Here is a 144,179-nt window from a genome sequence, read left to right on the forward strand (position 1 = left end):
ACCTCCTTGCAAGAATAGTTTATAATCTCCCCCTTTCTCTCTCTTCTCCTGCCTTGCGTGTCCCCTCTGGCTGCTCAGCGCGGCACTTTTCTCCCCAATTCTCCTTCCTCTTCCACCTTCCCTATAGCGGGGGTGGGGTGGGGGGGTTCGGTGGGCTAGCCAGCCCCGGCTAGAAAAGGAGCTCCCTTTTACAGGGAGGACCGAAAAGGCAGAGCAAAGGAGGTGGAAGGAGGAAAAGAGAGAGAGAGAAAGAAAGAGGGAGGGAGGCGAACCCAGGAAGGCAGGGCATAACTTTCTCTCTCGCACTCACATGCACACACACACACACACACACACACACCTCCCTGTATGTGATTAAATGTCTTGAAATCTGCTTCTGATTTCCTCGGGGAGTTGACTTTTTCCTTCTCTCTCTCTCTCGCCCCCAACCCTTGGATTTATTGAAACCTTTTTTCAAAAACTCCCATTTAAAGGCAGCCCGACGCTGAGGCTCAGTTTCTCCACTGTTGCATTTCTCCCACCCCCCTCTCTTCCCACCCCTCGCCGCTCTTTCGGTCCCTCCCAGCGAAGCAGCCCTTCATTGGGTAGTTCAGTGCGAGCGAGCAAGAGGGAGACGCAGGAGCAGCAGCAGCAGCAGCCGGGTGGCAGTGGGCGAAGAACCCAGAGTCGCCCTGAGCCGCTGAAGCAGCAACCACGCTGACTTTGGGGTGGGTGGGGGCTGGCTTTGTGGATCCTACCCCCTCCACCACCTTTTTGTGTGTGCGTGTGCTGCTGTTGCAACCAGCTGCACCAGCAGAATTTCTCTCTCCAGAGTTCCAAACTCTTTATTTTCCTTTTCTTAGCCAAGACGATTTGGGTGTCTGGAATTTACACTCCGCTGACATCTCTCCGCTGGGCGTTGGAGTGGAACTTTCTACCTGTTCTTGTCGCAGTAAGTTGTTCTCCCTCCCCACCCGCCCTGCAGTGTTAAATGTTTATTATTTTTTAAAAGGCAATAACATATTTTCTTTCTTTCTTTCTTTCTTTCTTTGCCTATTTGTATCTGGAAGTGGGGGAGAAAATCTCTCTTTCCATTTTTGCTTACTGAATAGATTAAGAATCGGCTTTTACACACACCCTCTGCTAATTCAGTCCTGTCCAAAGTAAATAGTATTTAATGGGACTTTTTATTTTTCTTTCCATCTATTTCTCTCTCTCCTCCCCTATCCACCTTTCCTTTTTATTTCCTGTTTAATCCTTTCAGAGCTTCTTCTTGGAATTTCAATCGAGGGACAGAACTTCTAAAACCCTTTCCATTTGATAAATCCTGCACTGACTCTTGGTCCCTATGGCGTGTGTGAGAAAGTTAGTATTATATAACAAATTGGCACCTTTAAGCAATTTGTCGACTAAAATAACTGTCCCGCTGCTCAGTTTGATGGACAGTTTTTATATAAGGGAGAGCCAGGGGGGTCCTTAAACATGGTTGTAGGAAGATCGGCTGGTTCATTCTGGAATAAACTTCGGGAGATGAGGGAGAGAAGTGGAAGAAGAGGTGGGTGTGTTCAGAATAATGGGTCCAGGAAGGCAGGTGGGAAGAGAATGCATGTTCTGGCTTTCAACAGCTGTAAGACGGTACAGGAGTTGGTTAGACCTTGAGACTGAGCAGGGCATAATTTTACATGGACATGAGAGACAGAATCCTGGGACAGATGTGTTGCAAGATTGTCTATAAGAAGGTGGCAGACTCTTTCCTTAGAACTTTTTCTTTTTAAGCAGAGATTGGGTAGCTGCCTATCAGGGTTGTTGTAGCACCAACTTTCCTGCACAGGCAAGGGGTCAGCCTAAATGACCTCTGAGGTACCTTCAAAATCTATGCTGCTGTGCATGCACATGACAATTTTGACTTTGTGTTTGCAAAGTGCAATTTCCGCAGGGTTGCCAGATGTCCTTTGAAAAGCCCATCCCTGACATCACACATCAGGGATAAAGGCTTGAGTGAGAGGGCTTGTGGATTTTTGTGCGAGCTCCATCAATTTCTCCTGGAGACATTGTTGGTAGATGGTGCCTAAGAGGTACCCTTTTGCTCCGAACAATACCCATCCCATATATTTCCCAGAGAATAGTCACTTTGGAGCTTTTTTCCCTTTGGCTTCCTGGCATTCTGGTGCTTCAGCTATAATTTCGTTATCCACCACTCTGCAGAGACTGTCTACTTCCCAGCTTTCTTCTGTATCGACTGGGTGAACTCCAGTTCAACCTGAAGCAGGTGGGTCAAGCAGCCCTTTAAGGGATGTCCGTCTCACCCTCTGCATTCAGATCCCAATGTTTGGGGTGTGCATCTCAAAGTATGTGGGAGGGAGGGAGTTGTGTTTTTTTTGCCAGTGGCTACTGGATTTGTTGCCCCCCACCCACCCACTTCCCTCTGCTGCTTAACGCTTTAGAGATTTCTCCTCTCTAAAACTGTTCCCAGATGAAGTGAAGTGCTGATTTAATAAGCAACTGCTAGCATGTGTGTTTTGGCACCAGAAATTTGGCAGAATTTTTTCTTTTCTTTTTAAGAGTTAAGGCATCGTCTGAAGCTATGTGCACACACACACACACCCATCCCAAATAGAGTATCTGCTGTTCTGGCATATGAAGCCTGCATGTAAGACTTTTTTTAAAAAAAATATTACTGCTATTCTTTGAATAAGGAGCATAAGAAGAGCCTTCCTGGGTTAGACCAAGAATTCATGTCATTCAGCATCCCATTGGCCAGAGTGTCCAGTCAGAGGGCTCTGAGAAGCTACTAAGAAGGACATCAAAAAGCTGTCCCTCCCTTGTTTCTCACCATCCGGTATTCACAGAGAGACTACCTCTGATGATGGAGGTTCCATATAGCCATCATGGCTATTAGTTTAGTTTTTTGGGTGGACCATGAATTTGTCGCCTTCCAAAGCACTCTAAGTCAATTGCTGCCACAATGTTCTGTGGCAGTGAATTCTACAAATGAAGCGTTTTGTGAAGAGGCTCTGTTTTTTCTCTCTGTGATTGGAGTGCGCTTAGATTCATATGTTATTCTGAAATTGTGTCTGGGGTGAAAACCTTATGCAGAATTCTGGAGAGCATGTGCTTGCTATTTCATGACATTTTGGTTGGTCTGATTAAAGGTATTACTCAATCGTTGGTTTTGGTCTTTTTTTCTTCTGGACCAATGCAGCTGCATTCACTTTATTTATTATTTTGCATTTCATGTTGAGTATCGTTCTTTAGAGTAATGAACCCCTCAGCAAGGCGAATGCTCTTTCCAATGATTTTCTCCCTCCATCCCCGAGATGCTGCTATTAATTGGGAGAAGTGCTATACAAGCATTATGTTTGCCCTCACAACATCCCTGAAAGGTAGACTAGCAGTCTTCCTGTTCTTATTTACTCAGTAGCCTGTGCTGTGTGGTTTCAAAAGACAAGAAGGGGTGTTCTTTAGCTCAAAGAGATGTTAGAAGAAGAAAGAAAAAAAACCATCTTACAGACTGTTCCTTAATGTTTGAAAATCAGGTTCTCCAGCATTTGAAATGAAATGGGCTTGTATTAACTAACAGAGTAGACTTACTGAAATTAATAGCCCTAACTTAGCTTGGCTGTTATTTTCAGTGGGTCTATTTTGAGTAAAAGTTAGTTGGCCGCACAGGATGCGGGTGGCGCTCTGGGTTAAATCACAGAGCCTAGGACTTGCCGATCAGAAGGTCGGCAGTTCAAATCCCCGCGACGGGGTGAGCTCCCGTTGTTTGGTCCCAGCTCCTGCCAACCTAGCAGTTCGAAAGCACGTCAAAGTGCAAGTAGATAAATAGGTACCGCTCCGGCAGGAAGGTAAACGGCATTTCCGTGCGCTGCTCTGGTTCGCCAGAAGCGGCTTAGTCATGCTGGCCACAGGACCCAGAAGCTGTACGCCGGCTCCCTCGGCCACTAAAGCGAGATGAGCGCTGCAACCCCAGAGTCAGCCACGACTGGACCTAATGGTCAGGGGTCCCTTTACCTAGTTGGCCGCAACCCAAGATATGTGGCATCTTAATGTTCTTGAGTGTGCATGTATTTGCATTGACATGCATGGGAGATGAGTTGCCTAGTTTTGAGCTCTAACTTCTAAACCATAGAGGAAGAGGTGAAGCATGGTGCGGTTAGGTCAGGAATGGGAGCCAAATGCAGCCCTCCAGTCCCATCTGCCTGGCCCTTGGTACTCCCCCAGGCCACACCCTCTTTCCCCAGGCCACACCCCTCACAGGCCTCTTTTTTGAAAAAAAGCCCGGGTGCATTTTTCAGAACTGCAAAGGATGGATCATTAATGAAGATCCTCTCTGCACATGTTCCTCCCTGTTACCCCATCTTCCTTTATGAATCCACACCCATCCACCCACCAGCATTCAGCAGATGAAAATTAAAAACTTACTGTACTTATCAAAGTACAAAGATAGCCAGATGTTAGCAGATTTGGCTCAGCTGAAGAGAAAAAGACAAAGGCACAAACCCTGCCCCTAAAACAAAAATGTTTTGCCTTTATTATGGGAAGAGGAAACCCTTACGTTCTGCAGGCAGAGCAAAGGAAGGAAGTCTTGCAGAGTTCCTGGAAACTTGTGCTGGGATGAGAAAATGAGAAAAAGCTCGCAGCGGAGGTGTGCTGGTGCACAACAACACAAAGGAGCTAATACATTGCTCCGCCTCATGTCTCTTTGTGGCAGGGAAGGGTTTTAGATCTGACTCCCCAGAACTCAGCCTCCTCATTCTGCTGGTCCAAACATTCTCCATTCTCTTGCTAGTAAAGGTAAAGGTAAAGGGACCCCTGACCATTAGGTCCAGTCGTGACTGACTCTGGGGTTGCGGCGCTCTTCTTGCTTTATTGGCTGAGGGAGCCGGTGTACAGCTTCCGGGTCATGTGGTCAGCATGACTAAGCTGCTTCTGGTGAACCAGAGCAGCGCACGGAAACGCCGTTTACCTTCCCACCGGAGCGGAACCTATTTCTCTACTTCACTTTGACATGTTTTCGAACTGCTAGGTTGGCAGGAGCTGGGACCGAACAACGGGAGCTCACCCCGTCGCGGGGATTTGAACTGCCAACCTTCTGATCGGCAAGTCCTAGGCTCTGTGGTTTAGCCCACAGCGCCACCCGTGTCATTGCCAAATGGGCTTGCGCTGCTCTGGAGACTGGAGCTCGTCCCTGCCTGCCTCAAAATGCAGTCAGCAAGGTTTAATGTAAGCCAGGGTTCAGCCCTGGGGCTACCGATGCAGTAACTGAGGTACTTCTGAGCATGTGCAGAGTGTATTTCTCCCACGAACAGGAAACCTATCCTCAAATGCATGTGGGCTTAGGGGCAGGTTGTCTAGATGAGAGCAGATGGCATCCTAGGAAGCCTCAACTCCACCTGCCCCAAATAGCCGTCCTTTTACAAGGTCCCTTCAGCTGGAGCTTCTCCAGCCTGGTTGGCCACTGTGAGAGGGGATAGGGCCATGGCTCAATGGTAGCACATCCATCTTCCATGCACAAGGTTACAGGTTCAATCCCCACCATCTCTGGGTTGGGCTGGGAGACAAGAGACCCCTGCTGAAACCCTGGAGAGCTGCTGCCAGTCAGTGTAGATGACACTGAGCGAGATGGACCAGTGGTCTGACTTGGTATTAGGCAGCTTCCTGTGTTTCCTATGGATTAGATGGGCCTTTGGCTCTTGTTAGGTTCTCAGGGTCCCTGCTGAAGCAGATTGAAGCTGAGCTCCAGCTTCTGATACTGCTAGTGCCAGCATTTGGGATAATTTGTGTTGTGTGCCTGCTGGCAGCAAGTACCAGTTGAACATAATCACCCCTCTTCTTACCATGTGTTTCTCATACTTATTATTGCGGACTGATTTCATTGCTTAGTCCCAAACACTTTATTGGGAAGGCTCATCACAACCCGTTTGCCTCATTTGAGAAGTGACGCTCTCGGATTTGCCAGGGAGTGCTGAACTCTCTCCCCAATTCTGAAATGTGTTAACAGTTTGGAGAGGGGGAGATGTTGTGAGATGCAAAAGGGGGTGCTCCGAAATGAGAAAATGGACCCTCTGGGTTCCCTTTTTTTGGAAGGGCTGTCATTCTGTGGAAGAGCTACCAAGCATAATCTCCAGTTAGGACTGGGAATGTTCAGGGACAGAGAGCTGTCCTCTTCCTAATAGTGTGAACAATGATGGTTATTGAAATAGAGAGCAAAATCTCCACACATTTAAATTTTAAGGTGGACATTTTGCATTCAGGGTGAGAAATCTGTGGTCTTTCAGATGGTGTTGGACTCCAACTTCTTTCCCCATGATCTGTGGTCCCAGGGAAGATTATGGTCTTCTGTACCTAGTACTAATTAAAAGAAAGAAAGAAAGAAAGAAAGAAAGAAAGAAAGAAAGAAAGATGCATTTTATTTTATTTAACAAAATTAATATACCGCATGATTGCAATGAAACCTCTACGTGGTTATATGCGTGTGTGAGAGAGATCACTAAAGCACAGTTAAAACAGGTGCAGGCGGTGACAATTTTGCGTTTGTCCCATTGATGTGCAACCGCTGACATGCGTGGCGTTTGTGGCCCCGGAAGGGGACGGATCAGAATGGGCTTACATGTGACCGCTGACATGTGCAATGACCTGGAATGCAACCCCTGCACAAACGGAGAGTTGTCTATATTTTAAAACATTCAAAAGATCATTTAAATTAACAGAAAGCTAAAAACACATGTCAAATTCCACATCTCAGGATAACACTTAAAAAGTGTTTTAAGCAGGTGCTGAGAAGAGTGCAGCAAAGGCAGCTGTCTGATGTCAATAGGCAAGGAGTTCCAAAGTGTGGGTTCTACCAACACTAAAAGATTGATTTCTTGCAAGTACAGAACAAGGATCATGTGAAACTTGTAACAGTGCCAGCTCTGCAGATTGAAGTGGTAGAGTGGCTGTGTATGGGGTAAGGCAATCTTGCAAGTAAACTGGTCCCACGCTATTAAGGGCTTTATATACTAGTACCAACACCTTTTAGTAACACATCTGGGTTTAAAACACAAAAGCAAAACCCAGATGTAGCTGCCAGCTATGCAATTAAAGTAATATCTACTTTGTCCCTGAGAGAGACAAGCAAGCCTTTGGCGATGCATCTACCACCTGAGCTAGCATCTGTTGCAGTTGTCCTTGCATCTGGAAGCGAGATAAGTGGATGGAAAAGGCCCCCTTGGCACTAATCCAGGTGCTGATTCATCTGACAAAGATAAGCACTTAAGGGAAAGGGCTGTAGCTCAGTGGTAGAGCACATGCTTCACATGCAGATGGTCCCAGACTCAATTCTGGGCATCTCTGGGAAAAGACTCTTCTTGCTTAAAGCCCTGGAAAAAGCCACTGCCAGTCAGTGTAGACATTACTGAACCAAGTGGACCAATGGCTAAGGATGCAGTTGTATACAGCCTGCAGACGTGTTTGGTGCAATTTTTGTGGACACTGTGCAGAAGCTGGCATGTGAACGTCAACAAAGGCATTGTGCCGGCTAAACAGGTAGTCAGTTCACTGGCTGATTTGAGATTGGCTGTTTCCCTGCAATATGTCTTTCTTAAAACAGAGGGAGCCAATGGGCTTTCTGAGGCTGGTTGTAATTGCATGGTGTTAGGCTAAAAACACTCTGTTGGCGCTCAGAGATGCTTTAGTCTTAAGTAGTACTTCAGAAACTTGATCCAGTGGGGTGGGGGTTAGGGATGGGGGATAAATCTGGTCTAGTTCACATTGAAAGGCGAACCTACCTAACCTGCACATTCTGAAACATTATGTGAACTGAACCACAGCTATCCTTCAAAATTCGTACTTCTCCAAACCTTGCAATGCCATTCTCCAGCCAAGTAGTGGGCACGAAAATCCACACAGTAGGGTCAAGTGTGCATAAAACTGCATTCTATTGGAGAAAAGAACAAACCATAATGCCTTGCGTTAGAGGAAACTGCATTGCAAAAAAGCGTGTATATTAGGTAAAACAGCATAGGGATATAAGGGCACTAGGAGAAATTTGTACTGCAACGCTGATTAATTTTCATGAAGACTGAAAAAAAAAATCACAAACTGATGTGAAAATGCAGAGAATGTGCTTGGAGATTAGAAAACCAAGAAACCGAAACTGACAGACTTTCTCATCCCTACCTGGAAAGGACTGAACTTTGTAATTAATAAAACTCTGGGCACAGGAGGGATATTTTGGACATGGAAATAGCTTGGTAGGGACAGGTGAGTTACCAAGCAAAGCTGTTGGAGAGTGAGGAGACCTGAGGACATCATCGTGATGATGATATGCAGGCACTGCTAGTCAAGTGGGACTCTGTACCTCAAACAGTCTGTTTCAGAACTGTTAGCAGATGCAAAGTCCATGAGACATATGTATCCTTGGTACAAGGGAGGCAAGCCTGGGAGGATGGGGCCCTGACTGACTCCAGCTACAAAAATTGAGGCTACTGAACAAGCTCTTAGGTTTTTCTTGGGGGGTTATTGCTGCTGGGTTTTTTGTATCTTTATTTTAGATATTGTGATTTATGTGGATATCGTTCAGTTTGGTGCTGCTTTTTTTACAATCTTTTATTTATAGTTTATGACTACTTTTGTTATGTTGCAGTTATGTGCATTTTTCATGTTGCAAGTCGCCTTCAGCATGGTTTCAACTGTGGAAAGGTTGGATAAAAATAAAATTATGTATGTATGTATGTATGTATGTATGCGAGGAAAGTGCCTTCCTAGCCTCTGGAGTGGCAGGAAACAAGCTTGCTCCATCATCCGTGTGACAGCCCTTTAAACACAGAAATCCACATTGTGTCCCAGGGATCCCCAGATAATAGGGCTGCTCAGGTATGTGTCAGGTGTGATGTTGGTGGACACACAGAGGTCCACCCAGGGACTGCACCTGTTAAGTGGGTTGTTCAAGGAGGTTTGCAGGCAGATTTGGGATTCGTCACACTGGCCACATGACCTGGAAGTGTCTGCGGACAGCGCTGGCTCCCGGCCTCTAGAGTGAGATGAGCGCACAACCCTAGAGTCTGTCAAGACTGGCCCGTACGGGCAGGGGTACCTTTACCTCCCAAAACCTTGGGATTTGAGGTTTTCCTGTAGTGCTGCTTTTATAGAACAGAGGGAGTCAACAGACTTTAAGATTAGACTTAAAGTCAATAGACTTGCTAGGTGGGATGGGGGGGGCACAAAGAGAGGACAGTCCCATTAGGGAATTTCACAGTCATACCTGGAAGCCCAATGACTAACCTGTGTCCTTCCAGATATGGCTGAACAGTCAACATGGCCAATGGGCAGTAATGATGGGTGTTGCAGTTCACCAACATCTTGAGAGTCACAGGTTTGGTGAATCAACAAATGTAGAACCTATGGTGCACCAGATAGTTTTTATTTGCTCATTTGGTGTTTTGGGATCCTGCTGTTCATCAGTGAGGACTTCAGAGCAGCATACATTTTTAAAAAATCAACGTGTTGATAAGTTTACAGAAATCATAAATAAAATTAAAAACTCTAGCTCTCATAAGCCCCAGCCGATGAGAGTTGGAGTCCTGTAACATGTGGAGGACCAGAGGTTTCCCCATCTCTGCTATTAAAATGCCTGAGGTGGTGGCTGCTAGTTGCATGGTGTGGGATAGGAAGGCACTCTGCATGTGCTCAGAGATACTTTGTCCTTTGCTCCCCCCCCTAAAACTGTGTAGAATTTTGTGGATAAGGGACCATTCCCAGATTCTGCAGCACTTAACAAATCTCTCTGCCAAAGTTGATTTTTTTTGGGGGGGTGTGTGTAAAAAAAGTGCATGATTTCTCTGTGAAATATATTCTGGATATTACAGTCTTGGCTGGCATTCAGACACAACATAAAGCTTAGCAGTATAGTTTAAGTGATATCCGTTGCCAAGAACTGGACTGCAACATATGAGCATTTGTCTCTGTCTACCAGCTCAGTGCTGCTGTGTTCTGCAAATAAGTTTTGCTGCATGCCCTTTTTGAAAACTTGCAAAACATTAATCCTGTTCCTCTTCAAAACAAACAAAAAACCCTATCCCCACGATTTACAAAACAGCACTAAGGACTTTGTTATAAAGCAGATTGCTTTGTTCCAAGATTGGGACGGTAGGGCAAACCACTACAGGAGTTCTGTAGGGCTGTATTTAAAACAAGACACCCCCCCCACACACAACAAACCTCACATGCAGCCACGCCATGTGGAATCAGATCAGTGGTAATAAAGCTCTTTGCATACCAAGTGCTATTCCCCAGAACACGTGAGGCAGCCAGACAATGCAGCAGGAATGTGTGAAGGGGTTTAGGATGCCTAGGCAGGGATTAAGGTCCTGTAAAGCAACAAGTTGGATGCTATTAAATGTTAATAAAGGGCTTACGGCTGGGGTGGATGTGCCATTCCAGACCAGGTTTCTTAAAGGTACCTAATCGCCAAGTGTCTCGGTGGGCTGCCGTTGGACTGCTAAGCACCTCGGTCCGTAAACTGCAGCAGGGCTTAGACCTGAAAAACATCCTCTTTTGAAAAGCCACATCCTGCATTGCCCCCTTCATCATTTCTAGGCTAATGCAGATGATCAAGGGAAAGGAAAGCCTCCTTGCTTGCTGTCTGAGGGTACAGATGCAGTAGTGGCTTGAAACACAGCAATGTTGTTCCTCCTCACCTGCTCTGTGTTTCAAGCTGCTTTCTTACATTGCCATACACACCAGAGAAGAGGTGGGCATGTCTTCACTCAATGGCCATTGCCTGAGTTGTTTCTCTGCACTAAGGCTGTCATCTGCACCTGTGCAACGGCTGCCTGAAATGTTTGCACAGTTAAAGTGGATTACTCTGTCACCGTAGCCCACGTGTGAGGAACTTTTGGTCCTCCAGATGTTGTTGAACGACAACTCCCATCAGCCCCAGCAAGCCTGGTCAGGGATGATGGATTTTGTCGTTCAGCAACATCTGGAGGGCCAAAGGCTTCTCTGTGAAATATATTGCCCTAGCTCAACAAATCCACTTTTAAAAAGTGGACTTTTTGTGGTTAGGAAAGTGAGAAATGCACTGAGAAATGTGACCTGAATAAATGATTATTGAGAAGGCATGTAAACATCCTGCAAACAAATCAGGATGAAACTTATTGAATACTCAGTAAAGGCCGACACAGTCTAACCTCTGAAGAAGCTTTGTGAAAGGAAATTGGGATGGATGGGCAATGAAAACTCCAGGTTATCTGGAGGAGTCCTAAATAGTTTGGGAAATGGATATCTGAAGGGCTCCCATATGAACCTGCCTGTGCGCAGTCATATTTGGGAGAGGTCCTGTTCCATATTCCTCCTGTGGGTGGGTCGTCTTGTACTTGGTATATTCCATGCCACAGATTGTGGAACTCAATTCCTGCAAGACCTCCCTCAGCTTGCTTCCTACATGATATGGTGACTATTTATGCATTGGTAAAACAGAGAGAGCACAGGTTTAGGGAGGCGGCATACATTTATATGGAACTGCCCCCCGCCTCATATTGCCATGTGGAGTTGCAGCAAGAATGTCCATCCATATGGCAGGAACTGTGTCATTTCAATGTTCCATACCAGGGGTCACCAACCTTTCTGGGCCAGTGGGCACATTTGGAATGTTGAGAGAGTTCCATGGGCACCAGTCTCAAAATGGCTGCCACGGGGTGTGATGTAAGACAAAATGGCTGCCACAACAAAATGGCAGAAAAAAGAGAGGACCACAAAACAGTATGGTGAGCGCACTCCCCTCAACGAATCCATGGGGAAAAGGCACCTACATCAGCAACTGTTGCACTCAATTACTCTGTTCAGAATGGAAGAGTGGATGAGTGCGATTTTAAACATTATATTCAGACAAATTCAGACTTCAGTTGTAAATTGTTTTTCTTGGAATCTTTTTAAATATTTTGAGATGTGACAACTCAATAGCACAGACTTCCCTCACAGTTATTTGGAATTTAAGAAATAAATTGAATCCAGTGACAACTGTTAAACATACTAATTTTTAGCATGCCTGAAGGGTGAAGCCTATAAATAAATGTTTCCCTTCGGAATAACCACGTGAAAAAAACCATGTGAAAACCAATTACAACTTTGATTTTTGATTTGACTGGTATGGTTTCTATTCCCGTTGCCCATTTTGACTTGTAATCCTTCATTAGGTTACTAACTAATCTTATGAAATAATGCACTTCTCAAATGGGGGAAATTCCCCAGTGAAAAAGTTTTCCATTTCTTGACAAGCTTCCTTGGAAAATTTTCTACCCCAAATCACTGACTCTGCATAAATGTAGGTTTAGCTGCACGACATGAAATACAAGAGATGTTACTAACAAGTTTTACTAAATTTAGATACCGGGTCTCAAATTCTACATAAGCCAGCTTCAGTGTGTGTGTTTGTGTGTATTGGGGGTGAATTATAATGGTAACCAAAAGCATCTAGGAGTCAGATCTACTGCCTCATCTGTTCAGTTTGTGGTGGGACACATATACTAAGCTCAATGAGCCTAATTTCAAGCAGCCCTTGATTTAATTTTCTGCGGGTGGCAAGGAGAGAGGAAATGGCGGGAAAGTGGGCAGCTGAAAGAGGAAGAGGGTGCTTTCAGACTGCTGCTAATTTCAGGTGGGATTCAGTCCTATACCAGCAGATTCTTTTCATGCAATTGAAGCTGATTTGGTGCTCTTGCACAACCCTTCCCCCTACTTTGCTACCATACTTGTACTTTTTGTGATAAGCAAAGTGATAGGAAAATGCACTGGAAGGTGTGGGCTAATAATTTTTTGATGCAATGTCATACAACTTCCCCGCAGACCAGATTATAATGGATGCTCTGTAAATGGCTGACACTGTTTAACCTCCCCCTAACTTGTTTGCACAAAGGTCACATGCATACCATACATACACCATATGCTTAAAGCACATATAAAAATGCATGGCTTCCTAAAAAGAATGCTGGGAACTGTAGTTTTCCCTCACAGACATGCAATTCCAAGAGCCCTTAAGAATCCTGCAGCTCCCAGGATTCCTTGGGGGAAGGCATGTGCTTTGAATGTATTGGGTGAATGTGATATTTGTGCAAACAAATCAAGATAAATGCTCAATAAACAGGACTTTTGGAAATGATCAGAAAGAAAAAGGAGGGTGATGCAGGGGGGGGCTGGAAGGCAGAGAGAGAAGGAGAAGGAGGGCTGCTAAGCTTTTGCCTTTGGCTCCATGCACCCCAATGGATTCCCAACAGATTCCCCCCAAGGGAATTGAGCCCTAGACAGAAAAAAGGTCCTGTCACCCTAGTTGTTGGTGCCTATTGTAGGACAGTACAGGGATCCCTTGGCCCTCCTGATGTTACTGAACTAGAATTCCCATCAGCCCCGGCCATTGCCCATGCTTAGCTGAGCAACATCTGGAGTTCCCCACACCTCTTGCAGAAGAACAATGTTTTCCTAGCACACCTTTACCCCAAAACAACTAACAGTTTTTTGACTTTTATGTCTGCAGTGTAAATGAATAGCACATGCCACAGAGTAATGCGTAATTCTGGAGGGGAGGGGGACTGGGAAGTGATCCTTGGCATGAGAATAAGATCCCATCCATGCCATACATGTGGCGCTGTGGTGTAAACCACTGAGCCTTGGGCTTGCAGATTGGAAGGTTGGCGGTTCAAATCCCTGCAACGGGGTGAGCTCCCGTTGTTCGGTCCCTGCTCCTGCCAACCTAGCAGTTCGAAAGCACATCAAAGGGCAAGTAGATAAATAGGTACCACTCTGGCAGGAAGGTAAACGGTGTTTCCGTGCGCTGTTCTGGTTTCGCCAGAAGCGGCTTAGTCATGCTGGCCACATGACCTGGAAAAACTGTCTGCGGACAAACGTTAGCTCCCTCGGCCAGTAAAGCGAGATGAGCGCCGCAACCCCAGAGTCATTTGCGACTGGACTTAACTGTTAGGGGTCCTTTACCTTTACCTTTACACCACTTTTACAGTCATGGATTCTCCCCAAAGAATCCTGGCATCTGTGTTTTGTTAAGGGTGCAGAGAGGGATTGCAGAACTACAATTCCCAGCACCCTTAACAAACTACAGTTCCTGGGATTCTTTGGGGGGAGGGACACCAAGAGTAGGTTGAGCATATGGTGTGCATGTGATAGGAGATGAATGCTGCATCCGTCTGCCTGTTTTCCTATGTATAGTACAGTAAAAGTTTGGAGGATATGCCGTTGGACAAGATTTGACCAGTGATCTCACCCCTTCGGGAGGCAGTTATTGTCACCAACTGGAATGGCTTTGAAATAGGATTAGATGAATTCCTGAAGGATACGTCTATCAATGGCCACTAGCCATGGTGGGGGCTGTTCTCTGCCTCCACAGTCAGAGGCTTCTGAGTACGAGTTGCTGGAAACCGCAGGAAGGGATGGTGCACTTGTGCATGGATTCTGCTTGCAAGTTTCCCACAGGCTCACCGGGCTAGCTGCTGTGCGAACAAGATGCTAGACTAGACTGAGCACTGGCCTGATCCAGCAGGGCTGTTACTATGCTCTTAATTGACCAAGACTGTTCTTCTTCTTTCTTTTTTAACTAGCCAAATACCAACACTCATCTCCTTTTCCAGCTTTAACAAACCACCTTAATTCCTGAGCTCTCCAGCAGAAAAACTGGATTGTGGATTGGGTGACCTGAGTAAACAAGGATTGTGCCCGAAGGAGCAGATGCAATAAACGGGGCATCAAAAGTCAAATAGTCTCAGCAGCGCAGTGGTGGGTCCCCATAAGCATTAAGGGCAGATAAATCATATCACACTGAACCATATATGGAGGTGTTTTTGCCTTCCATTCTGGTGAGCAAAACTTGAGTCAGTAGGCCCCGGATTCATGACAGCTATTGTGGTTTGCAGCAGATGAGTACTGTGGGTTTGTGCCTGCCTGTGTTGTTGCTGCTGCTGCTACAGAAGCACGCAGCTAAAGGCTTGATTCCTTGGCGAGGTCCTCACTGGATGAACCCTGCTGAATGAATGGGAGCTGCAGCTGAATTGTGGCTTTAAGGAAGAAAAAGTTGCTCCTTCCAAGATAAAGCACAGAATGGGAAGTGGACTGAGCGTTGACAGCCCTTTCTGATGCAGCTTTTTCTCTCTCCAACGCCTTTGTGCTGATTCTGATTTCTTTCCATTGTGTTTTGTAAGTCAAGAAATCTGGCCTCTTTTTCAGAAGATGCTAATTTCTCTCCCCACTGAGGGTGGGCAGAGGATGATGTTAATTTAAGTCAGGTTCTAAGACAATAGGGTCAGGCTCTGGGTTGAAGTTACATCAATACAATAGGCAGATTTTCAAGGCTCATGCTTTAGCCAAAGTGGTACAAGCAAAAATTCAGTGGCAAGTCACGCAGGGCACATCTGCCCTTTCCTTATTAGAAACAACTAATCAGCGTTGCAAGCAGTTGGGTCATTGTATGGCCTTGAGTCCAACTCCATCACAACATGTGGCTTCCCCCAGGGCAGTCGGGCAATGGCTACAGTTCTGCCCCAGCACAAGGGCTTGACAGGCAGCATAGTGCAGTGGTTAGAACACTGGGCTGAATTTTGTAAAGATGCACAATCCAGTTATCTCTAACTGGAATCGATGGCTTTAAAGTTGCCTCACTGTGTTTTGGCTTAAGAACCATGGACGCTGCATGTCTATTTCATACCCACATTTCTGCTTAGCTTTCTCCTCTAGGCCAGGGAGGGGGAATCTGTGGGGCTTCCAGATATTGCTGAACCCCGGGCCATCCCTAAAGATTGGCCATGCTGCTGAGCCTGCTGGGAGTTGGAGTCTGGCAACTGGAGGGCTCCCCATCTCCGCTCTGGACTTTGAGTCTTTGGTGCATATGCATTACGCATTTCCTGCATTGCTGTCACACAACGGGTGAAGTTGCCTTATATATCTAGCCTGATTGGCTACTCTGATGGGCAGTAGCTCTCCATGGTCTCAGGCAGGGATATTTCCTGACTTTCTGAGATGCATTTCATTGCCAGTGCCAGGGACCTGAAACTGGGCCCTTCTGCATACTGAGTATTGCCCTCTTTAGACTCATTTCTATGGCTTGCCTTGTGGGTCCCCCTCTCTACCACACAGTTTGCTTTTAGCTGTTTGTCCATGTTGTGTGCGTGCTTTTTCTTTTCTTTCCCCCCAGAGACACATGGAATGTTTTATCCATGTCCACAGCTGATTTTTATTTTTATTTTTTTGGTCTTGGCAAATTGTTAGATGACGGTAGAAACATTCCCCAGCTGGATCAAAATGTAAAGCAGGACATGTGAACCTTGGGTTGTCTCAGATGTTCCCATCTGCCCTAGCAAGTAAAGCCTAATATTGGGAGCTGTAGTTCAGCAACATCTGGAGGGCTGCAGCATTCCCCAGTCCTCATGTAAAGGAGCCACAATTGAACTATGGTTCCAGCAGAGGAAACAAGAAGGTTTTTGGTGTTGCAGTGAGCTGGAACCTTGTGCTAGGAGAGACAAAGAGAGATACTTCTCAGTCTGCATCCATATTGGAATTGTTTTTAGATGCTTTAATTCCTTTAGAATTTGTGTGTTTGCTGCCATGGTGTCAGGTTTAGTGCTTCTCCCACACAAGACATGGAACACTGGCAGTTTAAGTAGCTGAGGTTTATTTCTCAGTAACCGGCTTACAGCAGTCCAAGCTTCCACAACTCATCCTTCGCTGTCGGAGTCAGTTGACTCAACTGGCTTCTGACCCCTCCCAAGGCCAGATATACACCACATCCTCCCCCGCCTCCTGCTGGCCCACCTCTGCTCTAATCGCTTCTTGGCAACTCTGCTCCTACTTCTTGGCGACTCAGGTGCAGCCAATTCCTCCACCTCTGGAGATTCCTCTCTGCTGGGCATGTTCCTGACACATGGGCTCCTTTGGGAAAAAGGGGAGGATATATATTTGAATAATAATAATAAGGTCCTTTCTAGTGTAGCCAGCTATGTGTGGAATCCAGGATGTTAGATGGACACCAGCACCTAGGCCTGGCTGGAGTCACCAAGTCACAGCTGCAGGCACCCAACAATTGAGTGATAGTTAAAGTTCTGCCCTGAAGCAATGAAAGTTAACCTCTTTAAAATATGTAAATTTTGTTTGTTCATTTATTTAAAGGTATTTCTCTCCACTCTTTAGACTTGGGAGTGTGGGGAGAGATCAGAAAGAGCCTCAGAGAGGCTTACTGATCTCACTAATAGGACTGAACCTCCTTGACATCAGGCTTACCATCTAAAAGACACAGCACAAAAGGAAAGAAGGATTGGCAGGGAGAAGGAACCCCACCCCCAGTACCTAGATCTTGGTTACACCTGGAATGGAGAGAATTCAATGAGAGGAGGAGCCAAAGAGGTGCTGGTTTCTCAGCTGAGTCAATGTAGAGTCTCTCCTGCCCCACTTCTCCCTCTGCTATGGGCCTGGTGGCATCTCTGCTGCTGGTTGGGGGGAAGTACCTGAGGAAGGGGATGTTTCCGCAGAGCTGACGGAGAAGCCCTGCAATCCCAACTCTGAAATAGCCTCATGGAACGGTGGTGACTATTTTAAGAGTTTGAGTGTATATCTTCCTTGCAGTAACTATATTTATACTTGCACTATTCAGCTCTCTAGGGATTTAAGAGTGCAACCCCGTGCATGCTTGCTTAGAAGTAAGTCCCGCTGTGTTCAGGGCAGCTGGCTTCCTTGTAAGTATTCCATTTGCAGACTCGGGCTTTTAAAACTCAAGAATGTTTACTATAATGTTTAATTTCACCATGGACCTGGTTGCCTCCGCTGTAGAATAGCTGCAAATCAAATGCATTCCATGACATTTATGGTTATAGAAGAAAGGGGGAGAGGAGTGCATGCTCATGCTCTAAATTTGTTTCAAATGACATCTTGAAAATTGCTCCCAAAGGCAGACTAAAGGGCACTGGTTTACCTGGGACAGGAACCAAATGGTGCTTTAGGGGAAGAACATCTCCATTAGTTCAGTTTTTGAATACCTTGCCTTCTGGTTACCTATTCAGCTCATTCTCTGGCTTTGCGGTATGACTTGAATGCATGATCTATCCCTGTTAAATTAGAGGAGAAATTTGCATGTACAGATCTCATTACAATAGCGGTCAGTTGCATGCACACTGTTTGCAAGATGGGCGCTGATTATGTAAATAATTTCCTCACATATTAAAAGGAAAAGTACACAGTCTATTTTTCAAGTGAAAACAAACCATTAGTACTATTTACTTCTGCTGTTGAACAGATAGATCAGGTGCACTGAAGGGGGGGTGACCTCAGGCCTAGGGGATGAACGTGGCCCTCAAAACACTCCCCAGGCCACATCTATCACTGTCCCCGCTTTGTACCTTGACTGTTTTTGCCTGGCTGGAAAACTGATGGTGCTTCTTGCTTGGAAGATTGAGAGTTGTATGTAATAATAATAATAATTTATTATTTATACCCCGCCCATCTGGCTGGGTTTCCCCAGCCACTCTGGGCGGCTTCCAACAAAACACTAAAATACAATAACCTATTAAACATTAAAAGCTTCCCTAAACACGGCTGCCTTCAGATGTCTTCTAAAAGTTTGGTAGTTATTTTTCTCTTTGACATCTGATGGGAGGGCGTTCCACAGGGTAGGTGCCACTACTGAGAAGGCCCTCTGCCTGGTTCCCTGTAACTTGGCTTCTCGTAGTGAGAGAACCACCAGAAGGCTCTCGGCGCTGGACCTCAGTGTCCAGGCAGAACGATGGAGGTGGAGACACTCCTTCAGGTATACTGGACCGAGGCCATTTAGGGCTTTAAAGGTCAGCACCAACACTTTGAATTGTGCTCGTAAACGTACTGGGAGCCAGTGTAGGTCTTTCAAGACCGGTGTTATATGGTCTCGGCGGCCGTTCCCAGTCACCAGTCTAGCTGCCGCATTCTGGATTAGTTGTAGTTTCCGGGTCACCTTCAAAGGTAGACCCACATATAGCGCATTGCAGTAGTCCAAGCGAGAGATAACCAGAGCATGCACCACTCTGGCGAGACAGTCTGCAGGCAGATAGGGTCTCAGCCTGCATACCAGGTGGAGCTGGTAAACAGCTGCCCTGGACACAGAATTGACCTGTGTGTGAATATGTGCAGAAACTTGCCAACTGTACAAAGGTAAACTTCATATCCACTGCTCTTACCACTTTTGCATCTGCCCCCACCCACTACTGACAGGTGGCCCCCAGAAAGTTGTCCAAAAAGTTATGTGGCCCTTCAGCTGAAAAAGGATCCCAGCCCCTGAGATGGACAATTCCCAAGTCCAGAGATTATAAATGCAGGCCTTTCTCTGAGCGCCTTTTCCAGCTGAGTTTCAGCAGGTGGCCACAAGAGACAGGGACTAGTTAGTAGCAGCCCCTCCATTGCCAACTGCCCTCTCCAGAGATGCTTTCTGGGTGCCTACATTAATATATTTTCAGCACCAGGCATGACACTTTTTAATTTTCACACAAGCGTCTTAAACTCTATGTGTTTAATCTCTGGTATGACTACTGTGTTTTAATGAAATTGCTTAATCCTGTGGAACTTGTCAGGTCTGGTATTGCTGCTTGCCATGATCTTTTTTATTCCTGTGATTTATAAGGATTCTTTTTTCTTTTTTTAGTGAAAGTGCTGCTCTTTAGAACTTTATGTGAATTTTGTGGTCTTAAAAGCATCTTTTAGCATTCTCTCCCCCGCCCCTTCTCCCCTCCAAGAGCATGGTTGTTATTGAGCAACTGATAAATAGAAGGAATAAACAGACAAAGAGTTAAATAGATATCCTGTGACAGTAGATACACCCTCTCTAAGTGTTCCACTCCCCCAGCATCTGTCTAAGTTACTTGCCTCTAACTCTGCCCCTGAATCTGGTAAAGAGGGGAAGGTGGACTCTGTGCATCTTCTGTGCCCTGCACACAGAGTCTACCTCTAGCATTGCAGCTCTTCGTTTTGCTCTTGTTATCCAACAAGAGAGCATTTGGCTGCCAACTTGGATCACTTCAAAAGAGAACTAGGCAGAATTGAATTGAATTTTATTATTACGGTCACAGACTAGTTCCGAGTCACTTACAATATCAGGATAATCATAAAACACAACAGGGATACATTGAATTGCAATTGTGTACAACAGAGACAATTCAGATATAGTGGCAGTTAAAAAAAAAATCTTGATCACTAAAATATTATCTAAAATTATCATTTAAAACCTTAATCATTTTGGTAGTACCTTAATCATTTGGTAGTACATTTTGGTAGAACTAGACAAAATAATTTGTTAAGGGTGTTGGGAATTGCAGCTTTGTGAGGGTGTAAACTACAGTTCCCGGTTCTTTGGCGTTGGGGAGATGTGCTTTAGATGTATGGTGTGTAAACAGCCCGGGGGGTATTTGTAGGCAAGAGCATCTTCAGGTCACTCTGTGTAATGTATACGATTACGCCATGCCCACCAGACTTCATAATACACACAAAGGCATCTCTTAATTCTCCATTACAGACCTCAGGCTCTTCTCATCATCCTTCGTCCAGCTGCTCTTCAGTTCTCATGTTTGCTGCCCCAGCAGAGTATTTGAAATGATGGTTAAGTGCATCTCTGGCAATCGTTGAGCCCATTGGGATAGACAGGGGTTGGCTTCCAGCTACGCAGTGCCACGTTTTAGCTCTCTTTGTAAATTTAATTCTGCCACCATGCAGAGCAAGTTAGCATCTATCAAGCAATGTTTCTTGGAAATTAATCTGTTGCACTTGTGAGGGGGCTGGGGGGAGGAGAGGGGTGCATTGCCAGAGGAGATACCAGATTTTTTCTTCTCCTCCTCTGTCATTTCCAAATAAGGCAAAGAGTCTCCCAAGAGAGAGACAGGGAGGGAGAGGTAGATGTGAAAATATACAGGAAACTGAACTTCCCTCCCCAGCTGACTAGGAAGGAAAGGGGACGGCCGTGGCTATCGCACTCGGAGAGCATTAGAAATGATGTTGCAGGGCATAATTCTGATCCACTTGGGATGCATAGAGGTCACCCAGTGGCCTTCTCCATCTGGAATCTCTCTAGGCTGGTATCACTTAACAGTTCTGTTATTGTCCGGGTTGTCATCTTTTATTAATAATCAGCCACAAACTCTTTTCTACAGCTTGGGATAAAAAACAACACACCTCCCTTTTTCTTTTCTTTTTTGAAAAAAGAATGCTGGTTGATTGAGAATTCATCTTGGCCTCTTAGCAGCAGTACCTGTTTGAAGAACAGCTATTTTCTCACCACAGGTCCGGATTACTTATAGAATCACAGAACTGTAGCATTGGAAGCTACAGTCCAACCCTCTGCAACAGAGGGACTATAACTAAAGAATCCCTTTCAAGTAACCATCCAAACTCTGTTTAAAAACCCCCCAATGAAGGAGAGTCCAACACCTTCTGAGACCGTCTGTTCCACTGTCTTCCTGCCAGAAAGTTCTTCCTAATGTTTAGTCAGAATCTCCTTTCCTGTGATTTGAATCTATTAGTTCAAGTCCCACCCTCTGGATCAGCAGAAAACAAGCTTGCTCCATCATCTGTGTGACAACATTACAGATACTTAAGATGGTTATCATATTACCTCTCAGTGTTCTTTTCTGCAGGCTAAACATACCCAACTCCCTCAACTGTTCCCTATAAGGCTTTGTTCCCAGACCCCTGATCATCTTGGTTGCCCTCCTCTGCACACATTCCAGCTTGTCAATATCCTTCTTAAACTGTGGTACCCAGAACTGAACACAGTACTCCAGATGTGGTCTGACCAAGGCAGAATAGAGTGGTACTATTTCTTCCCCTGATCTGTTGATGCAGCCTGGAATTGCACCAGCTGTTTATTTATTTTTGCTGCTGGATCACACTCTTGACTCATATTAAACTTATGGACCACTAAGACCCCCTAGATCCTTTTAACATGTGTTGCTGTCAAGCCAGATGTCTTTCATCCTATATTTGTGCACCTAATTATTCCTGCCCAAGTGCAGAGCCTTACATTTGTCCCTACTGAAATTCATTTTGTTGGTTTGAGCCCAGTCCTCCAATCTTTTAATGTCATCTTGAATCCTGAGTCAGTCTTCTGAGGTATTAGCTACCGCTCCCAGCTTGTTGCTGGTGTCTGGAGAATCTGTACTCGGCACTGGAATTTGCTTGCCAAGTGTACCTTTTGTACAATCTGCCTTGCTTGGAACATGTTTGGCACTTTGCAACATTGGTTTTTGTTTTTTTAAAATAAGTATTTCAGCTGTGAAGAACTGCGCAGCAATGCAAATATAAACATCTGTGATGCCAGATTGTAGACGCAGGGTGGATTTCAAGGAAATGTATATTTTTGGAGTTAATGTATTGCCAAAACATAAAAAAAACTTGTTAAAGCAAGGAGTGCCACCCCAGACCATGTGGAAACTGAACTGAACTTTATTCACTTAAAATATCAACAAGTGCACTATTTTTCTTTCCTCAAATATTGGAGGATTTTGGGGAGGGTGTGTAAATTGCTGGTTTTTAGAATTTTTAATTGTATTGCTTTAGCATTTGATGTGTTTGCCACCCTGGGCTCCTTTTGGAGGAAGGTGCAAGATATAAATTGAATAAATAAAATAAATAAATAGCAAAGGCACATGTCCCAATGACTATAATAGCTTCATTTTATGTTGTGCATGAGCCTCAGATTCCTGTGCTCATGTTCCCTCTCTGGCGTGGCCATGAAGAAATCGGAAGTGTTTGCTAATCCACATCATCTCCAGCTAATCACAGTTTGTGGTTAATGTCCAAACCTGGACAGACTGCATTGGTGTTAACCATGGTTTGTTGAAACAATCCATACCATTGTTAACAAACCTGATTTATTTCAATAAACCATAGTGTAATGGGTATGAGTTACTCGTGCGTAAACTGCCGCCTCTCTAGGCTAAATTGCCTTGTTAAACCGTTCTGACTGCACAGCGCCTCTCCGCGTGGCTGTCTCAGTCACTAGCAGAATCTGTCTGTGGGCGTTTCTTAAACCTCTTCCAGCATAGAAGCTGTTTGACTCCCAGTCTCCTCCTCCTCTCACTGCGCGGGAGTCTTCTGCGCAGGGAGGGCGTGGGTAGTGGAGGACCTGTGCTCTCTTCACTGATGTCCAGTGAAGAGTCCCGGAGCTCTCTCTCCACTTCCCCCATCTGCCCCCCTTTATCCCTGGTGTTGCGCTGATTTCCTTCCCCCTCTACCGGGCTGCTTCTCCTCCTGGTGCTGGGTCCTTCGCCAGCAGAATCTGGGAGCCTTCCCTTCGCATCTCGCTCTGATGTCAGTTCCCTGACACATAGTTACAATGTCTGCTTGTCTAGAACACTAATGACGACTTGGGTCTCTGACGGTAACATCTTGAACGATTCCTTCCTACAGGGCTCTGAACCCCAGCTTTTTGATGGTCACTTAGACTTGATTCAACCAATCCCCTCAAGGTCCCAGGTTCAAACCCCATCATCTTCATGTAGAGCTGGGAGAGAACCCTGCCAGAAAGCCTAGAAAGTCACTTTCCATCAGTGTAGACACCGCAGAGCTAGATGGAGCCAAGGATCTGACTCACTTTCCCTTTCTGCCTGCAAAACATAAAGTAGAGCATAGTTGCAACAAGGATGTTCTGGCTCAAACCTGGCTTGGGTGGTGGTTGAAGGACTTATCCTTGTGTCTCGCTGCTGAACAAAGCAGTGAAATCCGTAGTGAACTTTTATAAAGTTGGCTCAAAGGGATAGGAGGGTAACACAAAAGGGAAGGGGAAGCCACTCAGCTCCAGGTAGAATGCCCCTTGATCCAGGCCCTGATTTCTAACTTCCATTCCCAACCTATTAAAAATGATACTGAAACCTCTGGACTGTATCCTATGCTAGTCCTGTTCAATGTAGACCCACTGAAACTAATCAATGCAACTAATGATGGTCTGTTAATTCCAGTGGGTTTGCCCTGAACAGGACTTAGCTGGATGCAATCCTCAGTTCTGGACCCGGGGCCCAAAGGTTTCTGACTGATGTGGCTTCTTCCACCAGAGTGAAAGGAGGTGAGTCAGCCGCTGAGGAGTGGCTCCTAGGGTCACTCTGGAGAAGGCATTTGGGAAGAACACCAAGGAGGAGTTGTTCTGTATGCTCCAGTGCTAAGCATTTGGCGATACTGAAAACACATGGTGCTCTAGTTTTAGGAGAATGGTAGGCAAGTTCTGTTACGTACAACTGAACTTCAAGGAAAATACAACCTAAGTCACTCTGAAAGAAGTTGAGTTGGAGCATCCCCAGTCATTTGCCCATATATGTGCACAGAAAATAGTAGATCTAGATGAAAGGCAACACATGAGGCCTGCACTGATCATTGAAATGCATCCCTAATTATTATTTTTGTATAATTATAAGATTGTTGTATTTTTTTAGAAAGTTGCATAATATTTGAAGAGGATGTAGCTGTGAAGGGTGTGATGGTCAGGGGGCCTGGCTGTGATTACTGTGAAAGGACACGGGGCTTCTGAATTTGCCACTGTACGAGAGCTACAGAATTCTGTTGTGTTTATAAATGATACAAATACAGAGACACTGTGCTTGAGTGTTCACATTGCTCTCATGCTGAAGGTGTGATTTTCTATCATATTTTATCCCACCCTTTGTTGCTCGGGAAAAGTCCCAGCCTGAACTGAAAGGCTCTTGAGGCTGCCCCACTGGCTGACTTGGATAGGACCAGCCCAGTGCGCCTCACTTCACTAAACGGGTCTCCAAACCCCACAGCTTTGATGTCTTACTAAAATAGGGACAGGCAAACACTGAGCTGGAGGTTCCTTGTTCTAGATCCAGTGGTTCTTGGCATCCCCACACTAGGCTCATTCATCTGGGAATTTAGACTTTTCTGTTGGTGGGGACTGAGCATCATTCAGAATCTTTCACTCAAAGATACCATGGGTGATGCTAAGCTTGTATCCCCCACTGAGGCTCTTTGACTTCATGCAGAACTCATTTTTCACGTGACTCGGCCTTCAGGTTCAACAGCTCCACCACCTATTAGTGACCCATTTGTGGTCCAACATGTTGGATCTGATACTACTGTTCCGTTTTCGCTTCCTGTGCTTCTGGCACTGTTGCAAGGAGCCAAGGAGCCACAGGACAAGCTTTTCTCCTCTCTTTCTGCATCCTTCCAATTAGGAAATAATGTTCAAGGTGCAAGGAGAGGGACATGTCTATTCTCTTCCAAGCATCCTGTCTCAAATTCCACTGTGGTGGAGGAAAAGGCCCTTCCACCAGGTACCACTTGCCTAACCTCAAAAGATAAGCCAGACGCAGTGATGTAATTAGGTAATTGTAGACTCATAACAGTCTTAAGTGGAGACCTGCTTAGGTTGGCAATGCCTGTTATTTGACTGTCTTTGGAATATGATAAGCCAGTTTAAAACAATGCATGGCATGGGGAGAGTAAAGTCCACCCCCCCAATAACACTAGAACTTATGGAAATGAGTTCAAGATTCAGGACAGATAAAAGAAAAAATTATTAACACAGGGGAAATGGAATTTATTCCCATAGGAGGCAGTGATGGCATGTACCCTCATAGAATCATAGTCTTATTTTTCGAATGATGGACTGACTGTGATTGATCTGGTTAGTTCAGACGACAACCTTGAGCTAGGTTAAGAACTTTGAGAACCTAAAAGAAGAAAAGTCACTTTATCCAGGGACAGTCCACATACTTATTGACATTTTCCTACAGGATATGGAATTAGTGTGTGAAAACTATGTGGCTCCCATGACCCCCAGGCATGCACCTCCAGAGGGGGGAGATGTCAGGCGCCATCCTGGAGCCTTGGCATCTTCACTTGGTCACAAGTGGCCAATAGCAAAATGTGCCTGGCCCCTGGCTAATTTCAAACACTGCATGAGGGTTATCTAGTCCAACCCCCTGCAATGCAGGAAACTTTGCCCAACCTGGGGCTCAAATCCATGGACCTAAGATTAAGAGTCTCCTACTCTACTGACTGATCTATCCCACCAATTCTGTATGGCTTTAAAAGAAGGTTGGGCTAATTTCTGAAGGATAAGGCTATGAACTAGTCACAATGGCTATGCTGTTTCTTCACAGTTGGAGGCTTCTGAGTACCAGTTCCTGGAAACCACAGGAGAGGAGAGGGCTCTTGTGCTATCATCCTGCTTGCATGTTTCCCATAGACATCTGGTTGGCCACTGTGAAAACAGGATGCTGGACTAGATGGGCCTTTGACCTGATCCAGTGGCTCTTCATATGTTCTTATGATCTTAGGTGTGTTGAATCCTTTCTCCAGGTGGAACCTATCTGTTCTAACTCACCACCCTTTGCCCCTGCAGGAATCTAGCCATGTACCCATGAGAGTAAACGTGTTTAGTACCTTAGCTGGGGTCTTTGGCTGGGGGAAGGCAGAATGGAATGGAGAAGTGGCAGGAGGAAAGAGTTAAATACCTACAGCATTGCTTCTCTTTCCAAATCCCTCCCTCCCAAAGCAGCTTTCCTCTTAGAATACCACCGCCAAAAAAATAAAAATAAAAAATGCCACAGGGATTTTATTTCACATCGATGTTTACTTAGGCCCTTGGATGCATATCTGACCCCTGTTCAAAAGCTCCACCCCAGGAAGATATGCCCAGCAATGATTTGTGCTTATGTAGAGCATTGGCAGCCCTGATATTTTGGTCCCCATCTGTTGGCTCATTGGCCAAGACCTAGGTAATAAAAACAGAAGCAGGGAATCAAAACAGCAGGAATTTTTGGGCCCCAAGGGCTCGAAGTCTGTTGCTGATTCATCATCCCGCTACAGAGGGATTTTTAAAATATTTTTTTTTAAAGCCACTTCTTTGTTAACAGAGAAAATATTGACATAACATGACTCAACTAAAAGAGAAAGAGAGATACAACAGCAGAGAGAAGGAAGGAAGAAGCACTGGGCTCCTTGAGGGTCACTCAGCTGCCCCAAGGATAAAGGCCAGAACCTCTGCTGCAGATTCTGACATTAATACACCTAGACAAATGCCGACCCTTTCCTCACTTATAAACTGAGCGCCTCTCCTCATATAATAGAGGTAAAGAACATAAGAGGAGGCCTGCTGGATCAGGCCAGTGACTCATCTAGTCCAGCATCCTGTTCTCACAGTGGCCAACCAGATGCTTGCAGCAGAACTGCAGGCAGGACCTGAGCACAAGAGCCCTCTCTGCTTTCCCATGGTTTCCAGCAACTGGTATTTATCAGTTGCACTGGCTCCCGGTGGAGTATAGGGTCAGGTTCAAGGTGCTGGTTTTGACCCTTTAAAGCCCTTTGTGGTTTATGGCCCTCATATCTACAGGACCGCCTCTGCTGGTATGCCCCACAGAGGACCTTAAGGTCCATGAATAACCATAGTTTAGAGGTCCCAGGCCCTAAGGAAGTCAGACTATCCTCTACCAGGGCCAGGGCCTTTTCAGTGATGGCTCCGACCTGGTGGAATGCTCTGTCCCATGAGACTAGGGCCCTTCAGGATTTAACCTTCTTCCATCGGGCCTGCAAGACCCGATTCCGCCTGGCCTTTAATTTGAATTCAGCCTGATCTTTTATTTCCCTTCTCTTCCCTCCCCCTCCCCTTTTATGAAGATCACCCGCTCTGAGACCCCACAACTAATTCTCCCCTGGCCTCCTCTCTGGCCCAAGTAGGACCAATTCAGCCAGCTAGCCTGGGGATTATCTAATTGATTTTTGATTTTTATTGTTATTCATGTTTTTATACTGTATTTTATGCTGCTTTTATAATTAAGTGTTTTAAAGTGTTTTAAATTTGTTGTTAGCTGCCCTGAGCCCAGTTTTTGAACTGGGAAGGGCGGGGTATAAATAAAAATTTATTATTATTATTATTATTAGATTATTATTCAGAAGCATTGCTGTCTCCGACTGTGGAGGCAGAGCATTGCCATCATGGCTAGTAGCCATCAGTGACCCTCTCCTCCATGAATTTGTCCAGTCCTCTTTCAAAGGCATCCAAGTTGGTGGCCTTCTCTGCCTCTTGGAGCGAATTTCATAGTTTGCCTATGCACTGCATAAGGAAGTATTTCCTGTAATGTGTCCCACATCTTCCAATGTTCAGCTTCATTGGATGTCCACAAGTTCTAGTCATATGCAAGAGGGAGAAGAACTTTTCTCCATCCGTTTTCTCTCTATGCCACACCTAATTTTATAAACCTGTGTCCTTCCATAAGTGGCTGATCTACAGCTCCCATCACCACCACTGCCCATTGGTTAAGCTGACTGAGGCTGGTGGAGATTCATGTCCAATGACTTCTGGTGGCCCTCAAGCCCACCCACCCCATATAGAATGGTCACATATGCAAATCTCATATAAAATGGGCACATACGGTATGAAACTCCATCAGCCCCACCCAGCATAACCAATGGACTGGGATGGTGATAGAATAGCAGGTTCATACCAAGGGCATGATCCAGCCAAAGCTGGATGTCATCACTTTCAGTAAAAGTATGCTTAGTTGTAACCTGAGATCTTGCTGCACTGGAGGCAGCCTAGCATAGTGGTTAAAGTAGTCAATGAAGACTGCCCCTTCATAGCTCTAGCAATGCTGGAGCCACATCATTTATAGCAGATGTGGGAAAGTGGTGGCCCTCCAGATGTTGCTGGACTGCATCTTCTACCATCCCTGACAACAAGGTTCCCCAGCCCTGTTGTAGATGAACAACATCTGGAGGACCACAGCTTCCCCATCTCCATTCTAAGCTTTTGGTCTATGTGTGTGTTGGATGTTTTCAGCATTCTATAAATACTGTCTGTCCTTGGCAGCCAGACATTGTTTGTGGTCATCACCCTGATCATTTCTCCTCCCCACTCTGCCCCAGTTTTCCAGAGGGGGAGCTCAACCTCTGAGCTGGAAAAATATTCAGAAATGGCAATTTTTGCTTTTCCATGTATTTCCTAGCCTAGTGCAAAGTAAGAGGCTCGTCCACTCATTTTTCATCAGGCTGTGGATGACATTTTATCTCTCTGTGTCCATGTAAACCAGAGGGAAGGGGTGTAGGACAAACATGGGTAAATCAAATTATTTCTTTAGGACCCTCCTAAAGAAGGGGGGGTTGTGTGTGTGCGTGCGCACACGCACACGCACACACACACAGGGTTTGTGTGCGGTATTCTGCAACTTGTCCTTGTTGCAATAATAATGCATTACTCGTGGATTTTGACTGGACTGGCTAGACATAATTCTACTTTGTTAGTTGTTCTGCAATGCTTCTCCAATGTTACAGCATCATTGCTATCAGGAGGGACGCTCTGGTGCTATAGCACAACATACTGTATGTAGGGCAGAAATGTCTGGGGGAGCATTTGCAGTACAGTGGTACCTCGGGTTAAGAACTTTGTTCTGGAGGTCCGTTCTTAACCTGAAACTGTTCTTAACCTGAGGTACCACTTTAGCTAATGGGGCCTTCTGCTGCCGCTGCCACTGGGAGGTTTCTGTTCTCATCCTGAAGCAAAGTTCTTAACCCGAGGTACTATTTCTGGGTTAGCGGAGTCTGTAACCTGAAGCAGCTGTAACCTGAAGCGTCTGTAACCTGAGGTACCACTGTATAACAAGCTGCAGGATTTCTGCATGAAGTTTTGGGACATGCACTGATTGAAAATGAAGCAGTAGCTTTGCCTGGAAAGTTTTGCGGATGCCAACGGTATTGAAAGCGGGACTACGTATAACTGCCCCAATACTATCCTGAGCACAAATCAGCATGAATGCAGAATAAAAAGGATGTCTGGAGGGGCCCTGTAACAGTCTGAGTGCACACTTCAAGCTTTTTGCAAGCCAGCTGTGGTTCCCGTGAAACCTCTGCCATAGGAGGTCTAAGCTGCTCCTGTGCACCTTGGTGAGAGAGGAGGATCAGCTGGCAGACCCTTCCACAGTGTCCTGGGGTTAGGATTCAGCACTGCTCTCCTGTGCTCTTTTGCTGGACAGTTCCCAGGGAACATGGGGCCGAAAGCACAGAGACAGCATCACACCCACCTTGGAGCAGTTTTGAAGGAGGAGGAAAGACAAGAACTCCATGCTCTGCCATTCACTTGTTGCTCTCTCTGAGACCCAAGTGCAGGCGCCATTTGCTGACTGGTAACTAAAAAAAGTGGTGAAATTATGCTATATAGCCAGGTTGAAGCTCTGTTGCTGGACCTGGACAAACACAATCAAAATCTCTTTACACATAATCTAGCGGCCACTGCAGTACAGTAATGCAGAGCCTGACAAACTATCTGTTCTTCAATGTTTCTCAAGGAACTGCAGGATAGATGCGGATAGTTAGTCCTACAAATGAGTGGTGGGAGCGCATTAAATGCAGGGTCAACAGGAGTGTGTACACAGCCCCGATCGCACGCACACACTAACTTTCTCACTGGTATGTGTAGAACCACCTCAGTCATTGTTTCCTGGAAAGCCTTTGGAAACAAAAACCCACAAAGTCACTTGCAGATTAGTTTTGTTTTGCTGCTTCTGCTCCCAGGGGTCTGACTGCATGGTTCTACATCTAGCACTGGGGAATTTATAGTTCAGTGTCCGCTTGGTGCTTGAATTCAGTGGGGCTGGTGCTCAGTCTTTCTCTTTCTTTCTTTCTTTCTTTCTTTCTTTCTTTCTTTCTTTCTCTTTCTTTCTTTCTTTCTTTCTTTCTTTCTTTCTTTCCTGCTTCACATTGCTGTCAGACCAAGGCAATTCAAGGACCATACCTGCACCACAAAACATTACCATACCATTTTCATGGCTTCCTCCAAAGCATCATGGAAAAGCTGATTGACGTTTGTTCTGATTCAGCAGTAAACAGTAGGTTTTCCTGGTGGGACAAAAGGGGGGGGGAATGCTTGGACCTGTGCCTGCAAATCATGACCCAGTTGGAAGTCTTCATGAGGCCTGGGAGTAGTTAGGAGACCCCTATTCTCCTCACACAGCAACAGTTCCCAGGGTGCTTTCACATCCAGTCCCTCTACCCAGGGAATTCTGGGAACTGTAGCTCTGTGAGAGGAATACCACAGTATTGAAAGTGGAATCGCAGTATAACTGCCACGATACCATAATGAGCACAACTCCTCATGAATGCACAATATAAAGGGTGCCTGAATGGGACTCTGCCTCCTTCCATACCTATTGAACTACTAGCCCATGCGGGGGGGAGTTGGACGTCACCTCACTTTGTTAGCCGGTATTGACTTTTTAAGCTCTGCATCATTCATCTTTGGGGAGTGAGAGAGATTGCATGGCCATAAGAATGCACACATTTGTGACAGCTAAATGGAAATAAATCCCTCACACTTTCTTGGCTTAAAAGGGGGGAATGTATATTTTGAAATTAATATTTCAAAAATACTTTTCTGGCGGAGCTGGGCACAGAACCCAGCTCAGTGGCTTGCTTACTTGGCTGGCTCACTTCTCTACTAAGGACCCCTTGTTCCTTTAATATAAAACAAGTGTATCTATTTTCCCCCTTCAAATTGTTGGAATTGATTCAGCACCGCTCAAAGCAATCTGGCGCATCCAGAGTTTAGGGCATCCTTTGGCTAAGAATGCACATCATCCCGGGCACCAGGGAGAGACATTTTGCCTAGAGCCAAACTATAAAATAGGAGGGCTGGATGTAGCTTCCCCCATTCTCCCTCCCCACCCGCTTTGGTACTGGAGCGACAGTTGTAGACCCGTTGCTGGTTGTTATTTCAGCCAGCAAAGCTGTGGCTGATTTCCTTATGTGTTATGACATTCTGCACCAACTGCACAGAGATTTGCTGAATAGGTTGCCAGACTAATGTGTCTTTCTCTGTGTGAGAGAGATATGTGACTCGATGGGAATTCAAGAAGCTGCCTTATACTGGCAGATCATTGGTCCATCTAGTTCAATTGTGGCCCCACATGCACTATACATTTGAAGCACAGTCATACCACTTTAAACAGCCATAGCTTCCCCCAAAGAATCCTGGGAACTGTAGTTTGTTAAGGGTGCTGAGAGTTCTTAAAGGTAAAGGGACCCCTGACCATTAGGTCCAGTTGTGGCCGACTCTGGGGTTGCGGTGCTCATCTCACTTTATTGGCCGAGGGAGCTGGCGTACAGCTTCCGGATAATGTGGCCAGCATGGCAAACCAGAGCAGCGCACGGAAACGCCGTTTACCTTCCCGCCGGAGCGGTACCTATTTATCTATTTGCCCTTTGACGTGCTTTCAAACTGCTAGGTTGGCAGGAGCAGGGACCGAGCAATGGGAGCTCACCCTGTCACAGGGATTCGAACCGCCGACCTTCTGATCGGCAAGTCCTAGGCTCTGTGGTTTAACCCACAGCGCCACCCGCGTCCCACTGAGAGTTCTTAGGAGACCCCTATTCCCTCCAGAGAGCTGCAGTTCTCAGAGTAGTTTAACAATCAATCCCTCTTCCCAGGGAACTCTGGGAATTGTAGCTCTCAGTGGGTCAACTCTGATTAGGGTTGGATGCATCCCCTTTAATTTCTTGGAAAGTGGGTGGGATACAAATTTTTCACATGAAGCAAAAAATGAATGCATGTTCTGAACATATATACCAAGATCAGGTGAGATTTTCCAAGTGTTGGTGCTTCTGTAGCCAAAATGGCATCTTCCAAGAGGGAGGGATTAGCCTGATTAGGTTTGCAGAAGGGCAGCAGAACTTTAGGAGGAGGGTGACTCTAAGGGAGGCAAAAACCTCTAAACAGAACACTCACTGATTGATGTACAGGACACACAGAACTGGATTGCAATCAAATGGAGCACTTGGGTTCTGGAATCCAAGAGCTCTTCATTGAAAGATTTAGTTACAGACTGCATTTGGGGAAAGGCTGTAACTTAGTGGTAGAGCATCTGCCTTGCATGCAGAAGGTCCAAGGTTCAATACCCAGCATCTCTAGGTAGGACTGGAAGCATGTCTCCTGCCAAAAATCTAGGAGCAGCTGCTGCCAGTCAGCATAGGGCTGCCATATGTTCAGATTTTCCCGGACATTACCAGGATTTCAAAGGCAGAATTGATGTCCAGGGGTGATTTCCGAAAGGTGGTGCTTTATCCTGGATCTTAAGCAATTCAACTGAAAAACTCAACAATTTTGGTGGTTTCGGGGTGTCCTGAAAACACCTAGATAGACAAAACAACTAGATAGACCAAGAATCTGACTCAGTGTTACGCATCTTCTTTTGTTCCTGATGAATGAAGCAAACTGAACAGGACAACCTAGTCACTTCCTGGGTCCTTGTTCTCCACCCACAACCACACTCTCAGTTGTTATGATCAGGTGTGATCCAAAGCAGCCAGCCCAAATGCCTGCCATATCTTGGTCTAGTAGGGGAGGAGTTTCCAAGGCCATTAGTGGTTTTGGCATGGAGAAGAGAGCAAACCTGTACCCAAATTGCAACAGCAATTCTCTTTTGCAAATGAAAAAAAAAATGCAGACAATTTTTTTTTCCAACTGGCTGTCCGCTTTCCTTCCTTCCTAATCCAGGCAGGCAGTATGCCTCAGGTTGCGTTAGGTTGTGCAATTCATTTTTCTTTATTTATCTATCAGATTACTGTCTCAGCTCAGGGCGTAGACTGTGGAAATCCAATATTTTCCCCTTACAACAAATTTGCAAGGTAGGTTAGGCTAGACAGAGTGGCTGGCCCAGACCTGGCACCAGCACCTCGCACACTCTCAGGTACCTGCCAGCACCTCAGAAGGGTCCACAGGCTAGCCAACACCTGCCATCAGGGTCCCTGTGGTAGGTGCCTGCCTGGTGGCTACAAACTGTGATTTTTAATCACCCACAGTGTCCCAAAGTGAAAACGAGTTGTATCTAACTAGGGCCACATTCACACCATACATTTAAAGCACTATGGTGTCACTTTAAACAGTCACAACTTCCCCCAAAGAATTCTGGGAGCTGTGGTTGGTTACAGGTGCTGAGAGACCCTTTCCACTGCCACCCCCGAGAGCTTCCATTTCATGGGTGGCTTAACAACCAGTCCCTCCTGTACTAGTTTGCTGAAAACTGCATTCTGGAAGTAACATGCATCGGGGGTTGAAAAGACTGTAGGCATTTGGCAAATGCATTTTGCTACTGATGGCCCTTTCCTGGACCAATTGGGATCCACCCATGACTTGGTAGATTCTGTTTGTCTGATGATCCAATGTGGTTCCGCCCCCTGCTCATCCTTCACTCTGTTTCCCTGGCCCTGCTCAGTGGGCCAGGACACTATGCTTGAAATCAAATGTGGATGCAATTTGATCAGACCAAAGACCCATCTAGTCTAGCATCCTGTTCTCACAGTGGCCAATTAGATCCCTCCAGGAAGCACACAGGCAAGGAAGGAATGCAAGAGCCCTCTCTCACTGTTACTCAGGACATAAAAAGAGCCCTGCTGGATCAAGCCAAAAGCCTGTCTAGTCCAGTGTCTTAATCCCTCAGTGGCCATACAGTTGTCTATCGGGAACCTGCATGCAGGACATAAGACCAACTGGATTCTTCCACTCGTGATATTAGAAGTAGTACATACAGCAGCTAGAAGCCAACTGAGTAGCCTTATTCCCCCTGAATTTATATAATCGCCTTTGGAAAACCCTATCAGGCTTGGAGGATATTGGCTGGTCTGCAGACGTCTTGCTTTGCAACTCCTTCCGTTTTTGTTTATTTTTTGAGCCCAAGGCAGGAACCACATTCTGCCTCTAACTTCAGTTTGAAGACAATGTACCAGAAGCCGTCTTAACTGCTGCTAGGAAGCCTGGGATCTCCCCACCCAACCCAGCCTCCTCCATTAGTAACTGTCATTGCTCCATAATCTAAGGGACAAGCCGCTCAAAGGGAGCCCGAAGCAGGATGAAGGCGGGCGGGAAATTGCCTGATTAGCATCCCATTCAGAGAGTAAACTCTTGCCCTGGCTTTGCAGTGGGTGGGAACAAGCATCGCTCCTTCCAGAGAATAGCTGCCCAGTGGGGTTGAATCAGCCCTGCTGGGCTCACACCTTCCTCCTCGGCCTTTGATGTGGGATGCTGGGTTTTGGAAGCTGGCTGGCTTCCCTACTGGGGGCATTAGGAGCTAATTAAACCTTTGAATTTTCACCCGGCATGTGGCAGGAACACACTGTCCTCTGGAGAGGAGGAGGGCACCTGGAGGAACTGAGGAGGGCGGGAGAGTTAAAAAGAAGCAAAGCCAGGAGAGGAATGTGCAGGGAGGGAGGGAGGGAGGGAGGGGAAGGGGGGCACTTAACTAGAGCCCTGTGCAAGAAGCCAGCCAGATGCAGATAGCAAGAAAGGGGTTGGAACTCTAGCTCAGCACGGTTTGCACTGACTGGCAGCAGCTCTCCAGCATTGACAATACAGGAACAAAAGAAGCCCCCTTATACAGAGCCAGACTATCGAACTGTGCCTCTTCCAATTATTTGAGGTTGCAGTCAGAGGCACAGACTTGAACCACATTTGGGGCTTCTGTAAGGGTTCTACGCAATGAATTCCATTCATATCTATATGCCTGTATGTGGGTTCTTATTGTTTTGTACCAATTCTTTCCCTCACCTGTTCATGATTCTTGTTGGCCCCCATTACCCCAACATTTCCAGCTACAATTGACTGGAGGACCATCCACTTTGCCTTGCAGTTGGACCTCGGGACTGAGGAGCTTACTTGCAGGGACCTTTTTACAGGATCAAATGTGCTCTGATGTGCAGCACCCACAACTGTGGCAGGAGGGGCAGGATGCCTTGAGTTGGGTCACCTTATCACTTACCACAAATGTATCTCTGTTTGTTTGTCTGTCTGCCTCTCTCTCTCCCGAAACTGTGCTACTATCCAGAATGAGAGAGTGAGGATAATGGTAGCGGTTGTTCATTTTAAGTCATGCCTCTGCTTCCACACTTGAAGACGTGAGTCTTGAGTCTTGGCCCTATAGTGCCAACGGCTGAGGCCATCCCAGCTGATCTGCATCTGATCCCCACAATCCACATTCTACCTACCTTCACCTTGTGCCTATGTAGACATTTTTGTTCAGCTGTGCACAGCCTACATCTTTTGCAAATCAAAGTTAGTTTATAGTATTTTATTTATTTCTACTAGTATTTGTTTTGCTCTTCTTCCAAGGAGCTTGGGGCAGTGTACATGGTTCATTCCTTCCCCTATACCGGTACTCATATTGTCCTCACAGCAACCCTTTGTGGTAGGCCAAGCTGGGAGAAGGTGACTGTCCCAAATGCACTTTGTGACATAGTGGATACTTGAACACAGTTCTCCTCAGCCCATCACCCTAACCACTCCTAACTGGCTCTGAAAGATAACTGGCTATGAGACAATCCTGGCCTCAGTTAAACAGATAAGCAAGATGCCAATAGTTGTCTCTTCACAAAGAAGTAGGATTTTTTCCATTCCCTCTGTGGCTCACAGCAGGAATGCAAAGACTCTTTTCCCGCAGCTTATGCAGAGAAACTCCAAAAAGGATATCCTTTTTGTTCTGCAACATCCCAAGGGGGGGAACATCAAAAGAAGGGGGTTCTACAATCTCCCTGAGCTCTTTGTGATGCTGCTGAATTGCCTTTGCAGGTGCATAGCATTTTTTAAAAAGAGTTCAACCTTCCACTAGTCTGAACCCATTGCTTCTTGTCCTATCCTAAGCAGCAGAAGATCATCAGCTACTCCTCCAAATCTTTGACATTAGCTGAAAATGTTTGCAAGCTTGCCTGGCTTACTTCCTCTCTAGTCTTTCCCTCCTCTAGACCAGAGACATATTGCAGCCTGAGCTCCTGTCCTCTCACCACCCCCCATCCCAAGTGAACAACTGGAACCATTTTAACACAACATTTGCTTTTCATTTAGAGAGAAGCTGGTTTCTGTGACTTTTGAAGATCTCTCACTGGGAGGATGGACCCCTTGTCTATGTTGTGGTTGCTCTTGACTGCCTGCGGACTAGACTTGTCTCAGGCTGTGAACCCCTTTGCGGTCCAGCAGATCCCACCTGACCCTTGCTATGACGAAAAGGGGGCACCCCGCCGCTGCATCCCAGAGTTTGTCAATGCCGCCTTTGGGAAGGAGGTCCATGCATCCAGCACATGCGGGAAGCCAGCGACCCGCCACTGTGACTCTTCCGACCCCCGGAAAGCTCACCCAGCATCCTACCTCACAGACCTCAACACTGCTGCAAATATGACCTGCTGGCGCTCAGAGACCTTGCACCATTCGCCCCAGAATATCACCCTCACCCTCTCCCTGGGCAAGAAGTTTGAGGTGATCTATGTGAGTCTGCAGTTCTGCTCTCCCCGTCCGGAGTCAGCTGCTGTTTTCAAGTCCATGGATTACGGCAAAACGTGGGTGCCTTATCAGTACTACTCTTCGCAGTGCCGGAAGATCTATGGCAAGCCCAACAAAGCCACCGTCACCAAACAAAACGAGCAGGAGGCTCTGTGCACCGATGGGCACACCGACCTCTACCCCTTGACAGGAGGGCTCATTGCCTTCAGCACTCTGGACGGGCGTCCATCAGCCCAAGATTTTGACAACAGCCCCGTCCTTCAGGATTGGGTGACGGCCACGGACATCCGGGTCATTTTCAGCCGCCCCCATTTGTTCCGGGAACTAGGGGGCCGGGACCACGAGGACGAGGATGGCGGGGCTAGCTCTTCTTCGTACTACTATGCTGTGGGCGAGTTTCAGGTCGGGGGGCGCTGCAAGTGCAATGGGCATGCCTCACGCTGCGTGAAGGACAAAGAAGGAAAGCTGGTGTGTGACTGCAAGCACAACACGGAGGGCCCTGAGTGCGACCGCTGCAAACCGTTCCATTACGACCGTCCGTGGCAGAGGGCCACCGCCAGGGAGGCTAACGAGTGCCTAGGTAAGAGAGTTTCCTATCTTTCTGCATCCCGTCGCCTCCTATGACCTGGTGCTGTACATTGCTATCTGGTTTAGAATGGTTGCAGCCAGTCTTCTGGTCAAGAAGAACAAAGCAAAAACAAAAAAACTAAAAACCTGGGTCAGGGAGATCACATAAGAACAAATACTGCTGATCTCCGCTACCCTGGCCCCCGCAAAAACCCCAACTTGTTGCACAACTGGCTCTTTGTGACATGAGCTATCGTATGCAAGAGCCCTCAGCCTATTTTGTTAAGTCAGGGGTGGGGAACTGTTCCAGACCTCCCATGGTCTGGATGCCAGCAGTGGGCGGGGCCAGAAGCAAAAGTGGGCGGAGTAATGGATGTACATTCTACCTTAGTACAGAAAGGTAAGTTTCTGCACACACCTCCACTCCCCTGTCTACCTTCTCTGGACTTCAGTAGGTACCTGTGAGAATTATCTACCTTGAGAGGGAGGATTCTTTTTCAGCCTGAGGACTCCATGCTTTCCTAGAGAACTTTTCAGTGGCGGCATATCTGTACTGGGCAGGGCCAGATGTAAAAGTGACCCAAACGACGGGTGTAAACACACCCCTCTCCATCCAGACAAGCCAGATGCATGGTCAGAGTTCTAGGGCACATTCCGGCCAAGAAGAATGGTAGGAGGGATGGGGAAAGGTGTTGTCTGGGGAGAAGTTGTGGCCTATAGAGAGTCCCAAGCGCCTAATAGAGGAGCCTGGAGGAATGCTTGTCACCCCTGTGTATGGTGAATTAAACAGCCCTGGGAAATAGTAGCTAGACATGGGGAGAGGTACAAAGGAGGTTGAAACCAAATGAATTCAGTAATGGGTGCCACAGAAATGGCATGGACTGGTTTTCATTCTTTGATATTCCAACAAATACAGATTGTTTTTAAACCGTTAGGGGACATGTTAGTATTACAGCTGGCTCCAGATTTAAGAGGTCCCTGCTATTGCCTTCCTGAAGGCTCACAGTGAGGGCTTTTCTTGTAGCTCAGTGGTGCAACAGGCTCCCCACCACCACCACTTTTCTTTCTTTGTAACATTATAGAGTAGCCTAGCACCTGGGTGGCTGCCATTTTGTTTATCCCAAGATGCACCATATTGAGGCGACCTCTGGTTCATTGTGGAGGAAAACCAAGATGGCAGCATCAGCCAAATGGCAGCACTCAAAGTTCAATACAGTGGCCTGGGGGCTGGAGAGCAGCAGGGCAGGCGGTAGGTAAGTGACAGGGCAGTGCTGACACTCCATTTACCTTCCTTGCCACCTGAATAAAATTAGACCAGGATCTACATGGAAGCCAGGCCCTTGGACCACAGGTTGCCCAACTGAGTCTTACATACACTGATGTCACTGAACCTCTGTCCAGACTGCTAAGTACTAAGGAGGACTGAACTGCAGAATCAACAGCAGGAATCTCTGGTTCATGAAACTGTACTAAGTATTGCCTGCACCTCTGTCAGCTCTCAGATGAATAAAGCGGTTCAGCAGAAAGCAGCTCAGGAAACTGCAGGAAACTCAACCTCAGTGCAGGGAAGGCAGGGGAGTGTGATAAATTTCAGCAGAGACCTGGCCCAAAGTCTCTCAAAGTCATTGGCGCTTCCCTCGAACGCCCCTCCTAGCTAGTTGAACAGACACTTGGGGGAGGATTTCCCCCTTTAGTATCCCTATGGGGGTCAACCCTTTGGCAGATGGGACTGAAAAGGCGAACAAGAGGAGAGAAAAAGGAATGCAGGCGTAGGGCTTTGGGGAGGAGGGAGGCAGTGTCCCTTTAAGACACCCCTGACAAGTCCACCCGCACAAAGGCGGCTTAGCGGAGCTGCCGTGTGAAAGTTTTTCCTGTCGGCTCCATCTCCTATTTCTCCCTTTCCTCCTGCAGGCTTTGTGCCTTCTGTGAAAGAGCCCCTCTATCACACGCCTCCAAAAGGGGGCTTAGCGGCTGAAAGCCGGATTAGCTCCTCCAGCGTTCCCCTCTGTGCCTTTCAACCATAACATCTCCCCGGCCAGCAGGAACAGACGCAGCAATTAGCACCAATTAAAGGGAGAGGGCCCGCCTGGGAAGTCCCCATACCCCACCCCACTCCACAACACTGTTCTACAGCTAGCCCAGGCTACCCTGTGCCACACACTGTACAGGCCAAGGGAGCATGTGTCATAACCTTGCAGGACATTCTGAGAGCTGTCTTCTGGGTTCCATAATATATTAGCCAGCCCTTTTTATTAGCCAAGAGAGGCAAACTGATGGGGATTGCTCTACAAATGTGGTACGGGCAGAGACACTTGTGCTACAAAGAGCTGTGTGGCTCTGCAAATGTGGCTACTACAGAGATGTTGTGGCTGCAGGGCTGTCGCCAGCGTCTAACACCCTCAGGCGGCTGCTGGGGCCTTCCTGCCCCAGGAGGACACAGTGCTGGTGCTTGTTGTAGATCCCCATCCTTTAAAAAAAAAGTGTGTGGCCTGCCTCTCTGAGCAGTGCCAGGAAGCTGAGTCTACTGTAGGGAAGCTGCCTCATGCAGTCAGGCTACTGAACAATCTAGGCAGACAGGCAGTGGTTCTCAAGGGTTCCAGGCAGGTGTCTCTCTGAGCCCTAACTGTAGATGCTGAGGATTGAGCCTGGGACATTCTGTGTGCAAGGTGGATCCTCTTCCTCAGCCCTTCCCCTCACCTGTGATTCCAAGTCTAGAACCTTCTGCCTTTCTAGGTGTTTCTACCTCAGTTTCTTGACATATGTGCAATGGGGTCAAGGGTAGGGAACGTAGGAAGCTGCCTTATACTGGGGCAGACCACCAGTCCATCAAGCTCAGTATTGTCTACTACACTGACCGGCAGTTGCTCTCCTGGTTTTCAGACAGGGAGTCTTTTCCAACCCTACCTGGAACTGTTAGAACAACTGCGCCCCGATCACCCAGCTTTCATTCTGGAGGAGCTCCATCTTCCATAGCAATGAGAATGTCTAAAAATTTTCTTTTCCCTCAGCCGCACTGCTTGGTAGATTCCATCGTAATTTAATTTCTAACTGGTGTATTCCATACTTAATTGTTTGTTTGTTGTCACTGATGCTTGCTTTTCACTCTCAAGGCTGAGGTGGATGCTTCCAACTATTATCTCATGTAACGTGCATAATCATAAATTCAATTTTTAAAAAATTGGAGGGGAGAGACCTTCACAGATCACAGATAGCGTGAAATGAATTCCAACTTCTAAAAAATAAGAACAACCATAGTTTCTGGCTTGGTTGGAAGGAAGCAAATTCATAGAATCGTATCATTGTAGAGTTGGAAGGGACCCCAAGTGTGATCTAGTCCGAATCCCAGCAATGCGGAAATCTCAACTAGCTCATATCTAAGAGGTGGCCTTCCAACTTCTGCTTAAAAACCTCCAAGGAAGGAGAGTCCAACACCTCTCATTGGAGTCTGCTCCACTGTCAAGCAGCTCTTACCATCAGAAACTACTTCTTGATGTTTAGTTGGAATCTCTGTGTAAATTGAATCCATTGGTTTGGGTCCTACGCTCTGGAGCAGGAGAAAACAAGCTTGCTCCGTCTTCCATGTGACAGCCCTTTAGATATTTGAGGATTGCTATCTCCGGCTCCTCTTTTCCAAGCTAAACATACCCAATTCCCCCAACCGTTCCTCATCAGGAATGGAGAGTCACAGCCTCCCCATTCTGGAGTGGACATAAAGAGGAGCTGCATTGGTTGCAATGCTCTCTGTGTGTGCTTGATTTCTGCTTGCCACAACATTGCCCCTTTGCACTCTACGCAGAGTCCTTGGACCATGAACCTTGACACCTGGCACTCATGTTCTGTGGCTTATATTTATATTTTAGGGTTGCTACTGGTGCAAGGGTGAATTTGCTTGCCTGCCTTTTCCATCTCTGTCCTCTTTTCCTTGTCAGTCATAAACCTGCAGACAGAGACGCTTGCATTTCCTTATTCCTTGTGCAGCACCTAGACAACTGAGACAGGTGTTAAGAAAGGTGTTAAGGCTGGGCACAGAGGTTGAGGTATCCTGTCAACACAGTTAGGATTGTTGACATGGATAGTCTCTGCACTTCCCTATCCTGCCTTTGTCATACACACCCTCTCTGTCTGCATTTGACTTGGAATAAATGTGTCAGTACAGTTGCAAAATCCTGGGTTGCTGGACCTGTGCAACTTCTTTCTCTCTGTCTCTCCAAAAGAAAGATGCTCAGTGGTAGAGCATCGGTTTGGCATGCAAAAGGCCCCGTGTTCAATCCCCAGCATCTCCAGGTAGGGTCAAGAGAAAAGATGGGGGATAAATTTGATTCAGTTTGCATTTAAAGGTGAACCTACCAAATTCACACTTTGTGAAACAATGTGCCAACAAAAATGCAGGCATCCTTAAAATCCACCTTCCTTCAGATTTGCAGTGTGGTTCTACAGCCAAGTGATGTATAAGAAAATGCATATCGAAGGTAAAGTCTGCATAAAAATGCATATATTAATAGAAATGCATTATATTGTGGCAAATTGCTTTGCAAAAATGTGTATAATAGGCAAGATTGCATACAAATGTGTGTATTAGGAGAAATTAACACTAAAATGCTGGTTTTTCCCCATGAAGATTAAATTCATTTCTTTATTGCAAATTACTGCAAAAATGTGGAGAACCGAATTTAAGATTAGAAAAAATAGAAATTGAGAAAACTCAAATCTACAGATCAATCCATCCCTAGTTGAGAGTAAACCGCTGTCTAAAGTCTTAGGGAGTTGCTGCCAGTCAGTGTAGACCATATTGAACTAGATGGGCCAATGATTGCACTTGGCATAAGGTTGCTGCTGCCTGCGTTCCTGTGTTTCTTCACATAAGAACATAACTGAAGTAACTTTAATCTGTTTTGGTATTTCTTTTAAACTATGGTGATGACCCCCCGCCCCGTGGTTTTATTATTTTACCTTTTTGTAAATGACTTTGTGCTTGTTTTTTAACAATCAAGTGGTGTATACGTGTGTGTTTTTGGATCAAACCAAAAGCCCATGTAATCCAGCATTCCATTCTCACAGCATTCAGTGCATCAGTGGAACACTGTGGCTCATGACAGGACATTAATGCAACCAGTCCTTACAACCAGTCATAGCCTCTTTCTCTCGTGCATGGAGCTGTGGTTTGGCCACCAGGTTTCGTAGGACAGCAAGCTGTGATTATTTATCATTCCCAGGTCTTTGGGATGGTGTTTGTGTGAGGCTTCTGAGAGAGAGAGAGAGAGAGAGAGAGAGAGAGAGAGAGAGAGAGAGAGAACACTCATTATTTTCTTCTGGGACAGCATGGCAAACTCTGTGTCAAAGAGAGACCGTCCCAATTTAATCAAAGATTGGTGGGTGGCATGAATGAATTTTTGTGTGCATGTTTTCCTAAAACGAAAATGTGTCTGGTTACTGAAACAAAAAACACAACTTGGATCTGAACAGTTTTCAGGATTCAGTACATTTGTGGTTTGGGCACATTTCCAAGTTGTGGGTTTAGTGTGTTTGGCACAAACCTTTGGTTGTCTGCAGCTTAATTTTCTTTTATTATTATTATTATACCGAAAAAAAGGAAGACCGGATGAGTTGTTCAGCTGGGAACGTTTAGGGCTAAGGAAACTTGCCAGTGCAAGGGATAGTCTAGGTGATCATATTGTCCCTTCGTGTCAGGATGCCTGAATTAATTCTGCTAGAATCTTTTTTTAGAAATCTCTTTCCCTCCCCTCCAAATCACTTACAAAGATGCTCCAATGGAATATGTCTTTTTAAAGAGATGCATTTTCTTTTGTTCTGAATATTTTGGTCAGCTCAGATCATTATAATAGAAGGTCATATTTATTGATGAAGAGTGCTAAGTTCAGATGGGATTTGCTCCACAAATATGGTGGAGACACTTTCTGCCACAAGGAGATGAATGCAGACAGAGAAGAGAGATGATACAGCTACAGGGCAGGTGTCAGCAGCTGGCATCTTTGGGCAGATGCTGGGGCACCAGGGCCCTAGGATGTCTGCACTGGAACCTCACCCCCACCCCCCGGTAGCGCGATCCCGGTGGGGCGCCATCGCGGCTGCCCCCTGCCCACGCTGGGCGCCACACCCCCACAGGCGGCACGCCATGCTCCCAGGACATGCGCTACGCCCCCGAGATGCGTGCCAGCCATGCCCCCCACCTGCTCCCCGCCCCCCGGTGCCGGAGCATGAAGCTCTGCCATTGGCACCAGATAGCTGGATCCAGCATCTCTCTGAGGCTACAATATCCTGGAGCGATATGTCGAGGAAATTAAAATGGCAGTTCAGAGCCAGTTTTTCTGGTACTGCTCAGAGCACTTCACAGAGTGGTTGCTTCACTGCCACCACCAGGTAGGTCCACAAGGGCCCACCAGCTGAGGACATTCAACCAGGACAGCCTTGAATCTGAGGCTGGCTGAGCAACCAATCTTTACCTGAGAAGGGGGCCTTTATATGAGTGGGGAGCCTCAGACCTAGAGGACGAATGTCCCCATCCCCCTTGGCCTCTGTGTCTGGCCCTCAGAACTCTCCCCAGGCCGCACTTCTCATTGGCTCTGCTTCATGCCCTCCTTGAGTGTCTTTGCCTGGTTGGAATGGGTCCTTGCATGGGGAAGAGATGGGTGTTTTTGTGTGAGTATGTATGGAGGCTGACATTCTAAACAAAGGCAGAATTTAACAGGGGCAGCAGAAACTAGGGACTACTGGAGGGGCAGGGACTGAACAATAACACACCTCCCCTAATGCAGCACTCATTTGCCACCTAATAATATACCTCTAAGTCTTGTAAGAACACGCTCTCCTCCTCCACACTTATGGCATGAGCCAGATATGTATCAAGAAAAACAGCCTTTTCCACTGCGGTTTGATGCTCCCTGTTTTCTGTGGAACAAGGGCTTGTAGATGGGGCTGCAAAATTAAAAACAAACACAGCTATTATACCTTCAGACACTTCACAGATGAAAATGGAGACATTTATAACCCAGGTCACCTCATTTCCACTGGTTTGTTTGCGGGTGGCAAAGATGGGTGTTTCCCCTTCTCATCCTGGGATGCCCTCTGTGAACAAGGCCATGTACTATATGATCACATACTGTTAGTCCATGATTATATAATGTTATTCTAGTTAGAATTCAGGTTGGATGGGGTGGGGAAATGGTTGCCATTGGGAAGGTCACCACCACCTTAGCCGGGGGAAATGGAGTCAAGGAATATACGGAAGCAACAATTGAAGAAAAGGTAGACCTGATCCATCCTTTTCCCTCCTGAAGCACCCCATGGACAACATTCTGGGGGCCACATAGTGGGGCAGGGGGAGCCAGAGGCAAAAGGTAGGCAGGGCAACATACACAACTCTTTATAACTGCAGGCTACATTCCAGCCACACAAAAACAAGAGGTTCACATAAGTGCTTGACTATTTGTGTAGTCAAGAGAAGGGAGAGGTGCATGGAAACACCTGCATAGACCAGGGCCTGAATGAGAGCCAGGATGGGCTGTATAGCACCTGCATAGGCTCCCAGGCTGAGCTGCTTCCTTGTTGTGTTATCCACCATGATGCCAAGGTTTTGTTCCTGGCCAGTCACTGCTAGTTTAGTGAATTTGTGGAGGGTATCACATGCTAGTCCCATTGAAATTAATGGACATTACTAACTTAGGTGCATTAATTTCATTGGGTTTACTCTAAGTAAAAGCTAATTGAATTCTATGCTATTATAGGATTTTGTGTTTCAGTGGGCATCACTTTACTCTTGTTTATATTGAATCACACTGACCATTTCAATGCCCATTCACCAAGTTTGGAGGGAACCTTTTGAAGCTCTCCACAATTTCTTCTTTTTTTAACCACCCTGATCAATCATTTTTGAAAAAGCTCCACCAGTCCCAATAGCAATACTTGGGAGAATCTGATTTCTGTATCCCTCCATCAGGAGAAGTGTCTGTTTTCTCCTGCTTTCTGATTCCTTTTATGGAAAGTTTTTATGAAAGTTTTTATGAAAGTCTTAATAATGCTGACTGGACCACCCTTATCTATATGCTTGTTGACACTTTTAAAGAATTCGTAAGAGGTTAGTGAAACAGGACTTATCCTTCCAGAAGCCATGGTGGTTCTGCTAAAGCAAGACTTGTTCTACCAATTTTCCTGAAACAGGTGTTAAGTTACCCAGCCTGTAATTTCCTGGATCCTTTAAAAAAATTGATGTTACGTCGACCACTTTTGAGTCCTCAGGTGTGGAGGTTGATCTTAGGCACAAATTGCTTATTTTTCTTAGCAGATTAGCAATTTCACATTTGAGTTATTTTAGAACTCTCATGTGAATGCCATTTGGATGCAGTGATTAGTTGATAATGCCTAGAACTTCAAATTTCACCACCACGATTTGTCTCAGTTTCTCAGTCTTACTTAATGAGAAAGTTAGTTCAGGTGCAGGTTAGTTCAGGTTCTGTCCCACATCTTCTGTTATGAAGACAGGTGCAAATAATTCATTCAGATTCTCTGCAATCTCATTATTCTCCTTTAGCACACCTCTGACTCTCTTGTCCAAAAGTCCACTCACCTTGTAACACAGTCCTCTGCAGCTTTACTCACATGTAAGCCCAGCTAAATTCAATGGGGTTTACACCCATATAAGTGTGGATAAGATTTCAGCCTTTATGGGCTTGTGTATTCACTAGAGTCAAGATGCACAGAACATAGAGGTATGATAGAGATGCCCCTGGAGTTTCCAAAAAAGTTCAAAGGATCATTTTTCAGTATAAGCATGATTAAACTGAAAAAGGAAAACAACACAAGTAACAAATGTAAAACAAGAATTTTTTTTTAAAAAAAGCAAATGAAGCTGTGGCAAATTTTTCATGATCTGCTTAAAAAATTAATTTTAGGAATCTTTCCACTTAGAATTCAGAAGGAATGGCATACAGCACAGAGCTAGCCCGAGAAATTATTACACACATACACACAGCCCAATCTTAGCCATAGTTTCAGAATGCAACTTGGACTGTGCTAGAGAGTTAAAAATAATTTAAAATGAATTTACTAAGTCAGGACTGTTCACACTAGTCAGACACCTATATTTAGGTATGATCTGCTTCCTGCTTTGATATCTGATCCCTCAACTTTATTTTAATTCTGGTCGATGTCATCCTGATATTCATTAATATTTCTAAATTGGCAGTTAAACTATTTGGGGTGCTGAGCTTGCTGAATCAAAGCACAGCACTTTGCAACATCGCTCTTTGAAAACCATTCAGAATGTGTTCAGTTGCAAAGTCCAAACTCAGCCTGCACCAGGTGACTTTTCATGCTGATGCTTCTGGACCAAAACACAAGGTTTGCAGAGCCAGAAGTGCTTAACCAGAGTGCTTGACAAGATCTGAGAGTACTTTGCAGATGATTATGGTAGCCATTGTTAAATCTGAGCTGCTAGATAAAGGTAAAGGTAAAGGTACCCCTGCCCGTAGGGGCCAGTCTTGACAGACTCTGGGGTTGTGCGCCCATCTCACTCAAGAGGCCGGGAGCCAGCGCTGTCCGCAGACACTTCCGGGTCACGTGGCCAGCGTGACAAAGCTGCAACTGGCGAGCCACCACCAGTGCCGCACACGGAAACGCCGTTTACCTTCCCGCTATAAAGCGGTCCCTATTTATCTACTTGCACTTAAGGGTGCTTTCGAACTGCTAGGTGGGCAGGAGCTGGGACCGAACGACGGGAGCTCACCCCGCCGCGGGGATTCGAACCGCCGACCATGTGATCGGCAAGTCCTAGGCGCTGCGGTTTTACCCACAGCGCCACCCACATCCCTTGAGCTGCTAGATAGCTCACATGTATTGTTTTGCAAGCAAAGGTTGCTGGAAATGCGTAGCTCAAAGTTTACAGAATAAAGTCATAAAGATTTAATCTATTAATCAACATTGACATAGGGCAAGATGAAGCCTGTTTTGTGCCTAGCAGTTATCTAGAAATATCATCAAAATACAAATGTTAAAACACTGCAATTTTCTTGGAACAGGTTGACCAAACAGTGAAAACATTCATGGCAGGGACAGAACCTAAATCTCCCTCACTTTCAGTTTGGCAGGTCTGTTAATTTAGTTGCTCATGCATTTGCTTTGTGGAGAATCATGTGGACACACAAAGCTTCCTTATACTGAGTAAAAGTGTTGGTTTCTTTAGCCCAGTTTTTAGAGTGGTCAAGTGGGAAACTGGACAGGACTCCTGAATCATCATCATCTTCATCATCATCGTTGTTGTTGTCATGTATTAAATCTATATACCATCCTTCATCCAAAGATTGCAAGGTGGTTTACAGTATAAAAAATGTCAGAAACAGCAACTTGTACCCCATGTTCCATGCCACTGATGCCCTGCTCATAGTCATAGTGTGTGTGTGGAAGTTAGCAGTTAATTCCAACCTTCATGTTCAGTGTCTTGCATGCAGAAGGCCCCCAGCACCTTCTGGTAGAGCTGGGAGAGAACCATGGTTTGCATCCTAGACTGCCAGTCGGTGTAGAAAATATTGAGCCAGATGGAGCAATGGTCTGACCTAGTATAAGGCAGCTTCCTATGTTCCTTTGGTCAGAGGCTGTGCTCCTCTGACTACCATCAGCTGGGGGCAATGAATAAACGAGGGGTGTTTATTTGGGGTCCTGGAGGCATCTGATTGAGCACTAGAGGAAACAGGATACTGCATTGGTAAATGGACCATCCAGTGATGCAACTAGATTATTTTAGACCCTGGACGTAGTGTTCTTATGAGCGTCTCCTTTATAGAAAACCATGGGCATGGGGAGGCACACAACATTTCCCTCCCATTCCAACCACAGTTCCATGCTTTGCATCTGCGTCTACATTCTTGATAGGTTCAAACAAAAACCAAGCAAACAGAACAGCTTGCCAATCCTGTAGTTTGTTCAGGATGCTGAGAGCTGTTGTTGTTGTCGTTTAGTCGTGTCCGACTCTTCGTGACCCCATGGACCAGAGCACGCCAGGCACTCCTGTCTTCCACTGCCTCCCGCAGTTTGGTCAGACTCATGCTGGTAGCTTCGAGAACACTGTCCAACCATCTCGTCCTCTGTCGTCCCCTTCTCCTTGTGCGCTCCATCTTTCCCAACATCAGGGTCTTTTCCAGGGAGTCCTCTCTTCTCATGAGGTGGCCAAAGTATTGGAGCCTCAGCTTCAGGATCTGTCCTTCCAGTGAGCACTCAGGGCTGATTTCCTTAAGGATGGATAGGTTTGATCTTCTTGCAGTCCATGGGACTCTCAAGAGTCTCCTCCAGCACCATAATGAGAGCTGTTAGAAGGTTCCTATTTCCCTGAGAGAGCTGCAGGTCCCAGAGTTCCTTGGGAAAAGGGGTTAACTGTTAAAGCATCCTGAGAAAGGTAGCTTTGTAGGAGGAAAAGGAGGGTTTCTTAACAACTTTCAGCACCCTCAGTGAACCACAGCTCCCAGAATTCTCCAGGGGAAGCCATGCCCTTTCAGAATAGTATCATGGCACTTTTAAATGCATGGTGTGAATGTGGCCTCTCCTCACTTCGACGCCACCCCTGAAATGACTGCTCTCTCTGGTGTGATCAAGGCAGCCCCTGGTAAAGGGGCCAAGCTAAACATGGTGTGCAGCTCCCAACCTGCTTATTACTGAATGGTTTCATTAAGATGGTTTTGGGTGGTTGAGGGAGTGGTGGCATTTTCAGGACCTGGATTGCCCTCCTACACGGCGGAAGTAGCAACCCTGCCCTGCAGGCATTGCAGCCAGGCACTTCTCCAGTGAAGGCATGGGGTGTAGCTCCGATCTGTTGTGGCTTTGGCACTGAGGTCGGCTCTAGAATTTCATGGAGACTGTTCCATTGACTAATTGCTCCCAGCCAGATCGCAGACAGTAAGTGTGCTTAATGCTCGGTAATGCTTAGAGGAAGATGGCAGGTTACGGATTCCTGTGGGAGGAGGGTGGCGGACGTCGGTGGCCTTTAGAAACGGAGCAGAGAATTGCAGCGTTATGTAATTGGCCCATTATTTACAAATTAATTGAACCTGTGATTGTTTAATTGGTCATGTGATTTTTGAAAGGCGGGGTGAGGTGAGGGGGGAGAGAAATTGGCTGCCCTTGTGTGAGGAAGGAAGCGAGCTCCTATATAATTAGCCTGAAACTATGCAATTAAATTCTTATTAATACCCTCAAACAGCAGGGACCATTCAGGCCTTTAATTAGTGATTAACATGAGACAGGGAGAGATTGAGCTGTAACAAAAACTGGCTCGTGGTTGCAGCACAAGTTTTTAGCTGCTCTTCCTCCCCTCGACTTGGGAGGGAAAGGGAAGAATATGCAAACGACATGCTTCGTGGTGGAAGATCAAGCGCAGTCATGTTGAGGAAAGGATCTGAGGGAGACATGCCAACCCTACCGCGTAGGCTGCTTGTTTTCTTCTGCAATCTGCCTTGGGATTTAATTTGCTCTTGGATGCTGACAGTTGGGTCTGGGGGTCTGGAGCAGGTACGGGGGACCTTTTTCAGACACAAGGGCCATACTCCCTACTGGGAAAAGTTCATGAGGGTCACACATGCCAGTGGTGGGCAGGGCCCAGGGATGCCAACTTGAATAAAATATTTGAGGGGGCAGGTAAGTCACACCCCACATAACCTTATCACATGATGCAGTGCACACACACCATTTGAATGGCAATGCCTATCAACTTTTGGGGGGCCTGGCCCCCTCAAATATTTTATCGGGGTGGCTGAAGACCCCTCAGCCCCTAGGTGTTGGCTCCTATGGTAGGGCCAGAGGCAAATGATGCATCTTCAGAAATAGTGACTAACATTTAAATGAGAAGATAATGCACCTCACCATAAGTGAGGGAGAGAGCAAGACCCAGGTTCCTGTGTGCCTTGATCGAGCTGCTCTCTGGGTGCAACAAGGTCCTCTCCTGCTCTCCCTTCTTATGGATCTTTATATTTAAACCACACTTGGACCAGGCAGCCATTCAAGCACAGATGTTGCTTGCTTATGACTCCCATCAACTCCCACCTGTACTACCAATAGTCAGGGATGCTCAAAGATCAGCACCATCTGCTGCCTGCAGGTTTTCCACCTTTGAAACAGAGAACTGTGGTCTGTAAAGGAGGAGACATGGTCAACCTAATTCTGCCCTTCATTTTTATTTGTTAAGGTTTTTTGCCCGTATCATTTGTAATTGTAGCTGGTCTTTGCAAAACCATCCATCTTCTATGCACCAGCTGAATTCTTGAAAGGATACGTGTGTACATTGCATTCTCTCCAGGGTCTCATTAGGCCTCGATTTCCAAAAATTTTCTAGTGGTATTAATATCTATCCACATGCTAGAGCAGGAAAGTTATTTTTCTGCTACTGGCTTTACCCCAACCTTGGGAGTGATCTTTCAAAAAACAGACAGCCGAACAAAAAGCCTTTGACTTCACTGATGGCAGAATCTGGCTGCTTTGTGCTTCGTTTGAACAATGCCTCCCACATTGTTTGGCATTTACTAGATATCTTAAATACTTTGGCTTTGACACTGCTAGCTGCCACAGTGTTGCTCCCCAGGTGTTATCAATTGTGTATGTTGTTTAGCAGTGGCAACCTTTTAACGGCCAGTGCGGCCACATGCATGATGTGGACTAAAATCTTATTTTCCCCCCATCAAAATTCATGGATTTAAAAGTGGGGAAGGGGGGAATCTACTGTTTAATGATAGCAATTGTTGAGAGAACAACACAGTGGTTAACGACCAATATGATGCATGGAAACATCTCTGCTGGATTAAACTAAAGGTCCATCCAGTCCAGGGGTTGTAGCACCTTTTCCAGTTTGAGGGCCACATTCCCTTCTGGGCAACTTCCTGAGGGCCACATTCTGGTGGGAGGAGCCAGAGGCAAAAGTGAGCAGAGCAATATGTGCAATTTTTGCCTTTGTAGACTAGACTTGATTTTTACACATACCCCTCTCTCTTCTTATACAAGCAGCAGTAATGAACATGTACATCTCAAGAAAGACTCCTCTTTCCCACTCCTTCCTAGTTTCACCTCCCTACATTACAATCAGGCCATTTTCAACTCATCACCTTCATCTTATTCAGGACACACAAGTGGGTGGGGTAAGGAATGTCCGAAAGCAGCTGTTTCCATTCATATCTGTCTCTTTGGCACAATCGGGATTGTTTCTGTTCCACTACAGTTCAGTTTCTGCCAAATACCACAGTATTAATCTCTCACTGTCTGCTGTTAACATAATTTCAGAATTATTTACATAAGTTACAAATTTAGCATAATTATTGTTTTAATTATTCCCATGTCATTCATTTAAATGCAAACACAATTTAAACTAGAAGTTTAACAATCACTTATTATTTACGGACTGAAAAACAACAACAACAACAACAACAACAACAACAACAACAACAACAACAGCAGCAGCAGCAAATACCAATTGCCATTCGGTGGATTGATTTCTCTTCTAGACATCGGACCAATAAGGGAACACTGGCAATTTCCACTTCTGTTTCCATTTAGGGCTAATGGTTGCTTTACTCCACCAACCTCAGTCTGCCCTCAGCCAACCCACATCTACATGGAAACCCACCATTATCCCTGCTAGTTCCAGTGGGCGTCTGCCACCACTGCCTGTACTTATGGGGCTCCCACACATTTTGGAACCCGGAACCTCCACAAGTAAAGGAGGATTTCCTGCCTTAGTCTCCCTTAAACACACAGAGGTCACTAGGGATGGGGATGGAGCTTGCACCCTCATGCATTCTCTCCCCTTCTTGCATATTCAATTAAGGCCTGAGGAATGCTTGAGTAAGACTCCCATTGATAACCATCATGAGAACTGGCCTCTGCAACTTCCACTGATGGTATTGTGGTTCCTTTGAGGGACTCAGGATTCCGTCCCTGGCTACTGTCGTTGTCTGAAAAGAAGAGGGGGTGAGCAGAGTAGGCCATATGCAGAAGCTTAAGTAATTTTCTGGAACAGTTTCTTTCCCCTCTGGGAGAGAGTAGCAGCCAAAATGGAAAATATCTCCTGCACAGGTTACATGCAAAGGTTGCCAGAGCAAACCGAAACAGCGGGAGCTCTAGTTAGCTCTAAATACTTGTAGCTGTCCAGACGGAGTGGATCCAGAAAGTAAATTGGATATCTTTATTTCTGGCTTTATTTCCGTTCCAGGCAGATCTGTATAATCTGTCTTCAAGAATCAGATGCACTCGTTTACTTTATCTGATCCGTGATCATTAACATGGAGCAGGGAGGCCTTAGATGAGCAGTAGAGTGTCTGAGTTGTACATAGATGGCTCCAGGTCCAGTCCCCAGCACCTGCAGCTAAGGCTGAGAACAAATGCCCATCTGAAACCATGGAGACCCACTTCCTAGACAATCCTGAGCTTGATGAACCAATGGTCTGATTTAGTGGATGGCCACATCCTGGGTGTTAATATAGGTTATTATATTAATATATAAAAGTTGTGGATTCTAGCACAGTCCAATTGCTTCCATATTCACCCTCATTTACATGGTTCCACCTGTTCAAAGAGTAGCCATCAACATGTAAAAAAAAGAAGGGAATGCATCACTGAACAAGAGGGTGGAAGCTTGCCTAAAAGTTATTCTCTTTTATGGGTATGTGAAATTTAGTAAGGAGGACTTTGATGAGGGGACCTGTGTGTGCCTGCTTAGTTTGCTGTCCTGAGGCTGTTCCCTGTTGATAGGTGACTTCAAGGTCCCCCCAACTATTTATCTTTAAACTGGACTTGGACAATAATTCATGTAGTGGACACCTCCGAGCAGAGGACTGTCCTCGTAAAGTGTTTCTTTCTTTTCTAGCAGATGATAAGTCTAGGAGGTACAGGGACTTGTCAATAGTGGCTCCAAAGTTTAAGAGTTACTTACTTGACGACGTAGAAATATCTTGTTCCTGCAAAGGTTTATGTGATTGCGATGTGGTCTCTTCATTGGGACTTTGGGGGAACAGAATCTCAGGCTAGATACTCCTTTGGTCTGGGAGGAAGCTAAGTACAGAAAGAACCATGGCTCAGTGGTGTCAGGGCACCTCTCTTGCATGCAGATGACCCCCAGTTCAATGCCTTGTTTCTCCAGTTAAAACGATCAGGTTATAGGGGATGACTGGAAGACCTCTGTCTGTGACCCTGGAGAGTTTTCGTCAATCAGAGTAGACAATACTGAGCTATATGGACAAATGGCCTTACCCGGTATGAGGAAGCACCTTCCAGTGTTGGTGCAACTGCAATGGTCTCCTGTTGCTTAGGTGCTGCTGTGAGTAGTTTTAAGCCTCTCTTTGGCCTCTGGCCTTGCTAAGCTAAACTGTTACTGATGAAGTCAGAGGCAATGAGACAAGCCTGGGCAATTATTTACCCATGCTTCCTTCCCATCTCACCTCTTCACCTCTGATGAATAGTCCTTGAGGGCTTCCCTAACAAAGGGAGCAGAATGCGGAACGTCCTGTACATGGGAACTTCAGGTCAGGAGGAGGGATGTGCCAGCTGCCGCTCCCCAAGCAAGCAAGCCAGCAATCGGGGGAGCGTGGTGTAGTGGTTAGGGAGTCAGACTTGGACCTGGGAGACCAGGGTTCAAATCCCTATTGAGCAATGAAGCTCTCTGACCATGAGCCAGTCAGTGCCTCTCAGTCTAACCTACTTCACAGGGTTCTTGTGAAGATAAAGTAGGGGAGGGAGAGAACCGTGTATGCCCAGTAATAAATCAATGGTGAGCCAGAAGTGCCAGTGGGAATGGACACATCTGTCTATTTCAGTTTCTGTCAGCTTCTCATTTTCCCAGCCTTAAGTTCTGTTTGCCACATTTCTGCATCAGTTTGCTATTTTTTTTCAGTTCTCATGAAAATTCACCAGCGTTTTAGTGCGCATTTCCCCTAATATACACATTTTAGAATGCAATTTCCCTAAAGTTCATTTCTGCAAGCAATTTTCACCTAATACAATGCATGTTTGTATGTTATTTTTATGAATGTATACATTCTTATGCACACCTTCCCCTAATATGTGTGGTTTGTACACATTTTGCGGGTGGAGAAAATTCAGAGAAGTACAAATTTCAGAGGGTAGTTGCATTTCAGTTCATGTATCGTCTTGGGAAGTCTGATTAGGTGAGTCCGCATTAAAAATCTGAAATGAGCCAAGTGTCTGTGAATGACACTGTTATCTCTTCCCAATCAAGCTCTCCCTATTTAAATCCAGGCCCATTAAAAGGTAGGCATGGAGCCTCTCCCAAGCCAGAGGTAAAATGGCCACTTACACATCGCCCAAAAATGCATCGCCAAAAGGAAAACAGGACGAAAGAAGACAGAGATTTGCATAAAATTTGCACATGCTAATCGAAGTTTATAGTTTCAAACTGAGAACTACTGAGTTGTAACCAACTAAGCCCTTCTCAGAGTAAACCCCTTAAAATTAATAGACCTGTGTTAGTCATGCCCATTAATTTCAGTTGGTCTACCCTGAGTAGGAATAACACGGGACACAACCTGCTTTCTGTAAGTTAAATAGAAATGCAATTCAGCTTACCATAGTGGAAGATGGTGGCCTACAGTATGTGCCTGCTCACTCTGTTGTCCAGGTTGTACTCCCTGTAGATGGGCAATGTGTTGCTTTGCCCTTCTTCTTCGACACGTGTTAGTGGCTGCAACATACCTTAATGGTTTGAGATCAGGGTCAACTCTAGGGGACCCTGTTTTGCATCCTCTCCTTCACACTCGGCCCCATAACTTTGGCTTGGTCTAATTTAGGAGCTGGTGAAGCTGCCCTTCTAAGGCCTTGCAATGCCTTGGTCTGAGGCATTTTGGGAAAGGAAAATGGCGGCCGCAACCAGTTTCCCACAATGCCCCAGAGGAGTCACGTGGGGAATTTAAATGATGGCTCCAGCATGCCCTGGTTCTCAGTGGAGTCCCTGAAAAGGGTGACCCAGGGCAAGCATCACAAGGAGCAGAGTGTTGGCAAGCCCTGGCCACAACCTGAAGATTCTGGTTGCTGCTGCCAACTCAGGATTGAATCCCCTTGTGCACCAATTGGAGTCTGACATTTATGAGAATTTATTGTCATGTTCTTTCTGATTTGCCCCATGGGTTTTACGGAGGTGTTTTTATATATATACGGGCAGGTGGGTGGGTGCACTATGAAAATATGTTTATTGTTATTGTCCTGGCAAATCTTGCTCTGTAGTTAGGATGGAGCAAAGGCTCTTGGGAAGGGATACGGGGAACGCTGCTCTTAGCCAGCGTGAAGCTATTTGAGCTCCCGGAGTCTCCCCCCATGTGCTTCGGAGCTGTTTGATCTTCAAGGGGTTCCCCATCCCCCGGCCCTCCCCACTTTCTTCTGTTACAAAGAGAAACAGTGAGGTCTGCAAAGCACGCCAGGATGCCGGGTGGAGGGGGGGCAGTGAGTTAGCCGAGAGGAAATTTCATGCAAATGATAAGCAGGCCCAGCAGTTAAATCTTGGGCTGACACATTAATGAATTTCACAGCACGCCTGGAAAAACTCTCACCCTGGCCAAGATTCGTTCGGGGAAGGGAGGAATAAGGGCAGGGGCCGCAAGGGCAGCGGACGGCAGCGGGGTATAGCCAGGGGGAACCTTGTTCCCATTATCTTTTTGTGATTATGTTGAACAGGAGCTGGCAGTATGTTTTCCCTTTAAAAGAAGAAGAAGAAGAAAAGTTTGCACACAAGAATCCTGTCCACCCCCCTTCCAACTTTGGTTTCTGTGGTTAATGGGGAGAGGGACCAGGGGTGCAGAAGGAGGGAGAAGGGAGCAAAATGAGTTTAGCAGCTTTTTCTGTTGCTGCTGCTACCGCTGACTCTCTCCCCGCACTGCACCCCCCCCAATTTCATAACCTGGTCGCAGCTGGTACAATTCGTGCTCCTTAATAGCTCTGGCAGTGAGTAGCAGAGAGAATGTCCCTGCCGCCTCCCCGGCCCAGTTCAAGGTGGGTGGTCTTCTCACGGGCACTGGGCAGGGGCGTTGGATGGAACAGGTATTGCATGGGGGTGGGGGAGATGCAGGAGTCAAGATGAGTGGAGTGACCATTTTCTCCCCATTTTATTTTTTGGGATGGGGAGAGGGATGGGTCAAGATAGAGGTGTATAAAATGAAGGCCGGTGCAGAGGAAGTGTATAAAAGAGGAGCATTTCCACTTCTAAAAGTTGTTTCCAATGTTGATCCTACTCAGAGTAGACCCATTGAAATCAATGGATATAACTAACTTGGGCCCATGAATTTCAGTGGATGTCATCTGATTAGAGCTTAGTTAGGTACAACCCTGAGTGTTTTCTATCAGTGAATTTTTGGTGGCCTGGGATGGGTTAGAATAAGGATAGTTTTAATCAATGTAATAAATTTATGTTTTTTCTTTTCTTTTTAACTTAAAGACTAGGTTCAGATGCCCCATCCCAACAATGCATTAGGACATTAGGCACTTGTGTCTTGGAGTTCTGCACTCCTTTCTTCCCTTCCTCTCACACTCTGTAGTTCCCTCCCTCACTTTCTGGTTGGTGATGACCATAGTTTACTGTGATGTCAAAATAGAGCAAACCATGGTTACTACAAATGGTAGATTGATTTATTATTATGTGTATATCCAACTTTTCCTTCAATGAGCTTAATGTGGCATACGTTGCTTTCTTCCCCATTTTATCTTCACAACAACCCTGTGAGTTAGGTTAGGCTGCGAGAATATGACTGGCTCAAAGTTGCCTGGTGAGCTTCATGACTAAGTGGGGATTTGAACCCTGGTCTCCCGGGCCCTGATCCAGCACCCGAACCACCACACCACACTGCCTTATTGGGAACCATGGCCTTCATTGGGATGCCAAGATTGGGCTGGAGGCAAATGGTGGTCCACAGAAGCCATAATTTGCTCAGTTGGGACACAACAGCAAATTGAGGAGCTGACTTGTATGACAGAGAAGAGGAGAGTGAGTGGGTCTTTCAGATCTTCCTTTGACCTGTCCCATCTCTTCTTTGCACAGCCTGCAACTGCAATCTCCATGCCCGCCGCTGCCGTTTCAACATGGAGCTCTACAAACTCTCGGGACGGAAGAGTGGGGGGGTCTGCCTGAATTGTCGCCACAACACTGCTGGGCGACACTGCCATTACTGCAAAGAGGGCTTCTACCGAGACATGAGCAAATCCATCACTGACAGAAAAGCCTGCAAAGGTAAGGAACAAGAACATCTCCCAACCTTCCCTGTGAGAAAGGTCAAGGTTAAGCCCCTTAGGAGTTGGCCAGTTTACTTAGTCATGGCTGGCAACCATTAGGACTGGTACGGCTGAAGTCAGGGAGCCTAGACAGGACATGTGGTGCCAGGGCTGACAGGCCGAGTCACCTCACCTAGTTTTGTCCTCTACCTCCCTGCTGAGTTCTACAAGGACCACACTGAGACTCAGGAGGAGGCAGCTGGTCCATCCCTGGGCCAGATGTAAGAAGGCAGGTATGCGAGGGCTGGCTGGGATCAGACTGAGGTTGGTGGGGAATTGGCCCTAATGGGAAATAAAAATGTACTGTTGTTCATGATAATTGTGAAGGTCAAATTACGTTGAGAAACACACCCCAAAGAGCGAAGTAGTGACCCCAGTGCCTCAACCAAACCCGATAATCGCTGCTTTACAATCCAGTTTAATTAATTTCAGATTGGACGTTTGCGTTCCTATCCAAAGGTGAAGGAGACGCACTTCCTAGTTTGGTGCTTCTCTCAGGCAAGAAACCATGGCTCTGTCAGCGCTGAATAATTCCTTCCCCCGTCATGGTTTATTTATACTAATCTGGAGTCTGGGTTTAAATGAGAAGCAGGCTTCTTGCATGCATCATCAGCTTTTAACCCACAGTATAGCTTATCCCTGGGTTAATGTGTATCCACCGCAATTAGCATTTCTTTTCTTCATTCAGGCTTCTCAGCATCCTCTTTCAAAATATATATCTTTCTGGAACGCTTATTAGAACAGCTGAAAGGTGCATCCAGAACCATGGTAGCTGTTTATTTTATTTACTTATTTATTTATTCCATGTACAGTGGTACCTTGGGTTAAGTACTTAATTCGTTCCGGAGGTCCGTTCTTAACCTGAAACTGTTCTTAACCTGAGGTACCACTTTAGCTAATGGGGCCTCCTGCTGCTGCCGCGCTGCCAGAGCCCAATTTCTGTTCTTATCCTGAAGCAAAGTTCTTAACCTGAAGCACTATTTCTGGGTTAGCGGAGTGTGTAACCTGAAGCGTATGTAACCTGAAGCGTATGTAACCCAAGGTACCACTGTATAGCCCATCTTTTCCTCCAAGGAACTTAAGGTGGTGTACATGGTTCCCTTCCTCCTCAATTAATGCCCACAACAGCCCTGTGAGGTAGGCTGGGCTGAGAGGCAGTGGCAGACGGTGGTCACTCAGTGAGATTTATGACTGAGTGGGGATTTCAACCCTGGTGTCCCAGGTTCTAGTTTCTCACTCTAACCGCTACACTACACTGGCTCTCAAGGATGGTTTTGCACTCAGGGACCTTCTGGACTGGCAGGTGTATTCTGCAACATGCAGTTGGTACAATAATAGTGCATTAATTGTGGGTTTATACTAGGCTGTCCACAGATGATGATGATGATGATGATGATGATTAGCTACCCTTCATCTGAAGTTATCGTATTATTGCAATGTGGTAAAGAGGAGTACTCTTTTCTGTTGCCCGAAATGCATTGAGATGTGATTGAACATGTTTATTGGACTCACATTTGGGCTTTAGACCTGGTTTTGGAACAGAAATTGCCACAGTCACCCCCTGCTGAAAGAGAGATTGGGGACTGCAGCCCCATTGCTCCTCTTGGACATCCCAGTGGCCTTTTGAAATAATCAGCCATGCCCTCCTTGTGCCTTGCATGGGAGATGGGTGTCCTGCATTGCGCTAGCTTCTGTCTGTACTCGGATGGATGACTCCAGAAGGTGATGCTGGGGAATGTTTCTCTGTCCCTTGCAATTTACACTACAGTGGTCCGTTCCGGAAGTCCGTACTTAAACCAAAACTGTTCTTAAACCGAGGCACACTTTCCCTAATGAGGCCTCCTGCCGCCGGTGCCCTTCTACTGTTCGGATTCCATTCTTAGACTGAGGTAAAGTTCTCAAACCAAGACACTATTTCTGGTTTTGCGGAGTTTGTAAACCAAATCGTTCTTAAACCGGACTGTTCTTAAAACGGAGTTACCAATAGTGTTTTGGCTCCCACACTATTGAATATCTACATGAAACCACTGGGAGAGGTTCTTCAGAGGTGTAGCCTGAGGCTACAATACACAGATGACAGCCAGATCTACATCTCCCTTCCATCTCACTCAGGTGAGGCCCTTGGCACAGTAAAGGACTGGATGAGGGCCAATAAACTGAGACTCAGTCCTAGCAAGATAGGTATTATTAGTGGATGGTTCATCTGCCCAGTTAGGTGATGTTCAGCTTGCTCTAAAAGGAGCTTGCATTCTCCCAAAACCTGCAGGCTCACGGTTTGGAATCTTCTATCATGATTGGTTTGAGGCTCAGGTGGCCTTGGTGGCTCAGATGATGTTTTATGAGGCTCAGCCGATAGGTAGATCTACAAGCTACAACCTCGCCATGCAACAGTTATGCAGGATCTAGCAAGCACTTGGTAGTATTATTGCTTGGGTTATGCATGAGGTTCCTTTGAAAATGGACTTGAAAACTCAACTGGTCCATGGGGATTGGTAAATACAGTGGAGGCTGGCCCATTGGAATGAATGAGGCACTGCCCCACCGGCCTCATTCTGGCCTCTGCCAGCCCCCACTTGCCTGCCTTCTTTCTCAACCAGTCCAGGGGGTGGCACAAGCTGTCTCAACTTCCTTAGTCTCAGTATTGGCCTTCTAGAATTCAGTAGGAAGGAGGAGGATGGGGTCAACACTAGAATTATTTGACCCTACCAGTCCCACTTGGCACCAGTGTGTTGAAGGCGGGGGCTTTCTGGTGCTGGCTCCCTATTTGTGGAATGCAAACAGAGATGCTGGCCTGGTGCCCACTCTATGGACTTTTAGGGGGTGAGGCGAAGATCTTTGTATACTTCCAGGCCTTCTAATTTACAATAGGGATTTGGCATTTTAAAACTCTCGCACCAATTTATTTTCCCCTTGCTGTTATTATTCTGCTTTTAAATTGATTGTATGCTGTTGTGGTTGCGCTGACTTTTATGCGTCAATTTGCACTGTTTATAGCTTTTTCAATTGTTTTCATTTTTTATTATATATTGTTTTGTATTTTTAATGACTTTATAAACTGCCAGAGGATTGTGTTAATGGGTGGTATAGCAATATAATTAAATAATATTTAATAAACTGAAAAGCTAATGTTATGTCCTCTTTAAAAATATCAAAAGTTTCCCAGCACCAATAAGAAGGGGAACTGAAATATTTGATTTAGGGGTGGGGTGGGGTGAGGGAGGAAATTCACTAAAGCTCTCTATTGGTGCAATCCTGTGGATATTCACTCTTTCAGTGGGACTTGCTCCTTAGGAAGTATGTTAGGATTCCAGCCATATAGTGAAATGCTGTGCATACCTATTAAAACAAGTTCAAAACTTTACACAGAAATATTTTTTTAGTGAAATTCTTGCAATACCATATCAATAGCCTGCACTCCGTTAGCATTATTCAAACTTAGACAACATAAAAGCACTGAAGATGGATAACCTCCTCACTCCCCTTGCCAATAATTACAATTTTGATTCAGAGATTTGACTGGCATTGCACCCATCCCAGATGACCAACTTGACTTGTCTTGTGTTTGTTCATTATGTTACTAATTAATTCTATGAGCGTCACATTTCTAAAAATAGGGGGGGGGAAATTCCATGGAAAAAGAGTGCAATGGTTCTGACAACAATTTTCCAACCCACACCACTGCTGTCAGAGCCGGGCCATGTGCAGCTGGACCAGGAAGCAGACTTGGGGCGCGTGTTCTCCGACCCAAAAGTCCTTATTTGAGCCAAGAGTGTTTCCGGCGAGAAAGTTTCCTCTCTTCACTGTCCCAATGAGGTGGCTGAGATTCCACAGCTTATTAGTGGAGGGTCCATGTCTCTCTTTCAGTGTTTGTGTTTATGTTTACTATGAATGGCCAAAGTGGTACCCAACATCTGGAGGGCCACAGGTTAGTCACCCATAAGCTCTGCTCTGCATATGAACCAGCTCTCTCACATTGCTGGAAGTACCCTGACTAGCATCAAACCTCCAGCGGGTGGGAAATAAGCCTTTCTTCTCCCCCTGCCCCCAGAAACCATTCCTCCCTGAAGCTGCTATTTGCATCCAGAAGGACACTTCCATTAATGCCAGTTAATGCCCTGGAGGGAGTGGCCAGTTTTCATCAGGATGATGGCTGCAAGGTATGTGTATTAATTTGTCCCTGCTCAACCTGTTGCAGTCCACAAAAAGTTCCATATGAATAAAGCATTTTTAAAAATAAATAAATGGGGGGAACAGCAGTGAAGCAAGTGAACAGTTAGAGGTGGGGTTTTTTTGCTCTCAGCATGCCTAGGGAAGGGGCAATGATGGCTGATGCTCACGTTTTCCGTTTGCATTTTCAGTCTCGCACTCTACATTTTCTCTCGTCTCCCAAGTCAAAACGTGAATTTTCAACATTCGAAGCACGGCTGTATGCAAAAGAGCATTTCAGTCATAGGCTGTTGTTTTTAAATGCTCTTAGTGTATAAGCATTGACCCTTAGTCGGATTTTGTAGGATTGGGGTGGGTGGTGCGGCAGCGTTATTTTTGCAGTAACCGAATATATTTTAGTTTATGGATGTTTTGCACCTGGAAGAAATTCTCTGGCAGGTCATAACAGTCTGTAGCTGAGACGCACCCTGGGCCAAAAGGAGCTGCACACTTTCTCTTTGAAGAAGTGCCTTGCGCTGGCTGCAGTGGAAACCCCTTTCCCTCTCTGCCTGATTGCATTACCTAGAAAAATCCCAACCTGCCCTTGGGGTTTAGATGGAACGTGGATGATGCAGCGAGGAGAAACTTCACAGTTTTAACAAGCGCCTCATAAAGCTGAAGGCAGAGCTGGCAGACGGTGTGTAGCAGGGGTCTGGCACAGCCAGGCGAGCGAGCCAAGCCTCCCAGCCAGGTCATTAGGAAATAGGGAGCTAATCATTTTTAATCACCCAAGCAGCTGAGTTGGCAAGGCGTCCCATTCATGTGCGCCTCACTTCTACACCGTCCCGTCTCCCCGTAGCCTGAAGAGTTCACACTCTTTCCCCCCGAGCGACCGCGTGCTTTTTGTAGCCTCGCCACGGCAGCTGCGTTGGAAACAAGCAGGTTCTGACATTCCAGGAGCTGCCTGGGACGGCTTGGGTGATGGGTTATGAAAAGCAGGGTGGGTGACTCTCCAGCAGGAAATTGCCACGGGGAAGGGTGGAATATGGCAGTCCAACGCATGAGCTGCTTAAGTACAGATGGTCAAATCTGCTGATTCCAGATTCTCCTTTTTCTAGTCTTGGTTCTCTGCATTTTTGCATCAGTTTGCAAACTTTTTGATGTGGCACCCCACCTGCCCCATCACCTCTAGCGCCAGCAGAGAAGCCGGCGCCGATTTCAGGCAAGATTGTGCCAATTTCTAGCAAGATCTCCCTGAGACCTTGCGCAATTTTGGTGAGCTATCACTAGAAATCGGGGCACTCTCACCCAGAAAATCAGTGCTGATGCTGGCACCACTTCTCCAATGCTGGTGGAGATGGCGCAGGCAGTAGGGGCAGGGCAGATTGAGGTGAAATGGGACACACCACCCCTGCTTCCACTCCGCCTTCAGTTCAAGCCCTGGCTCAGAGTGAGCTCCTGATAATACCTTTGAAGTTGATTCAACTGACATCATGCACTTGACCTGCCTGGGACAGGTGGAAAAGAGTTTTGGCTATGGCCTGCCAGGTGAATCCAGTGTCTGATCCCAACTGCAGGAGGAGTCAAGCAGGTGGTCATTCTCAGCCCTACCTGGAGGTGGTGGCTAAAGCTGGAACCTTTTGTAACAAAGGCATGTGCTATACCATGGAAATGTGTCCTTTCTCTACTTGGAAAACCATTTGGTTTTGCCACGGCCTTTCAACTTATGGTAACAACTTATGGTTTTTCTACTGGTGGTGCCAATGTTGTGGAATGGCCTCCCTGATGAAATATGAGAGGCCCTATCCGTGTTGTCAGTGTTTCTTAACCATTTTAATTCTCATGCTTTTAAATTGTCTTTTTTATTTTATATTTTGATTGAGGATATTTTAATGCCCAAATGGATTTTTTTATTGGTTATTTTAATTAGGTAAACTGCTGAGAAGCCATTTTGGCAAACAAGCACTATATAAATTAATAAATTAGCATTAATTAATTAGTTAGTTAATTTGGGGTGAAACAGATCTTCCTGAGATTTCAGAGAACTCTTAAGAAAAGAAACCCAGGTTTACCTCTCCCTGCTGAGAATTCTTGGAACAAACCTGGAGGAAGTAAGCCCATTCTGAGTGAAGATGAAGAGAAAGGGGGTAGTCTTTGGTCATGAATTCAATTTGGTTCTCATTTAAAAGTGAGCCCTCTTAATTTGCATTCTCCAAAACAATTTGCGAACCAAAACAAGGACACCCTTTGAGATTCACGCTTCTTCAAATTTTGCAATGCAGTTCTTCAGCCAAGTAATGTGTACAAAAATCCATGTGCTAGGTGTGTAATTATGCATATATTCATGAACATAACATACAAAAATGCACTGTTAGGGGAAGGTGCTCTGCAAATATGAGTATATTGAGCAAAACTGAGTACAAAATGTGTATGTTCAGAGAGATTTGCACGGAAATGCTGATGAATTTTCATGAGGACTAAAAAAACCCTTGAGACTCACTAACTGATGTGAGGAATTGAATTTAAGATTGGGAGAATGAGAAACTGAGAGAAAGTGGAACTCACAGAATTGCCCATTCCTTCTTCCTCTCCCCCCCCCTTTGGACTCATCCTACTTAGGAGAGAAAGAGAGAGGTGCAAAGCGGATTTCTCGCCCCCTCCCCTGACTACTCCACTTTTCCTGACTGCTTGGGCAATGCTGCCATAGCCATTGTGCTTTCAACCTAGTTTTTCATTCCCACTTTCTTCATCGTTGAGGTCTAATCTCAGCCGGGCAGCTACCGGGCATCTTTCTACCATCTGCAGGCACCCCGACCATTGCGAAGCCCAGCCTGCTGTGCTGATCCCCCTTCCTTCAACCCGCCGTGTTTCCTGGAGAGCAGCTGGCTGGGAGACATGTGCCCTGAATCTTGCAACCCAGCACAAAAGTGGCAGGGCAGGCGGTGAACTTGTCAGCTTGCGGTTTCTCGAAAAAACCCTGAGTCATTTCCTCTGTGGGGCTGGGAAGGGAGTTGCTGGAAGCCTGGAACCACGGCGGCTGTGAAATTTCCCCTTCCCTCTTTCCCTTCCTCTGCTTGCACTTTCTCCCCCCCCCCCACCTTTCAGAGGCTCTGTCCTCTCCCCCATGCTTTTTACCATCTACATGAAGCCACTGGGAGAGACCATCAGGGGGTTTGGGCTAAGTCTTCAGCAGTATGAGGATGATACCCAGCTCTACCTTTCCTTCAAATCGGAACCAGTAAGGGCAGTGAAGGTCCTGTGTGAGTGTCTGGAAGTGGTTGGCGGATGGACGGTGGCTGACAGATTGAGTCTGAATCCTGACAAGACAGAAGTACTGTCTTTGGGGGACAGTGGGTGGGTTGTTGTGAGGGAGTCCCTGGTCCCAAATGGGATCACCGTGCTCCTGAAGGACCAGGTGCGCAGACTGGGAGTCATTTTGGACTCACAGCTGTCCATGGAGACGCAGGTCACTTTTGTGTCCAGGGCAGCTGTCTACTAGCTCCACCTGGTACGCAGGCTGAGACCTGCCCGTGGACTGTCTTGCCAGAGTGGTGCATGCTCTAGTTGTCTCCCACTTGGACTAATGCAATGTGCTCTATGTGGATCTACCTTTGAAGGAAAACTACAATTAATCCAGAATGCAGCAGCTAGACTGGTGACTGGGAGTGGCTGCTGGGACCATATAACACTGGTCCAAAATGACCTTGGCTCCTAGTACATTTCCGAGCACAATTCAAAGTCTTGGTGCTGACCTTTAAAGCCCTAAATGACCTCGGCCCAGTATATCTGAAGGAGCATCTCCACCACTGTCGCTCAAGCTGGACACTGAGGTCCTCCTTCAAGGGTCTTCTGCTGGTTCCCTCACTGCAAGAAATGAGGTTACAGGGAACCAGGCAGAAGGCTTTTTCAGTCGTGGCACCTGTGGAACGCCCTCCCTTCAGATGTCAAGGAGATAAAGAACTACACAACTTTTAGAAGACATCTGAAGGCAGTCCTGTATTGGGAGTTTTTTGATGTTTGGTGTTTTTATTATGTTTTTAGATATGCTGTAAGCCGCCCACAGTGGCTGGGGAAACCCAGCCAGATTGGTGGGGTATAAATAAAGTAGTAGCTTCCCACTATAAACCCTTCATTCACCAACCCCTTCCCTCCCCTGCTTTTGTGTACTGGAGGCTGGTCCTATTAGAGCAAATGGGGCACTTCAGCACCTAGTTATACTATGGAACTCACACCCAAAGGAAACAGCGAGAGCCACCAACTTGGATGGCTTTAAAAGAGGATTGGACAAATTCATGGATCATAAGGCTACCGTGATGGCTATGCCTATCGTGGTTGGAAACAGTAATGCTTCTGGGAGCCACAGGATGGAGGAGTGATCTTGAGTGTGCTTGCAGGTTTCCCACAGGTACCTGGTTGGCCACTGCAAGAACAGGATTCTGGACTAGGTGGGCCATTGGCCTGATCCAGCGGGCTTTTCTTATGCTCTTATGTATTGCCCCACTGGCCTCAGCCAGTCCCTACCTGCCTGCCTCCTTGCAACAAGTCTAGGGGGTGGCACTGCCTATCAGTTTTCTTCCCCGTCTCAGTGTTGCCCTTGTACAACTTCACAATGTAGAGAAAAGTAGAACTTAGTGGTCTTTGCCTGCCTTTGTCTCTGGCTCCACCTACTGTTGGGCTCCCTGCCTTTCACCCCACCAGTCTTAATGGATGCCAACCACTGATGCTTTTATGTACTTGGTTTACCTGCAGGTAAATAGTGGATATGGATGGATAAATCAGTCAATTTTGGTTTCACTCAAATTCTCATTTTCTCAGTTCACTCCATTTCTGTGTCTGTTTGAATTTTTTGTGTGCTAGTGAAAACTAACCATTTTAGTGTACGTTTGTCCTCATTGCTTAATGCAATTTTGCCAATTATTTTTCAATGAACTTCCCCTAATGTAATGCATTTTTGTCTGTTGCTTGCACTAATATTTGCATTCCTCTAATGTACATATTCTTCTATATACCTTCCTCTAATATGCACATTTTCCTATGCAAAATTCAGGAAAGTGTCCATTTTTTAAAAGATAGCTGCATCCCAGTTTGTGTGTTGTTGTGTGCGGATTAGGTACTTCTAATTTCAGCCTGATCCCTGGAAGTGGGGAGGCGATGGAATTGGGTTGCAGGTAGCAAAGTGTCAACTTGAGAGACACAGGAGTCAGAGTAGTGGTTCCTGGTTAGGATGGCCACTGACATGTTAAACCTGCCTCCCAAAAAAAACAGGACAAAGGTGAGTGTAGATTTGCATAAAATGTACATGTGCTGATTTATATGTGTAGAAATCATTGCTATGATTGAACAGAAATACAATGCATTCTACCATATTGGAGAAGATGAATGCGACGAGGCACCTGTGTCTTCCTGCTCAGTCAGCTGTTCAGGTACTCATGATGCATGGCAGCTTCAAGGTACCTGCAGCTCTCACTTCTTAGAATTCTTTATCTTTAAACCAGATTTGACCCAGACAGCCCTTCAAACAGAGAATGGTCCTCTGCCTTCTGGCAGATCAAGACCCTAGTACTGCGGCTCCCAGGCTTCCTGGGTGTCTGACTTGGTGGTTCCAAGTCTGCCTGAGGTTCTGGAGAGACAACCGGGTAATTAGTTCAAATGAACTATCTCTTTCTTATCTGCTATTGATAATTTGGGAGCAGGCCAAAGTTATTATCAAGCATCTCCCCCCGGTTATTGAGTCTGTCACATTTCAACTCCAGCAATGGGATGTCTTATCTATGTTGGCTATCTGTTCTCAAATATAGGCAGTCTTTTCCCTTGGCACGGTTTAACATTTTGCCTTCTAAGCTTTTAGAAGGCGGATATAACAACGTCCCGGCAAATGATAGATGCTGCCTGTGCAACAGGGATGAGGTGGAGACAGCCCTCTGTCTTCTTTTTAACTGTTCTTTTTACCAGGAGGCTAGAGAAGTTCTCATATACTGCCTTACATGATTTTTTTTTCCTGGGCTTCAAAATGTCTGGAGATGATTGTGCTCCAGTATTTTTATTACTGAGCAAGTTAACAACATGTAGAGATATTGCTTAAAGTCCAGTTTAAAGCCCGTGGCCCTCCGGATGTTGCTGGACTCCAGCACCCATCAGCCCCAGCCAATGAACAGCCAACGGTCGGTGATAATGGGAGTTAGAGTCCAACAACATATAGAAGGCACCAGGTCCCCTACCTGGCTTAGGCCATCTATGATTGCCTCATGCAGCGCATAGTTAAACCATGGAATTCACTTCCAAAGCAGGTAGTGAAGAAAGTGTGGCAATTAGCTTTGGTAGAAAAATTGACTAACAAATTGACTTAGGTTTCTGAAAAGTTTGAAATGAAAGGGCACATTTGCAGTGGATTAGTATACCTTTTTGGTGGGGACGCAGGTGGCGCTGTGGGTAAAACCTCAGTGCCTAGGGCTTGCCGATCGCATGGTCGGTGGTTCGAATCCCCGCGGCGGGGTGAGCTCCCGTCTTTCGGTCCCAGCTCCTGCCCACCTAGCAGTTCGAAAGCACCCTTAAGTGCAAGTAGATAAATAGGTACCGCTTTATAGCGGGAAGGTAAACGGTGTTTCCGTGTGCTGCGCTGGTGCTGGCTCGCCAGAGCTGCTTCATCATGCTGGCCACGTGACCCGGAAGTGTCTCCGGACAGCGCTGGCCCCCGGCCTCTTAAGTGAGATGGGCGCACAACCCTAGAGTCGGACACGACTGGCCCGTACGGGCAGGGGTACCTTTACCTTTACCTTTAGTATACCTTTTATTATGTATACGGCTAAAGGGGATGCAGCAGAACTTCCTTTACTCCTTTATGGCTAGTGTACTTTTAAGCTTCAATGCGTTCATTCATTTGAGTAAGTGACTGGAATTGTGTTGTTCTGGTAGTGCTGACTTCACAATAATCTTTAATCTCATCTACTGGAAAGGGGGTGGGGTGATTTGGTTTGCTTCACTTTTTTGGTGATTTGTAGCACAATAAAACAATAAAAATAGGGGGAGGGGAAAGAGGATTGGACAAATTCCTTGAGGATAAGGCTATCAGTGGCTACTGTGACTAGATATGGGATGCTGGGCTGGATATCTCATGGGCTTTATCCAGCAGAGCTCTTCATGCGTTCTTCCTGGATGTGGGTTAGTCAGATACATTCTGGTCCCAGCCGTTTTCTGAATCAGTTATTTACCTTCCCACCCCCCATCTTTTTGGCACCACTGTAGCCAGGCGCAGTGGAAACAGAAGCTCTTGTCTCTTAGCTTATGTTCTTTGCTCGGGATTTAGGAGTCTTCCTAAGAGAGATCCTCTTTATCCTATGCCACACACGCACACACAAGCTGCTGTTTGTGGGGAGGGGTGGCGGTGTCAAGGAATCCAGTCAGCGAGACTTCAGGGCTGTCTGTGCAGGAATATAGTCAAAGGGAAGGAGACTGGGCACATTCCCACCCACCCACTCACTCCCCCAGCCCGACTCTGGCAGCCGTTCAGTCTTCTTTCCTTTGCAAGGAGAGCACCGAGAGACGTCCCCCCCCACCACCACCCTCCCTTCCTCAGATGAAAATATATTCTGGTTTCAAACTCTCTAATCTCTATCGCTGAAGCAGCAGCCAGGCGTCTGTCGAGGCAAGTCCTTTCTTTGAGATCTTCCCAGAATGTAAATGCAGAGCATTAGGAAGTTATGAAGCATCTCAATTAAGAGGTGATACGACTGTGATGGATGGCCAAACCACAAACCAAGGCGGGACAGTGGTGTTTCGGCTGCCACTCTTTTTCTACCAGGATAAGCCAATCCTGAAGCCCTGGGCGACCGCTCATCACCTGCCTGCAGAGCCAGAGAAAGATGTTGGTGCCCCCTGCCCTGTTTAGCTCTTTTCTCTGTGGATCTCCAGCATTGCTCTGCATGAGCTCCTGGGTGCTGGCAAGGGTGCTGCTTGCTATTTTGTGGAAGCCTCAATGGAGACTCGAAGGTGAAGAAGTGATTGGAATCTGTAAACATAGCACGCAGGTGGTGCTGTCAGTCTTGCTGCACAGAAGCCTGCATTGGTCCAGCAAGAAGGTTTGGGAGGTTCAGAGGAGCCTCAGTGGAGATCCCCCAAGAGAAAGGATGGGATTTGGGATTTGAGACCCATATCCTATTAGATGCCTTTTGGGATTTGAGACCCATATCCTATTAGACCACTGGCTTTACTGAAAGGAATTCCATACAACCAACAGGTCTGCTTCTGTCGATACAGCACTGAAAGAGTTGAGCATGTTTTACAATACTGCTTATAGTATAAGGACATTTGTTCCTTATTCGTCACACCTATTTTAATCAAATTCCCAGGCGCACTAGATAATTTTTACACTTCCCTCCTTTTGTCAGACTCCACTAATGAAATCATCATCAATGTGGCAAAGTTCTGCGCCATCAGCATGCATTATTAGAAGATTAAACCTCTCTACCAACCACACTAGCATTCAAAAATTCATTCAAGTGTGATTGTGCGAGAACACATATCCTAGCTTTTTTGTCGTGCTGTTAATCCCAAACTGTCTTTTGCCTGTAAACTGTAAAATGGTATGTTCTTGACTGTATTCTAGTGGCCAATCTGAGAGAGTAACCATAAAGATCAAGTGATTCCCTTGCAGGCAGAATGGTCAGGAGCCAGTGTGGTGTAGTGGTTAGAGTGTTGGACCAAGACCCAGGAGACCAGGGTTCAAATCTCCCCTCAGTTATGAAGCTCATTGGGTGACCTTGAACCAGTTACTGTCTTGTAGCCCAACCCACTTCATAGAGTTGTTGTAAGGGTAAAAAGGGGAGGTGGAAAAGCGTGTGTGAAGCCACCTTGATGGAAACATGAGATGTAAATCTAATAAATAAATACAAGTGTGACAAATGGGGCTAAATCAAAAGTGGGTCTCATAAATGGGTCTTTCATTCTTGGCCAAATAAGAAAGATTCAAGTCAGATAGCAAAGTGGCAATATTGCAGTCAGAGAATTATTACTATTATTTATTCAATTTATATACTACCTGGAGAAAATGGACATCCCCATCCCCGCCCTGACTTGGTAAGTATCTAACTAGGATGCTTGCCAGGTCTATGTAAGGCAATTTGAGGACTGCTTCCATTGTCTTCTTATGGTCCACGCTACTGCTGCAGATGGGGTCGTGGTGATCCCCTGCTTCACCTCAGATGGTGTTTTGTAGGAGTAAAATGGGAGAAAAATGGTTGCCTGTTTTATACATCTGCATAAACTGCTCATCAACCAAATGGCTCCCAGGATACTGAGTATATTTTAATCCTTGTCTGATCCTTGCAGGTTCAGTTTGTTAGGCGAAGATCAGAGAAGCCATACTAGCTGAAATTTCTTGATGTTGAGCAACTATTAAAGGAACCAAAGGCTCTTTCAAATTTAAATAAATGTAAATAGATGTGCAAATAAAGGGGGGCAACTGGATTTGTATGGGCAAGAAGGCACCAGGGCTTGTGTTTTGATTTGTTCTTAATGCCATTAATGTCTTTCTCAAATGGTAGCTCTAATGCATTTTCTGTGCTAGAGCCAGGAGCTCAATCTACTCTGAAGATAGTTCCAAAATGTGCTTTTCTACAAGCTTTCTATAATCACACATCCAAAGCGCAGGCAGCATCCCATTGAGCACTTGTACAGCATCCCAAGGATGTCTGGGAGGCAAAGGCCATATTAAAGTTGACAGGCTAATGCCTCTAATGATCCCTCTGCCAACGGATAAAGTATGAAGTGAACTTGATAATATGGAAAAGCAGGGCATATGGAAAACACAGGAGAAATGCTCAGGGTGGGTTAATTGAACGGTTGTAACTGAAAAGCCAACTAAGGCACGTCTCAATATTAATCCCCATAATTTAAGCAAAGCCATAAAATGTGCACAGTACCCAATGAAAGCCAGGGAAGCAGCAGCAGCTAAGCTCTTAGAAGCAAAAATATCCTCCCTTCGAGGGGCAAGGGCAGGCTCTTTGGCAAATGAAACGTGATGATTTAAGGTCTGTGCTGGCAACTTAATGGCCTCATCCAAGGTATTGCTGTTATAGGGGCATGTCCAGAGGCAGAGCTGTCTACCCAGCCTAAATCATCCACATGCACGGAGAGGTCTAGCCTCTAGTCTCCACTAGGGATGTAAGATGGCATCATTTTCTGTTCCACTCACTCTCTGGTGCATGCAGCCCTGTTTCCATTCTGCTGCAGTTTGTCATCTGCCAAATTGACAATCTTTGTCCCTCTGTTCCTGTGCGGCAAAATTAAGTAGCTTATGTAATCAATTATATATTATAGGGGGTTGCACTAGATAACCCTTGGGGTCCCTTCCAACTCTATAATTCTGTGATTCTGTGTTGCCGTTACCTTATTCCAACCCATTCATTTCACTGCAAAGGAAACACAATGCAAATGTAGTGGGGACATAATCAGTTATATATTGATTGAGGACTGAAAACAAAAGCAGCAAATACTGATTGTATTTGCTTGCTTGATTTCCATTGTATTGACCTTCAGAGACACAGTGCCTCTGATGGTAGCGCATGGCCATCGTGAATGGGAGCCACTGATAGCCTTTCCCCCCACAAATTTGTCTAATTCCTGTTTAAAAGAACCCGATTCAGCATCCGTCACCACATGCATTGTAGCAAATCCAGTAGATCCACTACACTGGCTTTCCAGCAGGTGAGTTGGCATTCCTTACTGGGAGGGAGAAGGGTGAGAACAGGCAGGTCAGCACGGTGCAAATGCACTGGCAGAACCAGACCTTCTCATCCCACTAACCAACAGGGACCTACCTGCCCCAAAGCTAGTGTAGCAGCTTTGCCCAGTCTGGGAAGCCACTTCTTAGCACATCCCATAATTTGCTGTGTGATTAAATGGGCAGTGTTTGTAGCAAACACCCTTCAGCCTTTCATTCTGAGGGTTAGATCTGAGCACTTGAGAAAGCTTGACACCCCCCACGCCATCAGAGCAATGTTTCGACATCTGTCCTTTTGATGATACTTTACCAGCTTGCTTGAATTCCTGCCTAAGCATCCAAGTGCCAAACTTTTGAGTGTCAAAAGTTGCTGTCTTTTTGAAATGCCTTTGTACAGGGATGTGGGTTGCAAAATTTCCTGCAACAAAATAATATTCCAGAGAATTTTCCACTACCCGCTTTTTCCATGGAAATTTTTCAACATCTAAAAATATATTTGTTCACAAAAACAAATTGGTAACATAATATATGGATCCTAGTGTACTATCAGACAAATTGAGCAGTTTCAAAGATGTAATTAATTATTTTCAGGCTACTATCTGTAGAAAATGTGTGTGAGATTTCTGTGTATGTGTGTGTTTTCCTTGCCCCTACTCCCTTGAAACTTAAACTATGTATGGAGAGTACATGCTATTAGATTGTCATGTCTTAAAAGTTATTTACAAGTATTCCAATAAAAGTAATTTCCAAGTAAAGCTTTGAAACATAAGATTTTACACCACATTAATTATATTTAATTGAATTTTTAATTCCAAATGAAAAAGTTCAACTACTTTTGACGATTGGAAAAATATTTGAGATATTTATATAGCATATAAAATTAACATGCTAGCTTTAAGGCACCAGGAAAATTCCTGATTTGTTTTTTTTCCTCCAGAGAACCCACATCAGTGCATCGAATACAGCTGGCTTTCAGGGGGCTGGTTGACTCATGACACCATTACAGTTCATACCAAGGGCTGGTGTCAGAACCCTTGGGGAGCTGCTGTCCCAAACACTCTGGCAGAGCCCACCAATGCCAACACCTGTTCTGGCACTCTGGCCTGCCTGTTCACCTGGCCCAGTGGAGGCTGGTGCACATTGAGACTAGTAGGGTGGAAGACAGGGAGACCAGCAGTAGGTGGCGCTAGAGGCAATGGGAGCCAGAGCTAGCTAACTCTTGTTTTGTCCTCACCCTCTTCCTTGCTGAATTCCATAAGGGCACCAATGAGACCAAGGAAGAGGAAGTTGGCAGGCAGCTCCACCCACTCTCTGGAGTGGTTGTAAGTCGGAAGGAAGGCAAGTGGTGGCACACTGGGGTTGGTGGGTCCGTGTCCCATTTCCCAGAATGATAAAACTAAACCAAAAGTCTAACTCAGCTGCTTAAAACCACCACTCAGCAAGGTGACTCACAAGATAAAATAACCGCTAAAATGTGATCGCCTCTCCCTTCTCCTCCCAAACACATATTTTAAGGTTCCATCTATGGATGGGGAAGGATGGTAAATTGCAGAAGTATTACAAATAATTATTGCAGTTCACAGCAATGTCCTAAACTCCCATGGTTCTAGGCGTGTTTTGCGACAGGGCATTTCATTAGCACGAGCAGTTTTTGAACTCCAGGCACAGTACTGCGCCTAAGATTTCAGATTAAAACTGCAGAGTGGAGGGAAGGAGGACATTTTTCTGCCTCCCCACTTCCAGCTACTCTGTGAAGACTGGAGTAGAGATCCTCTTAAGGACTAGACCATGTGAAAAATGAGCATAATATTTTAACTGCAGTTCATTCATTTTCAGCTTTGTATTCTTGTTATAAAAAGTGCGCCTAGACATTCTGTTGTTGCACCCATAACCTAGGTTTAAGGTGCCATTTAGCTCCTAGCTTTCATATATCAGTTTCTAACACTGGTTAACAGTGCAATCCCCATACAGGTCTACTCAGAAGTAAGTCCACCTGAGTTCAATAAGAGTTGAAGCATAAGAGGAGGGAAAGGGAAAGTTTTGTATCAAATTGCTGGTCCTTAAGCCATTGTTATGATTTAGATCTAGATCTATTGCAGTCTAGTCACGTGGTGAATATTTCTCATGTTTCTACCCGCTGTTTATATTTATTATAGTTCAATGTTCGGATTTCTGATATTTGTTTAAAGTAAATAAAAGTGATTAGGAAACCCAGTGCTAAAATGGGGGGGGGTGTCTTAAAATTAAAACTATCAGATAAAGCAGATAAGATCAGCACTAAACAGCAGGGGGAAACAATTGGCAATAAACTTGGTAAACCACCAGCAATAAAACCAACATGAAATGTCAACTCATCCATAGACCTTGGGGAAATTATTAATATTTAAAGAAGTGGGAGACAGGGAGAGAGAAAGGACCTCCCTCAGCAGTCCTAGGTCAGGGAGAAAGACTGAGAAGGAGGGAGAAAAGGGGTAGAACAGAGTGGGGGGGAGGAAATGACAGAAGGATGGAAAGGGGCGTCTCCAAACACTTTTGGTCCTTCTGCCCATCACTGGCTGTGGCCCACCTAGAATTGGGGTGCTGCCCCCAGACAGATATGGCCCACTCCTGGTTTGTGGTTACCTTGTCATCCTTGTTGGTGTTATCATGCAGACTGACTGCTGGGACCTCTGAAGGGTGGGATTTTTGGTTTGGTGTTTTGTGACCCTGTTAAAGCTGCTCTACGAGGAAGAGAGCAACCCAGCTCACTCCGAGAAGTGTTACGCACAGCTTCCCAGCATCAAAGCATGTTGTGACTGAGGGAAGGCTCAACATCATCTGAGGACTCCGCCACCCGCTGCCATGTGTTATCACAGCTGAGCCCCTCAAATACCCTCATCAGAAACACGTCCGTTTCCAATCCTGGCTAGGATCTGATAAGGCCCATTGCATCTGTTCCCCATTAGGTGCTGTGTGCTTGCTTCTTGCTGAGTTGGAGAGGGCCTGTTGCGCTGGGACATGGCGCATTGGCAGGATCCCATCTGGTGAAAATTAGGGAAACGATAACATCTCTTTGGGGGGGGATGTGCGCATATGTGTGTTTTTGTTTGGCATTGGAGTCATGTTTGACTTTTGCACTGATGGAAACCATGATACTTTCCCCCCATCTTTTAAGCAGGCCCTTGTCCAAGACTTGCTGATGGAACACTCATCACGCTTCGCTGCTCTCCCTCCTTTCATCCAGCAAAAACTGATGCCAAAAGTAACGGTACCCTGGAATCAGGGCTGTGAATCTGCTAGCCATTTTATTCACTCTCCAGGGGAATCCTGAACACGTTTTGGGGCATAGCAAGGATCCCAGTAGCAGGGAGAGATGGAGCCCATCCTGCTCTCTTTGGCCTCGCCTTCTCCTGTGGCCAAAGGAGAAGGTCTCTGGCTTAACTTCGCTCACTTAAAAGAATAAGGAAGCAAGAGATCTCTGTCCGTGAACCTGAAGAACAGCTAACACTCAGAGTAGACAGCACTGGCCAAAGGTAGACAGACTGACCTAGCATAATGTTACCATAGTTGAATGAGTACATGTACCTGCTATGCATACCAAAGGTGCAAGATAATAATAATAATAATATAATAATAATTTATTATTTATACCCCACCCATCTGGCTGAGTTTCCCCAGCCACTCTGTGTGGCTCCCAGTTGAGTGGTAAAAACAATACAGCATTAAATATTAAAAACTTCCCTAAACAGGGCTGCCTTCAGATGTCTTTTAAAAATAGGATAGCTGCTTATTTCCTTGACATCTGATGGAAGGGCGTTCCACAGGTTGGGTTCCACTACCAAGAAGGCCCTCTGCCTGGTTCCCTGTAACCTCACTTCTCGCAATGAGGGAACCGCCAGAAGGCCCTCGGCACTGGATCTCAGTGTCCGGGCTGAATGATGGGGGTGGAGACGCTCCTTCAGGTATACAGGACCTGATTTAATCCCTGGCATCAGGAAGCAAGTGGCGTGGCAAGCTGGGCTAGAATTAGAGCAGACATGCATCCAACTTTGCAAATGACATTCATCTATTTGAAGGTGTACTCTGTTTGAAGGGATGGCTCATCCAGGTCCAAGATAAAGACTCAGATTCAGTGTTCTCAGACTGCCGGCGCAAGGGCTGTTATGCTATAGCATACGGGCTAGAATAATGTTTGTACGATATGATGCATTTTTTTAGTGATGGTTCCTGAGTGGCCACCCTAGCTAGAATCCTTGTCCTCAATGCACCCATTTTCTACTTAGGAGAAATTCTCGCATATCATGAGCTGTACCCTACACTGCAAGAGGAAAGTCTGGTGAGAAAACCAGCCAAGCCAACCCATTACCTCCAAGGGGATAGCTTATGTTTCTCTGCCCACCTCCTCTAAGCAGCCCCTTAACCGCCTGAACTTTAACTGACCCAACCCACTCCCCAAACTGGGTAGAGTAGTATGACAATTACATGTGGGGTAAATAACAAGGCCCCAGACCAAAGTTTTCCAAAACAAAATATGCTTTTACTTAAGGCTTTGGTAAGGAAGTGTTTGAGAAAATTGTTTTAGAAACAAAGTAATTTTGTCCTTTGAGTAGTTACCCACAAGAACAAATAAATAAACAGAGACAAACCCATCCAGCTCTACCTTTTCAAGACTGCTTCCCTAATCATGCAAATACTTATCAGTTTACATCCCTCACTTTAGAGTCGTGGTCCCTTCGTGGTCCTCTTCTGGTGCCTTCCTCCTAAAGTGCCCAACTGTGATCTCTACTACAGTGGTACCTTGGGTTACATGCACTTCAGGTTACATACACTTCAGGTTACAGACTCCGCTAATCCAGAAATAGTATCTCAGGTTAAGAACTTTGCTTCAGGATGAGAACAGAAATTGCGCAGCAGCGGCGCGGTGGCAGCGGGAGGCCCCATTAGCTAAAGTGGTGCTTCAGGTTAAGAACAGTTTCAGGACCTCTGGAACGAATTAAGTACATAACCTGAGGTACCACTGTGTGTTTTAATGCTCTCTTAAGTGTTTCAGCCCTTTTTCTAATTCGTCAGGTTTCCCACTCTGCAACCTTCTGACCACCTATCTTAGTTTCTAGCTTAACATATTCAATATTTTCACATACTCTCTTCCAACTTTTTCACCAGTCAGGAGAAGGGCACAGTATTGGGTACTTTTCTATATCCCCTTCACTGCCAGGTTTCTAGAATGAACCTTTGAGCAAAACTTCCTGAGCAAAACATGCCTTCTTAAACACTTCACCTTCTTGTGCACATTAGACTTTCCTGTATGTTAGAGCCTTTAAAGGGAGAAAAAAATACAAGCCTAATGTCACAACCAAAGAACCAACACAAAACAGCTGAAATCCTTATTTCCTTCACATTAGCTTTCAGAAATGGTATCCCCTGACTGTCCACTCTGCCCCATTGTCTTCCTACCGTCTTGTTCCACTTCTTGGGTAGAGCAGGTCAAATCATGATGGCCACATATCTTTGGGCTTTGGCCACAGCTACCCTGCACTTCCATTCACCCCCTGCTGCTCCTCTCTCCTTCCCAGAGCCCAGTGGTCACTCTGTGTTCATCCATCAATGGCTCAGACAGAGGACATACCGTATTTTTTGCTCTATAAGACTCACTTTTTCCCTCCTAAAAAGTAAGGGGAAATGTGTGTGCGTCTTATGGAGCGAATGCAGGCTGCGCAGCTATCCCAGAAGCCAGAACAGCAATAGGGATTGCTGCTTTCACTGCACAGAGATCCCTCTTGCTGTTCTGGCTTCTGAGATTCAGAATATTTTTTTTCTTGTTTTCCTCCTCCAAAAACTAGGTGCGTCTTGTGGTCTGGTGCGTCTTATGGAGCGAAAAATACGGTGCCTCCGTCACATTTTGATCTAATTTTGACCGTTCCGCTTTAAGAGCCCCTGGTGGTTGCAAACTGCAGATTATATATTTACAGGGCTGACAGAAATGTCCACCACAATTGCAGTGTAATAAATGTGGTCTTAATAATATTTCTCCATTTTATTAATCTGCAGTTACATGGTTAACATGAATCTTATTTAATGCGCAATTTTTCATGGCGGGAAGAAGCCAAGGCTCTTGATTCCTTTCGGGCCAAGGACCGTCAAGATTGGTTAATTGGCCCCAGCAACTTGGTTGTGCAAACCACCCTCACTGTTTGCTTTTCTGACAATAAAAATGAGCAAAGCATTGTAAATAAATTTAGCCCCTTTCCCCCCCTGACATAAACCAGATCTCCTTCACTACACGTTTTTTCCAAATTTAAAGAATCCCCACTGGAAGCTACACTCTGTAGTTCTTTCTGGATTACCTCCCTCTCCCTCTCTGTCTCTCTCAAGGTTGCAATTCGTTACCTTTAATGAGCCTTAACGCACTTTCCCTTCCACTCTGCCCTGTCACTTGCTCATGATCGGCAGACCACTGGGAGCAGCGTGGAAATTCCTTCCAGTTTCCGTAGGAGACAGACTGTCCCCCTGATGCAGCTTACTTAGCCCTGGGGTGGCAGAAAGGAAAGTTGGCTGTTTCTGGGTGCCCAGAGCTTAATGCTGGAAGGCAGCTGTGAGTGCTGGTTTCAAACAGTCTGATCTCCAGGAGCTCAACCCAAGGAGCTGAGGCTCACGCAGGGCAAATTGTGAGTGTGAATAAATATAAACTAAAAATAATACAGTGGTACCTCGGGTTACATACGCTTCAGGTTACATACGCTTCAGGTTACAGAATCTGCTAACCCAGAAATAGTACCTCGGGTTAAGAACTTTGCTTCAGGATGGGAACAGAAATCATGCTCCGGTGGCGCGGCAGCAGCAGGAGGCCCCATGAGCCAAAGTGGTGCTTCAGGTTAAGAACAGTTTCAGGTTAAAAACGGACCTCCGGAACGAATTAAGTACTTAACCCAAGGTACCACTGTATAGGGGTTTTTTTAAGTGGGGGAAGAGGCAGGACATCTGAGGCCTTATATAAACCATATATTTAAAGCAGTATCATACAACTCTAAACAGCCTTGGGCTTCCCCATTGAATCCTGGGAACTCTAGCTTGCTAAGGGTGGTGTGATCCCTATTCTCCTAACTGAGCTACGATTTCCAGAGTTCCCTGTTAAACCATTCTGTTTTAAGCGGTGTAATGCAGCTTTAAGTGTATGGTGCAAATGGGGCCCGAGGCCCACTACAAAAGACCCAGGGTTACCCCAAAATGCCTCAAGCAGATGCCCAGGATTGCTGGGTGCTTGTGCCAGACCTCATCTTCGCACACCCTTGCCCCATGGCAGCAACCTCCTCACTTCTCAGTGATTGTGAAACAGGCATGGCTGTGCCAACACACCTGCATGTGATCAAACTGCCAGTGACTTGCCAATACACTTGGGCAAATGCGGCAGTGCCCCACCAACTCCAGTGTGCTATCAGCCAGCCCTCCCACCCACCTGCCTGCCTGACCTACAACCCATCCCATAGTCTCAGTGCTGCCCCTTGTAGAGCTCAGCAGGGAGAAAGGATGGTGACAAGTCTAGTATTAACTGGTTCCCCCTGTCATTGGCTCTGGCGCCACCCACTGTTGGGCTCCCTGCCTTCCACCCCATAGGTCTCGATGGGCACCAACCACGGCTGCTATAAGTGCTGCCCAAAGTGGCAACATATAAGGAGAAGCTGCTTGCTCCTTGGTGCTGTTACCATCACGCTGGCTCCTGCTCCAGCCCACTTGCAAGTCCCACAGAAGTCCTCATTTGCACAAACAGGCTTCTATGTGCCCTTGAGTGTTTCAACTCAGAGGGTGGCTGTTCTTCTTCCCCCCTCCTCAACCCCCCCCCCACTGCCTGCTCCTGTTTGTTATTCATCAGTTTACTCTTTGCCATGTATTATCCATTATTCTCCTGCTTTCAAAGAGCGCAGAGTCAGATGTAAATTGTGTAACTGAAAACATATCACAGATAGGCTGCATGCAATCCTCCTGCAGGACTTGTCAAGCTTTTTGAAAACGAGCAAGGGAAGGGGAGTGGGGGACCCAAACATCAAGGCTGGTTTGCAACTGAAAGGGGAAGAGAAAGGAAGAAGAGTTTCCCATGGTTTGTATTGTCACATTATGGCAGATTTACATTCCCAAGGAACAGCTGCGTGTTGGTCTATAGTTGGGTGATTCCTTAAGGGCCAGCTTCTGCAAGAGACTCACAAGCAACAGTGAAGTTTAACAGATACAAGAAATAGCCTGAGCAGACCGGAAGACCCATTGAAGACAATAGGAATGATGTTAGCATAGCATAGCTTAGTGCCAGTGTAAGTTTCACTGGATTGCTGGTCACCTATCTGAGATGCAAGGAGTTTAGAATAGGGGCCAGTCTCCCCCAGACCTCACCATGTTCTCCTTTGGGGGGACTTACTGTGGCCTCAGTTCAGCCAGCTGCAGATGAACTGGGATGAGTGACATAAGCTGGTTTAGCGCAGGCTCAGCTGGAGATCTGCCTTTTGCAAACTCTGCTCATCCCGGCAGAACTCGGGTTTGGATTACCCATTAAGTCTGACTTGGGTGCTTTGAGTGAAGTTTGTTTATGGCTTGCTACCAAGTTTTGCTGATGCTCTTGAATGCTTAGAAGTTAAAAAGTTGTCTCTGCCTCCCTCCCCCAAGGCAAAAGGACTGAAATAGGACAGCTATCTCATAAACAACTAGAGGTTATGTCCACAGGGCATGATTAGTACCCAAGCTGGAACTTCTAAGCTTTCAAGAAGGACCATTTGTTCCTCCTTGGCCAACCTCCCTTCTCCAAACCCAAGCCTTATACTATGGCTCTGCCTTTGTCATAAATATATGAACCTGTCCATCTATCTCAGCTTAGTCTATGCAGACTTCTGCAGCTTGAAACACTCCAGATGGTGTTGACCTCCAGCCCCAGCCAAATGTGGCCAATGGGCATAGCCGGGGGGGCTAGGGCAGCTGCTTCCCCCTAGATCAGGGGTCGGCAACGTGCGGCCCATGGGCCGGATGCAGCCCACAAAGACCGTTTTACTGGCCCACGAGCCAACTGCTCTGTGAGTTCCCCGTGCGCTGCGCTAAACCAGCACGGTGTAGCGCGGGGACTCGCCGAGTGGCGCCAGAAATGGTTCTGCACATGCGCAGATACCAGAAATCGTGTCTGTGCATGTCCAAACGCTGAAAATCGCTTCTGTGCAGGCATGATTTTCGGCATCTGGGCATGCGCAGAAGTGATTTCCGGCGCTGTGGACATGCGCAGACGCGATTTCCCGACATCGCGCTGCTCCAGTCCGGCCCGCGGACGATCTCTGTGGGAGTGATCCAGCCCACGGCCGGTAAACCTTGCCTACCCCTGCCCTAGATCAAGTAAAACAATAGTAATACTTAACTGACTGACCAATCACATCGGTTCTGCCCCCTCAACAAAACTCCTAGCTACGCCCATGGTCAGAGATGATGGGAGTTCCAGCCTGACCACTTCTGGAGAGTGCCATGTTGGCTACTCCTGGGCGAAGGATCCTTCTTAAAGAATTCTGAGCTCCCACATTAAACTGTGTTCAGAAAAGACAAAAACAAAACTTTATGAAGTTAATATACTCAACACTGCATTATTAAAGGCATCCATAAAATGCAGCATTAAACTCTGGTAAATGCAAATGTTGCAAATTACTGTGTGTGACTAAAACTGGGTCACAAAAACACAAGTTTGCAGAACTCCTTAGGGGGTGAGTATTAAGCCAAATTACGGTATGTGTGATAGTGCAATTATATAGGAAAAGAAAGAGAGAGAAAAGAAAAAGCTTTTGGAGAAAGAGGGTACAGAGTTGTAGCTTGCTAATAAATCTAACTGTATCTTGCAGGATTAGAGCAGCTTCCTTTATTACAAAAAGCTATTGTCTCCCATTTGGTTCTGCAGTCTATTCAGTGCCATGGTAATAATTTAGTATTTTACATTTGATCCACAAACAGATATTTAGCCCTTGCATTGTACTCATGTTTAGGACTGAGCTGAAAGTGAGGAGGGGGAATGATTTTGCAAACAATTTGAAATATACGTCTCCTTTTAACGATTTTTTCAGGGATTGCTTATTCAAGATTGTTTATTCATGAAGCCCGGTTATCAATTGGAATAGGCTGTGTCTGTCCTCAGTTGATCGGCTATGTGGTGTTATGTGAGGTCCCTGATGGACTGGGATCATAACTCTTGCCCTGTAGCATAACTGCCCTGTGTGCCACGGCAGCTTGAGCTAGGTCTGGAGAAGAGTTTTTGCTCATTGTTACATGTGTTTTGAATTGCCATTTTGTCCATGCATAGTTCTGCTTCCCCTGGCATGTCGTATTATGAAATGTATTTGTGTGTTTGCAACTTTTAACCTTTTCTCCTCTTTCTTTCTGCTCTCCTCCTCTCCTCCCCCGCCTTTTTAGCCTGCGACTGCCACCCTGTTGGTGCAGCTGGAAAAACTTGCAACCAGACCACTGGACAATGCCCATGCAAAGATGGCGTGACCGGGTTGACCTGCAACCGCTGTGCCAAAGGTTACCAACAGAGCCGGTCACCAGTGGCACCATGCATCAGTGAGTAACGCCGCCAAACTTCTCGTGATTTTGTTGTCATGGGCTTCTCTGATGGCAATGAAAGCTTCTGCAGCTCGGACGATGATGACAAATTAATCAGTTGGATGCCTATCCCACACATGGCATCAAACACATTGGTGATAAAACAATGCAATTAAAAAGAAAGTGAAAATAAAATGTAAAAGTTAAAAAAGTTTTAAGAGCATTAAAAAAAATTAAAAAGACGATAATTATCATCACCATTATTTATTTCGTTTATGAATCACATTCCATCAGTTATGCCGATGTGATTTACAATGTAATAGCATGTATATAAAAAAAAGTTACATCTATAAAACAGTTGAACTAGTTGCCTATTATATGGTTTAAAGCAACAGGGCATATATTAAATCAGTTAAAATCCAAGACAGATACCAACTGGGATAAAGTTTTTAGAAGGCTTGTTGAAAGACATTAGCAGGTGTTTTTTCAACTATGGAACGTGTCTGTATAATGGGAGGAAGCATGAGAAGGCAGGTGTTGCAACGCTTAAAGCCTGATTCCAACATTGTGTGGCATGAGCCTTCTGATAGGGTAGAAGTGATTGGTTGGCTATGTAAGGGATGAGGTGATCTTTTAGGTAGCCAGGTCCCAAGCTCTATATCACTTTGTAGGTTGTACACCAATACAGTCGTACCTTGGTTTTCGAACAGCTGAGTTTTTGAACGTTTTGTTTCCCAAATGCCGCAAACCTGGAAGTGATTGTTCTGATTTGCGAAGTATTTTTGGAAGCTGAACGTCTGATGGGGCTTTCAGAAGCAGTTTGGTTTTTGAACATTTTGGAAGTCAAACGGACTTCCAGAACGGATTCTGTTTGACTTCCAAGGTACTACTGTACCAGCAACTTGAACATGGCCTGTTAGCTAACTGGCAGCCAATGAATCCCAGAAGAATGTAATATAGACTGACAGGTTGTTACTGAAGATAAGCATTCAACCAGAAAGTGACATTTTAGAGCTATTTATTTCAGATGTTTATAGCCCACCTTTCTTCTGTCATGGAACTCAAGGTGGCATACATTTATTTTATTATAATTTATATTTAATGCCCGCTCTGCAATGAATGTTTCCAATCCCCGAGCAAGGAACAAAGTAATAAAAATAAACAGTGAAAAGCAATCTACTAAAATTACGAAATCATATAAACATGTCCAATAAACATCGTAAGGTAAACAAGCAAAACTGTAGCAACAAAAATTAATATTTCCAATTGAACCAAATACCTAGGAAAAACAAATGAAACATTCAAACATATAGAAACAGCTAAACAACCAGTGATCTTAATAACCGTATCCGACCCACAAAGAGTGGGTGCTCTTTGTGTGAGAGGCAGAGAGGCCCCACTCTATGCCAACAGACTCTCACTCTGTTCACCCCCACCCTCCAAACCACCCAGACTCTCACTCTGAGGGGCCTAAATTGCTACCCACAAGCACCCACAACAAGAAACTCCCACCCCTGACCCACAGTAGCAACAAAGCAAAAAAAGGTCCTCAGACAGCCTTCTGTCTCAGCACTGACCAGACCTACATCTGCTTAGCTTCAACAAGGTGGTGGCTATATCATCTGCCTTTTGGTTTTTTGTTTTGTTTTTTTGTTTTCAGCATCCTCCTTGCGTGGGTCAGGTCCCCTTCATCCTGAGGTTTGGTGTCTGCCTTGGGGACTGTGTGGCTCCTAGAGATACAGGAGAAATTTGGATCAGCTCACAGCTAACGTGCAAATTTGCAAACTGAAACACAGCTATCCTTCAAGAGCCACACTCCTCTAGATTCTGCAGATGTAGTTCTCAAACCTGTCTGCTGGAAGTGGGAAGGGACGGTGGCCAGGCGAGCACACACATGCTCAAGCCAACTAAGAAATTTCACCTTTTCTTTTCCAGAGATTCCTGCCATCAACCCCACCTCTGTGGTCACTAGCACAGAAGAACCAGCAGGTGAGTGTTTATTCTGTTGAAACGCAAAAATGGGAAGACTGCCCTGGCTTTGTAAACTTTTTATTTTTGCCTAATTTTAGGGGATGCTTCAAAAAAAATGCTTGCATGAATGTCTGCCCAGATTTTGGAGATTTGAACAACCTGGATTTGTTTCTGAAGTGGAACTGATGCACTCAGAGCTCTTCCATCGTTTTCTCTCTCCAAATGTGTGTCCAAAACTTCCTATAGCTTTCAGTTATGGAACGTAGAAAGCTACCTGCTTTATATGGAGTCAGACACATTGGTCCATCTAGCTCAGCATTGCCTACACTGACTGGCAGCAGCTCTCCCAGATTTCAGATGGTACATTCCCATCCCCAGCTGGAGATACTGGGGATTGAGCCTGGGACCTTCTGCATGCAAGGCAGATGATCTTCTGTGCAACTACAGCCATTCACTTCATCTGTTCCTTTGCTCCCTTTGTATCTTTCCATCACTGCCTCGACGTAAACTATTTATTTATTGCATTTTTAGACACTATTGAACTAGATGGAGCAATGGTCCGACTCAGCATAGGGCCACTTCCTGTGTAGGTCAGGCTGGCTGGGGCTAATGGGAGTTGGAAACCAAAAGTATCTGGAGAGCCACAGGCTCTGTGTCCCTTTCTCAGGTTGTCAACTGGAATTTTGATGCCAAAACTGCTCCTAGCCTCAGAGTTTGCTCAAGGGCAAAAGTGACCAGGTTTCCACCAGCTAAATCACAGGCCATAGGTGCAAATGTGGTGCTAAATCCACTGCCTCCTGGTGCATTTCTGGGGATCAAGTGTTGTCCATCATCCCCATTTCTTCTTCCCAGGCACAAGAGATTCCTCTTCTTTGTTCTTGGCTGTCACATTAGTTACATGTGGGGAAAGATTTGTCTCAAAATTCTGCTGCTACTAGGGATGGCTGGATCCTCGTTTCTCTGTTCTGTGCCTCAAAGTTTCCAAGTTAAATTTTATGCTGTTCGGCTCCTATCAGGCGGATTGCTGCAAACTATACATTTGCGAAAACACAGCATGCATTTTTCTATGCTATTTTCACTAATGCAATCATTATTATGATTATTATTAAGGCGTGCTTTACCTTACTATGTGCATTTTTGTGCCCGTTAATCGAACGGAGAACTGCACTGCAAAAATTTCAGAGAAGTGTGAATTTCATAGGATAGCTATGTTTCAGTCTGCATATTGTTTTCAGAAAGTGTGAATTAGGTCGATTGGCTTTCACATGTGAACTGAATCAGACATCTCCCCCACCCCCACTCCCCAGCCACAGAGCAGAATGATGCGCCATGGGGGCCTCTTTGTCTGGGACTTTGGACATGTAATCAGACCTGTGCATAGGAACTGCAGGTGGAGGGTGCAGCTGGAACAATGTGGTGGGTGAGACGCGGTGAGAAGCAGGGTTGCAGAGCTCTAAAAGACCTGCAGTCCTTCTGAATTAAGCCACCTGCTCATGCCCCATTTATCCAATGTGGGCACATGTACAGCCCCACATCCTACCTAGAACAACAACAACAGCCAAACAAACCAAAATCACCACTTGCGTTTAGCAATCTCTCCTTATCCTCCACCCCTTCTCTCCAACCCTTTAGCACAATTGCTCTTTTGTGCTAGGAATTCAGTGGGAAAGTTCTTTCGCTTTGCCCCATTACGTGGACTTCTTGCTGAATCGCTTGCGAAAACTTTCCCTTTGCCATTCTCTTCTGCTCTTCCTGCCTGCCCCTCCCAGCTTGATACAAAGGAAGGGAGTTCGTCGTCACCCCTGAACAGAAATGTCAGAGAATTCCAATGAAAATGGCCACGGGGGCAGAAATTGCTAATGTCTGTGTATTCATCCTATGTCCAGAAAGCAAATCGATCCGGTTGTGGTTGCTTTCAGTCTGCAAATGATATGTAATTGACTACATTCCCCCCTATTTGCATTGCATGTCCTATGCCCTGATGGAATAAAATATGGGGAATAAAATCATGGCAACTCCCTACTTTCCTCCAAAACAAAACTCCTCTCTCCCCCCCCCCCACTTTTTGGCTGTTAGGCCTCTTAATTAGGCACATCAAAGAAGGGACACTTCAGGAAAGGGGGTGGAGGTGTGGACCGAGTTTCTGTATATCTTCATTCCAAGATACATTTGGGAAGGAAAGATTCAGATTTTGTTTAAAATATATTGAGGGCTCTTATGAAAAGTTTTAGTTGGAAAAATATAAAAGGAACTTGATGAAAAACCTCGGCTCTTTATTTTTACTTTTCAGCAGAGGAAGTCTGCTTAAGTGGTCCATAGAATTATCTGTGGTTTTCTTTTTATAAACGCCTGCTTCTAGTTCAAATATGTGCAGAGTATGCTGCTGTTCCCCAGAATACACTTTGAAGAGCCATATTCTGGGTCCACCCTGGGAGAACCTGGGTACTTGGGACAGGAAAACCAAGGCGGGGGTGGGGGGCTGCTTCTTGAAGCAATTTTAAGCAAGGTCCCTTTCAGAAAAGGCACTGAGTGCCCACTCTTCTGAGATATGCAGTGGCTGAGTTAACACTGCATTCCTAACCATTTCTACACAGAAGTAAGACTTATTGGATCCAATGGGGCTTACTCGCAAGTAAGTGGGTTGCAGCCTTACTCTGTGCTGAGAAGGTGTGTGTATGTGTGTTGTCATTTGTTTATTTTTAGAAAAGTATAGAGACCACTTAATCACAAAACTAAGCAGTGTACTTAATAAGATGGTTGATATCAGAGGTGCAGAGGTTAGATTGTTGGGCTACGATCTGGGAGAACAGGGGTCAAATCCCCACTCAGCCATGAAAATCATTGGGTAGATTTGGACCAGTCACTCAGTTTTAGCCTAACCAACCTCACAGGGTTGATGTGAGAAAAAAGTGGGGAGGAGGACAACTATGTATATACTATCTTGAGGTCCTTGGAGGAAGCAGCAGAGTTGAATCCTAGAACTGTAGAGTTGAAAGGGACCCTAAGGTTGGTCATCTAGGCCAACCCCCCAAGATCATTGCCTCTGCTGTGCTGAATTAGGGCCAAAACATCTAATACGAACAGAATCCCAAGAGTGTGATACTCATTTTCCAAAGATGGAGGTGGAATTTCTCTAGGTGACTTGGGGAAGCCTCTTTGATACTGAGTTTCATAATCATATTTGGCCCTTTCTTTGAGGCCTGAGATCACCTAGAGATTAAGGCTGAACCGTTTCCACTTCCGTGCCCCTTTTCCTCAGGCTCGAACTGGGAACTGTTTATTTATTTACCAAGCATTTGCAGTACCTGACAAACCAGAATACAAGTGTTGACAATAAAATCCACATTGTTAAAAAAAAATATCCAACCAAAGACATAATTCTTTAAAAGTCTGTTTGTAAACTTGGCTCTTCGGGATTTCCATATGCTGTTGATTCATATTCATATTTAGAGATAATAATTATACATAAAAATACAAGGTTGTATCCTGAGCTATATACAGAAATGAAAAGCTATATACAGGGAAATGAAAGAACCTAAGTTAGGCCTGTTGGTTAGTTGCAACAGGTCTACTCTGAGGCAGATTAATATTGGCTATAACCCACAGTATTTTAAGGAGGACATCCGGGAATTACAGAAGCCATCCCTGCTTCTGATTACAGCCTGGAATGTCCAGTTTTTTGCACTGGCGCTAGTCAGCTGGCTTGCACCAGATCGCAGGACGCAATCCTTTTTTGGTTTTGTGCAAATCAGCTGGCTTCCTTCTGATGGGGGATTGACTGTTAGCAACTACTGTAGGAACTGTAGCCCTGGAAGAGGAATAGGGGGTCTCCTAAGAACTCTCAGCATCCTTAACAAATTAATTAATTTTAAGGTGATATAGTGCTTTAAAGTGTGGTATGAATGTGGCCTAACTCTGGAGAGAGAGTGATTGTAACAACCAACAACAAAATGACAAGCAAGAGCTGTCTGAACTTAGGATCTTTCTTTCTTTCTTTCTTTCTTTCTTTCTTTCTTTCTTTCTTTCTCTTCTCTCTCTCTCTCTCTCTCTCTCTCTCTCAACATAAGGAGATGGGGAGGGAGAAAGCTGTTGCTTGGGCTGGTCTATGTGGGGAGTGGGGGGCTAATAAAGGGAGTGGGAGGGGGAGAGTTGAACACCTGAAAAGCAAGGGGACTGAAACAAATAGAGCACTGTTACCAGACACCTCAAAGAATCTGACACACCTGCTGTATGTTTAGAAAGCCTTTAGAGATGAAATAACTGGTGTTTTGTTTTGTTTTTTTGGTTTTTAATAAGGGGAAAGGGCTGCACGGATGAAGAGGAATGATTTGGGCTCCCAACACCAACACCACCCACCTTGGCTTCTATTCAGGCTCAGGCCCCATCTGACTATAAATGTTTATGGCTGAAAATGGAAGCTGCACGTCTAGTTCCTGCTCTGTAAATGTCAAGTTACAGGGCAGGGCTGGCAACTGTGCCCTCTCCAGATGTTTTGGACTGCCCCAGTCTGCATGGCCAATGGATGGTGGAGTTGTAGTCTCCAACATTAAGAGTGAGGCACCATGGTGGCTGTCCCTCAATTAGAGAAAAGGGAGGTCCTTCTCCCCAGTGGAAAATGATGAAAAGAGCATCATTTTCCCACCGGCAATGCTGGGGCTTAGGAACATAGGAAGCTGCCTTATAACAAGTCAGGTCATTGGTCCACCTAGCTCTGTATTGTCTACACTGACTGGCAGCAGCCCTCCAAGGGTTCAGGCAGGGGTCTCTCCCAGCCGTACCTAGAGATGCTAGAGATTGAACCCTGGACTTTCTGAAGGCAAGGCTGATGCTCTGCCACTGAGCTATGGTCCTTCAAAGCTTATGCAGTCCCTGTCTCCTCCCCGGTGTGGAAGAATGAGGAGTTGGGGGGTGTCTATGCTGCCTGCCCAGGTAATGCTTCTGGGCCCTTTGTGGGAGGCAGTGGCAGGGTCACTTTGATCACTAGTGAGCAGTGTGCACAGAGAAGGAATCCTTTGTAAACTCTAGCACATAGGGCACACAGAAGATTGTGCACAGTGAGCAGAGGGATGTTCAACTGTCTTCCATAGGAACCTCTTCTGTCAGGTCACCATCTGTTTCCCCCATCAGGTGTTAAGCAGGTTGAGAGCCACCAGCCCCATCCACATGACAGCCACCAGCCCCATCCAGGCGTCCTCACTGTGTCTGTTTGGGAACTGGCACAGTGGAATTGCGGCTTCTACCAGCCCCCTGACTTGTGGCTATGCTGTTTCATTAAACCCTACTGCTGCCAGCCAGGGATTTAGATGGCTCTGCCCATGCCAACTCAAAACTGTTTTATCTTCTAGAGGTAGATGACCTTTCCTCCCACCCCCACTTAATTGCTGTTACCTTATTGCTGCTGCAGTTTCTTTTATCCATCTGTCACTCTCCTATATTCCCATCTCCTATATTCATCTACATCTGGGATGGGGAATTTGTGGACCTCTAAACGTTGATGGGGTTGTTGGGAGTTGAGGTCCAACAATATATCCCCACCTCCAATCTCCAGCATTGGCAGCTAGTGCCCTTTGGGACTCGTAAGGCAGGGAGCCAACAGTACATGGCGCAGGAACCAATGACAGGTGGAGACAATTAATTCCAGTTTTACCACCATACTTCTCCCTGCTGAGTTCTGCAAGGACAGTACTTAGACCAAGGAAGAGGAAGCTGACACGACTTGTTGAAAGCAAGAAGGCAACCTGAGATTGGTGGGGCAGTGCCCCATTTCACCCTAATGGACCATCCTCCATTGCATTCTCCAGCTTTGTCTCTTTCTCTCTCTGATTCCTGACATTTCTGTCTAATATAAACCACAAATAGAAGTAAGAATTCCCATTTCACAAGGGCAGGTAGGTATGAAAAGCCACTTAGAGACTTCCCTTATAAGGCAACTAAGAAACCGAATATTGTAACAACAACAGCCGCAATAACAACAACAACCACAACAACAATAGAAATAAGAAGTTGATGTTGTTAAACATGGAGTAAAATTTGCATGAATTATCTGCATCAGCCCAAACTGGATGACCAGGGGCACATTTCATAGAAACATAGGAAGCCATCTTGGAATCATAGAGTTGCAGAGTTGGAAGAGTAATCTAGTTCAGCCCCCTGCAATGTAGGAATCTTGCCCAATGTGGGGCTTGAACCCATGACTCTGAGATTAAGTGTCTCGTGCTCTACCAATTACTGAGTCAGATCATTGGCTCTGTCTTGCTCAGTAGTGTCTACACTGAAGGGCAGCAGCTCTCCAGGATTTCAGATGGTGATCTCTCTCTCTCTCTCTCTCTCTCTCTCTCTCTCTCTCTCTCACACACACACACACACACACACACACACACACTCCTCAATGCTTTGTTATGCCCACAATTCTACCGTGTATGGCTCTTGAAGGAATTCGGCAGTAAAAAGATTTGCAGCCATAACACCTAATTAAGTTACATCTCTTTTTAAAACAAAATATTCCTTTAAAAGAAAAAAGGCAGGAGAAATAAACCAGATGTGCAAACCCACTCGGACTTTCTTCTTTCATATTATACAAGCAGAGGAGAGACACACATAGAGAGCCGGTGCCAAGTTCAAAGAGTGAAAAACATTTCATGAAAGTTAATGGAAGTGGAGCCCAGCAGCCTTCCTGTTATGCCAACTATGGATCTTTTCCACTTTCTCTTTCACATCCACACTTATTCAGCTGCCGCTGATATACACACGCTAGGCCTCTCCACCTCTCACCTTTTCAATCTGCCCCACCTGCATGTATGCTCACTTGGGCATGCTACTAACTTGCCGATTGTTGAGCCAGCACACACTTTTTCCACAGATGAAGGCTTGCTTAGGAATCTGAATTTTTCAGAAGTCCCCCGCAAACCAAACTCCAGAAATTACTAGAGGCTGTAGCTGCAATTGCCACCTTAGTCTGCCAGCTCATTCTACCTTGTTGAATGGCTCACACACAAATGCACAATAAAGACACGTTTAAAATCTGCAGGACAGCCATAGGTAGGACACCTCCAGAAAATAAAAGAAAAGAAAAGAAAAGAAAAGAAAAGAAAAGTTGTCCACAGTTTCTCTCTCTTGCACCCAATGTCACACACCATCTCCTTCTCAAGCACGGCCAATAAAGTGTGTGCGCGCGCACACACACACACCAGTCTTCTTCCTGTGTCTTTTCCTTGCTCATACACCCTGACACCAAATGGCACCTATTTCCTTTCAGTGCCCACTGGATGCATGCCACAAAATGGGTTCTCCCCGCCAAGTGCAGTGCTGAATTCATATCATTCCTCCGGTGGTGGTGAAGGTGCCTAGCTGCACCACTGAGACTTGCTTAAGTGGAAAAAGGAGTTTGGGTGCTATGGAATAAAGGTGCTAGGCAGGTTGTGGAGGAGAGACGCAGATGTGGAGAGCATGGTTTTTTAGGAGAGAAAAAGGCAATTTGGGAGAGGCTTGCTTTGGCAGTAGGTTCACGGAGGAAAGAGTTGGGGCGGTGGGGTGAGGTGGGGGAGGGCAGCCGTTTTATTGACGTCTGTTTCTAATCTTATTTTCCCCTTCTGCTCCAATAAAGCTTTTATGTTACAATACAGGTGAGCAGCACAGACTTAGCAAATGTTAAAGAGCTCCCCCTGCCTCCCACCCCCCAATGCAACCTCTCTGATGTGTGCTGGGGGGGGGTTCCCTCCCTGAAGAGGAAAAAATGAACAGGGCACCTTGAACATCAGACGAATTCTATAGGAGCCCAGAATATAATCTGATGGCATGTTGTCCCCAGTGCTACTGTTCAGATTTCCACTTTGCAAAGCAATTCACAAGCCAAAACACAGCTCTCTTTCGAAACCCACACTTCTCTGAAATTTGCAATGCAGTTCTCTCACCAAAGAGTGAGCACAGAAATGTGTATATTGATGGAAGGTGCTTGCAAAAAAAAGTGTGTATTAATAGAAATAACATTAAAAAATGGATGCTGCTAAGGGGAAATTGCTTGCAAAAACGCATATAAATAGGCAGAAATAATAATTTTTATGCAAACTTTTTTTAAAAAGCTAGTGCAAATATATTCATGAGCAGAAATAGGGTAAACTGGATTTAAGATTAGAAAAAATGAGAAACTGTGTGAAATCAAAATTGACAGATTTGTCATCATGATTAACACTTATTACATTTGTTAGTTGCCGTATACAAAAAAAGGCACCTCAATAAAACACAGATTAACATATTGAGCAGTCATTAAAGCAAACACAACCTACAGCAGCATAAATGTTGTTTAATCACCCCTATTAAAGAGTCATGTCTTCACCAAGTGCCTGAAATCCACCTTGCTTGGCAGGGCATTGCACAGAAGCCTAGTTAACACTTGCTTTGTCTTGCAAGGTTGGGAAAGAAACATAGCTCAGTGGTAAAACATCTGCCTTGCATGCGGAAGGTCCCAGGTTCAATCCCTGGCATCTCCGGGTAGGACTGGGAGTGAACCATGGTTGACATCCCCGAGAGTCACTGCTGGTCAGTGTGGGGAGTACTGAGCTAGATGGACCAAGGGTCTGACTCAGTATAAGGCAGCTTTCTATGCTTCTAAGGCCACGGGATCTGAGCAGGGACTCAGTTAATGATCAGAGTCTTCAAAAAGGACCCTATAGAAGTTGTTGATGCTTCAGATAGCCAGGCCATCACATCAGGAGTTGAAGGTGATGCCCACAATGCTCTGTTATCCTTTGGAACCAAGAAGACAACTTTAAATTAGCCAACAGTGAGCTTGTCCACACTTCTGCTTGTCCTAGAAAGCATGGGTCCAAGAGGTTTTCTGCTTGTCTTGTGTTTGCTAGGCACAAGTCTGAGTGGGTTTCTGTTTGCTACACTGCTTTCACCAGGAAAATCTACTCTTTACCGCTGAATCAGAGCAAACGTCAAACCACAAAAAACCCAGGTTGACGTTTCCTCCAATTCTATGGTAAAGAGGGGCTTTTCCCGGGGGGGGGGGGGACAGCAAGACAAGTGGAAGTGTGGACGAGCCCAATATCAGATCACCTTGAATGAATGAATCAGTTTTCTTAATGTTCCAGCCGGGCAACCATTGCATTGGAATTGCCGCAAATGGGCAGGATAGAATCTGTAGAATTGAAGCAATGGCATGGTTTTCTGAAAGTTTGAAAGACTCATGGATGGGGGCAGGGAGGGGAAATTTGCCAGACCAGCAGCTGGCAAGGGATCGTGGTGCTTACGAAGCAGCTTCTCTGATGCCCGTCCAACCCCATTTGACACTTTTATAGGGTTGTACCTCATGATGGATACACTAGTGTGAGTGAGCTGATCCTCAGCTTTCTGCATTTGGAAATCTGTTTGATTTGAGCTTTCTCTTTGCAATCTCATCGCTTTGCCCCTTTAGCTCATTTATGGACTCTGCTTTTAATTTATAGACTCTTGCTCTCCTCCTTTCCCTTCACATTCAAGCAGTCTTAGGCCTACCATGCTGGTGCAAAAAAACCAAAAAACAACTTTCTGCCTCATTTAGCACAGAGGCAGGCATCTGTCTCCTGCTGCTCCTAGACAAGGCAGTAGGAGAACTCATCCCCATCTCCATCCCCTGGGCTTGGTGTTCCTGCATTGCTTCAGGTATAGTTCTTACAGCAGCAGCACCTTTGACGCCCGCCAAGATCCAAGGTGGCCAAAGTGAAATTGCCAGAGGGAATGAAAGGAACAAATCCTCTGCGTAGTTAGCAAGCTGTTTGATTAGGTTGGCAACCCAGTAAGCTAGTGGCACACAGCGGTGAGTCAATCCATCATACCTGAAAGCAGCAAAGCAGCTTGTAAACAGAGCCATGTGTACATATGCTGAGAGAAGAGTCATCAATGTTGTGTCCTTCAAGTGTCATTGGACACTGTTAACTCTCATGAGCCCCAGCCAGCATGGCCAATGATCAGGGATGATGGAAGCTCTAGTCTGAACAACTTCCCAGAAGGCACCATGTTGGCTACCCCTGTGCTGGATTAAGACCTTTAGAGGCCCTAAGCACTTAAAGGATTTTGGTGCCCTCATATCATTTCTAATTCAAAATATAAACAACAATAAGCATTAAATTAAAATTTTGTTTTTTGAAATGAAACCATACAAAAGTCTTTGATCAGATCCTCAAAACTAATATTACGTAACCCATCTGCTTCTATACTCAGTAGTGATAAGGCATCCAGCCAGCCTTGTTGCATAGTTGTTCTGTTGGGGTTTTTAAATATATTTCTGCTGAGAAAATGAATGCTCAACCGAGCAATTCGTGACCATCAATGTTAACAATCCGGCAATTGAAAAATTCTGTGGTGCCCCCCCCTTCCCTTGATACCCTAAGCACATGCTTATTTTGCTTAATGGTTAATCCGGCCCTGCCCACTTGCTAACCATTGGCCATGCTGGCTAAAGCTGAAGCCCAACCACTTCTGGAGGGCCAGAAGTTCCACATCCCTGGTTTACACAATGGCAGGTCCTTCTCCTTCTTTCAGAATTGACTTGTATGAGAGACATTCGGATTCCTTTGTTTCTAGTCCTTAGAGCACTGCAATGCAGAGTTTAACAATATAACAGTGAGACAAGGTAGCAGAAATAAATATAATAATTTTATTATTTATACCCCGCCCATCTGGCTCAGTTGCCCCAGCCAATCTGAGCAACTTCCAACATGTCTAAAAGCATGATATAACACCAAACATTAAAAAATTGTTTGATACAGGGCTGCCTTCAGATGTCTTCTAAATGTTGCGTAGTTCTTTATCTCCATGACATCTGATGGGAGTGCGTTCCACAAGGAGGGCGCCAGAAAAACTACAAAATAAACAAACAGAAAGCTGAATTTCCTGGGCAAATCACACCTTGCCCCTTAAGAGGGAGGGGTTATTGCTCTTAACAAATATTAGAGTGACTAAAATGAAATAAAATCTCATAAGAAAACAAAATAGAAATTATAGAAGTCTGAATAAAAGTATGTAAAACCAGAGAAAACTTAAAATTCTGAATCTCCCTGGCAAAGCACAGCATTCTCTGGGGATTCCATTGCCTTGAAATGTGGCCCCTGAAACAGGGCAATTAACCCACCTCACCCTGGATTCATCCCCAAAACAATTCAGGGAGCATTTTTCAGATGTATGGTTGAGCAAGTATTTTCAAATACCCAAGGATCAAGGGATTCCATATAGTACTTGGAATACTTGGAATACATGTGAACACACCAGCCTCAAACTGTCTTGCATGGAAAACTATTACTACCCTCAACCTCCGGCCACATCAGATGAATTTTGGTTGCTCTTTTTCCATTTTCTCTTTCTGCACTTCACAGAAATGTGGAGTGAAATTAATTTTACAGTCTGAGAAGGGTACACTGCACAAAACTGAGCCTTCTAAAAAAAAAAAAAGTTCCTTACGTTACTAATTCCCCAAACTATTTCCTGCCTTTCATAGGCATATTTTTATTAACTGAGTTTTGAAAATCATTAGGCCTTTTCCTTTCTTTCCTGCCCCCTTCTTTTGCTCTCATAGTCTTCTTTCCTTCCTTTTCAACATCCTTCCTTTCCAAATCCTGGATTGAATTCCTTCCTTCCTTCCCTTTTGATCACATTCTTTCCATTTTTCCATTCCCCCTTTTCTTCCTTCCTCCTTTCCAAATCCCAGACCATTTCTCCCTCCCTCATCCTTCTCCTTCCTTCCTAGCTCTCATCTCTACAGCACAAAAGTGGGGAACATTTCCACATGGACAAATTTCTGAGGGCCGCATCCCAGTGGTGGGTGGAGCCAGATCCAAGAGTGCACAGAGCCAATGGCTGCAACCTTTAGCTTTGTACAGTAGGTTGCATTCCAGTCATACAAAAAGCAGAGGTTTCTGAACATACCATACATCTCCGTCCTCCTTCCAGGCATGCAAGAGGCAGGGCTTATCCACACTTACATTTTGTCCCATGCTTTCCAGGCACAGGTTCAGCCTTTGAAGCTCTTTCTTTTTGCTATGGAGATTTCCCCATGAAAACCCGCTCTTTACTGCTGAATTGGAACAAATGGCAATTTTGTGTTTTCCACAGATTCCTGTTTGCTCCGATTCAGTGGTAAAAAGCAGGTTTTCACAGGGAAAGCTCTGGAGCACAAAAAAGGAGAAAGTCCAGCATCGTGTTTAACGGTGGCCAGACAGATGCCCTAATGGGAAATCTGCAAACAGGATCTGAATGCAACAACCTTCTACCCAGTTCTGTTTTTCAAGGAAAAAAAACTCACCATAAACTCCTCTCTTGTTCTCTTAGAATGGTAATGGCCAGTGCTTTTTTTCTGGGGGCACGCAGGGGTACACATACCCCTAAACATTTTGTGAATCTAAGTTTGGCCTCATTGAGGGGCAGTATTTCAATATGAGTAGGAAAATGAGAGTACCCCTAAACATTTTTTAAGGAAAAAAAGCACTGGTAATGGCACCCACCTGAGAGGTGCCGAAACTGAGCTTTGGTGAGCTCCGGCTGGGGAAAAAAAGCCCTGCATCTACCCCACTTGTGACCCCCCAGCAACTGGTACAGTGTTACCTCAGGTTAAGTACTTAATTCGTTCCGGAGGTCTGTACTTAACCTGAAACTGTTCTTAACCTGAAGCACCACTTTAGCTAATGGGGGCTCCCACTGCTGCCGCGCCGCGAGAGCACAATTTCTGTTCTCAACCTGAAGCAAAGTTCTTAACTTGAAGCACTATTTCTGGGTTAGCGGAGTCTATATCCTGAAGCGTATGTAACCTGAAGCATATGTAACCCGAGGTACCACTATATTCAGAAACATACCTGTTCATTCACGAGTCTTTTCCATCCCAATTCCACAGCAATATGCCTTTTTAAAAATACACACAAAGATCACATTATTTTGGCACACGTTTTATCTTAAAAACAAATCAAGTCAGTTTGCAAGCAACCCAGTTTGGAAGGTGGTCTTCTATGGTTAGTCTACGTGTGGACATAGGCCCACACAGAGGGAGAGAGGTAGATGGGGGGAGAGCTGGGCTCCCGTATCTTTAATTTATATTGTATTATTCATTTTTAGATCCTGTTCATTTTTAGATCCTGATTCCCAGCCAAAGGCTTATTACAGTCCACTAAGATAAAATACATACAAACTTTATAAACAGAGAAATGGAACAGCCACCAAAGACAAATAAAACAACAGCTTGAAGTATCACTATAAGACGTAGCCAGCTCTAGTAAGCTGCTCAAAAAAAGCTCTTCCTAAAAAGGAGGGGCTTGGGACTAAACCCACATGAGATGACATTAAGAGATCCATGGGTCATTGTTTTTAATAGTAAATGAAACCGGCGCAGGCGCCACCCATCTAGAACTTTACAACTAGGGAAGGGGGGTTAAACCTTTCTCCCCCATGTGATTTTCCTGGTCTCTATTGCCTCCCTGCCTCCACTGCACACAAACACACACATATACCCGGAGCTGCTTTTTAGCACTTAAATGAAGGATGTAAAGGTATGATATTGAATACTAGTTGCTGAACATCACTGAGAACAGGTTGCTGGACTAGATGAGTCTTTCGGCCTCACCCAGCAGGGCTCTTGCGTTCTAAGAACGCAATACAGAACCAGAGAGCCAAGGATTGATACTGATATAAGAGGGGGGAAATGGAGTTGGCTTTTACAGCCCAGTATCCCCAAAGTTCGGACAGCCAAGTATCCCCAAAGTCAGGGCGCGGGTGGTGCTGTGGGTTAAACCACAGAGCCTAGGACTTGCCAATCGGAAGGTCGGCAGTTCGAATTCCTGCAACAGGGTGAGCTCCCATTGTTCGGTCCCAGCTCCTGCCAACCTAGCAGTTCGAAAGCACAAAGTGCAAGTAGATAAATAGGTACCGCTCCAGCGGGAAGGTAAACGGCGTTTCCATGTGCTGCTCTGGTTCGCCAGAAGCGGCTTAGTCATGCTGGCCAAATGACCCGGAAGCTGTACGCCGGCTCCCTCAGCCAATAAAGCGAGATGAGTGCCGCAACCCCAGAGTCGGTCACGACTGGACCTAATGGTCCGGGGTCCCTTTACCTTTATCCCCAAAGTTCATTATCAGTCGGAGAAGAATGAGTAGAGGCAGGAACCAATTGAAGAATGCAAGGCAGGTCTTTATTTTCTGTTGCAACAGAGTGATGACCCAGAACAAAAGTGTGTAACAACTTTTAAAGACTTCAGAAATTTCCCAACCCCATAGCCAAAGGTCACCCCAAAGCATCATACGAGCAAGCGTCACAGAAAGAGGCAGTCTACAGCAGAAATTTGATGGTGTGGCTTGTCTCCTGTCTGTCAAGATACCTGAAGTTGACCTTCCAAAGTTAGTACCTAGGGAGACAATCCTTCTTCACAAGGAACTCTCAATGTATATTGCAGTGCTTGATAGTTTATGTAGGGGCCTTTGACTATATGCTATATAGCACCAGTTACCAAATTCTGTAGCTGCACAGTGCAGTTGTAGAATCACAAATCCTACTCAGCCATGACCTTTGCCACTGGAGCTTGGTATATTGTTGGGATGCAGGACCTGTGCTCCTCCAGATACCACTGGAGTTTAACTCCTGGCATCCCTGACCATTGGCCTTGCTGGTTAGAGCCGATAGGTGCTGTAGTCCAACAACATCCACAGGGGCTCTATGTCCCACCATTATCTTTATTGAATGGTGGCACAGAAGGCAAATTGACAGGTGCACGGGAGACTTGCCTGCTTCTGCTTTTGTATTCAGTTGTAGAGTCTTCTTTTGCAGGAGAGTTGGACAGAAATGCATCAGGGACAGCCAACATGGTGCTTCCAAATGTTGCTGGACTACAAGTGCCATCATCTCTGACCATCTGTCATGCAGACAGGAGCTGATGGGATTTGGAGTCCAACAGATAACTTGAGAGCCGTTCCTGAACTATGTGAAAAACTGACACAAGAAGTTCAGGGGCAAAGGTCTCATACTGAAAGCAGGTTTGGAGAGCCTAGCTTGGTGCTGGTAGGCTCAAGTGAAGCCCTGGTTTTCTTGTAGCAAGTGAAAGTAATTCACCCATCCTGATCCCCACTGCCTCAGCTGTCCTTGCGATTGTAGTCATCCTTCTTGTCAGGACCATCTATGTTCCTTGCTGTCACGTTCCTGCTGTCTGTTGGGAAGACTCGCTCATTTCTGGTGAGAGGGTGTGAATAGGAAGGCAATGCAGAGCTCTGGATTAGGGGAGAGGAGGGGGTGGTGCAGACTTTACACTCACGGGGGGATTTTTATAGCTTTTATAAATAATCATCGTAATAATTTCCAGTCCTTTTAAGAACTTTTCCCCCCTACTGAAACCTTTTGCCAAAGATTGCCCCAATCCCCCCCTTATATATATATATATATTTAAAACCCATGTTTTTCTAACTGAGCAGATTAGTTTACATCTTGTGGCACTTAAAAAAAATTATACAAAACAGGGACAAAGATTTATGGTCGCAAAGAGTTCTGGCAGCGTCTCTTCAATTTGGATTGCTGGCAACTCAGTTTGGCTTGGTCTTTTGGTTTCTGAAAGAACCATTTCAACTGCCAGGTCCGTCTTTCTCCTGCTCCCTCTTTTTAACCTTCTGCACATCTTCCATCAAGCAGGGAGTTCTGACAGTACCTGTGCACACTTTCCAGCTTTGGCAAATCCAAAAGGAGGCGATTTAGGTCACAGTTTGCTGGGGTCCTAGGAAGCTGCTGTATGTCATTGTCATACTCTGCTACAGAAGAGATGGAGAATCTCAGGTCCTGAGGCTAGATGTGGCCCTCCAGTCCTTTTTGTCTGGCTTTTGGGACTCTCCCCAAGCCCCCACCCCAGCCTCAGCCCACACAACGCACCAGCCCTGCTTTGCACCCTCCTTGTGTCTTTTTTATCTATTTAATACTTCACTCATTTGTGTGTATGTGTTTTTAAAAAGTGAAAACATAACAAAAAGAAATAAAACAAAGATCCAGAAATATAAACCACAAAGCATCACAGCCTGAAGGACAAAAGTACGAAGATACAGTAAAGCTCCAAATGGATAATAAAATATTAACTCATACAAATATTGTCTTTACAAAGAATAAAGATCTATAGAAATAAATGCATTATTCACTAGGGACGCGGGTGGCGCTGTGATCTAAACCACTGAACCTCTTGCCAATCAGAAGGTCGGTGGTTCTAATCCCCACAACAGGGTGAGCTCCCGTTGCTCTGCCCAGCTCCTGCCAACCTAGCAGTTCAAAAGCACGCCAGTGCAAGTACATAAATAGGTACCACTGTAGTGGGAAGGTAAATGGCATTTCTGTGTGCTCTGGCTTCCATCATGGTGTTCTGTTGCACCAGAAGCGGTTTAGTAATGCTGGCCACATGACCTGGAAAGCTGTCTGTAGACAAACGCCGGCTCCCTTGGCCTGAAAGCGAGATGAGCGCCACAACCCCATAGTCACCTTTGACTGGACTTAACCATCCAGGAGTCCTTTACCTTTACCTTATTCACCTGGGAATTCCATCTTTATTGAGAATAAAGGTTCCATAAGGTATTTGATGAGCCACATGTTTGCATATGCAGGTGATATTGACCATGTGCCTCAATGTTCATACAAGAAGTAAAATCCTCCCTTTAGATACTTTTAGTTTATGAGATATCTGTTCATGGAGGGCAACTGGTGTGTTTCTCCTGGGCTATAATGTGTCCTTGAACTCTGGTGGTGCTTCTTGCTTGTGTGGACAGAGAGAGTTGTGAGAGTAAACTTGTTGCTCTGCCTACTTCTCCCTCTGGCATGTGCCACCCCTGGAGTTTGCCCAGAAGGGAAGGGGGCCCTCAGGCCTCAAAAGGTGCCCCCCACTCCACTGCTGCTGTGGGCTCTGAAATCTGTTTGATGACACCCACATCTTCTGCCGCTTCAGAGACATGCAAAATAAAAACGATGAAAATGGTATCTCTATCTGGGCGTCTTTGGCTCGGAACCTCTCCCTCTCCCTGCAAAACTAGACTAAGCAACTATCTTCGTAACTCCAAATATAGTCAGCCGTTTGGAAGAAAAATTTTAGTCATAGCAAATGGAGACTCAACAAAACATAACCTCGCCTTTGCAGTGCCTACAACTCCTTTCTTATGCTCTTCACTTAGGCTTTATTTATGCTAGACACGTTCCCTTGTCCTGATCATGCTGCAGCAGCCCACAGCTCGAGGGCGCCACGAATGTATCAACTCATTTGTCAATGACTTGGTGGATATGAATAGACGTATTCTCATTTGTGATAACGTGGATCCTTTCTGTGGCGAGTTAACTTCTTCCCGACAAAATGACTCTGATGCTGTGTTTACTGTCTTCCATAAACCATCTCATTCTCCTACCCCGTCAGAAGAACACCCTGTTGTAGGGCAGTGTGGGCAGGCCCCCTTACTTTATGGAGGACAGTCCTCTTATATGAAGGAGTCCTCTAATTCAATGGGAATCCCTGCTTTGAGGCCATTTAAAAGACCAAGTTGATTCTAGATTCTTGGGGGACTCCCTATGTAGGCAACAGCACTAAGTTTTTAAATTAAAAGGGGAACTGATATTATTGTTGGTTTTAACAGGCTTGACAGTGACCTGTGAGCTTCTCTAGAACATAGGTCTTCAACCAGTGGGTTGGGACCCACAGGTAGGTCATGAGGCCCTCCTTGTTGGGTCATTACAAAGCTTTTTTTCACTCCAGCTAAGACTGACCATATCAAAGGAGCACTACATGCAGTGGCTGGGCTAGAACGAGGAGTTTGGCATAGTGGCTGAGTAAGCAGCAGCAATCAGCTCTATTCAGAGACTGTGAGAATCTCATGGAGTAGGACAGCAGGAACTGGAACTCAGCCACTCTTTCTTTCCTGGCCACATCAAAGAAACAGCCTAAGTCTGAAACAGAAGCAAGGAGCTGATAGCTCATTGTCCCAACCAGGAGTTTCAAAGACGGCAACAGCTTGTGCCCTGAGTTCTCACTTTGCTGTACAAAGAGTTCTGTAGAACTTGGAAAGCTTGCACCACTTTCAAGCTACTGTAGGTGGGCCTGCTGAAAGATAGTCAGCCTCACAGGATTCTGTGCCTCAACTCCCCCATCTCTCTGTCAATCAGATTTTCCAAATCTCTGAGCACTTCTTCAAACGGTCTTGAGAGTGACAGGAGGATGAGTGTGTGTGAGTGGAGGATTATGACTTTTGGACTGCCCCAATTAATGCTTTTAAAAGAAAACATTTTGTTCCCCCTCATCTTTCTATCTCCCCAGCTTCCTCCCCTTCTTTTTTAATCTGACTTTCCAAATCTCTGAGCACCACTTCAAAAGATCTTGATGGTGACAGGTGGATTGTGGGGAGGGGGCAATCAACATTTTGGACTGTCTAGTTCAGCATCATCTATGCTGAATGGCAGCAGCTCTCCAGGATTTTTGAGGTGGGTCTTTTCCCTGCCCTACCAGGAGATGCTGGGAATTGAACCTGGAACCTTGTGCATGCAAAGCAGTTGCTCTGCCACTCAGCTACAGCCCTCAAAAGAGGCAAGAGGGGGAAAGTGCTATGAGAGAACGAGGGAGGGAGAAAAGGCAGTGCACTGATCCAGCTGCCGTCATCCAGCTCATTGGCGTTTGGCTTGGCACTTTTGCCCCATGAAAACAGGAGCTGGGAGCGAAAAACAAAGCCAACAAAGGGCCGGCCATTGCAGGCCTGGCCGAGGTGGGAAAGGGGCAGTCTGGATTGTGTAGCTTTGCTCACTCTGCTTTGGGGCAGAATTAGCTCCATGCTGAGTGGTTTTTAGCAAAGACAAATTTGGAGCAGGCAGCATAAAAACCGGGATGAAAAAAGGGAGCAAAGTGGAAATGGCAAGAGCAGCCGAGGCCCAGCTGGGGCCGCATTTCTTTCTGGGACCCTGCCCTTTCTCCTCAACAAAGTTGGCATGCCCAAGAGGTTGTGGGTATGTAGATAAGTGTATTTTCTCTTCCCCCCCACCCCGCCGTCCCCCGCAAACTTTCTTTCTCCAAAGCCTCTGGCAATTCACAAGCACCAAGAAAAGAAAAGAAAGAAAACCCCAAAAGGGAACTTCATTGACTGTGTGCCCCATCCCAGAGGAGATGGTGCCAGCCGACCCAGAGGAGGTGGTGCCAGCCACAGCCAAGCTGGCCAAGGAACCCGAGAGAGAGGAAGAAAAGAAGGAAGAAAAATGGGGTTTAGAAAAAAGATGGGGGGGTGAAGCACAGCCAAAAAAGCGGAACCTTTGAAGAGAGGCAAATTGAGACGTTCAAAGGATAGGCGACAGGGAATTGTGGGGGGAGAGCAAGGGGGAGGAAATGTCTCTGTCGCTCTGCTTTTTATTACTAAAATAATGTTTATGGGGGGAGGGAGGGAGGGGAGGTTTGGGGTTGGCCAAGATAGGAGGGGAGTTTGGATCCTGACATGGACAGGCTGTTTAATGCCAGGTGCCTGTGCTGCTTGTGGGGAGGGATTTTGTGAAATTCCATCAGAAACAGGAGCAGAAAATGCAATATTTCACACGTTCACCCAAGGACAGAAACGGAAACCATGCAAGTGAATACAAGCAATAGTCACTGTTGTGGTGGGATATATTTTTTTCGTCCGCAAATGTTGCATAAATAATTAGATCATTTTCTACTTTGCTTTTGATACATTCCTTCCACCGAAATGCACTGAAGTTAATGACATAAGTCATTTCGGCCATAGTGGGTAGTGAATAGAGTAATGTAGGTTTTAGCAGAAGCTGAACTGCAGCAGAACAGAAGCAGCACTGGTTGCGACAAACATAGGATGGGACTGAAACCACTGCCTCCTTAACTCCCTCCTTGTGGGTAAGGCAGCAGGGCCCACATCAGGAAGGCTGCTGCTAAATTTTCCTTGCTCTTCTGGTGTCAAGGCAGAGAGGCGGGAAAGTGTTCCACAAGCTTGTTTTCCCAGATGAGCTCCAGCTTAGAAGCACTTAGCTATATGCATTGTGATGGACTGCCATTGTGGAACTTTATTCAGAGGTGATGTTGTCTATCAAAACACCAGAGCAACTGATGAACTATCCTTGCTATGGCAAGGGAATGAGCTGATGGCGAGGCTTTCAGATTATACTATTTTTAATGAAAGTTTAGTGCAGGAAGTCAAGAGAATGATTTAAAATCAAGCAAAAGCTGGGTACTTCTTTCATTTTCTTTGGCTCCTACTTCATGCCAACAGTTTAAGATTGTTTGCTTTTCTAACTAAAAACTAAGGGTGGTTTTCAAATAAGTAGACTAACTGAAATAAATGGAGCTAACTTAGTCATGTTTCATTGGGTCTACTCTGAAGAAAAATTTAGTTGAACATCACTCTAAAGGCTGCATTTGGGCGGTTTGAAGAGCTTTTGTTGAAGCTCAATGGGTTTTACAAGCTGGACTTCTAAATAATAATGTCTCCTTCAAATATCATTTGTTTGTTTGCTTGCTTGCTTGTTTAATACTGTGTAGTCTCAACTACAAGGGCATTTGACCTAGCATGACTAGGGTCCAAAGCAGAAATTTCCTTTTACAGTGGTACCTTGGTCTGAATATGTCTTGGTTTGCATACGTTTTGGATAACAAACATGTCAAACCCGGAAGTGCGTGTCCCAGGTTGCAACCTTTTTTTGGATTACAACCCATTTGGGGGGGATAACGAACAAATTTTTTTGGGAGGCCCCATTGGTGCCTTGGGTTACAACCTGTTTTGGTTTACAAACGGACCTCTGGAACGGATTATGGTTGTAAACCAAGGTACCACTGTACTCCCAACCCCATGGGTGCTGAGGGAATGGGGAATGGGGGGGGCTGGTGGGCAAGGAACACTGGCAACTGATGCAGCAATACAGAGAACTGTGGAAATGACTAGAAAGACTGAGAAACAGAAATGGATAATTTTGTCCATCCCTCACTATGATGTTGCTGCCGCCCTGCTGACTTCTTAGTTGTCATCCTAATTGTATTTCCCCCTTGTATTTTCCTGCAGACTGTGACTCCTACTGCAAACCAGCCAAAGGCAACTACAAAATTAACATGAAAAAGTACTGCAAGAAAGATTACGGTAAGGAGCAGCTCTCCTTTCTCTAATGCAAAAGGGTTTCTCAGAATGTAAAGGTCAAACCAGGAATTTCCTATCTGGGAACTTGCCCTACCTTTTGGTCAGTGGTTTCCAAATAAGTATTTAAGAAGCACCAGCTGCGGACTGTAAGATCTCTGGGCTCAGAAGTCCCAGTGGTGGAAGAAGGGAGGTGCGGTGGGGGCGGCACGCCCTGGGTGACATCCCTGAGGGGGGTGACATCGGCGCCCCACCCCCAGACACTCACTGCTGGCAGCACCCCCCTGGGATGCTTGCCACAGGTGGCGCCCCTGTGGGCAGCTAGCCCCGCCCCCACAGGTACACAGCATGTGTGTCTCTCCAGGTGCTGGAACAGTTAGCTCCACCTCTGAGAAGTCCTCCTGATACATGTTTAGATGAGATCAGGACCTCAATCTCTCTCACCTAAATATAATAGAAGCAGCAAAGGGTCATTAATCAGATTGGGGCCACAGCACAACACTCTTTTCCCAAACAAACCCCTGCCCTCAACACCCCACAGACAAAACAGACAAATAACCCTTCTTGCCTGGTGCCATGTCCCTGATCCTATTCAGGGGGCCTACAGCCACTATTAAAATTTAAAATAAAATTTGCAGGAGATCCTGAGCACAAATTTTAGGCAGTATCTTGCACAGGTGGTAGCTGTTGCCCATTGGCAGTAGGAGGGTGGAAGGCAGGGAGGTCAACTGTAGGTGGCGCCAGAGCCAGCGACAGGCAGGCAGATCCAGATAATTCTTGTTTTCTCTCCATCCTCCTCCCTGCTGAGTTCTACAGCACTAACAGTGAGACTAGAGAGGAGGAAGGTGGTGATAGGCAGTGCCATCTGATGGACTGGTTCTAAGCAGGAAGGCAGGCTAGCAGGTAGGGGTGGCTTAGGCAGATAGTGGTTGGGCTATAATGGACTGGCTTCTACTGCTGTAAGTAGGCCAGAAAGAGCCTAGATTATCATATGGAGTACTAATTTGGCTTCTGATTCGGGTTTTTGAACAAGCTGCTGATCAAACCTCTGTGATGGAGGTGGGGGCACTAATCACCAGATCACTGAAATCTACCTTTTGCTTCATGAGGTCATTTTAACTAGATATGTTAGACTCCATCTGCGTTTAGAATGGTATTATACCACTTTAAGCAATCATGACCCCCCCCCAACCTGGAAACTATAGATTGTTAAGACTGCCGAGAGTTGTATTATTCCCACACACAGAGCTAAATTCCCTGAGAAGAAGATTGGCTGTTAAGCTACTTTGGGAACTGTAGCTCTGTGAGGGGACTAGGGGTATCCTCACAGCTCACAGCACCCATAACAAACTACAGTTCTCAGAATTATTTTTGGGGAGCCATAACTTTTTAATGTATGACTGTTTCGAATGTATCGTGCAAATGCGGACTATATCTCAAGCTCAGATATGGCCTTTGGGTGCTCAGAATGCTGAAATCAAAGGCCACTCAGCTATTCCATTTCTCTCCCCTCCTCCCCATATATCCCTGCTGGCTCAAGCTGACTATGGTGGAAAGTCGTGGCAGAGGAGGGATGGTTGCTACAGCAACTCCAGGGCTCTGAGGATTGGGCCCTGGACATTAGCCACCTCCCAGTGGGATCTGCACTGAATTCAATGGATCCAAACCTACCCGTGCCCTGCTGTTTGTTACACAAGCAATATGACACGAGCGAAGTTGTTTTGCTGATTCCCGGTGATCAGATTCCAAACAGGGATTGACAAAACAAGAGTGACATGGCAAAGATGACAACAAAATTAGTACGGGACATTTTCCCCATGTTTCCTGTGCTTGTTACACGCTCCTGGCTTCAGGGGCTGCCGATCTTGCCCTATTTCTCCACTTTGAAATTCTCTCTCTCTCTCTCTCTCACACACACACACACAAACACAACTAGGAAAACTTGCTGGACCCTCTCCCCTTCTCACCTAAACCCACAGTCACTCCCTGTCTGCCAAATATGTTAAAAAGTACCCTCTCTTCTTCCCAGTCCCCTTGTTTTGCAAGGTGTGTGGGGTGAGAGGGTTTGAATGGGATGGGATGTGTGTGAAGTTTGGACTCAGGACATCCTGACGGCAGGTTGTAAATCACCCTGACACAAGCACATTCACTCTTTGGAGCAGAGGGAGGATCCCTAAAAGAGGCTGTGGTTTGTGATTGATCTCCCACAGGAACTCCTTGGCTCAGACAGAAAAGATGTTTTTGGCAAGGTGGAAGGGAACGGGAAGATGGACGTGAGACGGGGTGGCAGACGAGAAGTGTTTTGGCTTTTAAACAATATCTTCTGCAAAGGCAGTTAGCCTTGCAGATAACTGTGATCAGAGATCATTTATTTAAATACATTTGTGTTCCCTGCTTTTCGGTCTATCAGGATCTACAAGGCATCAATATAAACAAAATATATGAACCCCATAATTTAAAAAAAAATCAATGCTGTAGCACAAAAAAGCTAGTAATAACAGTAGCGTAGCATACCCTCCAACATTTCTCCAATGAATGTCCTATCCCATAATAATAATATCAACAGTAATAATATTTATACCCCACCCATCTGACTGGGTTGCTGCAGCCACTCTGGGCAGCTTCCAATCTGTATAAGACCAGAATAAAAAACTGAACATTAAAAAACTTCCCTATACACAGCTGCCTTCAGATGTCTTCTAAAGGTTGTATAGTACTTATCTCCTTGGCTAAGGGGTTGCATAACTCCATACCCTACAACATTTCTCCATTGAAAATAGAGATGACCTAAGGAAAAGTGGGACATTCCAGGATGGCTTCTGTAAATCCGTGACTGTCCCTGGAAAATAGGGACGCTTGGAGGGTTGGGTGTAGAAACATGGAGATGATAACAGATGATCTACCGCCTTGAGAAGGTCACCCAAAGCTGCATTCCTTGACTCAGAGTGCAAATCTCAGAAACATGTAATGCTTGCCTCTGATATGACTATGAATGGAGTAAGAACAAGTTGCTGCGAATTGCAGGTTGCTGTGCTATTGCATCGTTGACCACCTCTGTTTAAAGAAGTGCTTTAAGGGGCTGGTCAGTTCAGACCCTGTTTAAAGTTGAAGTGCCATCAGTAGGGCTTCCCATTGAGGCATCTGCTTGGTCACTGTGAGAACAAGAAGGTGGGCTAGATGGACATTTCTTCTCACTCAGATCTTCTGCTGGTGGGACTCAGCTGAGTCCCACCCGCAAACTATAAAATCATAAAATCCAGAATAATTGATTCAAACTAATTCTCTAAAAACAAATGCAGTTTTGGTGGGCAATGAGATATCTTGATTGTACACACCTGGCTGACTTCAGTAGGAATAGAGTTGCATCTTTACTTGTGCCCCTATGCTGCTAAAAGCTTTGATTTGTGTAGAAACTAAACAAATAAAGAGATAACTGTGAGACAGTCAGGAGGGCTTCTCCACATTCTTGCAGTGGTCTGGCCAGGTTAGAAGGCAGGTAACCTTCAGGCGAGCTGGTCCTAGGCCATTAAGGGTTTATGCGCTAACAGTAACACTTTCAACTTCACTTGGTAAAATACTGGCAACTGGTGCAGCTCGTTTGAAAACAGCATAAGAAACTGATGCATGGGACATGACTATGAAATCTCATGATTGCTCAACAACTCTTTGTAAGTTTAATTCTATTACATAGCTTCACATATTCAGCATCAGTTCCTTGCCACCTGTGGCCTCACTTTCTCTCCTTTCTTGCCCTGCAGTTGTCCAAGTCAACGTCTTAGACATGGAGACAGTGGCCAACTGGGCCAAGTTCACTGTCAACATCCTCTCAGTCTACAAGTGCAGAGACGAACGGGTGAAAAGGGGCGACAACTTCTTGTGGATCCACATGAAAGACCTGGCGTGCAAATGCCCCAAGATCCAAATCAGCAGGAAGTACTTGGTCATGGGGATCAGCGAAAACCCCACCGACCGGCCAGGACTAATGGCTGACAAGAACAGCTTGGTGATCCAGTGGAGGGATGCCTGGACTCGGCGACTCAGGAAACTGCAGAGGCGGGAGAAAAAGGGGAAGTGCTTGAAACCATGATTGGTTTAGGCTCGTGTCTGTTAATACATGCCTCCCTTCTCTCTGGTCCCCTGTGCACTGCACCCAGCAGACTGTTCCTAGAGACTCTGTACATATACATATCATGTGAATGGATGGACTCGCCTGTGTATAGTGTATATTTTGGCAATGATTCCTTGGGGGTGGGGGTTGCGTGCATGGGTCCTTTTTTTAAAAAAAAAGTTTATTAAGAGTAACACAGTAATGACAAACCTTTAACAAGGAGCGAAGTGAAGGAGAAGGCTGGTGAACTGAAGAGACTTGGAAGAAGACAGCTCAGAATGTCTCTGAGCAGGAGCAAAATTCCCACCCTGTTTTTCTTTAAAAAAAACAAAAAACAATGACAGTGTTTCTCTGATCCTGCCAAATTCCAGAGGGGCAACCACAGGAGCTGTTACTTACTGGGAAGGGGCGAGGTGGTGGGGAGGTCAGGACGGCACATGTGCACCGACAGAGCCAATCTGGTGTTCTCATCTGCACACCCACAAAACGTTGACCTTACTGCCACGTTATGCTTCCTGCTTCCGGAAAGTGATGCCCCTTCCCACTAATCACTCCTAGGTAGTCATATTAAGTCTGTTAACAGTAATATCTCTCTCTCTCTCTCTCTCTCTCTCTCTCTCTCTCTCTCTCTCTCTCTTTCTAACACACACGCACACATACACAGGCCCCATTTACAACATACATTTAAAGCACTACCATGCCACTTTAAACAGCCATGGCTTTCCCCCAAGAAATCTTGGAGCTGTAGTTTGTTATGGGTGCTGGGTATCGTTAGGAGGCCTCTATCCCCCTGCCAAGTGCTGCAATTCCCTGAGTTTCCTGAGAAAAGGGATTGACTGCTAAACCACTCTGGAATTGTAGCTCTGTGAGAGAACTAGAGGTGTCCTAACAACTCCCAGCACCCTTAGAAACTACAGCTCCCATAATTCTTGGGGGGGGAGAGACATAATGATTTAAAGTAGTATCATAGTGCTTTAAAGGTATGGTGTGAATATACCCCACCCCACCCCCACAGAAAGCCCACCTTGGGGCACCTTAAACAGATCTGTGGTAGGATTGTGGCAGGAACTCAGAGGTGCCTGAGGTGGTGTCATCAGTTTGGAATGGCTTCCAAAAAAGCTCCACCCTGTTCACAGAGGCAGAAAAAGGGGTGTTTCCTCAAACATTGTCGGGGGGGGGTTGGGATTCACCAATAGTCTTTTTTGGAGGGGGGGTTCCTTCTTTTGTTCTGCAAGCAGCAAAAGCATCAAGAGCAGAGCTTCTGTGATGGCATCCTGGTACCCCCTCATAATGCCCCGGATGGTCTCATTGTTGTCCCAGGGTTTTGTGGTTTGGGGCAACAGTGGGGGGAGTGGAGGCCCTCATGAAATAGCGACAGAGAATTTTAATCAAAATGGCCCTCCGTTGGGAGAGACGGGCAAAAATGAAGATGGTCTGCTGAGAAGTATTGCCTCATTGCTCTCTCTGTCTCTCTGACACACATATACCGATAAATGCTCCCTTGCTTAATTAATCAGATAAGTTTTAATTGAGCCATCAATTCAATCTGCACAAAATTGCTTACGAGAAAAGCAATTGTCCTAAATAAACTTTCTTCAGAGATCAAGGGTGGGGAACCTCTTTCAACCTGAGGGCAGGCTTCAGACCTGGCCAAGACTCCAAATGGACAAGGTCAAAGGCTAAGTGGGTGGGACTTAAAAGTTAAAAATAAAGTGAAGCTGAAATACTGAATACAGGTGGTGCCCATGTGTCACAGTGGGTTTCCTTTTTAGAACAGTCCTTTCTCATTCGTTCTCACGTGAAGAAATGTAAGGTAGCATTTTCTATCTGCAGGGTTTAGCACTGTTTTTACAAGTGATATAGGCACCTATATCAACGTATTTTCAGTTGATTCATGTCTCTAACCCAGCCTTACCTGGTTGCCTGCATGTGGCTGGACTACAGCTCTCATCATTCCAGACCAGTGACTATGTTGGCTGGGACTGTTAAGCATTGAAGTAAAGAAGACAACAAAGAAGAATCTGGAGAGCAGTAGGTTGAGGGAAGGCTGATTTAAGCTGTCAGATGACTAAGATTAAGGCTGAACCCAGAGTTCTCAATGGAGAAATTTCAGTTTGAATTTGGGAAGGCTGGGAGGGGCATGGGGACAAGTGCTCACCCCATTCCACATCCCCACAGGGAGCAGCTGTGACAGATATTGGTCACTGAAAAAAGCAGTAATGGGAAGATCTCCATTTTGTGGCCTTTTGGATCCCTCCTCCAATACCCATAATGCACCTTACTCCAATTTTGCTATCTACTGTTAGAACAGAGAAAATAGGTTGTAAGCATGGGGCAAATGTGTCAGAGACTCTACCTTTTGCCTTCCACCAACTTTGGGCTTCACTGTGGACCACCACTGCCACCCCTTATACCTCTGTGTCTCTGTGTGGGTATCTCTTGTGTATGTGCTTGTATTTTCCACCTGATGTATTGGTCTCTGGTCCATAAACACTTAAAGCCACAATAAGTCTGCTAGTCTTTAAAGTGAAACAAGACTCCTTCCCGCTTTTGTGCTCTGGTTTTCCCTCAGGGTTGCATCGAGTGCTAGTCCTAATCAGAGGAGACCCATTGAAATCATTGGACACGGCTAACTTAGGCTCATTCACTTTACTGGTTCTCTGAGTACAGTGGTACCTCAGGTTACATACGCTTCAGGTTACATATGCTTCAGATTACAGACTCTGCTAACCCAGAAATAGTGCTTCAGGTTAAGAACTTTGCTTCAGGATGAGAACAGAAATCGTGCTCCGGCGTCGCGGCGGAAGAGGAGGCCCCATTAGCTAAAGTGGTGCTTCAGGTTAAGAACAGTTTCAGGTTAAGTACAGCCCTCCGGAACGAATTAAGTACTTAACCTGAGGTACCACTGTAGAACTTAGTTGGAGGCCATCCTAACATGCAAATTGTGAGGTGGGCTGATGCTCATCTCCCAAGTTCACCTTGCTGCCTCTGGCCTTCAGGACTGCCAGTTGGCATCGTTCCTTTACTGGGAACCTGAGCTGCCTGCCCTTGTAAAGTTTGCATTTCTTGGTGGTCAGCGCCACCCCAAGACATTTGCCACCTGAAGCAAACAACAAGGTGGTGGACCCTCTTTAACATACAGAAGCTGTTTGAACTAGCAGCTGAGCCTTATTTTGACACTGACAGTGGGACAGTGTCTTCCTGAGAGGAGCAGGCTGGCTTAGGGGACACAGGGCAGGTTGTACTTCAACACCTTGCCGCCACCCTCTGCCCCTCCCCCCAGCACCCAACACCTAATATGACTTGACTAAGCTCTGCCTAATTGTAGAGCTGGCCTTGTTGGTTGAGGAACCACTTGGGGGTAACATGACAGCCTCAACAAAACCTTCTCTTTTTTTAGCTCTTCTGGGTGTCAAGGAATGTCCACATCTTGTATCTAACTGCCATATAAATTTGGATGGGTTGAAAAACATGTAAGCTGCATGGCTCATTCCCACCAAATACTGAACAGAAGACAGACCTACCCACAGAGATGCACACAAACCATAGCTGTCAACTTTTCCCTTTTCTTGCCAAGAATCCTATTCGGAATAAGGGAATTTCCCTTTAAAAGGGGGAAAAGTTGACAGCTATGACACAAACAAGCTAAGGATCTTTTAATGAATGTTCATATCTCACTAGATGCTTAACTCATCTGCTCTGATTAGACAGTAAACTTCTCATACTGTGACTAACAAATTGCCAGCCAGTCCTATACTTGCAAGCTGTTTGTGATATCAGAAGCCCCAAAGAATGTCTAAGGCATTATGTCTGTCATTGACTTGCTTGAACAATCTCACATCTGCCTTCTGGATTCCATTGGCTCAATGGTTCTGATGTCACCGAAGGCTTTTCCTGAAGTGTCGCCATGACTGCCTACTGGTTGCCATTGGCTCAGCTTTTCTGACATCACAGAAAGTGGACTGCCTGGGGTGTCATGGCTGCCATTGGCCCAGTTGCTCCAATGTCACAGAGGGTTTGCACACTTAGGTCCAAACATTTAACTGCTTATGGAAAGTGGGGGAAATAGTGACATATGAACTCTGGAGCCCAGAGACACTTAAACCAAACAGTGTATCACATGTATAGCAATGGCTTTCAATTCTTAAAGCCGGCCTTATCATTGTTTTTAGTACTTTGGTTTAAAAACAGCTGCTATTTAAAGTCACCAACAGATCACTGCAGAGGGTTTGTAGGTACACAAGGTTATCCTGCCATCTGTTTGGTGCAAAGAATGATGATTTCATCCGCTTGAACAAGTGCATGATGAGATGATGAGCACCTTGGCTCAGTGCCAATGTTAATTCTTTTTAGCAGCAGTTTCAAAAGCCATCTGGCTGCCGTTTCAGCATAGTCTAAGCACTTTCATTGTTGTTTTGCCCACATGACTTGCAAGGCAGGTCCAGCCAGGGTACATAAGGCCACAACATTGTCATGTCTGGTCTGCCCAAGCTTTTTCCTTGAAGAGCATATCTCCTCATTTCCCATCTGCACTGACTGAAGCACCTTAGGCCACCATTTTGTCAGCTGCAGGAGCAAGTGGAGGTTCAGGGAGATAGCATCCAAATCTTAGAGTGCCCAAATGCCAACACCTCCCTTTGGTTTGCGGGAATTTTTAAAAAACCGCTTTCATACACATTTTTGAAGAAGCATCAAGCAGCTGCAGATACCACCACCTTAATTTTCCCAGAATGCCTCTGGGCCTCAACATACAGTCCAGAGGCATTCTAAAGAAATTAAGATGGCTGTAGCTTGTCTGCCCCCAGTAAGTTTAATAGGCAGACACCACACCAGAACAGTTATGTGGTCTCCACCAAGGTGGTTCTTGTTCATAGCCCTCTCACACCTGTTGCCAAGTCCCCTGGTTAGTGGGAATAATGGCAGTGACATCCTCCTTCATATTTTCATCTTGCTCATACTTGTAGCTCAGCCAGCCAGCTTCCCCTGCTTGGAAGGATATCCTTTCACAACTGTGAAAGAACCTCCTGAGATTGAAAGCCCACCCTACGCAGCAAAAAAAACCACTGCTGCTACTCACCCCCATGCCAGATTGAATAATTTTTTTATGATCCGTAAAGCATCGCTGTTTGAAGAACCATAAATGCTACTTCTCATGAGATGTTGTTGATGTTCACTTGCTTATAATAATGTGTGTTTCAGGCACAATTTCCTCTTTGCAATGCATGAAAGCAAGAAGGATAGCTTACCCTTCTTCACTTTAAATGTACAGAAGCAATATACCTATGAATACTCAATACTCAGCAGAATGAACAACTAGGGGAGGAGGATTTCCTTTACGTCAAGACACATTGGCTTTCTCTCTGTTGTAAATAGAATGCTGGAGTAGGTCTAGAATGATGCTGGACTCAAACTCCCATCAGCCCCAGCTAGCTTAGCCACTAGTGTGGTTTGGTTGGAGTTGTAGTCCAAAATATCTGGAGAGCCACTTCTAGACAAGATTAAAATTGTGGTTGAATCCAGCAAGAGTATTCTTACTGTGCCAATGAGAAATGGAACAAAGAGTAATAGATTGACTGTGGCATACAGCAGGGGTGGACTTTGGTAATATGGTGCCCTGAGCTAGGACAAAATTTGGTATGTTCCCTAAATGTTATTAATAATAATAATAATAATAATAATAATAATAATAATAATAATAATTTATTTATACCCTGCCCATCTGGCTGAGTTTCCCCAGCCACTCTGGGCGGCTCCCAATCAAGTGTTAAAAACAGTACAGCGTTACATATTAAAAACTTCCCTGAACAGGGCAAATAAGTGGGTAGTCCAGAAGAGATAAAATAGTAAGGCTATTTATTTCAAAGCTTTGGTTTCAGCCTTGGAATGGTAATCCAGCTAGGTTTTCAAATGAGCAGTGGATGCTAAGGTGACAGTCTTAAGAACACAGTCAGGATGGGAAAAGTCTTATTAAGAAGGGTAGCTTATATGAGAGGGGTTTTTTGTTTTAAGGAAAGAATTAAATGTCAGCTTTCAAATTAAGTTAAAGTGCAATTCTGAACCTTTCCACTCAGAAGGAAGTCCCATTGGGTTCAAGGGATCTTACTCCCAGGAAGATTGTATATAGGATTACAGCCTTAGTGTGTTAAGTCTATAGATCCAGAAGTATGGATGCTTTTGGAATCCGATAACTAAGGAGTCACCCAATCAATCATGCAGATTTGAATGTAGATACTCATCAGATTTTACATTTCCCCAAATATTGTCACACAGTCCTTGGCTCAAATCCCGCTCCCATCCCACAAGTATTTTAAAATGTAGATTTTGAGGTAAATTTAACATTTTGAAATGTGTATTTTGAGAGCAAATACATTCAAAAATATTTACAATTTTAAACACAAACTTTTGTAAGGTTTTTTTTTAATGTTGCAGATTAATGCAAGTAACAGGATCAAAAGTCCTTGTGGAAATGGCACACGTGAAAATTGCATGGACTGAGTGTAGTAGACTAATTCCTCTATCCCTGCCCAGAGGTTTTCCCTCTCTTCAAATACCTCCAGATTTGTTGGTTGTTCAGAGGGATATTTTTTCAAGTCAACAAGGTGGCAGCTATCAAAACTGAAATATTTTGAAATAGATTGTTGGAGCTTCTTTGTCAAGGATTATTTCTTTGTGGGTTCTAAATCATCTACAAAGCCCTATTGTTCCAGCATACCAGATGTCACACCCAGAATGTTTGCATTCAGTATAAAGTGGTACCTCAGGTTACATACACTTCAGGTTACATACGCTTTAGGTTACACACTTCGCTAACCCAGAAATAGTGCTTCAGGTTTAGAACTTTGCTTCAGGATAAGAACAGAAATTGGGCTCCGTCGGCGCGGCGGCAGCAGGAGGCCCGATTAGCTAAAGTGGTGATTCAGGTTAAGAACAGTTTCAGGTTAAGAATAGACCTCCAGAACGAATTAAGTACTTAACCCGAGGTACCACTGTATATGATATTGTTCGACTTGCACACAGTGGAGGCTGATCCATTAGGGCACATAAGGCACTGCTACACCAATCCCAATCTGCCCCCAGCCTGCCGCCACCTTCCTGCCTTCTTAGAACCAGTCCAGCAGGTGGCAGTGGTACCTGTCAGCTTCCTCCTCCTCCTTAATCACATGGTTGCCCTTGAAGAACTCAGCAGGAAGGAGGATGGGAGCAAATCTAGAATTAGTTGGCCCCACCTGTCACTGGCTCTGGCTCCACCTAGTGTTGGGCTCCCTGCATTCTGCCCCACCAGTCCCAATGGGCACCAGCCACCACTGCTTGTGCATGATGTTCTAATGGATTGTATCGTACCAGCTTTTTTTGTTCTGCCCAGACGCTGAGGTTCAGCACCAAGGGCCTTCTGGCGGTTCCCTCATTGCGAGAAGCAAAGCTACAGGGAACCAGGCAGAGGGCCTTCTCGGTAGTGGCGCCCGCCCTGTGGAGCACCCTCCCATCAGATGTCAAAGCGATAAACAACTACCTGACATTCAGAAGACATCTTAAGGCAGCCCTGTTCAGGGAAGTTTTTAATCTGTGGCATTTTAGTGTATTTTTGGTCTCTGAGGAAGCCGCCCAGAGTGGCTGGGGAAACCCAGCCAGATGGGCGGGGTACAAATAATATATTATTATTATTATTATTATTATTATTATTATTATTATTATTAATTATTATTACTATTTTGCTCCTAAAGCTTTTTCAGAAGTGTAGTTGATGCACACAGGTAATACTTCATGCATCCAATGAAGTGGGATATAAGTCCCTGTAAAGTTTATTCTACAATAAAGCTGATGCTACAAGACTCTTTGCTGGTTATACTGCAACTAAAACACTCACTATTATACAGAAAAGCCATACTTGAAACATGAATGCATCCTTCAGAACGTATAGGGTAGACATGTCTTTTGTGCTTGAATATCCATTCCAAAAAAGACAATACATTTTGAGCAGCAGCATTAGGACATTTATAGTGGTGTGTTTACTCCAGCAGTTCATGTGGACGGAATCCGCATTTGAGAGCATCTAGGACAATGTGTTCTTGAGAATGCCTTCCAAGGTTGTTAATGCAACCATTTGCAAGCCACCTCTCTCTGCATGGAAACATATATCCTTCTATCGCAAGATCCAGGGGTCACACACGTCAAGAGTACAGTAATTATGGGACAAGTTAGTGTGGGAGTAACCGTCTCATCATTTGAATGAACCATCAGCAAAAGAGTAGATGGAGAAAAACAAACAGTGCTTTCCAATAACAGGGCGTGAGCTGATGTTACTAGCTTACAGATGAGCTTGAGTGCTGGTTTGTAATTGTACATTTGCAAAGAACTCCTGCTTTGTTTATGAGAATTAAATAAATAAATAAATAAATTTAATGACTGAAATAAAAGCTCCTTCATGTTTCAATCTGAAATGCAAAAAAAGTTAATGGGTTTTTCCAGGTAATCAGTTTATAAGAGCCTAGTAAGTGTACATTATAACACATTTGTTCCAGCAAGGTGTGTATGTGTGTGAGTATGGCATGTGTAAGAGAGAGAAGGTGTGTTGAGGGGGGCTAAGAATTGTATCAAATATCCAATGTTTAATTAGAGAATATCCCATGGATCATCAATATCAAAAATATTGTAAAATCTGTAGTCATGCCACCTTTTCTATATACGGTACTTACCATGTCCATGCTGTGTATTTTCCCTTCCCCTTGGTTTTTCCCCTTTTCTCAAAGATGTATACCTGTTAAATAAAAAATAACCAGTTGAGAGAGGGAGAGAGAACATACCCTAACATGGGTATGATCTGATTACCAGGCCCCAGTGACTCTCAGTAAGACTTTATAGTCTTAAGAGTCATTCTGCTGACTGTGGCCTTGCATGGTTATACCAAAGTCCTGCTCTGAAGGCACCAGTGAACCAACCACATTCTGGTCTGTGGTGTTTTGATAGCCTCACTTGACTTGCCTGAATTTCCTTCTTCCAACTAACTGGTAACTTGGATAATTAAACATCCAAGGCTTGCAACATGTATTTCAGTTTGCATTTAAAGGCAAACCTAATTCACACTTTCTGAAACAATATGCAAACTGAAACATAGCCATCCTTCAATATTTGAGTTCCTCTGAATTCAGCAATGTGTACAGTATTCCCCAGCCAAGCAATGTGTACAAAAACACAAATGCTAGGGTAAAGATTGTATTAAGATGTATATTCTAAACAAACAAACATCATATACAGACTGTATAAAATATGGGCTCAGCGAACACAATTTATCCCAGTCCTATTCTTAACTCCAAAAAATAAATCAATGTACATAAATAATATAATACAACACAGCAACATCACCTACCATTAAAATATTAAGATGTATATATTAGTGGAAATAACATGGCATTAAGGGAAAGTGTGGCGTTAGGGGAAATTGCTTTGCAAAAAATGCATTTGTGGGACAAAGTTGCATATAAAAATGTGTACAATGGAAAAAATTTGCACTAACATGCTGATGCATTTTTATTGGGGCTTTTTTAAACAAATGCAAACTGATGTGGAAATGTGGAGAATGGAACTAAAGACTGGAAAAATTAGGAACTGAGAGAAACAGAAATTGAGAGAGTCGCCCATTTCCTACCCCAAACCTACTAAAATTTGAAAGAAATTCTGAAGTGCCCTGCCATTTAGGCAGAAAACAGAGGCCTCGTTCGTAGGGGGAAGAAAACTTTTGAGAAACTGAAGGACAGCACTACTGAATATTCTCCTGTTTCTGTGTTTACTAATTATGGGCAAAACTGAGGGTGGTTATGGCTGTTGCTCTACATGGACCGGCCACCTGTTGAGGTTTCCACACATACTGTATTTTCTTTACCTCCACAGCTGTAGGGTCAAAGAAAGAGTTTGGTGCTTTCTCCTTCTTCTTCTTCTTCTTCTTCTTCTTCTTCTTCTTCTTCTTCTTCTTCTTCTTCCTGTTTTCATAATTTTTCTTTTTGCACCATCTCCATGAATAATCCAAATTCTACCGGCTGTTTTATAGGCACCTATAAAAGCAATACTCTACCCTCAGTCCAGCCAAAATAGAGGATGCTGGCCAAGCAAGACGGAGTTTACAGCCAAAGAACATGGTTGAACAAGAGGAAGCCATAAACTGATTGGCTGGCCCGCTCCTTGTTTTCTTAAGGAAGAGTTAAAGGTGGGGGAATGGTTGGGGTCAGCGCGGTCAGCCATCTGGCAAAACCTGCTGGCTTCCTTCTGTGAGTGTTTTCCCAGTGCTGTGGTGATGGAGAGAATGAGGTTAAAGGGACCAAGGCTATAGGACCTCAACTTGTCCCAGTTGACACTACCTCACGGCTCAGCTATGCTTCCCTGTCCCTCAACTTGCACACTGTTGACCTCTCCCTGCTCTTACATACTTCCTCAAGAGCACCAAGGCTTACAAGAAGCTGCATCTGTGCGAACATATGACAGTTGAGCTTTTGAGGACACAGAAGAGATGCTGACAGACTGTTCCACATTTCACAAGGTGTGGATGAGGCAACACAGGTGGGAGCAAGAGCCTACAGGGCTGGTTCCCTGTGACAGAATGCAATTCAGTGTGCAGTGAATTTCAGTCCAATTAAAACAGGGCTTCTCCTTCCCTTCTAATTGGTAGAGCTGGCCTGCAGCTCCAGGCCCTGGTTTCATTACCCCTCTTCCCCTTCTTGTGCTCTGGAGCAACAGAAATCTGGATTTGAGACTGATCTCTTATGATTCTGCACATCACCAAACTGAAGTGTCACTGACAGCCTAACAGAGGCAAAGGGGCCTAACCATATTTTACTGGACCTGTATTTCCCATCAGTCTGAGCCAGCATGGCCAATAGCCAAAGATTATGGGAGACGTAGTTTGGCAGCATTTGGAGGTCAAAAGCTTAGCCACCTCTGGTCTAAAAATGTGGCCCTCAAAATGTTTCTGGACTCCTAACTCACATCAGCCTGAGCCAGCATGGGCAAATAGTGAGGGGAAATGGGAGTTGTAGTTCAGCAGCATCTCAAGTATAATCAAGTATAATCCTGGATTCTCCTGCAGTTGGAGAAAGATACAAACCATGGATTGGCGGGTGCTTGGGACAAGCCTGACATCGTCCCACAAGGTGGATTCAGTGAGTCGCCTCTCAATGTGTGAAATTTTCCATCTTCCCTTGAAGACCCCCTAACTGGGGCTGGCAAACCTGGCCCCTCTAATAGTGTAATAAACCACAATGCCTTTGTAACAGCACATTCTGTATTTATACAACAGCCCATGTATACAAGGGATTAAAATAAACCATTTATTCCTTCATCTTGGACAAATCACATTATCCAGAAACTCCAAGAAGCAGAGCTTTCTGTTGTCAAAATAAACACTAGCCTGTTCCCCCACCCCTTTCAAGAACCCACGCAGTGCAAAATAAATGGCTTCAGCCTACCAGATGCACAGCACGTAGGGAGGAAAGTTAATGGTAATAAAGCATTGTGGGGTCCAAGACAAATGGAAGCACTTTGCTTATTGGATTCACTTCATTATTGTGTCTGCCCTTCTTGTCCACTCTTATTCCATGACCTAATTTCCCCCTCCAAATGGCTAATGATTTTGAATGCCTGAATGCCACAGCTTTCAGAGACAACCCGGTTGCCAATTTCATCTCATTAGTAAAAATGAAAACTCTTCCAAAGAACAGAGCCAAACCCAGCCAAATATTTCTTCCTGAGACAATGGCATGGACCTCCACTGTAGTAAGACTTTTCTGTTCAATGTCACAGCACAGTCCGCTAAGCTGCATGTTCTTCAGTGGTTGCCGCAGATCACATCTTGAGGAAGATAGTCACAAGAAGAACGAAAGAAGAGCCAAAGATCTAATCTAGCAGTAAGGAAATATTGTCCTCCATAGGTCACTGAAGTACAACTCCCGCTATCCCTGGCCATTGGCAATGCAAGCTGAGGTTGATGGGAGCTGTAGTTCAGCAACACCTGGAGGCCCAAAGGTTCCCCACCTCTGCTCTAAGCCATCATCCTGGTTCCAAGACTGGCTAACTCTGGGAAGCCCATAAAGAGAGTTGGAAGCAGTAGCCTCCTTGTCTAGAAATGAAAGGATCAATCTATTTCAGTCCATTTCCGTTTTGCATGGGCAGAATTAGTCTTCTGTTTGAAGGCCTGTCCAGTTTAAGGATAAAGAACCCTAAGAAGGGAGAACAAGGACCTTAAAGTTGGTTATCAAGAATTAGGGGATTGTATGCCACTTTGAGTTCCTTGAATGAGATATAAATGTACTCAATCAACCAGACAATAATTGACCAGAATACTAGGAGGGAGTGGTTGTGTTCAATATCCATGGGTTGTTTGGTAAGGAGCAACTGAGTGGCATATTCCTGTCCATTTCTGCCTTATATCTTCACAAGCAAAGGGTCTAGAAACTTAAACAACAACAAAACTTACAGTTGGGAGACAGGGTAGCACATTTATTTTCTGTTATTTCATTTTTTATTCTGCAGCCTGAAAATTTTATTGAAAACTGAAGGAATAGGATGTAAATTAAACTAAATTAATGAATTCATTACATTTCTGAGAAGCCTGGCTCATTTAAATCACCCCATCAGCCCTAGGGTTACAGCCCTGCATGACCTCGACTTCCCTTTTGCTTAGAACAGCTACCAGAGATAAACATCTGGTGTGCTCACCTTTTCCCATACATCTCCACTGGCATCCTCTTTGGCTATAAACTCCAGTGACTCTGTTTGTACATTTCCTCCAAGTCCTGTTATTAATATTCTGGATGAGGAGATCTCATAAACTCTCATCTGGAAAAGCAGGTCAGGGAGGGGTGGGAGATACGTCCCAATGTGCCATAAAGCACATTGACCATTGCTTTCAAACGCATGTGGCGACATGCAGAACATGCATGGGGGAAGCTGAGCCAGTTTTAACAGCATTTAAAATAGGTGGCTGTGATGTAATTGGAATTTTAGGAGCAGCCTGAAATTAGGATCTGATTGTGCTTCATATATTTTGAACCTCGGGGAAGGGAGACTGAGCCAGCTGTGCACTAAATACCTTTTATACTTTGTCATCTTTGTTTTTAAAGAAGGTGGGTGGGTGAGACCCTGCTCCTTCTCTGAAATATAACCAGAGGGAAACCCATACACACAGAGAGAGAGTATATATGCATCTGAATGTAGCAGTCTCCAAAGACGTGGGATTTATGTAGCCATCAGTTCTGGGGGAGGCAGGATGCAAAGGACCAGTGGAAAAGTAAATAAATAAAGTTTGGCACAGTCTTCCATGCCTAGGTCTCCACCTCCCTCCATTGCAGCAAAGAGATGGCACAATAGCTCAGTCAGTAGAGCACAGGACTCTTAATCTCAAGGTCTGGGTTCGAGCTCCACATTCAGCAAAAGATTTCTGCATTGCAGGGAGTTGGACTAGGTATAGGCAAACTCGGCCCTCCAGATGTTTTGAGACTACAATTCCCATCATCCCTGACCACTGGTCCTGTTAAGTAAAGGTAAAGGGACCCCTGACCATTAGGCCCAGTCGTGGCCGACTCTGGGGTGCTCATCTCGCTTTATTGGCCGACGGAGCCGGCGTACAGCTTCCGGGTCATGTGGCCAGCATGACTATGCTGCTTCTGGCGAACCAGAGCAGCGCACGGAAACGCCGTTTACCTTCCCACCGGAGCAGTACCTATTTATCTACTTGCACTTTGAAGTGCTTTTGAACTGCCAGGTTGGTAGGAGCAGGGACCGAGCAACGGGAGCTCACCCCGTCGCGGGGATTCAAATCGCCAACCTTCTGATGGGCAAGTCCTAGGCTCTGTGGTTTAACCCACAGCGCCACCCGTGTCCCTATAACTGGTCCTGTTAGCTACAATATAATTAGATATCAATTCAAATATAAAGAAATGGCATTCTCTCGGAATCGAGAAGGTACTTTAATTCAGCTTCGTAATGCAATCTCCCAAGTCTTAAACAACCAATGATCAAAAGACGGAACTGGGGCAGGTTTTTCCAAAATATAGCCATCCACAACACTTGTGCAACAACTAGTCAGTTGAAAATCTGGCCCTTTTCTTGTTTCTTTAAAGACGTTCTTCAGATATGCCAGTAATATGATGATGTGATTTGACCACAAGTTCATCCTTCCTCCCACACCTACAAGATTCTGGAAAGCTCTGCCCAGAGCTGAGTCAGACTATGTTGCAAATGGCCAATGCAAACAGTGATGGGCTAGGCTGAGCCAAACAAGGGATGGCTTGTGGCCCATTGAAAACTATGTCTTGCAACAGGTTCTTTCCACCACCACTTTCACAACAGCTTTTTACTCTGGTTCTGAAATCAGCAAAGATTTGCTCTGGCTGCTTGGAGAGAATGACATTTATTTAGCAGCTGTATCTGGTCCCCATTGAGAATGGAAATGCAGAAATATCAACAGTAGGCAGACACAGAGCCAAGTAAGTCCCCCTTTGCACTATATATTTAAAGCAGTATCACATCACTTTAAAAATTCATGGCTTCTTGAAAAAAAATCCTGGGAAGGGTAATTTGTTAAGGGTGCTCAGAGTTTTTAGGACACCCTTATTCCCCTCATAGAGCTACCATTGACAGAGTTTCCTGGGAAGAGTGATGGACCACCAAGCCATTCTGAGCATTGTAGCTCTGTGAGGGGAACAGGGGTCTCCTAACAACTCCCAGCACCCTTAACAAACCACAGTTCCCAGGATTCTTTGTGGGGAAACCATGGCTGCTTAAAAGTGTATGATATTGCTTTAAATCTATACTGCAGATGGGGCCTAGTTCTAGTTGTGTCTCCATCCTCTGTAGTATCAGGTTCTACAAGGTCAACACTTAGACTGAGGAGGAGGAAGCTGGCAGCTGGTGCCGCCCAATGATTGGGTGTAAGTAAGAGGACAGGTGGGAACTGGCTGGGATTGGGCCAAGACTGGTGGGGCTGTGCCCTATTTACCCTAATAGACCTGCCCACACTGGAATGCTGAAGGGGAGGGGTTGGGGAAAAACTGTGGTGGGGATGGGTACCAGGGTGGGTGAGGTTTTAAAAGGGGTAGTTTCTGTCAGGTATGGGAGAAGTACAAAGGGGTAGACAGGGTTGGTAAACAGAGCAAGCAAGGGATGGCAGTACCTAGTGGGTATGTAGATATAGATATAATCTACAGGAGATAAGTTCATCAAAGACGCAGAACCCTGTGTACAACTTCATAATAATACAATTGAAATAAACAGTACAAATTAAGAAAGATGTTCGTTTAATCAAAACATCTGCATTTTAACACTGTAACAAGAATTTAATATTAAATTGTGACAAAGCAATTAATGTTAACATTACATCTCGTCTTCTAGAATTCTATGAAAGGTTGTCACATAGTTGTGAATTTTACTTTCTGCTGTCCTTACTGTTGTGTATTGCTAAGAGGAGGCCAGAAAAAGGTTCCACAAGGAATTGGCCAGGAAAGGCTTACAGAGAAAAACCGCATACCCAATAATTGCAGTGAAGGACACATCTGTTAGGGCAAATGGGGCACTGCCCCACCAACTTGAGTCTGCTCTTAGCCAGCCTCCACCTGCCTGCTTTGTGGGCCTGTGTCTTTCCATGTCCAGTGTTTTTGCAGAGGACTTGGATCTCATTGAAGAACTTGGATGTCAAGGATTGTTAAATTGCCCAATGACAGCAAACTGAAAGATTTGTGTCATCGGTCAGCATGGGATCATGGATGATAATGTGTTGGTTTTGGATATAGATGACTCAGGATTAAATCCGGTGTTTCATATGTGCCATAGTTCCCCAGGACTTAGCCTTGGGCTTTTCAATGCAAGGGCTCAGCTTTGGATGTGCTGAGAAATAATAATAATAATTTTTTAAAAGGTCTGCTTCTGAGCATTTGCTGCACCACCAATAATTGCAAATTGCCAATTTCCTACCAGGCAAGGTTCAAGGTCCTTTTGTTGATGCACAGAGCCCTAAACAATTTGACCCTCAAGTATGTTAAGGACAGTCCGAGCCACAGTTCCAAGCATCCTTAACAAATGACAGCTCCCAAGATTCTTTGGGGAAGCCATGAGTTCTAAATGTGCATTAAATGTGTTTCAAATATATTGTGCGGATGTGACTAAAGTTTCTAGGCCTGCTATTTGCAGAAGCTTGTGAATTGGGCAGATCAGGATTTCCAGTTAACTACCTAGAATATTTTTTCCCCGCCCCCAGAGTACTCACAGTCTCCAACTATGAAATGCTCAGCCTTAACATTCCTGAGCTCTGGAACTCACCATCACTGTCTGCTTGTGAACCTTTACTGAGGCACCTTTCTGGCCACTGCCTGAGTGTAGGAGCCACTAGTATGAGCAACCATGACTGGAGGGTCATATTCAGCCCTGGGCCTGAGGTTCCTGATCCCTGGAATAAAGCATGGCAGCATTATTCTTTTTAAGTGATAACTCAACAACGCTTTTGCATCAGTTTAAGAAATGCCTCCTACACACTCCTAGAGCCAGTGTGGTGTAGTGGTTAAGAGCGGTAGTCTCGTAACCTGGGGAACCGGGTTCGCGTCTCCGCTCCTCCACATGCAGCTGCTGGGTGACCTTGGGCCAGTCACACTTCTCTGAAGTCTCTCAGCCCCACTCACCTCACAGAGTGTTTGTTGTGGGGGAGGAAGGGAAGGGAGATTGTTAGCTGCTTTGAGACTCCTTAAAGGGAGTGAAAGGCGGGATATCAAATCCAAACTTCTTCTTCTAGAAATGTCCTATGTACAAGCAAAATCCCCTCCTTCTCTTTACCATTTCCACCTCTGAACCAAGTAGAGCTGGTAAGAAATAGCAGACAAGGTGGAGAATATGCACTGAAGCCAGCCAGGCATCAGCTGGCCACTTTTATGAATATAGTGGTACCTCGGGTTAAGAACTTAATTAATTCTGGAGGTCCGTTCTTAACCTGAAACTGTTCTTAACCTGAGGTACCACTTTAGCTAATGGGGCCTCCTGCTGCCGCTGCATGATTTCTGTTCTCATCCTGAAGCAAAGTTCTTAACCCGAGGTACTATTTCTGGGTTAGCGGAGTCTGTAACCTGAAGCGTCTGTAACCCAAGGTACCACTGTATCTTTTTCTCCATCTCTCTTGCCCAAGCACCAGCCTTTCCTTTCCATCACTTCTCGGGAGTATCAGGATTGCGGTTTGTTCCTTTCAGCTCATGGCTAATCAACCTTGCTCAAAGGTTCAGAAGCACCCTGCCATTCCTCTCTCACCTCATTTGGCGGGGGGGGGGGAGGCACATCTGCTTATTTGGTTCCAGAGAATTCATTTCATCTTGCCATTGGGCCATTTATTTATTTATTTCCCCTGGCCAGCTTTTCTTTAAAAAGCCTGTCTCCCTTGATTTAGTGAGCCAATAGTGGCGGGGAAAGAAAAGGAGGAAAGGAAGAAAATGTAATGAATAAAAGGCTTTTGGAACATCTGGAGTTGCTCTTAGGCAACGCGCAATATCCCAGCCCAGATGTTGGGAGATGGCCTTCTGCTTGTGAACATGTCAAAATGTAGAATTCTATTCACACCACTTTTATTCCTCTTTTTTTTGCATGACCTATCTTGGCCACTTGATTGGCACCTTCCAAAGTTGGGGGGGTGTAATTTCATTCATTCAAAATGGCTTATAAGCCTTTGAAGAAGACTGTCCTCTTATATTACTCAATATACCTGTGCCCCTCCAGATGTTGCTGCCATCAGCCCCAGTCAACATGACCAATGATCAAGGATGATGGGAGTTGGGGTCCAGCAACATCTGGAAGACTGTACGTTCCTCAACCCTGCTCGACGGAGTTTACAGCAGGGGTGCAAAATCTGTGAGTTGAATCCAACTAAGTTATAGTGGCATGCTCTGGTCCATGGGGTCACGAAGAGTCGGACACAACTAAACGACTAAACAACAACAACAACAAAGTTATACTCACAGTAGACCAACTGAAATTACTAGACCTAAGTCATGAAAAGGACTAGTACTGGCTCCAACCCCACGGTCCTGCAGATGTTGTTGGATTATATTTCCCATCATCTCTGAACACTGTACTACAATGTCCATCATCCTTGGCCACCGGCTACAGTGGCTGAGGCTGGAGGGAGTTGGAGTCCAACAAAACCTAGGAGGCCCAAGTTTCCTCATGCCCACTCTAAAGAAAGCATTTAATGGCCTGCTTCAGCATAGGTTTATGAACAAGATCAGGCTGCTTGCCTTGCAGGGTGACTCCCCCATCACAGCTGGCATCTCTGAGATAACACATCATGGCGCAGCTCAGCTTCACTGAATCACATTTTGACAGGAATAAAGAATCACAGGGGTAAACTGCAAAGTCCCTGTAGACTGGCACAGCTTCACTTCCTTCAACCAGAGTGTGCAAAGATGATTTACATCTTACTGTGGATCTGGCCCAGAGAGTGGAAAAGATGCTGGGAGTGGAAGAAAGATGGTCCATCAGCAAAAACTCCTGCATAGCACAGGCAATGACGTCCTTTGCAGAGCGGACACGCTCCATCACCTTCACCGCCCCAGCGTGACAGCAGCCGAGGGGGGCGGGAGAGATGCAAAAGGAGGCTAGGCCGCTGGAGGTGTCATCCCTCATGGTCTGGACACGCTTCATCCGTCAGCATATTGGACAGCTCAGTGCTTTTGGCGAACCCCCGGCACACTCCATCTGCCCCCAACATGGTGCCCATCAATCATCTAGCATAGGCACACCCAGGAACATCACAAGAACTGCCTGTGAGTGAAATGTGTGGTGTTCGTTCTCTCTCTCTCCACCCACCCTTCCTCACACATAAGTGTGCTGTGCAGATAAATTATGAGCCACTAAAAAAGGTGAATATAGGAGTGTTCATCAAAGGGACAGTTAAATAGATTGCAGAGGGTAATTGTGGATGAGGAGGAAGGCAGCTACAAAAGATAAACTACAGCCTAGACAGTATGTAACACTGAACTAGCCCTCCCACTACCCTCCACTGGCACTGTTGCAAGAAGATCAGAGATTAGTGGAATAAACGTGGGGGAGCCTCTGCTCTAGCCCCCGCCCCCATCTTCATTGCTCTTCTGTGTAGCTGCAGGGAAATCAAAAGACTTTCAACTAAACCATAGTTTCTCATTACATCCAAACCGGGACAAACTGTAGTTAGCATTAACTGTGGTTTAGTTTCAAACCATGGTTTACGATGCTGGCTTGTTTCCCTAAACCATCATTACCACTAACCTCAGCTCTCAGTTTGGATTAAACAAGTAACTGTGGTTGGGTGAAAATGAGAGTGGAGCTCCTGATTTCCTTTGGGGCATGTGTACTGGAGGCTTTCCTATGATTATACCTGTACACCTGCATGCAGCCTATATGCTCTAGATGAAAAGGGGACAATAATAACAGGATGCCCAGAGATTAGAATTTATGTCTGAGGCCCTAACTTCAAGTGCCATTAATGATGACATGATCAGCAATAATGCAGTGTGTATTAAATGATAGATGTTGTGGGTGGGAACTATAATCAAGATTGCATTGTGTAACTAGGGGCTTTTGAAGCCTTCCTTCCCCAGCAACAACCTCCATCAAAGTCACCCCTCTCAACGTGCAGCAATTATCATTTTGAAACAAAGCTCCCATTTGTGTCAGTGCTGCCCCAGATGCTGTTTTCTGCACTGCAGAAAGAGAAGATTTTATGGACATTGCAACTGGGGAGGGGCATCATAAACTTTTCCTCCATGCAAGCTGCTTTCTTGATAACATCTCCCAGCAATGCCTGGTATTTAATTTCTTAAAACACATGGTGTGATTGCTAATCACATAATTACCATCATGCGTAGTTATGCCCTGAGATGCATCTGTTTATCATCCTGCAATAAATGCTCCTTCTTCACCCATTGCATTTATTTTCCTCTGCAAGAAGGCCCAGATTTCCAAGAGTAGGAAAGGATTAACTAAACATGAATATCTGTACCCAATGGATGGCCTCCAATGCAGCTCAGATAAAAATAGGTACATGTGCTTTGCATTAAGAAAGAAGGATCACCTCCTCATGTTTGTGAGGCAATGAGCAAGAAGTATGAGGCAGTCAGGTAGGGAGTCTCTGGTGCAAGCTCTATTGAAATAAAAAGGAGTTGTGCAAGAACTTAGCAAAGTCAGTAATGCATATGGAGTCCAGAGAGAAAAGAAATCCTGATAACACTTTACTCAGAAAATTGAACCAAATAAAATATATAATAAGAGAATAACAGAGAGGTTTGTCTTTCTTGCTTCAGGCCTTGCACATAGCAGGGAGATAGTCAACCAAACATACTGAGGAAAAGCTCCCTCGGAACTATATAGCCAATCAGAGCATGTGCTACCTCAGCAAACATTATGCCATTCTATCTTGTTGCTAAGCCACACCTCCACGCATCCCTCTCTTGGCTAGTTAACTAAACATTAATAGAATTAACTCTTAAGTTACAAACTGAATGATCCCTGCTGTTGCACTTCCAGCAATTAAAAGATTTGCCATTGTGGTGTCATTCAGATATGTGCTACTGAATTTGAGTAATAAATGGGCTCCACAAGTAGATTTGTGAATCCATCCATAAAAGAAGTGGTCCAAAGTGGTCTAAAGCTCCCAAGATCTGGTGGGCTCTACCAGCAGTTCAGAAGCTTAACTCCCATTGTAAGACTTTGCTTGAGATACAAAAAAGTAATGCCAAACTAATATCTTCATTAGGACCAACTGAAATGTCAGACAGTAGAAGTCGTAGAAATCATAGAATCATAGGGTTGGAAGGGATCCCAAGGGCCATATAGTCTAACCCCCTGCAATGCAGGACAGAGTCCTACCCCCAGCTGTCCCTGGGTGGGTTTGAACCACCAGCCTTCTGGTTAACAGCCAGATGCACTGACTCACTGCGCCACCTTCTGCAGGGTCAGCTCTACCGTTCTGCAGAACTGGACCACTCCACTTAGCAGGTGGAGATATACTGCAAAACTTTGGTGCAGATCTTATCCGCAATTCGTCTATTACTGTAAGTGACAATTGGCTGAGTCTCCCTGAAGAGGGAGAAATATCACACTGTCTGTGGTGTGTCACAGGAACTGCTTTTGTTGTTGTTTTTCACTGGCCTTAGGCTATAATTTCTTTACCTATAAGAGGGGTGGGGGAATAATAAGCCTGGGCTGTTCCTTCGACTCTTCAGATTTCTGTGCCTCTAAGCACAGCATATCCAATGCCCAAGTCTTCGAAAACAGGAGAGGAAGGGTCTTTAGGTGTGGCCACCGTTGCTGTTTCCAAAGGTAAGGCCCCAGCCAATTTGCTTCCCATTTATTTGGTTAGTTCCGTTCATTTATTTTCCTCACCTGTGTCTTTCGTCAGCTGTATCCCAGTCAGGAAAACCGCAGGAGCAGCCATCTCTTATGAGGAAGATCCAAAGCACACAAGAGCAGCCTCCAAGAAAGCAGCATCCCCAGGGAACCTGACTTTCAGCCCTGCTAAATGCTTTGCCTGCCTCAGCAACTCCCATTCGACTTGGCTGTTTCCTCCTTTCCTTTCAGCAGCGCCAGCTCTCCTGATTCTTGTCTGGACTGTCCAGCAATGTTCTTCAATAAAACACACACATGTGCAAAAATGTCCCGGATTTCTTTTTTTAAGGCTGATATAACAACAACAAAAGAATTTTTCGGTTACCTGCCAGCCTATTTATTATTTTATTACTTATTCATTTACGCATCACCTTCCATGTGAGTCCCGAGGCGACCTACGTAAAAACAATTAAAACACAGGAACGTAGAAAGCAGCCTTATACCGAGTCAGACCAAGATCTGTCTATTTATCTCAGTATTATCTACATGGACTGGCAGAAGCTCTCTGGGGTTCATTCTTCCAGCCCTACCTGAAGATGCCAGGGATTGAACCTGGAATCTTTTGCTTGCAATGCAGATGGTGTACTACTGACCTACAGCCACTTTAAAACTAGAAAGAAAGCTTTGAAAACAGTACAGTGGTATCTCGGTTTTCAAACGTAATCTGTTCCAGAAGACAATTCGAGTTCCAAAGCGTTCAGAAACCGAGGCGCAAAGGGCGGTCTGCAAGTTTAATAGAGAAAATTGAGAAAAATAACAAATACACTCAGTGGAAGCTGTTCAAATTCCGAGGCGTGTTCAGAAACAGAAGCATTTGCTTCCAGGTTTGCGGCATTTGAAAACTGAAACGTTCGTCAACAGAGATGTTCGAGAACTGAGGTACCGCTGTACCAAAAAATACAGCTAATGATAGATTTTAAAATGATACAGAATGAACACCTAATTTATTATTATTTTATTTGTTAAATTTCTATACAAGGAGCAGAGGGCAGTTTACAACATAAAATGCATACCATAGTAACAAACAAAAACAATATCCTCCGTATAGTTTAAAAGGCCATAGATTATTTAATTAGCCAAAGGTCTGGGAGCAGAAGAATGTTTTCGTCTGGCACCTAAATATATGTAACGAAGGCACAAGGCGAGCTTCTCTGGGGAGAGTGTTCCACAAGCAAGGAGCCACCACAGTGAAGGCCTGTTCTCATGTTGCCACCCTCTGGACCTCTCACGGAGGAGGCACATGAAGAAGGGCATCAAATGGTGATTGAAGGATCTGGCTCAGTTCATGTGGGGAGAGGTGTCCTTGAGGTATTGTGTTCCTGAGCTGTTTAAGGCTTTATAGGTCAAAACCAGCCCTTTGAACTGGTCCTGGAAACAAACTGGCAGCCTGTGCAGTGTTGGTGTTATATGTTCAAATTGTCTTCTCCCAGTAAGCAACCTGGTCACTGAATTTTGCACCAGGTGAAGTCTCCGAAAAACATGTCAAAACAAAAATGCCATCTGTTGTTTCTGGAAAGTTCAAACAGTGGGCACCTACCATATCTCAACAGGGATGTTGTTCCACAGAACAGGGTAGCCCCAATGAGACCCCTGCTGCAAATTGCTATGGAGCGGACTTCTGATTAAGACTGAAAGAATCTGCCCATTGCAGTTCTCCTGAGTTTCTAGTTTTTCCAGTTTTAAATTCATGGAAATTTTCTGGCATTTTAGGGCTCATTTTTGTATGACGTTTTGACAAAAATACACATCTTTGCAAGGAATTTCTCCTGATATATCAATTTTTGTACACATTGTTTGGTTAGACAGCTCCACCACAGTGCAAATTTTGAAGGACAGGTGTGTTTTGGTTCACATATTGGTTTGAGAAGTGAAAATTAGGTAGTTTCTCATTAAAATGCAAACAAAATCAACTTCCTCCACCATTCCTGCAAAGTTCTGATATTTTAGGGACTTTAATGAGAAACTTGTCTGTAAAGTCACGCATTTACTTGGACAAAGAGCAATAAAACTCAGCCTCAAAATTAGCTTCTTTGCCTTTTTGTGGCTGCGCAGTAGCCAAGAGATCAACAGGTGCCATTTTTCTCCTCATGACAGCTCCATGACGGGAAAAACTGCAGCAGTCGACTGTTTCCCTGTTGTTTTATTTTATTTCTTTACTTAACCCTGCAGCTCGCCTCATCCTGAAGGCAATCGGTTTAAAAAGAATATAAAATATCCCAACCGAAATGAAAAGCAGCTGTTTTATGGTTTCAAGGCCCAGGAAACCTCTGTCAGGAAAGGAATTATTAGCCCTGCAACTCCTCCCCCCTCATCTCTCTGAAGTCAGTTGATACAGATGTAGGCCTGAAACTGTCAGGTGCCTCAAGGAGGGCGGGAGCCATTTTGTCAAGCTGGACATCCAGTGAAGCTGAATGTGGGATGATTCAAGACAGACAAAGGAAAGTACTTATTCACACAATGCATAGCTAGATGATGGAATTCACTTATCAAGAGGTAGTGATGGCCACCAATGGGGATGGATTAAAAGGGGGATTAGACAAATTCATGGAGGATAAAGATGTCATTGACTACTAGTCACAAAATGACTATGTTTTACCTCAACTGTTGGAGGCAATGTACCCCTAAGTACCAGATGCTGGAAGTCACAAGTGGGGAGAGGACTCAGGTGTTGCCTGGGGGCTCTCCATAGGCATTTGGTTAGTCACTGTGAGAACAGGATGCTGGACGACATGGGCCATTGGCCTGATCCAGCAGGCTCTTAGGTTCTTATGTTATCAGGCTAAAATACTGCTCTGAGCTCCTTGAGTGGGATACAAAATGAATATACCTTGGATTAAACACACACATACTGTACACACAACAACCCTGCATACAGAAAAAGAAGACAAAGCGTAGGTCTCTCCCCATATGCCAGTTTTCTATGAAAACTGGTACCAAGAAGAGCATAGTGAAGGTGCCCACTTCATCTCAAGAGGCAGGGAGTTCCAAAGTGCAGGGGCTGCCACACGAATCAATCAAGTTCTTACAAATGTGGAATAGGCATTATATGGCACCTATAGTAGTGCTGTGCTTTTTCTGTGCCTTCCCATTCATCCTTGGTTCATTCCACACTTTCTGATGCATGTGTGGCTGGAGCTGATGGTCAAAACATTAGTGAAGGTTGGGATAGCAGGTGATGGGAGAGAACCTTCTTTGCCTGAGATCCTAGAGAAGTACTGCTGGTCATAGTAGGTAAGACTGGACTATTCTGACCTGGTGGAAGGTAGCTTCCTCTCTTTCAGAATTTACCTTGCTTCCCCCTGCCTGGCCCTATGCCCAGTTTGTGCTCAATGTGCTGCTGTCCAGTTGGAGATGCCAAGGTGCCCCAAGACATGGTGGGTCTGTGTTCTCATACAGCAATACACCCCTTTCTATCAGTTGTGGCAGAGCAGCAGTGGAGACTGGTCCATTGGGGGAAAGGGGGCTCTACCCCATCACCTCAAACCAGTCCCCACTTTCTGGCCTTTCTGCTTGCAACCAGTATGAGGTGTCATTACCTGTCACTCTCCTCCTCCTTAGTCTCCGTGATGCCCTTGTAGAACTCAGCATTGTCATTGGCTCTGGTTCTGCCAATCATTGGCTCCGGCTCCATCTGATGCTGGCCTCCCTGCCTTCTGTCCCACTAGTTCCAACAGGCAACAGCCACCTCTGCACAGCAGTGAGGCCGGCAGGTAACAAATATGGAGTGTACTGTGAAAAGCCGAGGCAGGTGGAACCCCTGTGGTGAGTGCTCAGGCAGGGGTGCAATGTTCAGACAGACCTCAGTTACCAGAGCCTGCTGGGGTAATAATAAACAGGTGAAGCAGCCCGTGATAAGCCCCAAGGAATGCAGGCTCAGCAGCTGTGGGCAACCAGCCCGTTCAGAACTTGGATGGGACAATTAAGTAAATAAAAAAGGCTAGAACACCGGATCAAAGTTGGAGAGAGCCGGTTTTATTTATTTGGAAAAGTCAGATTATATTGGCAGATGTGTATTTTTCTTTTTTCTTTTCCCCTCCCCCCAAAGTCTTTCAAAAACATTGGCCCTGATTTGAGGTTTCCTGATAGGCGTGTCATTTTTAAGGGTTTCTTATGGGAAAGGAAAAGGGCGTTGGGAAGAATATTTGGAGCGGCTGGGAGAGGGGCCCACCTCAGAAGGTTTTCCTCAGTGCACTCGAGGTTCCCTGAAACACAGATTTCAAACAGGTCTCTGAAGGGAATCAACCGTTTGTGTGTAGGGGGAGACAACTTCCTAGCTGTCAACAGTTTAGCTCCTTTGAAGGACTGGAGTGCAATTTTCAAGTTTTAACTTGGATGTGATAACCTCTAAGCACGTGCCAGCAATGTGGAGGGCACAGGGTGAGCAGGGCTATAGATACTCTTACAGCCATCACTGGCTGGGGCTGATGGAAGATGTAGTCCAAGGCATTGTGAGGGGATGGGACCACCTTGTTGAATATCCTTAGCTACAAGTTCCAAATTCTGCACCAGGTTGAAATGCGCATGCAGATAGATCAAATCTGCATACATCTACTTATTATTTTTACATGATTTTGACTGCTTTTGCTAGCTGGTTGGAAAGTCTAAGCAATGCCCAGAAACTGACAGCTGGAAGCCCTGCACAAGGTTCTTAGATTTCATCAGACAATAATTTTGTTAGTCATGAGGACTGGAAACTTTATTGTTTGTTTTTGGAAGAATGTCAAGAGGCCGAGCATACTGATATCTGAATCAGATAAAACATGATTGCCGACAGGCAAAATGCACAGTCCTAGTTATGTGTGATGGAGCCCAAATAGCTTTGTTTGGACTCATATTTTGTACTTCAGCATTGCCTTCTCATCTATTAATGATCTGCTGGTAGATTGGTTACCTATTGCAACGCCAGCATTTCCAGCCCATGGTCTTCCTCTCTGCGCATGGCACATTACTTCATGATTTCCAACCACAGGTTATAAAATGGGAAGGAACCTCAGAATGAATCACACACAACCTTTGTGAAGGGTTGGCTTGCCATGCAAAGGAACCCTGACAAACATCATCCATCCCCCTCTCAACAATTTGCATGAGTGCAGCAACACATTTCTCAATTGTCAGATCATGCATTTGACAAAGGGCAGGATGTAAATTCAACAAAAAATAAATGAATGGGTGAATAAGTAAACAAAGAGGTCTTAATAAGAGAAACATATCAACTTTTCAAATGGGGTGGAGGTGGGGAATCCTTGCATACCTCTAAGTTAATATAATAACCTGCCAGAACAGGTTAGGTAGAACTTCTTGACACTTGACTTCCAGCAACTGCTGCTGGTGCTCACTGCTGGCTATGGACGCATTCATCCTGTCCTGAACTCAACAGGAGCTGGTCTGCCACCAAAGCACTTCCAGCTCTTACATCCTTCCTGGCACGTTGAGCCCAGCAATGACGCCACATTCAGGGAACACACACACACACACACACACACACCCCGAGCATAAGAGCTGCCCATCTCTGCTCCAAGCTAAATAAGGATAGCTCTTTCCATCTCCTGTCTTCCCCCATGCTTTCCATCCAAACCCTTTCTCATTTCTGTCACTTTCCTCTGAAACATCCCCATTTAATGTTTGCATTTCAAGGCCTACAGAAATGTGGTGATCCAAGCTGGATACAATATTATTCTGGCCTGAGGCATAACTGGTGCCAAGGAAAGCTGTGATTTTACCTTTTGTGTCTTCTGCTGCAGCATGATGATATGTCCTGCCATAGAGAGAATAGCCACTTATTTGAAAGACTGTCAGAAGACAGCCCGTTTTAATGCTCCTGCTTTTATTCTTTGAATGCTTCCTTTTAGGGAGCCTGTGACCGTATAGTAAATCATTGGTTGGTTGGTTGGTTGGTTGGTTGGTTGGTTGGTTGGTTGGCCTAATCCATCTAGTCTCTAATGCCCTTAATGGAGAGCAAGAGGGGCCTTGATGTTGCCCATCAGCAGTGAGGAGCTGGACAACAGACTGAGTCACCTTGCCTTATTCATAAGTTGTACCCATACATATAAATTTAGGGTAGACATGTGTTGTGCTTAAGTCCTCTCTTTGAAGAGCTGTCAGTGGATAGTCCTCTATTTGAAGGTGTCCTCTGTTGAAGGGCTTTCTAGTTTAAAGATAAAGATAAGTCCAATTTAAAGATAAAAAGATTCCCCCCCCAAAAAAAACTGAGAAGGGAGACCAGGAGGGGCCACCCACAGTGAGTCCCTGGACAGTGGACTTAGCGGGTCCAGAGAAATGTTTCCCTTAAGCATCCCTGCAAAGGCTGCCATCTACTCTGACAGCTCCACCCCCAACTTGGGCAGCTATTCTAAAAACAGGCTGTGTTTGTGCGCTGCAAAAGGGGGTATGTAGTGCGAAATTGTGAGCAAGGCTGAAGGAGGTGAATGATAGGCACCCCCACCCAGTGTTTTTTTTTTCCTTTAAAAAAAGTTTATGGGGTACTCTCATTTTCCTACTTATATTGAAATACTGCCACTCAGTGAGGCCAAACTTAGATTCACAAAATGTTTAGGAGTATGCGTACCCCTGCGTCCCCCCAGGAAAAAAAGCACTGCCCCCACCCCAAAAAAGGAGAGGAAGGTACTATGTTCTTTTAGGGCAGGAAATTGTTCGGCTTCGCAAGCCCACAGCCCACCTTCTAAGAAAACAAACTCTGGGCAGCAATGGACCACTCTCCAGCGGGGGGGGGGGGGGCGTGCAGGAGAGAGAGAGAGAGAGAGAGAGAGAGAGAGAGAGAGAGAGAGAGAGGAGGCAGGAATGCAGGAAGTGGGTTCCAGCAGCCAAGAATGCTAACTATGTCCCAGCTCCTAGGCAGGTGTGTGTGGCGGGGTCAACTTACTGAGCACACCACTAGTGCTTTAGGTGGGTGGGGAGACCTTTTCTCCAGCTCCACTCTGGGTTAATCACATGTCCCGCTTGATGGGTGACAATCTTCTATTTAGAAGCCTGGTTTAAAGATAAAGAACCTTCAGAAAGAGAGAGCAGGAGGGGCCTCGGAGTTGCCCATCCACTGTGAGCAGCACGGCAAGCTGAGCAGTCACCTGGTCACTCTTCTGATCCCCACTGTGGTGAGATGCATTGCATTTCTATTTGAACTGTAGTCCTCATTTCTACATTTGCACCTGTACATATCAATTGACACCTGCAAATTTTATAGAAACTGGTGTTCCCTCTTGCCCTCTTTTTGAGGGGCAATGTGTACTACTCAAGTACCTCCACAGACAAAGAAATCAATGTTTCCTCTCCTTGCTTCGTATATACCTCTTCCCCAGCAATGGAAACAGGGAGCCTTGGTTTACATGGTATGAGAAAATATCTCCTTATTGTGGGGTACAGAGCAACCATTGCCATAAAAGCTACTTCTATAGGGGATCCAGTGACAGGCACATCCTTCAAAAGATTATTTTGGACCAGAGCTTCAGATCTGCATCTCTCTGGGCAATTCTGTATGATACACCATCAAACAAGTTCCTTAAATGTATGTTTATCTGTTAATGTGGGTACAGGTGTGCAGGAAGTCATTTGTAAGGTGGGGGCAGCTCAGAACAGAGAAGGGGTTTCCATCACAACTGTGTCTGAGTAACAATTGCAGCATTTGTGGATTCTGATCCAAGACCACAGCATGCTTGAGGTTCCTTAGATACTCTCTTGACTGGGGGCCTCATAATCATACTAGAGAATGTGCTGTATTAAGCGTAGCTTCTCAACAGCCTTTAAGATGATGGCAGCTTGTTTGATTTATTTTGCCAAACATCCACTACACACATCAACTCGCCTGGAGAGCTGCCTTCTGTGACTGGGCCTCATCCACTCAATGAAACTAACTGGAGTTAGAAAAGAACATCAGCTATAAAAGAACATCAGTAACAACACCACATATGTGGGGAGATTTCTCAGTCATCATGGCAAAGACCAACTCTCAAAGAAATTCCCAAAGAATTTGATGCTACATTAAAAAAAAAGATTCCGCTTACGCTCTGATTTCTCGCACTGCGAGGATGGTGTCGCAGGCACCCCAACTTTCCCACATACTGCTATAGCACCATTTTCCTCAACCTGGCACCCTCCAGATGTTTTGAGCAACAATTTCCATCAGCCCCACCCAGCAGAGGGTTCAGTGTTGCTGCCATTGTTCTGTGGGATGGCATTCTTGTCAAGCTACAACAGGAACCTGTTACCTGCACTTTCTGGAAAGAATTGGAGACATTTTTGTTCCGACAATCATAATCATCATAATAAACTATCCAAGCTCTGAATTTTTGTGTTTGAAAATGCACACTGTGTGGCTATTGCTAGTCCCACAGCCCTGTCACTTGTGGGTTACATATGTTGAGCCTCTATAATGTGATCAATGCATACTAGGTGCTTTCCCAAGCTTTGACACATGTGCAGCTCTGGGTTTTTGGTCGTGTGTTCACTGTACATCTGTCCCCATTTAGAACCACTGTAAGGTCATATCCAGAACAACAGCTGTGTTAGGCTATAATGACAAAGCATAAAAACATTTGGTGGCTATTTAGGCACTGTGGTCACAACAACTGTTTATACCATAGTGGTTAAGGAGTGTGAGATATGGGAAGCTCCTTGTTCAAATCTCAGCTCAGCTACAAACTGGGTAGGTGGCTTTCAGCAAGCCATTATCTCTCAGCCCCAGCCCTGCACATATGGAGATCCAAATTCTGTCCTACCTTACATGGTTGTTGTAAGGATTGATGAGTGAATGTGTATGGAGTGATTTGGGTGCTTAGAGGGTGCAACGCAAACACAACATATTTTTAACTGTTTATGTATGAAATAATTCAGGCCTGCTTTCCACCTCCGAAAGACAACCCCAAAATAGTTCAGAAGTTAAAATCAATTATAAAAAACACTGTGGAAGTAACACACAGTCCAAACTACAATAAACAACAACACTGCAATAATAATAGCAAGAAGCGTAGAAAACGCTACAGGTATTCTGTTGCCACAACACAGTGAAACAGATTGCACAACCAATAGCTAAGGCAACCACTCAAACATCTCCAAATGAAGAAAGGAGACACATTCAGATTGAAGAGCACAGATTTTCATGACATTAGCAAGTGCTTGTTTGTCTGTATATATGCAAATTTAGAAATAATTGCTTTGATTTGAATATAAATCTGAGACATAGAATACCTCTACTATTGGAACTGTATGCTTCTGAAAGCCAGTTGTTTGAAACCATAGGAGGGAAGAATACTAAGGTTCTGCTTGTGGGTTTTGTATGGACATCTACTTGGCCACTGTGAGAACAGGATGCTGGACTAGATGGGTCCCCTTTGGCATGATCCAGCAGGGCTCTTCTTCTGTTCTTATCTCTCCATTATGGGGCAGGCTGTGACCAGGTGCGTCTACTCAGCTGTCTAGGTGCTACTAACTGTTGATGGACAACTTCAAGATCCCTGCTCTCCCTTCTTAGGGTGCAATCTGGCCCCCACAATACCACCAGCAAAGCTTTGGAGCCGCTGCTGCGTTTGCAGCCTGGCCACTCACTTCAACAATGTCTGAAGGGCATGACATTTGGGTCTGCTCCCTGTGCCAGTTCCAGGCTGGCACAGTGAGCGGATCTGGTTCTGGCCCAACGGCAACGTATTTTGCTTGATGGGATCCCACCCATCGCTAGTATGCAACCTTTGGAAGGCTGCCCCAGAAAGGAATGTGGGGCTGAAAAGGGTCCCCCAAACCCTGCCTTTCACCCCAAAACACTAACCACCCATCAGACCAGCCTGCCTTAATGGAGGGGGCAACCAAATCCAGGGATGCCGCTCTGCCACCTTTCTTTTCGTTTCTGAAACGTGCTTTGTGCCCTGTCATGAGAAAAAAGCCGCTGGCTGCCCTCTCTGACCTTCACCCCTCATTCACTTTTCTTTCCTCACCCCTTTCCCCTCCCCTTTGTCACCCTCCCTCTTTGGCTTCTCCACAGCCTCTCTCTCTCTGCCTGGCTTGTCAGATGAGCAGGTGTGCAGCAATTCACCGGCGAAGCCCCCCTCCCCGCCCCCTTTTATTTTTACATTTTTTAATTAGACGATAAAAAGAATGCATCCTTTTGAGGTTGAGAGCAGATTCCTCACATCCTTAGCATCGCTGGGCTGCCTGGCTGTAACCTTATGCCAGTTAAAAGCCTCCCTGCCCCCCCCCATCAGGCCAGACTGGAAAAAAGAACAGCAGAAAGGGTGCCACTGCCTCCTTCATCTCTCCACACACACCCCATCCACACACACACACATGTGCGCACACCTGCAGCCTTTGCTTCGCTGCCATCGTTGACATCCCTTGGATAGGGCTCGGGAGCTTTTCAATTATGTCGGGTGATGATTAGCAGGAGGCAATCTGGCCAGTGGCGAACTGGGTCAAGCTGGAAGCCTGGGACACAGAAAGAACTGCGGGGAGGCCACAAAGGATCCCACCGCCCCGGCCTCCTTGCCACAGCAACATTTGATCCTGTCACCTGTGAACCAGTGACCTCAGAGCCCCCCCCCCTCCCACTCCAGGGAAACACATTTAACCCTTGCTCTGCCTGCTCCCCACAAAATCACATCCCTCCTCCTTCGGTTGTTCTGAGCCTAGATAAACAGCTGGGAAAGCAACTATATATGCCACCTTGAAGCTGGGATGGAAACATAACAAAACAATGAAATTCACAAGCCCCATCCCTTGGGCTCCCCCCCCAATTTAAGACAAATCATACCCGCAATGTAGCCTTCCAAAAAAAACCCAAAACCTAAGGAAGCTATCAGAAAAAGATAAATCGGGTCCTCCCTTAAAGAGGGCACATATTGCGGTGAGACCTGGAAAACCAACACCCTGTGTTGTGGGTGGGTACGATTGGTCAGCCACAACACCTGATTGGTAGGTCCCTCGTAGCTAGGTGTAATCTGGCCAATGGGATGCAATCCAAATGGTTCAAGGGACCTATTTATACCCATGCACGTGACCCAGAGCTTCCTCTTTCGGCACGTGCATTCGGAACACCCACCCACCTCTTCCTACTTTTAGGGCTTTGTGCTTGACCTTGCTATGCCATCATGTGTCATCTGTCGTTGGGACAGGGGCACGGCAGGAATTTCCCCACTTGGCTGCTGCCATTTGTGTTTCGCCTGCCGCGTAGCAAATCATCACAACTTGTAAGGTTGCGGATAGGCTCTGGTTCAGGTGATAGGGATGGGAGAATGCTCTCGCCATCCCTATGTGAAGGGTATTCTGTTAAAGGAATCCAGGGACTCGATGGTTTGTCAGCCCCTTATAGGGGGTTGTTCCCGTGCCTGAGTCCAGGGGTGCATTTGGGTGGCAAAGATAGCCTGTTCCCAGCTTTCTGCTTATCCAGGTGTTCACCCTTGGCTGACCTATGCTGGAACCCTGGGTCAGCGCTACCTGCATGGCAGGGAGCTAGTCGAACCAGAGCCTATGCAACCAGCCACTTTCTGTAATCAATAAAGTTGTGGCCTAAATTCTGCCAAAAACAAAACTAAAATTTGAGTCAAGTGTGAATTTATTTAAGGGGGAGGTTGCTGGGTCTGAACACAAAAAGGGAGAGCTATTTGCCCCTCCAGCCCTTCTGTATTGATGAGCATTGCAATATGTATAAGGGCACGTGTACACCTTCTCACACTCTTCCCCCTGTATTTTCTCTGTATTTTTAAACATGCTCACCCTACGGAGGATTCCCCCCCTCCCAAAAAAATCCAACACATTCCTCAGTGCATTGGCTGAGTTACATGCTTGCCAACCCTTCTAGAGACAAGCAGCCGGCTGTAATTTCTCTTCTGGTTACCAGACTGCCAGTGCTGGAGGTTATATTGCGGAACCAGTAAAAGTTATTTCAGCAAGCGCCTGTGTGGTCTGTGTTTGTTACTGAGCCTGGAGATAGCTTGATTGGAGTCAGGCCTCCACTTGCAAGTTGGATCCTTTCTCCTTCCACCTCCCCCCCCCCCCCCGTTCTATTTTACTTGCTGCCAAACTAAGCCACGTTACTGACCTCATCGTGCGGGAGTGGCAGAATGGGTGGAGGGTACCCTCCTTGATTTCAACAATGACAGTAGTTTGCAAGTCAATAATAATAGTAATAATAATAGTAGTAGTAGTAGTAATAAAAAGCAGCCCCTGGCAAAGTGCGGAGTGATGATTCATTGCTATTATGACTACATTAAAAT

General features: G+C 45.5%; 1 protein-coding gene and 1 long non-coding RNA gene across 3 annotated transcripts; one reads left to right on the forward strand and one right to left on the reverse strand.

The window, feature by feature from the left end:
* Positions 1-220: 220 nt before the first annotated feature.
* Positions 221-111,260, forward strand: NTN3 (netrin 3). Of its 2 annotated transcripts, XM_053364616.1 has the most exons (8): positions 221-707; positions 843-931; positions 36,797-37,808; positions 57,819-58,007; positions 83,310-83,459; positions 85,377-85,430; positions 106,413-106,487; positions 110,240-111,260. In XM_053364616.1, the coding sequence occupies exons 3-8, from the start codon at positions 36,842-36,844 to the stop codon at positions 110,566-110,568; spliced, it is 1,764 nt and encodes a 587-aa protein (XP_053220591.1). In that variant the 5' UTR covers positions 221-707; positions 843-931; positions 36,797-36,841; the 3' UTR covers positions 110,569-111,260. The 2 variants fall into 2 exon arrangements, with proteins under 2 accessions (XP_053220591.1, XP_053220590.1); XM_053364615.1 differs by having other exon boundaries at positions 221-931.
* A 7,039-nt stretch (positions 111,261-118,299) lies between these two features.
* LOC128401930 (uncharacterized) lies at positions 118,300-120,965 on the reverse strand. The gene is made up of 3 exons (XR_008327573.1): positions 120,467-120,965; positions 119,283-119,344; positions 118,300-119,021 (listed from the first exon to the last, which is right to left on the reverse strand). It is a non-coding gene; the product is annotated as an uncharacterized LOC128401930 (long non-coding RNA).
* Positions 120,966-144,179: the final 23,214 nt, after the last annotated feature.

This window comes from Podarcis raffonei, chromosome 14 (assembly GCF_027172205.1).
Source record: "Podarcis raffonei isolate rPodRaf1 chromosome 14, rPodRaf1.pri, whole genome shotgun sequence".
NCBI lineage: Eukaryota > Metazoa > Chordata > Lepidosauria > Squamata > Lacertidae > Podarcis > Podarcis raffonei.

Excerpts from the sequence above, each read along its gene's own strand:
- NTN3 (XM_053364615.1), top strand. The coding sequence starts at position 36,842 with ATGGACCCCTTGTCTATGTTGTGGTTGCTCTTGACTGCCTGCGGACTA. Across the intron at positions 37,809-57,818 it reads GGAGGCTAACGAGTGCCTAG|CCTGCAACTGCAATCTCCAT; the intron begins GTAAGAGAGTTT and ends TTCTTTGCACAG. Across the intron at positions 83,460-85,376 it reads ACCAGTGGCACCATGCATCA|AGATTCCTGCCATCAACCCC; the intron begins GTGAGTAACGCC and ends TTTCTTTTCCAG.